This window comes from Schistocerca cancellata, chromosome 5, assembly GCF_023864275.1.
Source record: "Schistocerca cancellata isolate TAMUIC-IGC-003103 chromosome 5, iqSchCanc2.1, whole genome shotgun sequence".
Classification (NCBI taxonomy): domain Eukaryota; kingdom Metazoa; phylum Arthropoda; class Insecta; order Orthoptera; family Acrididae; genus Schistocerca; species Schistocerca cancellata.
This window is the reverse complement of record NC_064630.1, coordinates 476,889,469-477,033,647: the sequence shown is the minus strand read 5'-3', so window position 1 is coordinate 477,033,647 and position 144,179 is coordinate 476,889,469. Positions and strand designations below refer to the sequence as shown.

Here is a 144,179-nt window from a genome sequence, read left to right as displayed (position 1 = left end):
AAGACATAATTGCACATTCAATAGCATGCTGATGGTGCAGGGTTATCATGTCACCAAATCATCCACTACCAATGGTTTAATTAGCTGAAATGTATAAATTCCTCGTTTATATTATCAAAAAATCACAGTGAAAGAATGAAATAATGTACATTTGAAATTATTAAATTAATTATTTTATTACATAAATTACCTCTTTCTCAGTACATACAGTCCTGGAAATGGAAAAAAGAACACATTGACACCGGTGTGTCAGACCCACCATACTTGCTCCGGACACTGCGAGAGGGCTGTACAAGCAATGATCACACGCACGGCACAGCGGACACACCAGGAACCGCGGTGTTGGCCGTCGAATGGCGCTAGCTGCGCAGCATTTGTGCACCGCCGCCGTCAGTGTCAGCCAGTTTGCCGTGGCATACGGAGCTCCATCGCAGTCTTTAACACTGGTAGCATGCCGCGACAGCGTGGACGTGAACCGTATGTGTAGTTGACGGACTTTGAGCGAGGGCGTATAGTGGGCATGCGGGAGGCCGGGTGGACGTACCGCCGAATTGCTCAACACGTGGGGCGTGAGGTCTCCACAGTACATCGATGTTGTCGCCAGTGGTCGGCGGAAGGTGCACGTGCCCGTCGACCTGGGACCGGACCGCAGCGACGCACGGATGCACGCCAAGACCGTAGGATCCTACGCAGTGCCGTAGGGGACCGCACCGCCACTTCCCAGCAAATTAGGGACACTGTTGCTCCTGGGGTATCGGCGAGGACCATTCGCAACCGTCTCCATGAAGCTGGGCTACGGTCCCGCACACCGTTAGGCCGTCTTCCGCTCACGCCCCAACATCGTGCAGCCCGCCTCCAGTGGTGTCGCGACAGGCGTGAATGGAGGGACGAATGGAGACGTGTCGTCTTCAGCGATGAGAGTCGCTTCAGCCTTGGTGCCAATGATGGTCGTATGCGTGTTTGGCGCCGTGCAGGTGAGCGCCACAATCAGGACTGCATACGACCGAGGCACACAGGGCCAACACCCGGCATCATGGTGTGGGGAGCGATCTCCTACACTGGCCGTACACCACTGGTGATCGTCGAGGGGACACTGAATAGTGCACGGTACATCCAAACCGTCATCGAACCCATCGTTCTACCATTCCTAGACCGGCAAGGGAACTTGCTGTTCCAACAGGACAATGCACGTCCGCATGTATCCCGTGCCACCCAACGTGCTCTAGAAGGTGTAAGTCAACTACCCTGGCCAGCAAGATCTCCGGATCTGTCCCCCATTGAGCATGTTTGGGACTGGATGAAGCGTCGTCTCACGCGGTCTGCACGTCCAACACGAACGCTGGTCCAACTGAGGCGCCAGGTGGAAATGGCATGGCAAGCCGTTCCACAGGACTACATCCAGCATCTCTACGATCGTCTCCATGGGAGAATAGCAGCCTGCATTGCTGCGAAAGGTGGATATACACTGTACTAGTGCCGACATTGTGCATGCTCTGTTGCCTGTGTCTATGGGCCTGTGGTTCTGTCAGTGTGATCATGTGATGTATCTGACCCCAGGAATGCGTCAATAAAGTTTCCCCTTCCTGGGACAATGAATTCACGGTGTTCTTATTTCAATTTCCAGGAGTGTACATTCGACACAGCATACAAAGAGCAATAGACATGTAATGATTCCAGACTAAAACGTACATGAATGTTTTGAAAACAATTCATACATTTTTTTTACAAATATTAACCTGTAAGTTAGTGATTAACTCTCAGAAAAATGATTATATCTTCATCTTTAAATAATGATGTCTTACAGTAGATTTAGGTAACAACTGATATTTTCTATGAATTCATTACTACAGAATGTAAAAATTTACCGTCTAATGACACAAAAGTAAAACTTATGTGAATTTTTACATCTTTATAGCCAATGTATAACATAGTACATTCTCCATAAGAATTGCTGTATTTTTTGTACTTGCTTCCCACCTTCAAGATTATTTTTATCGTTGAAGTTAAAATTTGGGTCAGAAGGTTCATCTGGCCCTAGAAACAATTACCACAACTATTTTGTGTAACTCATCAAAAAACAGGTAACAGTAGCATAAAATAGAAAACTGTTCTACTACAACAGAAACATCAAAAGTCAAGAGAATCATTTGAATTCTATGTAGCATACTTTTTTGAAGTTGTGTTAACCATAATTATAATTTTTGCTATGATGTAAAGAACAAAGGTGGGTAATACTAATGGTTAACTTTTTATTATAAGGTTACAAATTTTGGAATCTGTTATTATCTATATTAATACTCTACCTTTATGACTATGAATAACAATAATCTGAAAGCACAATAATTCTTCACTAACTCATTTACTTCTGTCGAGCTGGTTTGTTTCAAAGATGTGTTGAATGTATGTCACTTTTATTTAAGTCCCTTTTTATTTAAGTAAACTTGAAGGTTGCCAGGTAACCTTCTCAATTTTTAGTTAAATTATTACTTCATTTTATGAACTACTTATTGCAGAAACTTTGAAAAGTTAACTCTGTACAAGAATTGACAACACAGTTATCATCTTTCAAGCGTTCTCTCTGTGGCATTTGGACAGAAGATTGGTACTCGATTATGGCTGGTAATAAATGTGGTTGCTATCGGTTTGCACTTTAGGTGAGTTAGCTCTATTTATTTCGGTTATCTGAGGAGACTGATTATGTGCAAGGATATTCTGTAAGTCATTCATGAGGTTCTCGTATTCCTTGGTTAAATTTTATACTAATTGGTGTTACTAAACCTGCTACGAATCGTGAAAATGAACATGCACTCTGTGTCATGTTGCAAACGATTTGTGTCTTTGTGAAATCAGTAGACACGAGACGGGCTACAGAATCGAAATTTATCTACTTCATCTGAATACTTAGAGTCAGATCTGTCACCCTTTTCTTCAGTTTAGTTTATTCATAATTTTCTTTGTGTTGTGTATGGAATTTAGTTCATATCATGTTGGTATATCCGATTTTTCGTTCATATGTCTTTATGATTCCAAGGGCTGAAATGTTGCTATGTTCACTTGATTTTGAAACAATTACATAAATTTTAATTCGTATACTAATCGTCATTTCGACTTTATTGACCATTTGCACGATATTTAAGTAGAAACTGGTATACCTATTTGGCTGTTGCCATTTCGTCATCACTTGTTACTAGACACCACTTTTTCATCAGCTAACTGTTCCATATGGTAAAATTCATCAAATATTTCACGTCACAGATAGCATCCACTATTCTAAGGATTACGTATTCCCATTATGATGCAATAATTTTCAGATAACATGGAAAGTCTTGACATGGCTGCTGGTTGGAGGGACACTGTGCGTGATCCTGAAAATGTGTATTTCCTCAGTGCCTTACAAGCTGTCTGGAATAGAGCAGTCTCGGGGTGTCTAGCATCTTGTGACAAACCATGCATATTCCAATCTTTCAAACTGAGACATCATTCAACGAATTTTAAGTTATATTGTTAGCTGATATTCAGCGTTTCATATTTGACAGTTCTATTTACAGAATTCAGTCTACTTCTCGCTGCATAGTGAGCAACTTAAGTTGCTCACTACAACACTTTAGATATCTTCAGTCTCTTACTAATGATTTTCTTGTTCATTGGTACTGATATTACGCCTGATATTTTTCCATTGCAAGATTAATGTATGTGCTGCTTAATTAAGCTTCTTTCCTCACACTGACTGTGTTGATTAATTGATTACTTGTGCCATAAATTTGTCGATAATATGGCATAGTTCTACGAAATCAAGGCGTGATGTTTCTACTTGTACTAGGAGTTCAATTTCAAACGCAGCAGCCACATTACAAAGGTACTGTCATTAAAACTCCTTAGGGAGTATTTGGTATTTTGTATTACAGCATTAGCGGAGATATTACCAGATAAAATGACCTTGTATAATTACTTTATGCCTGAATATGTGTGACATAAATATGTAAAACCAGACAGATACACAAGTGGGACAAAATATCAATTAACGTTTTTTTGAGCTATGCTACAGACATGAAAGTCAAACAGTACATAACAAATAATATTCTAAATGCAGAGAATTTAGTGAAATGGAATGTAGTGCAGACATGAAAGAAGAATTTAGAGGAGGTGGCACCACAGACTACATAAAGTAATACAAGGTAACACTGAAAAATGGAATATTGATAAACACAGATTTCCAAAAAGCATTCAAATCAGTACAACAGCTACACTTATTATCAGAAGTACTACTGTAGGGGGTACAAGCGAGATTTATGATTGGATGAGGATTTCTTCGTAGAGTGGACGCAAAATGTTATCTTGAATGAAGAAACTTCTATAGATGTGGATATAATTTCAAGTGTGCCCCTGGGAAGTGTGTTGAGACCTTTGGTGTTCATGTTGTAGATTAACAAACATGCAGACCATATTAATAGTAATCTCATACTTTTCACAAATGAAGCAGTTAATTGTAATGAAGTAGCCCTACTGTCTGAGAAGTATTGAGTCACATCTTGATAATATTTTACAGTGTTGCGAGTCTTGGCGAATTGAAACTTCCTGTCTTATTAAGACCGTGTGCAGGACCGGGAATCGAAAGTGGGAACTTTACTTTAGTGGCAAGTGTTCTATGACTAAGCTATCCAAGCGCGACTCTCGACTAGCCTTCACAGTACATTTCCTGCATACCTACTCCTGGAAGAAAGGATATATTGAAGTCATGTCCTACCCATAACCAACTCTGAGAACAGGGGAAAGGAGGAGATAATGTACTAGTGGAAATAAAGCTAAGAGGGCAGGCGGAATTTACTAGTCCTTGGATAGCTCAATTGGTAGAGAACTTGGCCACGAATGGCGAAAGTCCCACGTTTGAATCCCAATCCAGCACACAGTTTTAGACTACCAGAAAGTTTTAAATCAGTGCACACTTTACTGTGAGGTGCAAATGTTACAATTTGCAATTTGAAACGTTCCTTAAACTGCTTTAAATGTTCCCAAAATTAAAACGTTGTACTTGACTAAATGAAAAAAAACAATGTTGAGTGTTCAAAATGGCAGCGGCTGTTAGTTTTGTACACAGTAATTGCATAAATGAAGTTGCAAAATGTGAGGAAGAATTTGTCAGATGCGAACAATTCAGAGGTCACAGTGATAGACAATGTACCTGCTGCTGTTTCTATAGATATTACAAATATGTGTGTATGTGTGTATGTATGTTTCTATGTATGTATGTTCCACCTCTCCTCTTAAACCACTCCACCGATTTCCACCAAACTTTCTACACACGTCACTCACTGCCTGTAAATCATTGCTGTGGGAGTAAGAACCACCGACCTAACTAAGGGACGAGGATGGAAGTGAAAAAGCTCTGCAGACCGTTACGCGCAACTACCCATACATTAGTCATCTAGTATTTGAGAATGAGAGCATTTAGATATTTGCAATAAAGTTTGCGGAGGATTTCACACTTTTACGAAACTTTTTATCGCTGGTGACACGCAGAAAACTATCAAGGTAAAAAAGTTTATCCCTTACGGCACTTTCGCTGTCCATGTCTCAAAACTGCCGCATGAAACATGTCGTTTAATTAATTACTTCTTTCCTACAGACAGTATTCGCGACGTACTTTGCAGACAGTATTCACATATACCACTGAATGTACCAGAAAAACCGAGCGAGGTGGCGCAGTGGTTAGACACTGGACTCGCATTCGGGAGGACGACGGTTCAATCCCGCGTCCGGCCATCCTGATTTAGGTTTTCCGTGATTTTCCTAAATCACTCCAGGCAAATGCCGGGATGGTTCCTCTGAAAGGGCACGGCCGACTTCCTTCCCCATCCTTCCCTAATCCGATGAGACCGATGACCACGCTGTCTGGTCTCCTTCCCCAAACAACCAACCAACCAGTACCAGAAAAATTGTATCATTTTACAGCACATACTTCAGCTGCGTCATAAAGACTATAGGGCGAAATTCGTTAGAGATACAGGTGAATTATGTGCACATCTATATTTTAAATATGTGTGAAACAAAATTTGACATGTGTGTCCTCTGGCAAAGTCACGGGTAAAAATCTGACCCTAAGCTCCAGGAACAATCTCAAAAACCTAATTTGGCACACATATTATTTACAATCAGAAAAAAAATGCTTTGTGGTAGGAACCAGCAGCCTCCTCTTATAAAAAGCGTCATAATGTGGAAGAGAAGGAGGAGGTGGAGATGGACAGACTGTGAGGGGAAGAAGGATACCTGCACAGATAGGGCATAGGAGGATACGAGCAGGGAGAGAGGGAGGGATAAATGGGCAAACAGACAGGAGAGGAGGAGATGGACTAATAGAAGATCTGAGTAAACACATGCCTGGTCAACGTCAGGTACTCAGCTGTCGTCAATGTAGTAATCAAAGAAAGCACTGTCAAAACGCTAGAATACAGAACTGGGAACTCATGTAGAACATCCGAATTGCGTGCTAATAATGAAATAAAACCAATTGAAACTGTTGCTATTGTAAAACAGAATCCGGCGAGGGTGACACGTGTATTAAATACGAAAGTGGTGTCGTTCCTAGCCTGAATCAGAAAATCTGGATATGTTGCAAATGTGAAAAAGATTTGCACGTAAAGCTTAATAATGTCAACTCCATAAACGAAATCATTACGAAATTACTAGACGAAACTGACACCCTAAAATACAAATAAGATGTTCTGTCTAAGACGAACACTCATACTAAGCGAAAAAAGTGCATTGTTTCACAAGTAATTATTGAAAAATGGAAAAAAGTTCAGAAGATGGTCAGAAATGTCCCATGCTGGGTACGTAAAACATTGAGTCATTTCCGTAGAATGAAAATAGACTCCTCGATGAAAGAATATATCAGGATAGATACGACTTAGAAGTGTGAAGAATGTTGCCTCACAAATACGTCGAATACTTCAAATATTAAAAACTGTGAGCAGAAATGAACTGAAACAGTGCCTTCAGTGATGAGACCGACACGTGCATGTAATAATGAAGTGAGTAACAGTAACAAAATGGGGCGCTGTAAAAGTAATACTCAGGCCTTCGTCACAACCTGGTTTCCTCCCACTCTTTCTAGACATGAAACTGCTAGCCAACCCTGAGCTGTTCATATTCTAGAATCTTTTCGAACCGTTTAAAGTGACATTCACCTGAAGGGCTTACCCAATCATAAAGCCTCCTTGATATAGTGGCTGTAAGTGCTACGCGCTCTGCATCAGATCGTTCTTAACCGTTGACTTCCGGGCGTCTGTGTGGCTACCGGAGACGCAATCCAAACTGCAGGCGATTTTTGTTAGATCGCTATCTATATTGCCCCCTTTATTTCGCCTACGTCCCTGAAACAGGAGACAACGGTCACTAGCCACTCCACAGGACGGCTTTGTGGCGGGCTGTAAAATTCTGCCGTTCAGCCACTTACAAAAATCTCCCAGCTCAACCCCCCAACCTGTCCGAAGTTCATTGCTTCCCTAGCCTCTCTCTCTAGCCTCATCAGTACAAAAATTACTTTTGTACAGCATGCACTACTCCAGTTTTTAGTTTGACGCTTGCCAGCCTCAACCAGTTCGATTAATGAATTGATAACACCAACCAACCTTCGATCCCGAATGGTATAAATATATCAATCTACAAGAGAAAATTAAATACGTAATTTGAAGATGTAAGGAGGCAAAAATACTCCTTCCTTCATAACACACCCCTTAACGACCATTTTTCTGCTATGATCAGCTAACACTTCATGTGTTGCGTGATAACACAGAAAATTTACTGTATCGAACTTATTACATATTTCCATCAGTCCAAACCTAGCCTCCGTTGTGCCATCCAGTACACACACACACACACACACACACACACACACACACACACACACACACACATACACAGAGATTTGTTTGGAGCATCCATGAGTTACTGAATTTAACCTCTGGCCATTATTTACTCCCTCACTGGCATCTCTTGATACAGAACTCTGGGTTCTGTGACTCAGTGGCTACATTTTGAATGGCAAAATTACCAAGGAACAAAAAACAAGCTTATTGGAGATCAGTCTCGATGAAGACAATTCTTTAGACTGTCGGTCTGGCAAAGTCAGTCTCCAACTACCCTTGAGTGTGTTGATTCATCTCAAATTTTAAGTATGCCTCAACCATCGGTCCACAAACATATTCTAAATCATATGAAAAATAACGAAAAACTTAACGTCTATGGGCGTCCATCATCATAATTCTTTTGACTATCGAAGTGCAATTGATATGTAAGACAATTATAAGAAAAACCTTTTTTAATTTCAAAAACTGGCATAACCACGTCTTAAATCTGGTAATACAAGTAGAATATATAATGTAGGATTTAGAAAACAAGAATCAAGCAAGATCAACACATGGAAATTAACAGTGATCTGCCATTTTCCTTTTGAGTCATCAGTCATCTGACTGGTCTGATGCAACCCGCCACGCATTCCTCTCCTGTGCCAACCACTTCATCTCAGAGTAATACTTGCAACTTATGCCCTGAATTATTTGCTGGGTATATTGCAACCTGTGTCTTCCTCTACAGGTTTTGCCTTGTACAGCTCCCTCTAGTACCATGGAAGTCTTTCCATGATATCTTAACAAATGTCTTATCATCCTGTCCCTTCTCCTTTTCAGTGTTTTCCACATATTTCTTTCCTCTCCGATTCTGGGCAGAACCTCCTCAATCCTTAGCCTTTCAGTCGACCTAATTTTCAACATTCGTCTGTAGCGCCACATCTCAAATGCTTCGATTCTCTTCTACGTTGATGGACGACAGGTCGTACCCACCGAGGACTGGTCGCAGCGCAGTAGTGCACGTTATGGCGATTCACTGCACCATAATTTGTGAACGTGGACTCATCAGAGAACATAACACCTTGTAAACACTCCAGAGTGAAATTAAACATGGCTCATTCACAGAACGTAACTCTCGCACGGAAATCGTTCCCATGCAGCTCCTGGGTCAGTGACAGGTGGTACGGATCAAACCTGTGTCCGTGTACTATACGCCACACAGATGTGAGACTGACACCAGCGACTGCAGCAACAGCTCGTAAGTTGACATGAGAATCGTGGTGTACTGTAGTTAAAACAAACACCTCCTTCTCCTCACTTCTTGCAGTTCTTCGTCTGTTACTGCGGTGCATTACCAAGCTGCCTGTTTCCCGGAGTCGTTGTTCGGTATGTAAGAACGTAATGGCTGCTGGAGCTCTTTGCCTAGGATATCTCACGGCGTACGCCATGGCTGCTTCGGTGGCATCGTGTCGGCACTCAACGAGCATCAGCAACATGTCAACGTACTCGTCGTTCGTGTATGCCATCTTCATCCGATATCAGTAACTGTGGAATATTGATCCCCGTTTGTTTGTGTGGCTCGAACTGTCGGGTATAGGGCCGTGTGTGGCGACAGTCGGCAGTCTAACAGCGCATCGAGGAAGCCTGTCGCTCCGTGACACCGGCGACGTTACAACTCGGCCGCACCACATTTAGAAGGCGCATTGCGTTATGCGCAGCGTATGTGGTATCTACCCCTGAAACTTTGAACGGTTGTAGCTCCCAAACTAAAGGTGACAGGAATGTAATTTAAATTGATGTATACACAGCTGGTGTTACTGATTCCAGTGCATATTAGAAACAACTATTGTTCCATTTAAAAAATTGTATCTTTTTGCTGTAACTCTTTGGGTAATAACACAATAAACTATTTTCATAGATCCGCAGACAGTGTAACGTTTCTTATGGTGACGTACCGCAAAAAACATTTCCGTCGCCTATTACTTCGTAACTTACAGAGGCAAACACATTTAGTGAAACACCCTGTGTGTGTGTGTGTGTGTGTGTGTGTGTGTGTGTGTGTGTGTGTATAGGTATATAAATTAAGTAAACATGAATAAATTAGAAGACATAGAAACAAATTATGTCCAATGGGTTTGACAAAAAGGGGCAGGCTTTGATGATAATAACAAGAAGTATTACATGAATATAAAAACATAAACACAAAAAACTAAATTTCACAGGAAGAGTGCCGTATCTGAAGAGGGGAAGCACTGGACTTTTTCAAGAGAGGAGGCACTGTATTTTGAGAAGAGGCTTTGACTCACAACGCTGCACTTTTATCTCTGTGGTGTAAGTCCGTCCATTCGCTCGAATCTGTGAAGAGCTTATGCACTACAATAAGATTATGTGCTACTTTGTTGTGATGCAGGTGCTTCAGTTGCGCATCTTCATACAGAGTTGCTGCACTGTGTGGTGAAAGTACACCAGACAGTTGACGCTGCTGTTTGCAGTTGCGGCTGGTGCGAATGACAAGCGGGTTGCTGCCAAGGGTAGTGTGTTGGAAGAAGTAAGGGTGGCACGTCTGAGATACCTCGTTACTTGCAGATTAGCTCTTCTTGTGGTACCCAGAATGGGGCATCTCTTTCCTACAGCCGCAGGGTCGATCGTTTATGTGGCAAGGCCCTGCCAGTTTGATGACTATCAGCAGACGCACACCGCCTCAGCCCCCTCGAAGGCTGCCCCTAGGCAACTTCCTTTCGCCTTCACTTTCGTTTGAGCTTGGGCCCAGCTGCTAGTCCGGCTGTCCGGCTTCCTGGTAGCGATGTCATACCATCGGCTCCCGCCATTGCCTCTCCCAGAGTTCGCCGTGTGGCAAACACTTTGCTGATCTGCTGGCCATGTACGCACTTAGCGTCTGCACGACAGTTTTCTGTGCCAAATCGTACGTCGAATCTTAATCTTACAGCTTATGACTAATGTTAGAACATCATCTTTACATTTACACAAATGTCATTTACAACTGAAAACATGAATTCTAATTTTGAATTAAAATAAAACTTGTTGCAATAAAGAGAAATGATGTAAATTTTGGCATTAAGTATTATATTGGGTTTATCAATTTGTATTTAAATCCTTTGCAATAAAAGGAAAAACGTTAATGTTCTTGAAATGTTCCACTAAGAATCCTTAAAAATCTTCGCCCAAATATTTTTTTGCAGCATGACTTTCACACAGGTTAGTGTTACTGAGGTTTAGTGTTTCCAGTCCTCGTTTGGAAACATGCAAGTGTGTAGTTGTATGCATTTTACTAGTTTAGTACTACTACCCACACCACTATGGTTAATTAAAATTACTGAGATACTTTATTTGACCCCCTTTTATTGAAGCCTGCCATCCATTTTGAGGACGTTGCTGCACTCGACGTCCCCAATCAGCTGTCGCCATCATCCGTCTTCCATTAGTACTTCTTTTTTCTCTGTAGCTTTCTGTATTTTACTTTTGTACAAATCATCATTTTAGCCTGTTGAACAATCATATCATTAGTGGCAGAATACACTTTTTTTTTATCACAAAACAACTGCGACAAAAGCCTACTTGAATTTCTTCACACAGTACATCTTTTCAGTTTGCAACTTCGATAAACAAGACCCCGTAGAAATAACACAAATTATCGCTTTCGCAATTGCGATAAGCCCGCCTTCCTCTTTATAAATTCGTCGATCTTACAGGGAGGAGGAGCCATGCCCTGACATGGTCATTATTCCAGATAAAAATTTTCCTCTGTTGTAAACACAAAATTTTCAGGCACACCATGCGTCCTGACGCCTCTTTTTGGAGACTTTGTCATATCACAGATTTATTACGGATCTTTCTCTTTAATTAATGGTGCTGTTACACACCATCCTGCTGGACGTCTAATTGTTCATACATGGTTCCAGTAAATTCACCAAACATTTTGTAGACAGTGTAAGTTAGATGCTTGATTATCATGAATTGCTACTTTTCAGGTTCTGTTCGCATACATAACATTTCTAGTTCATTCTCAGATATATTCTGCAAAACGATCACTTCGCTCATTTCATCGCTACCTTGAAAAATATTGGTTCAACGATTATTTTCAAACTAACCTTTCTTTTTTGTTTCCTTGTGATGGACCTTAGTAACCAGAAAAGAATTTGTGGCATACTCTCTTCTGCGTTCATAAGGTGTATTTCCAGTTCCGAATACGAACAACCATTAGCTGTATAAAAAAATGGCGGCAATGAAAATTTTTACTGAACCGCGATTCGATCCTGGATCTCTCGCTTATCGGCTTACCAATGAGCAACCCGAGAACGACTCACAGCCTGGACCGAACTTCCATATGTCTTCAACCATGTGTCTATAACCTGTACTCTACATCCAATATGTATGTTCCCATACAACGTAGACATTTTATTTGAAAGTTGTTTGCCCAGTGTCGGTGGATAAATACAATATTGCAGGCCTCTGTTATTCGAAATTTCGATGCAAAATCAGGAGTTACTGGGGTACGCCAAATTGTTTCACCATCACTGTCTTATCTTGTGTTTCCGCTCATTTTTGCCCCACTATCATTATCTTGTGGAGCACCTCTTTTAATATTTCAGCATGATGCTATAGTGACCTCAGAGGGAAGTCCACTACTAAATCAGTTGAGACGTATGTTTAGCCGGTTGTTGTGGCCGAGAAGTTCTAGGCGCTTCAGTCCGGAACCGCGCTGCTGCTAAGGTCGCAGGTTCGAATCCTTCCTCGGTCATGGATGTGTGTGATGTCCTTAGGTTAGTTAGGTTTAAGTAGTTCTAAGTCTAGGGGACTGATGACCTCAGATGTTAAGTCCCATAGTGCTCAGAGCCATTTGAACCATTTTTGAGACGTATGTTTGTTCTTTAACACAGTTAGTGGTCGGAAACGTGTGGTGCTGTGAGGCAGCTCATTTTGGTTTCTTGAAAATTCAACAAGCACATGTCCCAAGTAGCGTGCTGTCTGGCGCACTATATCCTACAAAGGTTTTCTAAGTCGTTCATGATGCATTCGAAGGGTTTGAACTTGGTGGTACCTACTGATGTATACCGGCTTTATGTAATGCTCCCTCAATGTATTCTCCACATTTGTGAACGATACTGTGGATTATTGCCCTACAGAATTTCATCTACACATTCCATTTGCCTGAGGAAGTCCTCGCACAACGTCTTACTTACGGAAAAACCTGTCGTCTTTCTGATTGTGTGAGCATCACGTATTTTAACGTCAATTTGACTACCATCATAATTTATGTAAATCCATGTGACGTGCATAGTATTGGGTCCATGACATCGGATGCTGCTGTTTCCCTTAATTTAGAGCGTGCAATGAGATACATTGGTGCCTGTTTTTGGAGTGTCATGGTTTTGGCCTTCTGACAATGTTTACATATTGTCAACACCTTCTGTATTTGCCTCTCCACAACATTAAAATCATGCATACTTCTTAGCTTAACGAAGCACTTCTTCGCATCAAAGTGTGCACTACTGAGACGTATGTTACAAATAACTTTATTGATCAGCTCCTCTGGTATACACACTACACAGAAGGTGCTGTCCACTTGGCTGCCAAAGAACAGAATGCTTTTATATAACAAATAGTGCTGCCTGATCTGTGTCTGAGTCTTATCTTTGAACTTTGTCTTTATGTCGAGAAGATGGAAGTCTTTATCCTCTTCCATATATATGTTCTTCATCTATACTATGATGAACTTTTCGAATGCTACCTTTTTCATGTAATAGATCGAGAAAGAGTCACCTTCAATGGCTTCACCGTTTTTCTATCGATCCAATAGGTTACCAAAACGGAACATCTAAAATAACATTTTTCAGGCCTGGGACGTAAATTGCTGTGAAATCATACTCCTGGAGTATAGAAATCGAATGTCCCAGTCTCCCACTCATGACTTTCTCAGCCATTAAAAATTATAATGCTTTGTGGTCGGTATGGACTGTCTTCCTCCCATAGAAATTACTGAAACTTCTGAAATCCCCAGAAGACGGTCGGCCAGGGCCTCCAGTTCAGTATCCAAATAGTTGTGCTTCCACTTCATGAGCAAACAGCTTCCAAAAGCATTGTCTTGTACGTCATCTTCCCATATTCTTCGTATTTCTGGAAGATTAACACGCCAAGTCTTGTTCTAGAATGGTCTGTTTCCATGCAAAAGTTCTCTCAAATTTGGATGTAATAGGAATTGGGCCACAAACAGAGATGCCTTCAAATTGCAGAGCACTCTATCTGGGTCTCGTCCCACACAAATGGCATTTTTTTCTATGTCATGGCATAGGGTCTAGGAGTGGCTACTTATTCAATACACACAAACCCTTTACAATAATTTACCACCCCTACAAACCCTCAAAGCTGTGTCGTTTTTTAAGGTATGTCTAATTCATTCACTGCCTCCACTTACTTTGGATCTGGCGTTATCCTTCTCCTGAAATGAAAGGCCATAGGAAATGGACTTGTCTAGTCCCAACATAGTACCTATTAATAGTAACAGCCACTCCATGTGCATATATCTTGTTGAGTAATGCAGCAAACACCTCACAGTGCTGTAACCAGTTACTTTCTTCTATTAAGGCATCATCAAAATAGATGTAACTCTGCCCCTAAGGCTATAATCCAGAATGGTCCCTAATCCATGAATGAATGCATGCTGCAGAGGACTCATTGAGGCCAACATGTAACTATTTGAATTGGAAACACCTACTAAACGTGCTAAAGGGAATGTACTTCCGACACTCAGTTGCCAGTTCAATTTGCCAGAAACTCCACCGGAGATCTGTTGACATAAACACAGATAATCGGTGAAATTTCTGTAACAGTTTTTATGATTTCTCTTGGTGGTCAATATCTTCTAAAATCTAGAGTCGAGGACTAGGCAGATACTTCCATCCAATTAGTCTGCTACTCACAATGGACTGTTGTAAATGGAGGATGGTTGTTGTCCTGCCATCATCGATCATCTTTTGCACTGTGTTACATCAAAAATGGAGGAAACTGCAAAATATAATCTGTGAAATTTGCAACATTCATTAATTGCAGCTATCAGCCTAAGTTTAGTAATAAAAGGAAAGTCATCGAGTAAAGCAGAATCGGTAACTACCTCTACGAAGTGTTATAGGCTCTTTGCTGTTCCTAACTGTATAAACGGTTGATGAGACAACCCAAATACCCATCTTAGTTTGTCTGCAGCTGATACTGACAACTTACCGTCTAGTAAAGTCTTTAGAAGGTCAAACCAACTGAAAAACGACTTACACACGGTATCTGTACAGTGTGAAAAGTGGCAATTGTCCGTAAATAAGGAAAAGTGTGAGGTTATCCACATGCCTACAAGAAGGAAATCGTAAAATTGTGGTTAGATGAAAAATGACACCAATCTAAAGGTTGGCAGTTCATTTTAAGGGGGTAGGGCGTCAAACACCCCGACCTCAAGCATGAGAGGCACCACAGGACATTCTCATTTCCATTGTCTATACTTTTAGAAATAAATTACTAAAACTTTGTCAGCATGACCAGGGAGAATTCAGAATTCACACTCATGGCAGTGGAAGTTCAAAAAATTAACAAAAAATTTTTACATGTGAAATTTCATCATTATTTCACTTACTATTAGCTGTATTTGTTGCTGTAGATACACTTTTCTTCATAAGTAAGAGAAATTCTTCAATAAATTTTGCACAGCATACAAACCATACTCACAGGTGTATGAAACTCTACAATTTTCCAAATCTACTTAAACAGTGGTAATAAATTGAGATAAATAACTATAAAATTTGAGTTTTTTTCTAAACATGAAGTTTGAAATGTAACAGTCAGTCACTTTTTCATAAATTAAATGAATTCTAGAGTTTCACATAAATAAGTATGGTTGTATGCTATTCAGAATTCATAGAAGAATCTCTCTTACTTATGACGAAAAGTGTACCTGCAGCAACAAATGTAGCCAACAGTAAGTGAAAAAAATGATGAAATTTCAAATGTAAAAAAAATAATTTTGTAATGTTTTAACTTCCAGTGCTACGTGTGTGAATCATGAATTCGCCTTGGTCATGCTGACAAAGTTTTTTGAATTTATTTGTAAAGGTATAGATAGTGGTAACTAAAACAGCCTGTTCTGCCTCTCCTGCTCCAAGTCGGCCCATTTCGTGTCCTACCCCTCTTAACACGTAGGAATTAAAATTCCAAATAATCTAAATTGCAATGATTATATAGATAACGTCGTGTGGAAGGTGAGGCAAAGATTGCAATTTATTTATTTATTTATTTTTTTGGCACAACACTTAGAAGATGCATTAAGTCTACTAAAGTGGCCACTTACGCTATACAAGGTTGACGGAAGGCATCGAAAAGGTCCAAAATGCAGCTCGTATTGTATTATCGCGATATAGGTAAGAGAGTGTCATGGATAAGATAAGCGAGCTGAGATGGCAGTCATTAAAGCGAATGCTGTTTCCATTGCGCCGAGATCTTTTCAGGAAATTTCAATCACCAACTTTCTTCTCTGAATGCGAAAATATTTTACTGACGGCAACCTGCATGATTATCATAATAAAATAAGAGAAATCGGATCTCATGGGGGAGGTGTAAGTTTTCTATTTCTCAGGGGCTGTTCAAGAGTGCAACGGGAGAGTAATAGTCTGGAAGTAGCTCGCTGAACCCTCTGCCTGGCACTTAAGTATGAATTGCAGAGTAGCCATGTGCATGTAGATGAATATGTCATCTTCCCCTGTGTAGGCAAATTTTCTGAAAGTGTGAGAATTTCTGCATTGATCAAACTGGCAGCAAACTTCAAACAAAAAAAGAATTAAATAATAAGAATTTCATTCAGCATGTCACTGAAATATTGTAGTTTGGGTAGAGCAATATTTAAGGTAATGTAATTGTTCCATGTGTGCCAGATGTATATGTATGACGTGAGTTGATACGTATGTAACTATAGTTACTGTTCGGTTAACATAATATTATCAGTTATGAAAATAGTACGTTGAAGTACTTTTCATGTCAGCTACATATCATTTTATATTCATATTAACAACAGTAATATTTTTTAGATTGTATTTGAATATGGATTCTAAGATAATATGTCTCAGTATTGATGTATACGTTATGTTTCTCATCAATATAGTAACAACCTAAAGCCAAGGATAAATTTCTCCTGGTTGTAACATACGTCCTCTTCCAAACTTACACTGAGGTGACAAAAGTCATGGGACAGCGATAATGCACATACACAGATGACTGTAGTGTCGTGTACACAAGATATAAAAGGGCAGTGCACTGGATGTCATTTGTACTCAGATGATTCACGTGGAAAGGTTTCCGAAATTATTAGGGGCGCACCATGGGAAGTAACAGACTTTGAACGGGATGGAAGTTGGAGCTAGATGCACGGGACATTCCTTTTCGCAAATTGGTAGGGAGATCAGTATTCCGAGATCCATATTGTAGAGAGTGAGCTGACGATACCAAATTTCAGGCATTTCCTTCCACCACAAACAACGCAATGGCCGACTCCTTTCACTTAACGACCGAGAGCAGCGGTGTTTGTTTAGAGTTGTCAATGATAATAGCAAGCAACACTGGGTGAAATAACTGCATAAATCAATGTGTGATGTACGACGAAAGTCTCCGTTAGGACAATGCGGCGAAGTTTTGCATCACTGTGCTATGGCAGCAGACGTCTTGACACGTGTACCATTGCTAACAGCAGAAATCGTCTGCGGCGTCTTTCCCGGGCTTGTGACCATATCAGCTGGGCCCTAGACAAGTGGGAAACCGTGGCCTCGTCAGATTAGTCCCGATTTCAGTTGGTAAGAGCCGATGGTAGGGTTCGAGTGTGGCACAGACCCCACGAAGCCATGGATCCAAATTGTCAACAAGGCAGTTTGTCCAATGTGGTGATGGCTCCGTAATATAATAGTGTAAGTTGTGTTTATATGGAATGGATTGGATCCTCTGGTCCAACTGCACCGAACATTGACTGCAAATGGTTATGTCCAGCTACTTGGAGACCATCTGCAGTCATTTATGGACTTCATGCTCCCAAACAACGATGGAATTTTTATGGATGACGAAGTGCCACGTCACTGGGCCACAGTTGTTCGTGACTGGTTTGGAGAACATTATGGACAGTTCGAGCGAATCATCTGGGCACCCAGATTGTCCGAGATGAATCCCATCGAACATTTATGGGTCATAATCGAAAGAGCAGGTCGTGCACAAAATCCTGCACCAGCAACACTATCGCGATTGTGGATGGCTGCAGAGGCGGCATGGTTCTATACTTATGCAGAGAACTTCCAGCGACTTGTTGAGTAGAGCTGCTACACTACGCTGGCCAAAAGAAAGACCGACGCGATGTTTCAAGATGTCTCACGACTTTTGTCTCCTCAGTGTACGAACATTTAATAAAATGATGCAATTTGCTTTATTATTCATTGTATTTCCTGATCCTTAATTGTATTCAACTGTTATTTTCCTTGTGCCGTTACTACCATATTGGATTTTGAGCTCAGTTCCTGTACTTGCAGAAAATAATTATGAATGAAGGATGTAGCTGCCGTTTTGCAAGTAAAAACATTATTGTTTTGCTTCAACACCTAAACAGTTTTCACCGCAGTTGTGACACTTTTAGTGCTTTTTTCTTTAATTTTTTTGAAATACATACATCCAGTTTATATTTGTGTCAGGAAATACATTACGTCGGAGTTGGTTGATATTTAAATTACATATTCACCTTAACTTTTATTTAACATTGCGTGTGTACTGTGGCTGCCAACCAAAATCATAAGTGGCCTTCTGAATAACATATTCCTTAATCACCTTGAAAACAAAATCTTTGAAGAAATAATAAAACTAAAAGAGTAGAAAGCAATATATTGGAATCACTTTATTGATAACACAATTTGCTTGATAGATGGAACACAAGACTGGATATTACAGTTATAAAGGGACGTCTATACTACTCACCCAAAAATACACTTCATCCTTGAAACTGAAACAGACAAAAATATAAATTTCCTAGACGTCACAAAAGAAAAAAAGAAACATTAGTTCTCAAGATACAGAAAATGTACATCAACCAGTACAGTTACTCACAACAGGGCAAACTATATGACAGTCCACAAGCATGGTAGCCTCAGCTAGATCCTACACAAACTGAACAGAAGTCCAATGGACGAAATAGCTACACAATAGAACTAAACACAGTCAGACAGACTGCCACAGAAAATGCGTGCAATGTAAACACTGTTGACGAACTACCCATGAAATAAAAACAAAACTAACACCAAACACATACAACAATATTACAACACAACACACCAACAAGAACCACACAACAGAAAAAACTCTCAAGGCAAACAAGATGAAGAAACCACAAGAAAACAAGAAAACGTGGCTCACTCTGACAGTTGACAACAAAACAACTCACACAGTAGGAAACATCACGAGAAAACAGGGTATACATGTGGCATACAAACCAAGCAACACACTGCAGAAAATATTTAAAATACCCAGCATCACCACAGATCACTCCAACAAAGCATGCATACACACCAGCTAATATGGAAAGATTGTGATGCAGTATACATAGGACAGACACACAAAAATTGCACGATGAGATCCACATTTGCAGACTACCTTTTTAAAAACAACCATCACACTTATGGCATAGAAACAGACCTCCAAATCCCAAAATGCAGTTATCATCTGTACAATTCTTTAACAATAGAAGCAGGTTACTACATCTAAAAAGTTATCACACAGGCAAAAAAATTATCAGTGACCAATCAGTACCATGTAACAAAACATTATTCAACACTCTAAACGAACTATCAGACAAAACAGATAAGACACACTCATACACATGCATGCACGCATACACACACATGTACATATGCATTCATTCAGACACACACACACACACACACACACACACACACACACACACACACACACACACACACACACAGGAGCGCGCGCGCGCTCGAAATGTGTGTCCAAGCCACAGCAACATAGGAAGGGCAGTATTCACAAACTCACAGGAGAAAAGTGAGAAACACTGTCGCAATACGAAATAAAATTCATTAATAAAAAAACTATGTCAAATAGTTCTCCATACCTGAGCTTCACAAAAATTTTACCTATGTCCCAAGATGTGTTCAACTACACTAAAATAACAAAAACAGTTGGGATCCATAAACTAAGCTGTCACAGCTCAGGACTAGCAAAATAATATTATACAATGGTAAGACGAAAAATGGACATTTACCACGATTTTTCCTGAACATACATTTAAAGACTGGATTATAAACAAAAATTAAATGCAGACGTTATCGTGGCATCCCTTGTGTTTGCAGATGACATGGTTTACTAATTCAGACTGCTGGCTGATTTCGGGTGGCAGCTACAGGACACACTCATTGTAAAATAAAGTGTATAAATATTTCAAATAACAACAAAATCCTATGTGACATATTCCCTAACTTAAGCATAATCTGGATGTATGTATTTCGGAAACCCAAAATAAAAAGAAACCACTGACGATACCATAAGTGTGATGAAACATGTAAGGGTGTTAAAGCAAAACAATAATTTGTGTACTTGTTAAAAGGTGGACCTCATCGTTAATTCATTATTTATCCTTGCTATTTATTCGTGAGAATACTGCTCTAGTGCTACTAATACCTCATTAGTGAAGTATAACTATGCTGAATGACAAAGTTTACTTCATTTCTAATCTGGCAGCTAGGTTTGTATATGAATAACAGCTACTTACATTGTTATGCTGCATTCTCCAAATTTGACGTTTTTTTTCTTTTTATAGTATTACCTACATGTGTGTAAGGGACAATATAGATGTTTTGTATGATATACATAGAGGACTTTACCTTATTATAGGTATTCCAAGAAGATATTCATGTCTTTGTAAAAAAAAACTGAAGTTTCTCATCTAACCCATTGACTTACTAATATTTTCCCCATACTGGACACTATGTTTACCATGTAAATTTATGAAAATCAGCATAGTTCGTCATACACACCTTTCTCAAAAGTTTGTAATGTTTTGATAGGAATTTTTTTTATATAAATCTTACCTCACAATTTATTGAAGTAATAAGGAGTGAAGATAATATGGTTTTAGAAGCTTTTGTTTTTGTGGTATCCTCGAAAACACACAAGTATGTGCAATGTCACTAGAAATTACTCACACTCATATCATGTCTCACTCTTCTTCCTTGCTTTCCACACTACACAGTTTCTGGAAGATGTTATTTTTTGATAGGATTGGGGTATAAATCTAACAAAATTTACGAAGTTTGCTGCTTTCATTCTAATAGGGGGAAATTACTGGTTGGACCATCCATATCTAGCGTAGTCTGGTGTTTTATGTTCCTCAGCCAGATGCATTCTCAACTGACTGAAAAAAATTTTTTTTTTCCTATCACTTTGTTCTGTAGGACATATGAACTTAAAAGTCCAGTGTGTATCAGGTAATGGACAATTTTCTGATATGCATTGGCATATCTCCTCATGAGATGGGAAAGATGATATCTGCTGGTGCTGTATGTCAATTTCATTCATTGAATTGTTGTACTGTGTAACTGTTTGGTTTTTCTGGACTGGGGTTTTTGTTTTTCTATCAGTGTTCCCTGTTGCTGTCATACTGACATCTTTATGCATAGTGAGCATAATATTTACACCTTTTATATCTATCCACTTCACTTTTGCAGCTTTTTCGCTATGTGGATCTAACTGTCCCTACAGCATTTGTCGTCATGCCAACAGTAATAGGTGAGGTGTACTAGTTGCCAACATATACTGTAGGACCATTTTCGAAATAGGGTTGCATGAGGCCCATAACAACTTCAATAATCGGAATTTCTTAGTTGCTTTGTTCAGGTTTTTTCCTGTATAAATACCAAATCCTGAGCAATTATCCACTATTTGACACAGGAACTTTATTCCAAAATTTGCCGTTTTATGGGGGATTGCATTCGATGTAGCAGAGTCTACCTCTGAATTACATGAGGCTTTCATCAATTGCAATTGCAACTGCAATGTCTTCTTCAGGATAATATAAGACTTTTCAAATCTTGTTTGAGATGGTTAGTAACAGGTTGCAACTTGTTCAGACGGTTTTCAGAGTCAGGGTTTACATTAATTGCGAAAAGAAGGATCATAGAAATATGTAAGAATATTCTATATGGTATGATGTCAGAAAAGAAAGGAGTATCAACAAATTTTTTATGGACTGGTATGACAGAATTTTGGTTTCTTCATTGTGCCATAAGAACATGTAAAGCAAAATGTGATTCAGTTTCATCAGATGCAGTAGGAAACCAAGCACTGTTTGATTTAGAAGTAGAATATTTTTACAACAATGTGTTGCTAATTTATTTGTTTCCGCTGCTACATCCTCCCAGAAAGACACATGAACCATTTTTCTGTAGATATCTAAGGGGATTAGTTGTTGATGGATTTGTCTTTGAACCCTAGGACTGATTCCACTAGAACTACAAACTGAGGTTTTGGAAGATTTATCCTGATTTATTCCCCATTTCCATTTTTCTACCATTTGTCTTTTAGCAACCGTCGCACCTGTTCCTGCAATGTCACTGTCACTGTCTGTTTCATTTGGTTTACTGTCATCAGTACCATTTACCTCACTGTCTTCATTATCAGGACTATCAGAAGTATTACTTTCAGAAACAGCACTGTCAGTTTTATTCAACAGACTTTCGATTTTCTCATCTGAGAAAAACTTTACCCCATGGCATTTCTCGCTATTACATAGCAGGTGAAAAACCCTGAAAATGTCAAAAGAAATCGAGCGAATTATACTACACTGAACAGACTGATTTCTCAGCTTTCCAATTGTATATGACGTGTTATTCTACCTACTGACGAGAACAGACATGAAACCTGCAGCCAGCTGTATAAATTAAAGGGTTAATGACTGGTAAAAAATGTTTTATTGTAATGAATCCTGTGGCCTCTAAACTTAGGGCTCAGCCAAAGATTTACAAAAAAGGCATTCCTGTAAGACCAACTTTTAATACCACTGAGAGTCTTAAGTGTTACCTCAGTTAGAAATTAAACCAGATGATTAACGAAAACTATTTTTCAGCAATAACTTGAAGTTAAAGAATTCGTGTAAGGACACTGATACCATCAAAAATGTGTAGAGTACATTCCCGATGGAGCCAGATTTATCTCCTTAGATGATACAAATCTTTATGAAGATGTACCAACAAGAGAAACTACTGAATTAGAAAGAAATTAATTTCACATAAAAGTATTCCCATTACTGTGATTACTTACTTCAGAGAGAGTCTAAATATGGTACTCCAGCTAACGTTTTCACGGATTTTGTTTAATAATGAACAATCATGTATAATGTATAATGACTGTATAATAATGAACAGTGGTTCAGATGTAGTTCAGCAAATATATCACAAAAACATGTAAATGACAATAATGCTGACACACAAAATTTATACAGAATATTGATTAACATACATCCAAACCTAAAGTTTAAAATAGAAATTGAAGAAGGTTGGAATAGTAACTTCCTTCACTTGACAGTTTCCAAAAAGAATAATAAAGATGTCTTTAATATTTTTAGAAAACCTATGTACACTATTAATAGTCTCTAAAGTTTGTGTTATCTGTATCCCAGGCCATTAGTATACGCACAGTTATTGTTGCCCTTGCCTTATTTAAAGGTCTAAATTGGTTATTCCAGTCTATGATTGTTTCTTTCTTATTTCATGTAAATTATCAGAAATACTTAAGGTCTGCCTCATCTGTGATCTGAGGTATATGGCATCTGTAATAGAGACCTAAGTTTGTTGCATTTGTTTCTTATTATTTTTGGTATTGTAAGTCTATAGACAATATATGTTTTTGTTACTAAGATTAGTTAAAATATAAATAGTAGAGTCAGGCAGCAGTAGCCGGCCGCGACACAAGCAGCAACAGGGAAGTAACCGATTTTGTGACTTACGATTTCCTAACCAGGAGCTAAGTTTATAATATCACCTGTGTACTTCAATAGTTTAGTTTCTTGTGTTTCTGCGTGTTTATTTAGTATATACTCGTAATAGCCACAGTTTTCGCGTTTTCGTTTGCGTCGGAAAATGAACCGATTATGTGACATATTACAAATTCCTAATCAGGGGCGAATTATTTAGTTTCACTTGAGTGATTCGGTGGTTAGCTTTTTGAGTCTTTGCGTGTTAGACACAGTTCCTGCATTTTCGTCAGGGTTTACAGTAGAGTTGTGCAGCACGTGTTGATAGTCCGTTTATCTGCATAGTTTACTTTCCTACGGTCTTTAGTATGGACAGGTACTGCGATTGTTGTATGTGGATGCGAGTCGAGTTGGTGACACTTTGCGCTCAGCTTCAGGCTGTGATGGCTTTGGTTACACAGTTTAAGGCTGCAGTGGATGGGCACAACAATTGTGGGCCAGCCATGGGGATCCAAAGGACGTCCAGAACGGCCGAGTCCTCCGATCGGTCTGCATCGGTGGGCAGTCTAGTTACTGTTCGCACTGAGGCTGACCCAGAACCTGTGGTCGAGTGGGAGGTCGCCCCAGGGTGTAGCAGATGGCGAAAGATTTCCCAGGCGGCCCCACATAAGGCCTCCCCAGTTTGTCTGACAAAGAGGTTCCAGGCGCTGTCTGTGGCTGACGCTGTAGCTGAGCCAGATGCTGTCGCCTATCCTCTTTCAGAGGAAACCTCTCAGCCTGCAAGATCTGGACAATCACAGAGGGTAGGATAATTTATAGTTGGGAACTCTGACGTTAGGCGCGATATGGGGCCCCTTAGGGATATGGCTGCCAAGAAGGGAAAGAAAACCAATATGCACTCCGTGTGCATACCGGGGGGAGTCATCCAAGAGGGGGAAAGCGTCCTTCCGGATGCCATGAAGGGTACAGGGGCAGACAACTGCAGGTGGTTGCTCACGTCACAACCAATTATGTGTGTCACTTTGGATCAGAAGAGATTCTCTCTGGTTTTGAGCGGCCAACAGGAGTGATAGAGGCTACCAGTCCTGCTTGCATGATGAAAGCATAGCTGACCATTTGCAGCATAGTCGACAGGACCAATTGCGGACCTCTGGTACAGAGCCGAGTGGAGGGTCTGAATCAGAGGCTGAGACGGTTCTGTGATCGTGTAGGTTGCAGATTCCGCGACCTGCGCCAAAGGGTGGTTGGCTTTCGGGTTCCGCTGAATAGATCAGCTGTCCATTATACGCAGGAGGCAGCTACACGGATGGCAGGGAATTTGTGGTGTGGACTGAGAAGTTTTTTGGTTAGAGGGTACCGGGCAAACACAAAAAGGGCTTCAGCCATAAAGGGTGCAGGCTGAACACAGGAAGAACGTAGATACAGGAACCATAGGTATAACACATGTAAACTGTCATAGCTGTGTTGGGAAAGTACCAGATCTCCAAGCGCTAATAAAAAACATTGATGCTTAAATCGTTATAAGCACTGAAAGTTGGCTAAAGCCGGATATAAACTCAGCCGAAACTTTTGCGAAGAACCTAACGGTGTTCCGAAAGGATGGGCTAAACACAGTTGGCGGTGGCGTGTTTGTTGCAGTTGGAAGTAGTTAATCTTGTGGCGAAATTGAAGTAGATAGTTCTTGTGAGTTAGTATGGTTAGAGGTCATTGTTGGCAACCGGGATAAAATAATGATTGGATCCTTTTAGCGACCTCCCAATTCAGATGATACAGTTGACGAAAGATTCATAGAAAGCTTGAATTTGATTTCAAACACGTACCCGACTCACACGATTATGGGGGTGACTTTAATCTACCCTCGATATGTTGTCGAAAAAATTTGTTTAATACCAGAGGGACTCATAAAATATCATCAGAAATTGTGCTAAACGCATTCTATGAAAATTATTTCGAGCAGTTACTTCATTAGCCCAAGAGAATAGTAAACGGATGTGAAAACACACACTTGACCTCTTAACAACAAATAATTCTGAGTTAATATCGAGCATCAAAACGGATAAAGATATTAGTGAATACAGGGTTTTAGTAGTGAGACAGAATATTGTAACACACAAGTCTTACGAAAATAAACGAAAAGTATACCTATTCAAAAAAAGCAGATAAAAATTCAATTGACGCCTTCCTGAGAGACAATCTCCACTCCTTACAAATTAATGATATAAGTGTAGACCAGATGCGCCTTGAATTTAGAGAAATACCCTACTGGCTATTAAAATTGCTACACCAAGAAGAAATGCAGATGATAAACGGGTATTCATTGGACAAATATATTATTCTACAACTGAAATGTGATTAGTGATTACATTTTCACGCAATTTGGGTGCATAAATCCTGAGAAATCAGTACCCAGAACAAGAACCTCTGCCCGTAATAACGGCCTTGATACGTCTGAGTATTGAGTCAAAAAGAGCTTGGATGGCTTGTACAGGTACAGCTGCCCATGTAGCTTCAACACGATACCACAGTTCATCAAGAGTAGTGACTGGCGTATTGTGACGATCCAGTTGCTCGCCACCGATGACCAGACGTTTTCAATTGGTGAGAGATCTGGAGAATGTGCTGGCCAGGGTAGCAGTCTAACATTTTCTGTATCCATAAAGGCCCGTACAGGACCTGCAACACGCGGTCGTGCATTATCCTGCTGAAATGTAGGGTTTCGCAGGGATCGAATGAAGGGTAGAGCCACGGGTCGTAACACATCTAAAATGTAACGTCCATTGTTCAAAGTGCCGTCAATGCGAACAAGAGGTGACCGAGACGTGTGACCAATGGCACCCCATACCATCACGTCGGGTGATACGCCAGTATGGCGATGACGAATACACGCTTCCAATATGCGTTCACCGCGATGTCGCCAAACATGGATGCGACCAACATCATGGTGTAAACAGAACCTGGATTCATCCGAAAAAATGACGTTTTGCCATTCGTGCACCCCGTTTCGTCGTTGAGTACACCATCGCAGACGCTCCTGTCTGTGACGCAGCGTCAAGGGTAGCCGCAGCCATGGTCTCCGAGCTGATAGTCCATGCTGCTGCAAACGTCGTCGAACTGTTCGTGCAGATGGTTTTCGTCTTGTAAACGTCTTCATCTGTTGACTCAGGGATCGAGACGTGGCTGCACGATCTGTTACAGCCATGCGGATAAGATGCCTGTCATCTCGACTGCTAGTGACACGAGGCCGTTGGGATCCAGCACGGCGTTCCGTATTACCCTCCTGAACCCACCGTTTCCATATTCTGCTAATAGCCATTGGATCTGGACCAACGCGAGCAGCAATTTCGCAATACGATAAACCGCAATCGCGATAGGCTACAATCCGACCTTTCTCAAAGTCGGAAACGAGATGGTACGCATTTCTCCTCCTTACACGAGGCATCACAACAACGTTTCACCAGGCAACGCCGGTCAACTGCTGTTTGTGTATGAGAAATCGGTTGGAAACTTTCCTCATGTCAGCACGTTGTAGATGTCGCCACCGGCGCCAACCTTGTGTGAATCCTCTGAAAAGCTAATCATTTGCATATCACAGCATCTTCTTCCTGTCGGTCAAATTTCGCGCCTGTAGCACGTCGTCTTCGTGGTGTAGCAATTTTAATGGCCAGTAGTGTAGTATCAGCAGCAGTTGAGAGATTTATACCAAATAAATTAAGAAACGACGGAGCTGATCCTCCTTCGTACACAAAACGGATCAGAACACTGTTGCAAAAACAACGAAACAAAGATATCAAATTTAAACAGACGCAAAATCCCCAAAATTTGCGATCTTTTACAGAATCTCGAAATTTAGTGCGGACTTCAATGCGAGATGCTTATAACAGTTTCCACAAAGGAACTTTGTCTCGAAACCTGACAAAATCCAATGAGATTCTGGTCGTATGTGAATTATGTTAGTGGCAAGAAACTATCAGTGCCTTCTCTGCACGATAGCAGTGGAGGTACTACCGAAGACAGTGCTGCCAAAGCAGAATTACTAAACACAGCCTTCCAAGATGCCTTCACAAAAGTCGACAAAGCAAATAGTCCAGAATTCGAATCAAGAACACTGCCACTATGTAAAACGTAGAAGTAAATATCCTCAGAGTAGTGAATCAACTTAAATCACTTAATAAAAGCAAGTCTAATGGTCCAGAACGTATACCAATTAGGTTCCTTTCGGAGTATGCTGATGGATTAGCTCCGTGCTTGACAATCATATAAAGCCGTTTGCTCGACGAAAAATCCATACCCAAAGACTGGAAAGTTGCACAAGTCACACCAATATTCAAGAAATGTAGTAGGAATAATCCACTTAATTACAGGCACATATCAGTAACGTCGATACACAGCAGAATTATGGAACATATATTGTGTTCGAACATTATGAATTACCTGGAAGAAAACGGTCTATTGACACACAGTCTGCTACGGTCGCAGGTTCGAATCCTGCCTCGGGCATGGGTGTGTGTGATGTCCTTAGGTTAGTTAGGTTTAAGTAGTTCTAAGTTCTAGGGGACTTATGACCTAAGATGTTGAGTCCCATAGTGCTCAGAGCCACTTGAACCATTTGACACACAGTCAACATGGGTTTAGAAAACATCGTTCTTGTGAAACACAACTAGCTCTTTATTCGCGGGAAGTGTTGAGTGCTCTTGCCAAGGGATTTCAGATCGATTCGGTAATTCTGGATTTACAGAAGGTTTTTGACACTGTACCACACAAGCAGCTTGTAGTGAAATTGCTTGCTTATGGAATATCGTCCAAGTTACGTGACTCGATTTGTGACTTCCTGTCAGCGAGGTCACAGTTCGTAGTAATTCACTTAATGTCATCGGGTATAACAGTAGTGATTTCTAGCGTTCCCCAAGGTACTGTTGTAGGCCCATTGCTGTTCCTCATCTACTGTATATAATCGATTTGGGAGACAATCTGAGCAGCCGTCTTAGGTTGTTTGCAGATGATGCTGTCGTTTATCGGCTAATAAAGTCATCAGAAAATCAAAACAAATAGCAAAAATATTTATAAAAGATATCTGTGGGGTGCAAAAATTGGCAGTTGACCCTAAATGTCGAAAAATGTGAGGTCATCCCCACGAGTGCTAAAAGGAACTCATTCAACTTCAGTTACACGATAAATCAGTCTAATCTAAAAGCCGTGAATTCAAATAAATAACTAGGTATTACAACTACAAACGACTTAAATTGGAAGGAGCACACAGAAAATGTTATGGGGAATGGCTAACCGAAGACTGCGTTTTACTGGCAGGACACTTAGAAAATGTAACAGATCTACTAAGGAGGCTGCCTACACTACACTTGTCCGTCCTCTTTTAGAATGCTGCAGCACGATTTGGGATCCTTACCGGATAGTACCGACAAAGTGCGTCGAAAAAGTTCGATGAAAGGCAGCACGTTTTGTATTATCGCAAATAATGGGAGAGAGTATCAGTGAAATGATACAGGATTTGGGCTAGACATCATTAAAAGAAAGGCGTCTTCCGTTTCGGCGGAATTTTCTCACCAAGTTCCTATCACCAACTTTCTCCTCAGAATGCGAAAATATTTTGTTGACACCGACCTACATAGGGAGAAACGATCACCACGATAAAATAAGGGAAATCCGAGCTCGTACGAAAAGATGTAGGTGTTCGTTCATTCCGCACGCTATACGAGATTGGAATGACAGAATTGTGAACGTGGTTCGATGAACCCTCTGCCAGGTACTTAAATGTGATTTGCAGAGTATCCATGTAGATGTAGATTTAATTTTTCTAATCAGTTATACCCAACGTTTATGTCATCTGTGGCATAGCGTAAGTTGGGTTACATTAAAGTTTTATGTCATCTGCATCACAAGGTTTACATCTGTAACCTGAGCCCTAGGTCCGTTGCATTTATGTTTTATTGGACCAGTAATCCATGTCTGTATTGTATACTATTGCCTTTGCTTGTATGACTACTTGCAATACGTTGTTGTTGTTGTGGTCTCCAGTCCTGAGACTGGTTTGATGCAGCTCTCCATGCTAATCTATCCTGTGCAAGCTCCTTCATCTCCCAGTACCTACTGCAACCTACATCCTTCTGAATCTGCTTAGTGTATTCATCTCTTGGTCTCCCTCTATGATTTTTACCCTCCACGCTGCCCTCCAATGCTAAATTTGTGATCCCTTGATGCCTCAGGACATGTCCTACCAACCGATCCCTTCTTCTAGTCGAGTTGTGCCACAAACTTCTCTTCTCCCCAATTCTATTCAATACCTCCTCATTAGTTATGTGATCTACCCACCTAATCTTCAACATTCTTATGTGGCACCACATTTCGAAAGCTTCTATTCTCTTCTTGTCCAAACTATTTATTGTCCATGTTTCACTTCCATACATGGCTACACTCCATACAAATACTTTCAGAAACGACTTCCTGGCACTTAAATCTATACTCGATGTTAACAAATTTCTCTTCTTCAGAAACGCTTTCCTTGCCATTGCCAGTTTACATTTTATATCCTCTCTACTTCGACCATCATCAGTTATTTTGCTCCCCAAATAGCAAAACTCCTTTACTACTTTAAGTGTCTCATTTCCTAATCTAATTCCCTCAGCATCACCCGACTTAATTCGACTACATTCCATTATCCTCGTTTTGCTTTTGTTGATGTTCATCTTATATCCTCCTTTCAAGACACTGTCCATTCTGTTCAACTGTTCTTCCTAGTCCCATGCTGTCTCTGACAGAATTACAATGTCATCGGCGAACCTCAAAGTTTTTATTTCTTCTCCCTGGATTTTAATACCTACTCCACATTCTTCTTTTGTTTCCTTTACTGCTTGCTCAATATACAGACTGAATAACATCGGGGAGAGGCTACAAACCTGTCTCACTTCCTTCCCAACCACTGCTTCCCTTTCATGCCCCTCGACTCTTATAACTGCCATCTGGTTTCTGTACAGATTGTAAATAGCCTTTCGTTCCCTGTATTTTACCCCTGCCACCTTTAGAATTTGAAAGAGAGTATTCCAGTCAACATTGTCAAAAGCTTTCTCTAAGTCTACAAATGCTAGAAACGTAGGTTTGCCTTTCCTTAATCTTTCTTCTAAGATAAGTCGTAAGGTCAGTATTGCCTCACGTGTTCCAACATTTCTACGGAATCCAAACTGATCTTCCCCGAGGTCGGCTTCTACCAGTTTTTCCATTCGCCTGTAAATAATTCGTGTTGTTATTTTGCAGCTGTGACTTATTAAACTGATAGTTCGGTAATTTTCACATCTGTCAACACCTGCTTTCTTTGGGATTGGAATTATTATATTCTTCTTGAAGTCTGAGGGTATTTCGCCTGTCTCGTACATCTTGCTCACCAGATGGTAGAGTTTTGTCAGGACTGGCTCTCCCAAGGCCGTCAGTAGTTCTAATGGAATGTTGGCTACTCCCGGGGCCTTGTTTCGACTCAGGTCTTTCAGTGCTCTGTCAAACTCTTCACGCAGTATCGTATCTCCCATTTGATTTTCATCTACATCCTCGTCCATTTCCATAATATTGTCCTCAAGTACATCGCCCTTGTATAGGCCCTCTATATACTCCTTCCACCTTTCTGCTTTCCCTCCTTTGCTTAGAACTGGGTTTCCATCTGAGCTCTTGATATTCATACAAGTGGTTCTCTTATCTCCAAAGGTTTCTTTAATTTTCCTGTAGGCAGTATCTATCTTACCCCTAGTGAGATAAGCCTCTACATCCTTACATTTGTCCTCTAGCCACCCCTGCTTAGCCATTTTGCACTTCCTGTCGATCTCATTTTTGAGACGTTTGTATTTCTTTTCGCCTGCTTCATTTACTGCATTTTTATATTTTTTCCTTTCATCAATTAAATTGAAATTTTCTTCTGTTACCCAAGGATTTCTACTAGCCCTCATCTTTTTACCTGCTTGATCCTCTGCTGCCTTCACTACTTCATCTCTCAGAGCTACCCATTCGTCTTCTACTGTATTTCTTTCCCCCATTCCTGTCAATTGTTCCCTTATGCTCTCCCTGAAACTCTGTACAACCTTTGGTTCTTTCAGTTTATCCAGGTCCCATCTCCTTAAATTTCCATCTTTTTGCAGTTACTTCAGTCTTAATCTACAGTTCATAACTAATAGAGTGTGGTCAGAGTCCACATCTGCCCCTGGAAATTTCCTACAATTTAAAACCTGGTTCCTAAATCTCTGTCTTACCATTATATAATCTATCTGATACCTTTTAGTATCTCCAGGATTCTTCCATGTATACAACCTTCTTTTACGATTCTTGAACCAAGTGTTAGCTATGATTCAGTTATGCTCTGTGCAAAATTCTAACAGACGGCTTCCTCTTTCATTTCTTAGCCCCAATCCATATTGACCTATGTTTCCTTGTCTCCCTTTTCCTACTGTCGAGTTCCAGTCACCCATGACTATTAAATGTTCGTCTCCTTTCACTACCTGAATAATTTCTTTTATCTCATCATACATTTCTTCAATTTCTTCGTCATCTGCAGAGCTAGTTGGCATATAAACTTGTACTACTGTAGTAGGCGTGGGCTTCGTGTCTATCTTGGCCACAATAATGCGTTCACTATGCCGTCTGTAGTAGCTTACCCGCACTCCAATTTTTTATTTATTATTAAACCTACTCCTGCATTACCCATATTTGATTTTGTATTTATAACCCTGTATTCACCTGACCAGAAGTCTTGTTCCTCCTGCCACCGGACTTCACTAATTCCCACTATAACTTTGACCTATCCATTTCTCTTTTTAAATTTTCTAACCTACCTGCCCGATTAAGAGATCTGACATTCCACGCTCCGATCTGTAGAACGCCAGTTTTCTTTCTGCTGATAACGACGTCCTCCTGAGTAGTCCCCGACCGGAGATCTGAATGGGGGACTATTTTACCTCCGGAATATTTTACCCAAGAGGACGCCATCATCATTTAACCATACAGTAAAGCTGCATGCCCTCGGGAAAAATTACGGCTGTAGTTTCCCCTTGCTTTCAGCCGTTCGCAGTACCGCAACAGCAAGGCCGTTTTGGTTGCAATACGTAGCGTACAGATTTACGTTTTATAATGTCATACTTAATGTTTACATCTTTTACATCATCCGCAACCTGAGGCCTAAATTTTCGCTGCATGTTTTATTATTTATCTGTAATGATAACTTTGATTTCACGATGTATATCCACTGATTCTTAACCTAAATATAGGTCTACGTTATTTACTTAAGTTTATAATCGTCTTTTGTATTATATAAACATAGCGTTCAACCACACTTAAAAAGACAACCACTGGCTTGAACATGCATATTGAAAATTGGGTTTCAATACGCTTATTATTTGGACCTCATATGCAAGTCAATACTAATAGTAATTATTTATTTATTGATGTGTTTCGTATTGGTTCAATGATAAATTGCATGTAATAGCGACCTGATGATGTAACTTATTGTCACTATACAGTATGGTCGTTATGAATACTTCGTGATAAGTTCACTGACTGTAAATGATACTTACAAATCTCTTATATATCGTTTTTGTAGGGGACAGTAAAATGAAAAATAAGAGAAATGATAGGAAAGTAAGTAAACTTTATTATTTCAAAAAACGCCATAACTATCAATACATTTGTCGAACTGAGGGACAAGACGGTCAATGTTTTCATGGAAAATGTTTGCTGTCATCTACACACCTATAATTGTGCCCACGCATGCAGCCCATCATCTGAAGTAAATGGATAGTCACAAAAGTTTTTCTTCTGAACTCCAGAAATATGGGAAAGTCATGTCGTGACTGTATGAACACTGTGTATGCGCTTTCAAATGAAATTTTTGCAGCGTAGTTGAAAAACTTGGCAACATGCACGAACAAAGGTCTCATGGTGATTGATTTGCTTCAGATGAAGAGGTACACATTCGGGTACAATCATGGTTCTGCAAGCAACTGCAAACATTTTACCAGGAATCCATTTAACGCCTTGTGGCACAGCAGAAAAACTGTAATAACCTTCAGATATTATACTCTAGTGATTTTAGGCTGTGTGTCTATAATGGCATTTACCTGTTAGTTCTCAGCAGTTTAAGTATATTGCTATGTACTGGATTTTTCCCGCTTCTTATTTATGACACAAGCCAAATTACGTGTATTTTACATATCACTGTCTAACACTGTTGTACCTGGTATGGTGAGAAGTCATTATAGATCAGTAGGCACTTTTTATGCAAGTGATCATCAAAACTGACTGGGATTTGATGTTTGCAAGTATAATTCTTACTTTTTCATCTGAATAGTTGTAGAATCTGTTTCTACTACTGTAGGACCAATGTAAGACAACTTGTGGTGACAATTTATGTACACAATACGCTTAGGTAAAAAATCATAGATGTAACTGACTACTGTTCCAATGATTCGATACCATCTATGCGGGAGTGTTGGGGGGGGGGAGGGAGTGTGCCGAAGGAGGGGGGGGAGGGAGTGTGCCGAAGGAGGGGGGGAGGGAGGGAGTGTGCCGAAGGAGGGGGAGGGGGAGGGGGAGGGAGTGTGCCGAAGGAGGGGGAGGGGGAGGGGGAGGGAGTGTGCCGAAGGAGGGGGAGGGGGAGGGGGAGGGAGTGTGCCGAAGGAGGGGGAGGGGGAGGGGGAGGGAGTGTGCCGAAGGAGGGGGAGGGGGAGGGGGAGGGAGTGTGCCGAAGGAGGGGGAGGGGGAGGGGGAGGGAGTGTGCCGAAGGAGGGGGAGGGGGAGGGGGAGGGAGTGTGCCGAAGGAGGGGGAGGGGGAGGGGGAGGGAGTGTGCCGAAGGAGGGGGAGGGGGAGGGGGAGGGAGTGTGCCGAAGGAGGGGGAGGGGGAGGGGGAGGGAGTGTGCCGAAGGAGGGGGAGGGGGAGGGGGAGGGAGTGTGCCGAAGGAGGGGGAGGGGGAGGGGGAGGGAGTGTGCCGAAGGAGGGGGAGGGGGAGGGAGTGTGCCGAAGGAGGGGGAGGGGGAGGGAGTGTGCCGAAGGAGGGGGAGGGGGAGGGGGAGGGAGTGTGCCGAAGGAGGGGGAGGGGGAGGGGGAGGGAGTGTGCCGAAGGAGGGGGAGGGGGAGGGGGAGGGGGAGGGGGAGGGAGTGTGCCGAAGGAGGGGGAGGGGGAGGGGGAGGGAGTGTGCCGAAGGAGGGGGAGGGGGAGGGGGAGGGAGTGTGCCGAAGGAGGGGGAGGGGGAGGGGGAGGGAGTGTGCCGAAGGAGGGGGAGGGGGAGGGGGAGGGAGTGTGCCGAAGGAGGGGGAGGGGGAGGGGGAGGGAGTGTGCCGAAGGAGGGGGAGGGGGAGGGGGAGGGAGTGTGCCGAAGGAGGGGGAGGGGGAGGGGGAGGGAGTGTGCCGAAGGAGGGGGAGGGGGAGGGAGTGTGCCGAAGGAGGGGGAGGGGGAGGGAGTGTGCCGAAGGAGGGGGAGGGGGAGGGGGAGGGAGTGTGCCGAAGGAGGGGGAGGGGGAGGGGGAGGGAGTGTGCCGAAGGAGGGGGAGGGGGAGGGGGAGGGAGTGTGCCGAAGGAGGGGGAGGGGGAGGGGGAGGGAGTGTGCCGAAGGAGGGGGAGGGGGAGGGGGAGGGAGTGTGCCGAAGGAGGGGGAGGGGGAGTGAGTGTGCCGAAGGAGGGGGAGGGGGAGTGAGTGTGCCGAAGGAGGGGGAGGGGGAGTGAGTGTGCCGAAGGAGGGGGAGGGGGAGTGAGTGTGCCGAAGGAGGGGGAGGGGGAGTGAGTGTGCCGAAGGAGGGGGAGGGGGAGTGAGTGTGCCGAAGGAGGGGGAGGGGGAGTGAGTGTGCCGAAGGAGGGGGAGGGGGAGTGAGTGTGCCGAAGGAGGGGGAGGGGGAGTGAGTGTGCCGAAGGAGGGGGAGGGGGAGTGAGTGTGCCGAAGGAGGGGGAGGGGGAGTGAGTGTGCCGAAGGAGGGGGAGGGGGAGTGAGTGTGCCGAAGGAGGGGGAGGGGGAGTGAGTGTGCCGAAGGAGGGGGAGGGGGAGTGAGTGTGCCGAAGGAGGGGGAGGGGGAGTGAGTGTGCCGAAGGAGGGGGAGGGGGAGTGAGTGTGCCGAAGGAGGGGGAGGGGGAGTGAGTGTGCCGAAGGAGGGGGAGGGGGAGTGAGTGTGCCGAAGGAGGGGGAGGGGGAGTGAGTGTGCCGAAGGAGGGGGAGGGGGAGTGAGTGTGCCGAAGGAGGGGGAGGGGGAGTGAGTGTGCCGAAGGAGGGGGAGGGGGAGTGAGTGTGCCGAAGGAGGGGGAGGGGGAGTGAGTGTGCCGAAGGAGGGGGAGGGGGAGGGAGTGTGCCGAAGGAGGGGGAGGGGGAGGGAGTGTGCCGAAGGAGGGGGAGGGGGAGGGAGTGTGCCGAAGGAGGGGGGGAGGGAGTGTGCCGAAGGAGGGGGGAGGGAGTGTGCCGAAGGAGGGGGGAGGGAGTGTGCCGAAGGAGGGGGGAGGGAGTGTGCCGAAGGAGGGGGGAGGGAGTGTGCCGAAGGAGGGGGGAGGGAGTGTGCCGAAGGAGGGGGGAGGGAGTGTGCCGAAGGAGGGGGGCGGGAGTGTGCCGGAGGAGGGGGGCGGGAGTGTGCCGGAGGAGGGGGGAGGGAGTGTGCCGGAGGAGGGGGGAGGGAGTGTGCCGGAGGAGGGGGAGGGAGTGTGCCGAAGGGGGGGGGGAGTGCCGAAGGGGGGGGGAGTGTTTTTTTTTGTTTGTGGTTTTAGGGCGCAAAACTTCTATGGTCATTAGTGCCCAGCCCGTGACTTAAGACAGTAAAAAACCGAAATTGAAAACCAGCAGCAATGGGAACAAAGTCAGAAAATTGGAGAAACTAAAAATAGAAGAATGCTTAAAAATCTGCTACAGAAAGGGGGTGGTTGTCCCCAAAAAAAAGCTTCAAATGACTGACGTCATTCACTGTCACTAATAAACTGGAGAACGCGGTCGGCTGAGCGCGTGTCATCTGCTAAAATCGACGATAAATCAGGCGATAGCTGTAGACGGGAGCGTAACGGATTAAAATAGGGGCATTCAATTAAAAGGTGTCTTACCGTCCACATCTGAGAGCAGTGGGGACAGAGTGGGGGAGGATCGCCGCTTAAAAGATGTCGATGGCTTAAACGACAGTGCCCTATCCGGAGTCTAGCTAAAATTACCTCCTCCCGACGACGCGTTCGGGAGGAAGAGGTCCAAGCGCAAGGAAGGGCTTTCACTTCCCGCAATTTATTACGGGGAAGTGCCGACCAATGCGCATGCCATAAATGAGCAACTTGGCGACATAAACCGCTCCGTACATCGATGAAGGGAAGCGACTGAATAGCTGGCCGAGGAAGAGAGACTGCAGCCTTGGCCGCTATATCGGCCGCCTCATTCCCACAGATACCAGCGTGTCCCGGGAGCCAGAGGAACGCCACCGAGACGCCCCCCAGGTGGAGTAAGCGCAGACCTGAATCCGGTGGACCAGAGGGTGCACAGGGTAAAGAGCTTGGAGACTGAGGAGAGAGCTGAGAGAATCTGAGCAGATTACATACTGTATCCGCTGCTGGCGGCGGATGTAGTGGACAGCCTGGAGAACAGCGTAAAGCTCCGCAGTATAAACCGAACATTGGTCGGGAAGCCGAAAGCGATTTGGGGTGTCGCCAACAATATAGGCACTCCCTACACCTAACGATGTTTTCGATCCGTCGGTGTAAATAAATGTGGCATCCGTCATTTGTGCACATAGAGCAGCAAATGCCCGACGATAAACAAGTGTAGGGGTACCATCCTTGGGAAATTGACAAAGGTCACGGAGCAGGCAGATCCGGGGACGGAGCCAAGGCGGTGCTGTACCCCAAGTTGTCAAGAAGGTTTTAGGAAAGCGGAAGGAAAGAGAATGGAGCAGTTGACGGAAGCGGACTCCCGGGGGTAGTAGGGAGGAGGAGCGGCCTGCATACCCTACATCAAAGGAGGCGTCGAAAAAAAGGTCGTGGGCTGGATTAGCAGGCATGGAAGACAGATGGCTAGCATAACGACTCAGGAGGACTGCTCGCCGATTGGACAGCGGAGGTTCAGCAGTCTCAGCATAAAGGCTTTCCACAGGGCTAGTGTAAAAAGCTCCAGACACTAAACGTAATCCACGGTGGTGGATAGAATCGAGACGCCGAAGAATAGACGGCCGAGCAGAGGAGTAGACTATGCTTCCATAATCCAATTTCGAGCGCACTAAGGCGCGATAGAGGCGGAGAAGGACCACTCTGTCCGCTCCCCAGGAGGTACCATTCAGGACACGGAGGGTGTTAAGTGATCGCAGACAGCGAGCCGAAAGATAGGAAACGTGGGAGAACCAGTATAGTTTTCTGTCAAACATAAGACCCAAGAATTTAGCGACGTCTGAAAACGGAAGGTTGACAGGACCTAGATGTAAGGAGGGCGGAAGAAACTCCTTACGTCGCCAAAAATTGACACAAACAGTCTTACTGGGTGAGAAACGGAAGCCAGTTTCGATGCTCCACGAGTGGAGGCGATCGAGACATCCTTGAAGACGTCGTTCAAGAAGGCTGGTCCGTTGAGCGCTGTAGTAGATCGCAAAATCGTCCACAAAGAGGGAGCCCGAGACATCAGGAGGGAGACAATCCATAATTGGATTTATGGCGATGGCAAACAGTACAACACTCAGCACGGAACCCTGGGGTACCCCGTTTTCTTGGGAGAAAGTACGGGAGAGAGTAGTGTTCACCCGCACCCTAAATGTGCGCTCTGCCATAAATTCGCGAAGAAAAAGGGGCAGCCGGCCTCGAAAGCCCCAAGAGAACAGTGTGCGGAGGATGCCTGTCCTCCAACAGGTATCGTATGCTCTCTCCAGATCAAAAAATATTGCTACCGTTTGGCGTTTCCGGAGAAAATTGTTCATGATGTAAGTGGAGAGAGCAACAAGATGGTCAACTGCAGAACGATGCTTTCGGAATCCGCATTGGGCAGGTGTTAAAAGACTGCGGGATTCCAGCCACCAAGCTAAACGGTAATTCACCATACGCTCCAAAACCTTACAGACACTACTCGTGAGAGAAATGGGACGATAGCTAGAGGGGAGATGTTTGTCCTTTTCAGGTTTCGGAACGGGAACGACAATAGCTTCCCGCCACCGTCTGGGAAAGGTACTGTCGGTCCAAATTCGATTATAAAGGCGAAGGAGGTAACGCAGACTATGGGTTGATAAATGCAGCAACATCTGGACATGGATTCCATCCGGTCCTGGGGCGGAGGAGCGAGAAGAAGAGAGGGCATGTTGGAGTTCCCGCATGGAGAAAACAGTATTGTAGCTTTCGTGATTTGGAGAGGAGAAAGCAAGATGTCGCACTTCTGCTGCACGTTTCTTCGGGAGAAACGCTGGCGGGTAATTTGAAGAGCTCGAAATCTCAGCAAAGTGCTGACCCAACGAGTTAGAAATTGCGACGGGGTCCACTAAGGTATCATGCGCGACAGTGAGCCCAGAGACCGGGGAGAAACTAGGCGCGCCTGAGAACCGTCGAAGCCGACTCCAAACTTCCGAGGAGGGAGTGAAGGTGTTAAATGAGCTAATAAAGAATTTCCAGCTTGCCTTCTTGCTATCGCGGATGACGCGACGGCATCGCGCACGGAGCTGCTTATAGCGGATACAGTTGGCCAAAGTAGGATGGTGACGGAAATTGCGAAGAGCACGTCGCCGCTCACGTAGTGCGTCACGGCATGCCTCGTTCCACCAAGGAACTGGGGGGCGCCGGGGCAATTCGGAGGTGCGTGGTATTGAACGTTCCGCAGCTGTAAGAATAACGTCGGTAATATGTGTGACCTCATCGTCGACGTTGGGAAAGCGACGGTCATCGAATGTCGCGAGAGACGAAAAAAGTGTCCAATCGGCTTGGGCAAATTTCCAGCGTCGCGAGCGCATATATGGCAGTGGAGACTGCAGTCTAAGGACACATGCAAAGTGGTCACTCGAGTGTGTATCATCAAGGGCGAACCATTCGAAGCGCCGAGCTAGCGGAACAGTACCGACCGCAAGGTCCAAATGAGATAAATTTGTCGTGGAGGCAGACAAAAATGTGGGGACCCCAGTGTTGAGGCAAACTAGATCCGCTTGGTGGAAGACGTCTAGCAATAGAGAGCCACGTGGACAAGGATGTGGAGATCCCCAAAGCGGGTGGTGGACATTGAATTCCCCAACCAGCAAATAGGGGGGTGGAAGCTGACCAAGAAGATGAAGGAGATCAGCTCGTGCCATTGGTGTGGATGATGGAATGTATACAGTACAAAGAGAGAACGTGTATCCAGAAAGGGAAAGACGGACGGCGACAGCTTGGAAGGAACTGTTTAAGGGGATTGGGTGATAATGGAGAGTATTATGGAGAAGAATCATGAGTCCTCCATGGGCTGGAGTGCCTTCAACAGAGGGGAGGTCATATCGGACGGACTCAAAGTGAGGGAGAACAAAGCGGTCATGGGGACGCAGCTTTGTTTCCTGAAGACAGAAGATGACCGGCGAGTAGGAGCGTAAGAGGACCGACAATTCATCCCGATTGGCTCGAATGCCGCGGATATTCCAGTGGATAATGGACATGGGGTGAAAAGAAAATGGAGGAATGTGACCAAAGTTGCTGTCAACTCAAAGACTGCTCGGAGCTAGCAACCGACAGCATGGAATGGCATTCAGCCGAAGGCAGAAGATCCTGATCCATAGGTTGGTCAGGAGCAGTCCCTGCCACCAGCGATCGGCTGGTTGACTGGCCACCAGCAGTGCGCCTCGGCGACACAGAAGATGGCCGAGGGCGATTTCCGCCAGGTGGTGCTGTAGAGGGGACACGCCTTGGCGGAGAAGGAGAGAATGTTGTTTAGATGAAGGAGGAACCGATGGTTGTGAAGTTGCGGTACGTAAAAACTCTTCACGAGTATGCTCTTTTTTTGAAGACTTGGCGTCCGACTTCTGGGCTCGAGATTTAGCAGAACCCGACGAAGGGTGAGCCATAGAGTGGGCAGGCGAAAGTGGTGAGATTGAACGAGCGATCTTTGCGCTGGCCGATCTGACGACCGTGGTACTAAAGGTGAGGTCGCAAGTCTGCGTGGCCGCCTCCTTTGTTGGCCGAGGAGAAGCAAGGACAGTGCTGTATTTTCCTGTCTGAGGCACGGTGGGCTTGCGACTGGCGAATAATTTTCGAGCAGCAAAGGTCGACACCTTTTCCTTCACCCTTATTTCCTGGATGAGCTTCTCGTCCTTAAAAACGGAGCAATCTCGAGAGGAAGCAGCGTGGTCACCCATACAGTTGATGCAGCGAGGGGATGGAGGTGGTCAAGCACCCTCATGGGCATCCTTGCCACACGTAACACATTTGGCTGGATTGTAACAGGACTGGCTGGTGTGATTGAACCGCTGACATCGATAGCAACGCGTAGGGTTTGGGACGTAAGGGCGAACGATAATTATCTCATAGCCTGCTTTGATTTTCGATGGGAGTTGAACTGTGTCAAATGTCAAGAAGATAGTGCGGGTTGGAATGATGTTCGTGTCAACCCGTTTCATTACTCTATGAACTGCCGTTACGCCCTGGTCAGACAGATAGTGCTGAATTTCTTCGTCAGACAATCCATCGAGGGAGCGTGTATAAACGACTCCACGCGAGGAATTTAAGGTACGGTGCGGTTCCACCCGGACAGGGAAGGTGTGGGGCAGAGAAGTACGCAGCAATTTTTGTGCCTGGAGGGCACTGTGTGTTTCTAACAACAGGGTGCCATTCCGTAATCTGGAACAAGACTTTACAGGACCGGCAATTGCGTCGACACCTTTCTGAATAATGAAAGGGTTGACCGTGGAGAAGTCGTGACCTTCATCAGTCCGAGAAACAACAAGGAACTGTGGCAACGATGGAAGAATCGTCTGTGGCTGAGACTCAGTATACTTACGTTTGTGAGCAGACATAGTGGAAGGTGAGGAAACCATTGCGGAAGAATCCCCCATGATTACCGGCGTCTCCGATGGCGCGCTCCTCCCTTGTGGGGGCCCTCTCTGAGGGCACTCCCGCCGTAGGTGATTGTTCACACCTCAGATCACACCTCCCGGCAAACGGACGGAGGGACCAATCGGCATTTTCGGAAGGTATCAGCTCGGGTAATCACCCCTCCCTGGGCCTGGCCGTTACCAGGGGGTACGTACGTGTCCTACCTGTCTACCCGGGGCGGGGAATTACGCGTTACCCCGTCACCGGCTACGCACGAAAGGCGTGGGTCGGCCTTCAGACACGCACAGGGAGGAAGAAAGAGAATGGGAAAGGAAGGAAGAGAGGTCTCAAACGCCGCAGCGGAGAAAAGGGAAAGAGAAGAGGTAAGGAAAAAAGAAGGACAAAGGAAGAAAGAAGACAGAGAAGGACAAAGGAAGGAAGAAGACATAAAAGCAAGGAAGGCGAAGAATGCAGTACATTTACGAGCGTCCGTCTCCGGACGTAGGCACAAACCATACTCCCAGATGGGGAGAAAGGGAAGGAAAGAGCCAGAGGTGAGGGGAGGAGGGGCGAAGATAGGGATGGGGAAGGATGCGGAACGGGAAGGTATGCAGCCCGGAAAGGAAGGAAGGCCACATTAGCTCGGGGTCCCGTGCTCGCTACGCAAGTATGCACAAAAGAGTTGTGGACCCCCTGGGGTGGAGTGTGCCGCAGGGGGGGGGGGGGCCCCCCAAGAGTGCGCCGCAGGGGGGGGGCCCCCAAGAGTGCGCCGAAGGTGGGGAGTGCGCCGAAGGGGGGGAGTGCGCCGAAGGGGGGGGAGTGCGCCGAAGGGGGGGGAGTGCGCCGAAGGGGGGGGGGAGTGCGCCGAAGGGGGGGGAGTGCGCCGAAGGGGGGGGGAGTGCGCCGAAGGGGGGGGGGAGTGCGCCGAAGGGGGGGGAGTGCGCCGAAGGGGGGGGGAGTGCGCCGAAGGGGGGGGAGTGCGCCGAAGGGGGGGGAGTGCGCCGAAGGGGGGGGGAGTGCGCCGAAGGGGGGGGAGTGCGCCGAAGGGGGGGGAGTGCGCCGAAGGGGGGGGGAGTGCGCCGAAGGGGGGGGAGTGCGCCGAAGGGGGGGGAGTGCGCCGAAGGGGGGGGAGTGCGCCGAAGGGGGGGGGGGTGCGCCGAAGGGGGGGGAGTGCGCCGAAGGGGGGGGAGTGCGCCGAAGGGGGGGGAGTGCGCCGAAGGGGGGGGAGTGCGCCGAAGGGGGGGGAGTGCGCCAAAGGGGGGGTAGTGCGCCGAAGGGGGGGGAGTGCGCCGAAGGGGGGGGAGTGCGCCGAAGGGGGGGGAGTGCGCCGAAGGGGGGGGAGTGCGCCGAAGGGGGGGGAGTGCGCCGAAGGGGGGGGAGTGCGCCGAAGGGGGGGGAGTGCGCCGAAGGGGGGGGAGTGCGCCGAAGGGGGGGAGTGCGCCGAAGGGGGGGGTGGGGGGTGCCGAAGGGGGGGGTGGGGGGTGCCGAAGGGGGGGGTGGGGGGTGCCGAGGGGGGGGTGGGGGGTGCCGAAGGGGGGGTGTGTGCCGAAGGGGGGGTGTGTGCCGAAGGGGGGGTGTGTGCCGAAGGGGGGGTGTGTGCCGAAGGGGGGGTGTGTGCCGAAGGGGGGGTGTGTGCCGAAGGGGGGGTGTGTGCCGAAGGGGGGGTGTGTGCCGAAGGGGGGGTGTGTGCCGAAGGGGGGGTGTGTGCCGAAGGGGGGGTGTGTGCCGAAGGGGGGGTGTGTGCCGAAGGGGGGGTGTGTGCCGAAGGGGGGGTGTGTGCCGAAGGGGGGGTGTGTGCCGAAGGGGGGGTGTGTGCCGAAGGGGGGGTGTGTGCCGAAGGGGGGGTGTGTGCCGAAGGGGGGGTGTGTGCCGAAGGGGGGGTGTGTGCCGAAGGGGGGGTGTGTGCCGAAGGGGGGGTGTGTGCCGAAGGGGGGGTGTGTGCCGAAGGGGGGGTGTGTGCCGAAGGGGGGGTGTGTGCCGAAGGGGGGGTGTGTGCCGAAGGGGGGGTGTGTGCCGAAGGGGGGGTGTGTGCCGAAGGGGGGGTGTGTGCCGAAGGGGGGGTGTGTGCCGAAGGGGGGGTGTGTGCCGAAGGGGGGGTGTGTGCCGAAGGGGGGGTGTGTGCCGAAGGGGGGGTGTGTGCCGAAGGGGGGGTGTGTGCCGAAGGGGGGGTGTGTGCCGAAGGGGGGGTGTGTGCCGAAGGGGGGGGTGTGTGCCGAAGGGGGGGTGTGTGCCGAAGGGGGGGTGTGTGCCAAAGGGGGGGTGTGTGCCAAAGGGGGGGTGTGTGCCAAAGGGGGGGTGTGTGCCAAAGGGGGGGTGTGTGCCAAAGGGGGGGTGTGTGCCAAAGGGGGGGTGTGTGCCAAAGGGGGGGTGTGTGCCAAAGGGGGGGTGTGTGCCAAAGGGGGGGTGTGTGCCAAAGGGGGGGTGTGTGCCAAAGGGGGGGTGTGTGCCAAAGGGGGGGTGTGTGCCAAAGGGGGGGTGTGTGCCAAAGGGGGGGTGTGTGCCAAAGGGGGGGTGTGTGCCAAAGGGGGGGTGTGTGCCAAAGGGGGGGTGTGTGCCAAAGGGGGGGTGTGTGCCAAAGGGGGGGTGTGTGCCAAAGGGGGGGTGTGTGCCAAAGGGGGGGTGTGTGCCAAAGGGGGGGTGTGTGCCAAAGGGGGGGTGTGTGCCAAAGGGGGGGTGTGTGCCAAAGGGGGGGTGTGTGCCAAAGGGGGGGTGTGTGCCAAAGGGGGTGTGTGTGCCAAAGGGGGTGTGTGTGCCAAAGGGGGTGTGTGTGCCAAAGGGGGTGTGTGTGCCAAAGGGGGTGTGTGTGCCAAAGGGGGGGTGTGTGCCAAAGGGGGGGTGTGTGCCAAAGGGGGGGTGTGTGCCAAAGGGGGGGTGTGTGCCAAAGGGGGGGTGTGTGCCAAAGGGGGTGTGTGTGCCAAAGGGGGTGTGTGTGCCAAAGGGGGGGTGTGTGCCAAAGGGGGGGTGTGTGCCAAAGGGGGGGTGTGTGCCAAAGGGGGGGTGTGTGCCAAAGGGGGGGTGTGTGCCAAAGGGGGGGTGTGTGCCAAAGGGGGGGTGTGTGCCAAAGGGGGGGTGTGTGCCAAAGGGGGGGTGTGTGCCAAAGGGGGGGTGTGTGCCAAAGGGGGGGTGTGTGCCAAAGGGGGGGTGTGTGCCAAAGGGGGGGTGTGTGCCAAAGGGGGGGTGTGTGCCAAAGGGGGGGTGTGTGCCAAAGGGGGGGTGTGTGCCAAAGGGGGGGTGTGTGCCAAAGGGGGGGTGTGTGCCAAAGGGGGGGTGTGTGCCAAAGGGGGGGTGTGTGCCAAAGGGGGGGTGTGTGCCAAAGGGGGGGTGTGTGCCAAAGGGGGGGTGTGTGCCAAAGGGGGGGTGTGTGCCAAAGGGGGGGTGTGTGCCAAAGGGGGGGTGTGTGCCAAAGGGGGGGTGTGTGCCAAAGGGGGGGTGTGTGCCAAAGGGGGGGTGTGTGCCAAAGGGGGGGTGTGTGCCAAAGGGGGGGTGTGTGCCAAAGGGGGGGTGTGTGCCAAAGGGGGGGTGTGTGCCAAAGGGGGGGTGTGTGCCAAAGGGGGGGTGTGTGCCAAAGGGGGGGTGTGTGCCAAAGGGGGGGTGTGTGCCAAAGGGGGGGTGTGTGCCAAAGGGGGGGTGTGTGCCAAAGGGGGGGTGTGTGCCAAAGGGGGGGTGTGTGCCAAAGGGGGGGTGTGTGCGCCAAAGGGGGGGTGTGTGCGCCAAAGGGGGGGTGTGTGCCAAAGGGGGGGTGTGTGCGCCAAAGGGGGGGTGTGTGCGCCAAAGGGGGGGTGTGTGCCAAAGGGGGTGTGTGCCAAAGGGGGGGTGTGTGTGCGCCAAAGGGGGGGTGTGTGCGCCAAAGGGGGGGTGTGTGCCAAAGGGGGGGTGTGTGCCAAAGGGGGGGTGTGTGCCAAAGGGGGGGTGTGTGCCAAAGGGGGGGGGGTGCCGAAGGGGGGGGGAGTGTGCCGTAGGGGGCGAGAGTGCGAAACGGGGGGTGGATGAGGAAGGGTAGTTCGTTCTGCTTGTATTATTACTAACAAGACAGTTTTCTTAAATTTCCCAGAACAGACTGTACTCTTGTCATGAGCCTCACAGTATAGATTTAATGTTTCATATTTTATTATCTTTTGCATTGCTGATCACTTTTCAAGAATTATGAGATTAGTTATGGTCTTAAATACGATCTTAACTCTTTCCCTAATTATGAGTTCAGCTTGACATTACAACCCAGAAAAAATACCGGTAAATATATGTTATATTATCATAGAACACCTCCCTACAGTATGAAATGAGTAGTTTTCTGACGTTTTCTCTGTAGACAGATTATGTGCTCTGCCTTTCTCTAATATTTTAGTTAATTTTTGTGTATTGTTATAGCCACTGCGCATTTCATTTAGTAACCATTTGTGTATATTTTTCTCCGTATTTCATTTGTGATTTTGTTTTATTTTGTATTTCAAATTTTTGCCTTTGCTGCAATAATGGTCAAACCGTGTATGACCACTAACAGTAAATCGCTATGTTCTAGTGCTACAAGAATTGTTTCTGAGCAAAATTCAGATTCTGACAGTAATTTCATTTCCGAAATTTCTACTTGCAGTTTGGCCATGAACATTGATTCAATAATGCTGCATCCATTGCTAAGAAAAGGAAAAAAAAAGATAATTTCCAGTACAGTCATGCAACCGATTACTGATTACAACATTTTTGCCAATGCCGATATTAAGTTGTCTCAGGACAGCTCAAACAGATTTTAGACAAAAAAAAAAAACCAAGAAGAATGCTACAAACGACTCTAACATACTTTTACACGGGTTTGCACACTTAATTTGCAAATCGAAGAGACAGCGAATGAGCAGCCAGATTGAAAACAAGTTGTTGTAGTTGACGAAAAATCACAAAACATTACAGACGTTCACGAAGAGGACAAAACCTTATTGATTACCATGATGAATAAGAAAGTTCCAAACGTTTTAGTCACTAAGACGCAACTGCAGTCCCAGCAGCTCAAGGCCATTCAATCCGACGTGGATAATGTTAAAGAGCAATTTCCCACAGCAATTCTGAAATTGAGGACGTTGCCCAAATTGATGAACATACTGAAGTCAATTCCAGCTCAACAGAACCGGCAAATTTTGGAGAGTTTGGTGGATTTCAAAATGTCCTAGACCCTTCGAAAATCAGTCAATTGTGAACGAGAGACTTGAGCAGAAAATCTGCAACAAATTCTAAGATTGCAAATATTAACAGGAAGCTTACTTGCTTCAAATTTTATGTACAACCGATCTCCAAATTTGTTTGACGATATATATTTTTTTTTTGGGTTGGGTTTAAGGGCGCTCAACTGCTGAGGTCATTAGCGCCCAGTCACTGTTGTTTGAGCACATGGAATCTGGTAAAACTCAAGGGGATGGAGGGGACACCAGAAGGACCCGACAAGGATGCAGACAAAATAAGTAAAAAGATTAAATGTCCTTGGACAAGCCAGTTAAAGTTATAAAACGCCGAATACGAGCAGCTGCTCGAGCGTCATCAGCTAAAATATCCGGTAAAGTAGATGGCAGGGACAGGACAACACGAAATTGACTAAAACGGGGACACGACAATAAAACATGGCGCACTGTTAATGCCTGACCACAAGGGCACTGCGGGGCTGGGTCACCGGAGAGCAGGTAGCGGTGGCTAAACCGGCAATGCCCAATCCGCAACCTGGTCAGAAGGACCTCCTCGCGCCGAGATGGTCGGGAGGATGTTGTCCAAGCAGTTGGTAGCGGTTTTACTGCCCGGAGCTTGTTTCCTTGGAGGGATGACCAAGCATCCCACCACAACGACACAAGCCTCTTACAGACATCCCCACGAACGTCGGATGACGGGACACAATGGGAGGCTGGCCGAGGCAGGAGGACTGCAGCCTTGGCTGCAGCATCCGCAGCCTCATTCCCAGGCACTCCCACATGTCCGGGAACCCACAGAAAGCTGACGGAACCACCGTTATCAGCCAAAGAATGGAGGGACTGCTGTATCCGTTGTATCAAGGGATGGACCGGATAGGGAGCTCCAAGGCTCTGAAGAGCACTGAGTGAGTCAGAGCAGAGTACATATGATGAATGGTGGTGGCGGCGGGCATACTGAACGGCCTGATGGAGAGCAAAAAGCTCGGCCGTAAAGCTGGAACATTGGTCGAGGAGCCTGTATTTAAATGTGGCGGCCCCGACGACAAAGGCACAGCCGACACCATCGTCAGTTTTGGAGCCATCGGTGTAAATAAAGGTGTGACCGGCAAGTCGAGCACGAAGTTCGGCAAACCGTGAGCAATACATTGCAGCCGGAGTACCATCCTTCGGGAGGGAGCTGAGGTCGAGATAAATATGAACCGGAGCCTGGAGCCAAGGTGGTGTCGGGCTCTCACCCTCTCTGAAGGTGGTAGGGAGGGCAAAATCCAATTGTCGAAGCAGGCGACGGAAGCGGACTCCGGGGGGCAGCAGGGCAGACACATACAACCCGTACTGACGGTCGAGAGAATCGGCGAAGAAGGACTTGTAAGAGGGGTGGTCGGGCATAGATGACAGCCGGCAGGCATACCGACACAGCAGTACGTCGCGCCGGTAGGTCAACGGTAACTCGGCAGCTTCAGCATAAAAACTCTCGACAGGACTAGTGTAGAAGGCTCCGGTCGCAAGACGTAACCCCCGATGGTGGATGGAGTTGAGCCGGCGTAAGAGGGACGGCCGAGCGGACGAGTAGACGAAGCTCCCATAATCCAGCTTCGATCGGACTATGGACCGATACAAGCGAAGCAGGACAGTGCGATCCGCTCCCCAAGATGAACCGCTAAGAACTCTGAGGACATTAAGGGAACGTGTACAACGGGCCGCCAAATAAGAGACGTGTGGAGACCAACACAGTTTCCTGTCCAACGTGAGCCCTAGAAACTTAGTTGTGTCCACGAATGGGAGAACAACGGGACCGAGATGTAAGGATGGCGGAAGGAACGCTTTATATCGCCAAAAGTTGAGACAAACCGTCTTTTCTTCAGAGAACCGGAAGCCATTTGCCACGCTCCATGAGTAGAGGCTGTCTAGACAACGCTGAAGGCAGCGCTCCAGGAGGCATGTTCTCTGGGCACTGCAGTAGATCGCGAAGTCATCGACAAAGAGAGAGCCTGAGACGTTAGGTGGAATGCAATCCATAATGGGATTGATCGCGATGGCAAAAAGGGCTACGCTCAAGACGGAGCCCTGAGGCACTCCGTTCTCCTGGAGGAAGACGTCGGACAATACGGAGCCCACACGTACCCTAAACTTTCGATCCGTTAAAAAGGAATCAATAAAAAGGGGCAGGCGACCGCGTAGGCCCCACCTGTGCATAGTGCGGAGGATACCTCCTCTCCAACAGGTGTCATAAGCCTTCTCCAAGTCGAAGAACACGGCTACCGTTTGGCGCTTTCGCAAAAAGTTGTTCATGATGAATGTCGACAAGGTCACGAGGTGGTCAACAGCGGAGCGGCGGCGACGAAAGCCGCATTGGACATTAGTAAGTAGCCGTCGAGATTCAAGAATCCAGACTAACCGAGCATTAACCATGCGCTCCATCACCTTACAGACACAGCTTGTGAGAGAAATGGGGCGGTAACTAGAAGGAAGGTGTCTATCCTTCCCGGGTTTGGGTATAGGAACAACAACGGCGTCACGCCAGCGCATGGGGACTTGACCTTCGGTCCAGACGCGATTGTAGGTACGGAGAAGGAAGCTTTTGCCCGCCGGAGAAAGGTGTGCCAGCATCTGAACGTGAATGGCATCCGGCCCTGGAGCAGAGGACCGGGACAGTGCAAGCGCACGTTCGAGTTCCCGCATAGTAAAGGGGGCATTATAGGTTTCCAGATTCAGCGAGTGGAAGGAAGGTCGCCGAGCCTCTTCTGCCTCTTTCCTGGGAAGGAAGGCAGGATGGTAATGGGCGGAGCTTGAAACCTCCTCGAAAAAGCGGCCAAAGGCGTTGGCGACAGCCACCGGATCAACAAGGACCGCATTACCTGAGGTCAGGCCAGGTACCGAGGAGTGGGCCTTAATACCCGACAGCCGGCGCAGGCTACCCCAAACGACGGAAGATGGAGTAAAACTATTAAAGGAGCTGGTGAAAGAGGCCCAACAAGCTTTTTTGCTGTCTTTGATGACTCTACGGCACTGCGCTCGGAGTCGTTTGTATTCAATACAATTCGCCAACGTAGGATGGCGGCGAAAGGTGCGTAAAGCACGTCGTCGAGCACGGATAGCGTCCCTACAAGCCTCGTTCCACCAGGGGACGGAAACGCGACGTGAAGAAGTAGTACGAGGAATGGAACGTTCGGCAGCATGGATGATAACAGCCGTGAGGTATTCGACCTGACTGTCACAACTGGGAAAATCATGGTCTGGAAAGGTCGCCAGGGATGAGTAAAGTCCCCAGTCAGCTTTCAGTATGTTCCAGCTCGAAGGACGTGGGGATGGGGTGTGGTGCAGGAGACGAACGACACAGGGGAAGTGGTCGCTCGAATGGGTGTCTGAAAGGACATACCACTCGAACCGACGGGCAAGAGAGGTAGAACATATCGAGAGGTCCAAGTGGGAGAAGGTATGAGTGGAGTCCGAGAGGAAAGTCGGGGTGCCGGTATTGAGGCAGACAAGATTGAGATGGTTGAAGACATCTGCCAAGAGTGAGCCTCTTGGACAGGATGCAGGAGAGCCCCAAAGGGGATGATGGGCATTGAAGTCGCCAAACAATAAAAACGGCGGGGGAAGCTGAACGATCAGGTGCATCATGTCAGCCCGACTAACGGCAGACGACGGTGGAGTGTAGATGGTACAAACTGAAAAAGTAAAAGCAGAAAGAGTAATGCGGACAGCTATTGCTTGGAGTGGGGTGGTCAATGGGATGGGATGGTAATAGACGTCGTCCCGAATGAGCAACATGACCCCACCATGAGCTGGGACACCGTCCACAGGGGTAAGGTCATACCGCTCCGAGGTATAGTGGGTAAAGGCAATACGGTCAGTCGGGCGCAACTTGGTTTCCTGCAGTCCAAGGACGAGCGGACAGTGCAGGTGGAGGAGCAGTTGTAATTCCTCCCGGTGAGATCGAATACCTCTTATGTTCCAATGAAACAACGCCATCGCTAGTCAAAAAGTTGGGGGAACGAGACGGGGGAAGAGCTGGTCACCTCGACGGCCGCGGAGGGCCAGGTTGCGAGGGAACAACGCTACAACCGATGGGAGGCGGATCCGGTTCCATCGACTGGTCGCCAGCTGCGGCCGCTGTCCCTGGTTGTGTAGGAGGGGCAGCATCATTTGCCGACGAAAGGCCAGCTGAGCGCCTGGCAGCAGAGCGTCCCGGCGAAACTGAGGACGGCCGGGAGCGGCGACTCACGGATGGAGCGTCAGTCGAAACGCGCCGGGGTGGAGAGGGGGATAGAGACTTCTTCTTGGAGGCCTTCTTGGAAGGCCGAGGAGGCACAGGGATGGTGGGCTGGACCCGAAGAAGGTCCTCACGCGCGGGGTCCGTTTTGGAACGCCGGACCTCGGAAGCCGGGGTCCGGAACGTGTCCCCGATGGATGCCTGAGAAGAGGATCGCTTCTCAGGTGGCGTGTGGGGAGAAGGAGGAGGAAGGTTGGCCCCTGGGGCAGAGGGGGTGGGGGCCACGGGGGAGGAGGATTTGGAAGGGAGGGATTTGGGAGGCGGAGGCAGAGCCCCCTGATGGGCGGAGGAGGCGGAGGGGGGACAGGAGAGGGATGAGGATACCGCGGAAGGAGTGGACGCAACTGAGGCAAATGAAGTGGTCAATGGCACGGGATGGAGGCGGTCGTACTTCTTCCTGGCCTCAGAATAAGACAGCCGATCCAAAGTTTTGATTTCTTGTATCTTCTTCTCCTTCTGATATGCGGGGCAGTCTGAGGACCTAGGCGAGTGGACGCCAGGACAATTAACGCACCGAGGTGGTGGGGTGCATGTATGTTCCTCACGAAGAGGACGGCCACAATCGCCACAGAGGGGCTCAGCCTCACACCGTGACGACATGTGCCCAAAGCGCAAACACCTAAAACAGCGCATAGGAGGCGGAACGTAGGGTCGCACGTCACACCGGTAGCACATTACCTTTACCTTCTCCGGGAGAACGTCCCCCTCGAAGGCGAGGATAAAGGCCCCAGTGTCGATGCGACGGTCTTTGGGGCCGCGCTGGACTCGCCGGACGAAATGCACGCCTCGGCGCTCCAGGTTGGCCCTGAGCTCCTCATCAGATTGTAGCAGGAGGTCACGATGAAAAATAACCCCCTGCGTCCTATTGAGTGCCAGATGTGGGACAATGGAGACTGGAATGTCCCCTAGGCGGTCGCACGCCTGGAGCGCCGCCGACTGTGTGGCGGACGTGGTCTTGATAAGTACGGACCCTGAACGCATCTTGCTGAGAGCCTCGATTTCCCCGAAGATGTCCTCAATGTGCTGAACAAAGAACATGGGCTTGGAGGTGGCGAATGTCCCCCCATCGGTTCGAGAACAGACCAAATAGCGGGGGAAGTACTTCGCTCCAAGCCGGCGGGCCTGTCCCTCCTCCCATGGAGTGGCCAAGGGGGAAGGGGCAGGAGAACCAGAACCAGAAACAGTACTTTTTCTTTTAAAAGACTCGGCCGCAGAGCGACCCGATACGTGGTGACGTTTCATCTGCGAAACGTCCGCCCCGATACCACCCACTCCGACCAGGGGCTCTCCCCACGGGCGCCACCCAGCCGCAGCAAGGGCCACCTGGCAGGATGACCATTGCCGGGAGTCCTGATGCCCTAAGGAGACGGGCATCTACTCCTTGGCCGACGTGGGGAGGGTGCAGCTCAGGTATCGGCAGTACGATCCCTGTGTTGTCAGGGGGCTACAACCTAGAGGGTACATGACGACCCCACCACAACGGGCTGGCTACCGTGCTGGATTTCTGGTGCCATGGAAAGTCCATCATGATCGCTGGTGCAGATGGAGACGCACTATGGGCGTAACTGGGACAACCCAAAAGGCGTTTAGGCCCAATTTGAGTAATAGTGGGTATGGTTACAACGCCGTTACAATGCTCAGTGCCAAGGTCTGAGTGCACTTAGGACCAGTGGTACACCACGTAAGGTGTCCTTCCCCAAAAGGCTCGTACTTCTGTAGAAATTTAGAAAAATGGAGGTCAAACCCCAAGGGGGACCATCACATGGAAGGCCGAAACAGTTGAAACTCCTTTTAGTCGCCTCGTACGACAGGCAGGAATACCTCGGGCCTATTCTTACCCCGGACCCGCAGGGGGGGTTCGACGATATACACGCCTCACAGCAACATCAAAATTTAGGCCCATCAGACGTGAGAGTGGCTTTTAACAACGGCTTCTCTCAACCTGGTTTCAATAGACCAAAATGTGGTAATTCACGGTGGTGTGACGGCTTTGACTCCAAACACTTCCTCTCAATCTGCAAGTTCAAAGTTTTACGGAATAGTGCAAATGATTTACACCCATACGATTTACTTATTCCTTACTATCTCAACGGCCGGTAACTTAATAAGCGGAATTAATATGTAGCCATTTACACGACGAACTAGACATGAGAATGCCGCAAATTGCACGTCAGGCTGGAAGAATTTAAAAACGATTTTCTAGATACATATTGGTCACACAACACAACGTAAGGTGAAGCATAAGCTTCTTTGTTTACCACATTTCTATGGGTCACAATTTGCTACGATCACTCAAATTTTTGGATACATAGTACATTAAAACCAGCGCTTAACGGATTCGTACAGTCCATTCGAGCTTATACAACTTTGTATTTCAAAACTGTCGAAATCTTTACGCACTCCTTTACCCACTTACCAAAAAGGTAACAAATGCTTTTCACGATGTCTCACAACTTCTCGAACTTAATGATTTGCATAATTCACAGTGAATCAGTTTTTCTTCACACAACTATCAAAACGGACTTCATTGCCGTAACTTTAGGCAGCAAAATTCTGTTTCCATTTCTGATCGTCGCCATGTTAACAACGGCAGAATTACTATCATCACAATCACTGTGATAAGCAGTTTTCAGGTAACTGAGGCCAAAACTGGAATCATAAGAACTATCAGGAGCAACAGGCTCCCCAGAGATCTTTTTCACAGCAGAATAGTTTTTGGAACAATTTTAGGCATAGAAACGGCAACTGGCCAAGTAACATACAACAATCATAACATCACAAACAGTACAACAACAGACAGCAAAATGTTAATCACCACAACACAGGTAGTTTAACTGTAGGAAAAATTATGACGGACGATGACGTAATAATTATGGCTATCACCAAAATTTCACCCTAAATCAACGGGACACACTTCCATCCACAACAACGATCTTCCAACTGTTCTCAACCTCAAGCTTTTCACTGAATGAAATTTTTTTTCCCCCTTGGTGATTACCAACATGTTTTTCTCTTTCTTCTGATGTTTAGCACTTGTTTATGTTCGCAGTTTCCTTAGCAGAATGTCTAACCATTTTGCATTTTTTCCTCTCATATCTTTAAGTATTATCAATAAATTTATAACAATGCCATTTTTAAGTATGTTTTCAATAAAACGACCAACTATGCTTCCTTTGTACTGTTTCTTGCACTTATATGATAGCACTTTACTGTTGCAGGTTACCATACGTTATTAATAAGATACTGAATTTAATTTTTCCTATACACAGTATAATCCAAAATCAACAAATAAGATCTTTACAAGGATATATGAAAATGAATAATTATCGCTACCGTTGTGGACCATAAAGAAGTAAGGAACAACTGCAGGCAGTTTTTGACTGTGTGATGAGTTACAGTGGTTTTAACCCTCTTGTGTTGAACAGGAACGAAAACGATGTGAAGTTATATTTTCGGGTGATTAATTGTACTAGGACGATACTTGCAATACATATGAGTTGGCTATGTATGACGGGGTTTTCGTCCGATGATGGCTCTTATGTGCTCGATTGGAGACAGGTCTGGTGATCGAGCACGCCAAGGCAACTTATGGACACACTTCAGAACATTTTGGGTACAACATCGGTGTGTGGACGAGCGTTATCCTGTTCGCAAAATGCCCGCTGGAATGATGTTCCTGAATAGCAGCACAACAGATCGAATCACCCGACTGACGTATAAATTTGGAGTGAGGGTTCATGGGATAACCACGAGCGTGCTGAAGCTGTCACACGAAACCGCACCCCAGACCTGAACTTCACGTGTAGGTCTAATGTGTCCAGACGCAGACAGGTTTGTTTCAGGCCCTCCACTGGCCTCCTAACCAACCCATGGTCATTTGTGGCACCTAGGCAGAACTAGCTTTCACCAGAAAACACAGTCGACCTCCACCCTGCCCTCCAAAGAGCTCTCGCTTGACAACACAAGTCGTACATGGCGGTGGCTTGAGGTCAGTGGAGTCCAAGCTATAGTGTGTCTGGCTCTAAGCTGTCTTTGAAGTGCCGGCCGGAGTGGCCGAGCGGTTAAAGGCGCTACAGTCTCGATCCGCACGACCGCTACGGTCGCAGGTTCGAATCCTGCCTCAGGCATGGATGTGTGTGATGTCCTTAGGTTAGTTAAGTTTAAGTAGTTCTAAGTTCTAGGGGACTTATGACCACAGCAGTTGAGTCCCGTAGTGCTCAGAGCCATTTGAACCATTTGTCTTCGAAGTAAACGATTTTTTTTTTACATTTCATTGGGTCACTGGTGCCAACTGCTGCTGAGAATGCTGCTTCAGGTACAGTACTAAGCGCCAGAGCTATACGCCGAACACTAGTCTTCGCTGACTGTAGCTGCGTCCAGAGGCCGGTCTTCTTGCGACCGTACAGTCTCGTGTCCACAGCTGTCAGCAATCATGTGCAGTGGCTACATTCCTTCCAAGTCTTTCTGCAATACCGCAGACGGAACATAGAGCTTGTCGTAGCAATATTTCACGATCTAGTTCTAACTCCGTGAGGTGTTGATAATGGTGTAGTTGTCGCCTTAAAGACATTGACTAACATCAACTCACCAAGTCCAGTTCCTAAGGTAGCTAACGCTCACGACCGTTACAGCGTGTCCTGTAAGTAAACCTGATTTACGTCCTCATAGTGGAGCTACTAGCGCCACTCTTATGCGACTGGCGCTAAATGTGAAGAGACAGCTTTCAGGTCTAGAACCACGCCTAGCAACCTTCGTATACGTCTTACAAATCTTTTTTTTTCGTCAGTATAGGCATATATTTTCACTGGGGAGAATATTTTCCCAATAAATTCCTCGATGAATGCGGTCACCTGGCAACGAAATAACGCCAGTGGGCCGTCAGCGCCAAAGAGTCGTCTCCCACACAATAAACCACCTCAAGATGGAATAAAGTATGCCACCACGAGCCTGTTACCGGAAACACTTCACCTCAGGCTTTGCATGATTTTTGGCTAGCTAATTGGGAGAATGCATTTTAATGTTGTTGGTTATTCCAGTTAAACAGAGATTCAGTAGTATTCACCGTGTGCTTCAAATCACTTGCATTCTGAAGATCATACTTTTCATGGGAAAATCTACTATTTGCTAAAAACTTAATATTAGCTACTGGCGCTCTCAGGTTGAAATGGTTCCCTACTGGTTGTGCGGTATCACAATGTTTCTTTTCTGATGGCAGAAGCTGTACTCTATCGCTTTTTGAAGACGCTTGGTTGATTCTGACGTTTGTCAGATAGCTACCAGGCTCTTGGCCTAGCCATCTCTACTCGCAGCGACACAAAATGGCTGCAATTACACCCGCTGCGACAAATAAATCGTTAAATTAATATTGTTTCCCCGTCATTGTAACTTCTTGTGTAGTCAATCTTGCTTCGAGCGAGAAGTAAACGTCGCGAACATAGTTACTGGGTTCATCCAATAAAAAATCAAAGATCGTTGAAGGGGGAAACAAATTACGTTAATATTTATGGGCGTAATCTGAGAAAAACTTCTCAGAAAAAACTCTTCAGATTCTCCTATCTTAGAGGTATGCGAAATAGTTTTGACGCATTGGTGGGAAATAATAGGTCTATGAATAAAATATTCACTTCGGTAGTCGCCTTCCTTAGTAACGAGTGCTGTGATTGGCTAGAGCACTACCTCCATGTCTCCAAGGAAATATACATACTAAAACGTATCGAAACATTCGAAATACCGGATTTACATTTAAATAACTTTAAATTAAATAAATATTCCTACGGCTGGATCATAAACACGCTCTAATACACATAAATACATAAACACATATGCAAGGAATAGAAATAGAAGGTAGGCCAATAGCCTAATGTCCTCTGCTTTCTAAACCACATTAATTATTTAACCAATTCCTTCATGAATAGTATATCTTGGATATAAACAAAGACGAATAAATACATTTATAAGCATGCTGCTACTGTTTCGTTTCACTGGAGTACTTATGGCCTGATGCGATCGATAGTTATCAGCCACTTTTATCTCCAATAACTCATGTACTATTCAAGTTACATGCCTGTAATTTATACCAATTTACGTTTACACGTCGATCGACTAAATCTGAAGAACCGTTTAGATTTTGGAAATTCGTTGCTAGGTGTTACTTCTGTAATTTACCGTCAGATACTTAACTGTGTACTAATAAAGATATTGAAAATCTGATTACACCATCAGAATCGTCGTGCAAATAATAGTAATGTACATGTTTCTTTTTGAGGTATCACTAGTCATCTGGCTACTAATAATTTGTACATGAACTGTGAAATGTCTGCATTAATGTTTCACAAATCCGCCATCTTTGGCACTCCTGGCATAGAAATCTCCTTCCTTGACCCGCGCCGCGCCGCGCCGCGCCGCGCCGCGCCTGGACCCCAGCTAACGTAAGGCACCACGTGGTCCAGCTATTGCATCACGCGGTTCACAGCTTTGGCGAGCGTCCTGTGCGGCTGCCCCAACTCCGAACATGGAGTAGTATTTGCAAGGTGCCACAACTAGCCCGTTACCTCGTATCACTGACTTCGTCGCTCTGTTTCGCTTTTAATATGTTCAATAATGATGCTTCATATGACGTTACAGTATTGGGTTTTTTCTTTTTGTTGGGTAGTACAGATGTGGTCTGTTGGTCAACAGAACTGGTACTGGCATATTGACCATGATTGGTGTGTTTACCTTAAGTCCTTGTTCTTCATTTTCACTGCGGGAAACGCTGTTGCTACTTTCTATACAATTTAGGATTGGCACCAAAGTAACTGTAAATCTAAATACTTCCTTCGGTTTCTCTTTTTTGCCCTCATACCATTTTCCGTTGACTTTCCACCTCTTAAAAAGCAGTCCTTTAAATTTTTCCACTTTTTCCGAACCTGTCCTTCAACCAATAGTAAAATATTAATTGTAATGGTATGTCTGTATGAAAAACAGAATATTTAAACTATTCGATTTTGTAAGCTGATTTGCGGCTTTATTTTCAGGTACATTGCACACACAAAGAAAGGTTTGTGATGCAACAGATACTTGTGCACTACTTTGGAAACCTGTACAATCACTTCATACATCTGCCAAAATCCGAGAGGGCTTGGAAGGCTATTGCGAAATTAATTTATCGAAGGATCAATTTGCGTAACTGCGTTGGTGCAATTGACGGAAAACTCAGATTGCAGAAGCCGTTTAGTTCTGGATCTCCCTTTTTCAATCATTTTTATTTTCGATTGTATTGCTTGCTATAGCTGACACTGACTACTGCTTCACAGCAACTGTTGAAGGGTCTTAGGTGATACAAACATCCTGAAGACTTCAGCACTTGGTGAGAAGTAAAATGCAGGTTATGTAAATATCCCTCGAGCAAAATCTGTGCCTGATAATGAAACTGGGAAGCCAATACTTTGTCATCGTTAGTGATGAAGCATTTTCTTAGTCAAAACATAATGAGCCCCTGCTCTAGAAAGAACTTCTCCACGAAACAAAGTGTGTGCAATTACAGAATAAGCCGTGGTCGAAGGTTGTCTAAATACTCCTTTTGGCATTTGGTCAAAAAATGGCGCATCTGATACAGTCCCTTGAACGTACAAAGTTAGTAGACGAAATTGTAAAACCATGTTTATTGCATAACAGTCAGGAGAAAAGACTGAGTACGCGTTGAAAATTAATGCTTTGAATGTCTATAATTTAACAGGCATGAACACTTCGACGTCTCCCTAATTTTGATGTTCCCTGAAGTTGTATCTCTCAGTAGATTTCATATTTCTATACAAAAAAAATTAACGCAGAGTTGCCCGAGATATAAATACATCCCTGTGAGTGTGTAGTAATGACCAAGACTGCATAAAATCAAAACACAGGCCTAGCACACTATTGTCTTTCTAGCAATCTTCTCGTTTATTCGATTGCAGAATGCAACTTCTGCTACGACACTGATAAACCATTGATTGAGCAATAGCCGCGCGTTTTGCTGCTTCACTAAAAAATGAACTTTTTCACTTTCAACTCTTCAGATGTTAACTAAGTATCCACCTTAGAGGGGCTAAGGCAAGACAGGTTTTCTCTGAAGTACTTAGCATAGAATAGGTAAATCTTTATTCAGGACGTTTCTCCGGTAACATATCACGCATTACTTCTATTGCTGATCTGTAGCGAGTAACATGTACTGGTCTACTGAAAAGGAGTGTCGTCATTTATTAGTTTCCGCCGTTCTGGGGAAAGCGCCTTTTATTTTCTAAACGTCTCTTATCTTGAGATTTACCTTTAAGAACAAGGCTCTGTAACCTTCGTACTCTTTTCCCATTTATTTGCAGTAAGTGAGGAGAGCTTTTCTGCAGACTTCAAAACTTCTAGCATTAACTGTCAAAAAACTTAACCAGTACAGTTATGTTTTACGATGAGATTGTGTCCTGCTGATATTAGTCTAACATTTACATTTCGTAAGACTAAAAACAGATTTCTTTTCTTCGTCTGTATTGTAATTTCACAATTTTGTGAGCATACTAAGTTTTTGTTCCCCCTGAAATCCTGTTGAAGCATTGTCTTCGGCTCCCAAAACAAAACGAGGACAAACGTTAGTGTGATTATATGAATAATGAACTCGTTTTCTTATCTTCGATTGTAACATACCCGCGAGGCTCCCAGGTTGCTTGGTTCTTGTAGCTTGTTGCATTTCTAGAATAAATGCATGTCTGATAATATTACATTTTTTTCCGTTACTACTCCTCTGCCCTCTTTATTTTTCGTCATCTTAAGCTTGCAGTAGACAGCCCCTCCATTTTGATGAACTGTAGTTACAGGAACTACAAGGAGCGTTTATTACAGAAAAGGCTTTATTCCAGAAATCAAGACCTTTCTAAAGTGAATCATGGAACGATGTAGCCACAGAGTCCATTAAGATGGATGGAATGAACTCCATTCTATACAAAAATATGCTATTTCTTTCTACTTATAGCAAGTATTACAGATACTCAATGTGCTGAAGTCCAGATGTCACAGTGCTTTTTATGGGATGCCTAGACCAATTTAATAGGTTTAAGCTCCAGTTTGTTCAGTGCGTAACGTAACATTTCTGTTACACCATACAATTTCACCTGAGTAATGACATGTTTTAATTTTTATTGTAAGATTTTTAATCTAATAGGTATGACGATGGAACTTAGTACCCAAATTTGTGTGCAACTTTTGTAATTGCTTCCAAATAATTTTATTTGGTAAAAAACAATTTTGTAATACAGATTTGTAAATTTTGCCAAACACTTCACGAACTTGCGACACCCGAGTTTCTGAATGTTTTCGAAACATTAAAAGCAATTTATTTTATGTATCAAATGGTTGTTATGGATGATGTATCACTTGTTTACATGGCATGAATGAAAAGCCTTAAACTTAGAAATAAAGTCAATAACACTGAGTTAACTGTATGAGCTATGTAAAAATGCTTACATAAAAATTTAGGAGATTAAGCCTTTACGCTTTTCGCGTATCACAGAGCAAAAAATGATCTTATACCAATTTTTTTACAATTTTCAGCTGTAAACGTAAGATCAATTTGAAATACTGCTAGCTACAGTTTTACGCAATGAAACTTCCATAGCTGAAGTATTTCATCGTTATCAATTACTCAATAACTGCATTTAATGATACAGGTTCTTGACTTAACTCATTCAAGCTAACGTAGGTACCAGTAATTAAGCCTAGAAGACCAATAATAACTATAATAACGTGGAAAGCCATAAGCGACCATACCGCCGGTTCTCTTATGTTCTGAGATATTTCCTCACAGTATGTGATCGCATGAATAATCGTTGGGAGTATTAGCCCGAGCATCGACAGGCACACTGCGCCAACCAGTGAAATTGCTGGACCCAGTCTCGGTACGATAAGCGGCAAACAGACTGAAACAAAAATGCAAATTTTAGGTTTTCAGTTCAGTTCCACCCAGTAAATGGGCATTAATATTTTGTAAACTATTCTTCCTAAATGAGAACAGGAATATTAGAGACAGATCACTATGAAATATCGTTCGACTAGTCCATCTCGAATAGCTAACAATTTTGTCATAACGTTGAAGAAAAGTGAAGCACAATTGAAACGTTAGTTACCGTCTACAGAGTACAGGGTAAGAGTGATTTATTGGTTGTTGGAGTTAGACCCAACTGTGAGGTCATCAGTTCCTTCATGCTTTATGTATCGAAGAAGGATTAATCCTCGGAAGGAGGATACAAAAGGCAAATCCTGAGAAGCCTAACTGTAAGAAATATACAATAAGGCAGAGATAAAATCAAGAAGAAGTAGTTGGGGAGTGAGGAGTAAGGTGGGAGAGCCTCTATACCCAGAAGACATTTGGAAGTACCCAGAGCATGGTATGAAGGGAGAGACCCACCGTCTGCCACACAGCAGCGCCACCTCACAGTCTATTACCCAAAGGGAATGAGCAGCACAGAAAAGATGAAAGTTTAGGAACGATAGAACATTAAAAACTGCTAATACAATCCAAGGGAAATAAAAATGCAGGAAGGATGGAGGCCAGGCCTGACCTCCAAGCAGAGGCCGCCATGGGACTCCTGGGCCAGAGCAAGCAAGTGGTGCCCCTCCAACTCTTTAGGCGGTCAATGAAGCCAAAGTGCTCTACCTTACCACCTTCACAGACAGAACGTAAACCCAGGCCAGCCACTTCTGCATCTTCCAGTAGCACCAGATGTATCGTGTAAGGAAGGTTGAGAGATCGCCGAAAAGCAACCAAATTTGGGCAGCCTAGTAGGATGCAGGCTACTGTCAGGCAGGAAACACCTGCAGTAAGGTAGAAGCGCGAAGGGAAGACTACCACATGGTGGTTGTGTCCTTTTTGCCCTCTGTTTGGGGAGTCCAGAACGAACTGTTTTGAGTTCCAGACATCCAACAAATTGAGTAGAGTCGACGAAATGTCTATTTCTGGGTGCCTTCCATTTCTGGAATTGGCATCCTGGTAGCCCACTTTGCCAAACGGTCTTCTTGTTCATTCCTTGAGATACCAGGGGTCCAACTGAAGACTACTGACTGCCCAGCTTGATGTAGGTCACAGAGGATCCTAGATAGTCGTGGCTGACGGGTCATGAGGGTAGGTCTTTAGACTGAAGGCCGCTCAGGGAGTCGCTGCAGATTGGAAGCATCTTGCTGGTGCAGGAACGAGCACGACTAAGGATTCGTTTGACAGCCACCAATTTAGCAATGCACACACTGCATCCTTTTGCAAGGAGCGAATTTCATTGCACCTTTCATGTGTGCAAGCAAAATTGGTTCATGCATCGACTGTTGAGTTGTCAGTGTACACCACTTTCGAACCTGGAAATGCATCTGTAAGTAGGACAGCCAGGACTGGTGACGAAATACCATGGGGTCGACTCAAACTTTCGATAAATTGAGAAAGACCCGAAGTAGTGGCACACGCCATGGGGGTACACGCAGCTGCTCCCTGACAAGAGGCGACAGTGGGGGAAATTGGAGTTCAGAACAGAGACAATGCAGTCGAACTGCAATTGTGACTCCAGTTCTGGGTCTATTGTTGGAGGTGAGCCTCCCTGCTAGGAAAAAGACAATAGTTTGGATGCTTATGGGAGCTGCAGGCATGTATAGCATAACTGAGTAGCTGTTGTTGGCACATGTTTCATAGTGGAGGGATCCCAGCATCTGCGAGTAGGCTGTTCAGACGTAGTTCGAAGAGCTCCTGTTGCAAGTTGGACCCCACAGTGGTGGATATGGTCCGGTGACCACAATGTTGAGGGCGATTCCGAACCCATAATCAAGAAGGCACAGGTTCAGGGCTTCATAAAGCGGCCGACGGGTGTTATTGAGGCAACGAAGAGTATTAATGCAAAAAGCACCTTCGCTTAAGATGGTGAAGATGGGGAAGCCGCATCAGCCAGTCATCAAAGACCAGATCCAAAAATCGTTAAGTCTCTACCACATTGAGCAATTTGCAGTCGAGGTAAAGTTCTGGTTGTGGATGGACGATATGATGGTGACAGAAGGGCATGACCCGAATCTTTGTGGTGGAACACTGAAATCCATGGTTCTTTTTTGTGGTTTTAGAGCGCACAACTTCAATGGTCATTAGCGCCCTGACTACTCTAAGAATGCACCGCGAGGCACAAGTTGACAACAACAACTAAAAGGGAAAACACGATAAAAGACAGACTGACAGGCATAGGATTAAAAAACAGCATCATCAAATGTCCTTAGGGAGGTTTGTCAAATTGATAAAACGAAGAACACGAGCAGCTGCTCGTGGGTCATCCGCTAAAATGGCATCGAAAGTACTTGGCAGGTTAAGATCTAGACGCAGTGTGTTAAAATCTGGACAGGACATTAAAATGTGTCGAACCGTCAGCAAGTGCCCACATGGGCAGAACGGCGCCGGCGCAGCCGTCAGCAGATGGCGATGGCTGAACCGGCAGTGTCCAATTCTTAACCGGGCCAGAACTACCTCCTCCCGCCGAGAAGGGCGTGAGGAGGACGTCCAAGCCACGGGAAGATGTTTTAAGGCCCGAAGCTTGTTGTCTGTAAGTGCAGCCCAATCGGCATGCCACAGCGATAAAATGCGTCGACAAATGACCCTGCTAAAATCGTATGAAGGGACACAACAAGAAGCTGTCCGAGGCTGGAGGACAGCAGCCTTGGCCGCGGCATATGCAGCTTCGTTCCCAGGGATACCGACATGGCCAGGAACCCACATAAAGCTAACCGGAGAACCGACGTCCACCAGCTGCTGAAGAGAGCGTTGGATCCGGTGTACGAAAGGGTGAACCGGGTACGGATCACTGAGGCTCTGGATGGCGCTCAGGGAGTCGGAGCAGATGACATAAGCAGAATGTCGGTGGCGGCAGATGTAAAGAACAGCCTGGTAGAGGGCAAAGAGCTCAGCTGTGAAGACCGAACAATGGCCATGGAGCCGGTATTTGAAACTTTGTTCCCTGACAAAGGAACACCCGACCCCGTCATTGGTCTTAGAGCCATCTGTATAAATGAAAGTCATGTTGATGAACTTCGAACGAAGTTCCAAAAAACGGGAGTGGTAGACCGAACCGGGGGTAACCTCTTTTGGGAGCGAGCTGAGGTTAAGGTGAACGCGGACCTGAGCCTGGAGCCAAGGTGGCGTGTGGCTCTCGCCCACTCGAAAGGTTGCAGGGAGTGAAAAATTAAGGTGTTGAAGGAGGCGACGAAAGCGAACTCCAGGGGGTAGCAGGGCAGAGACATACAACCCGTATTGACGGTCGAGAGAGTCGTCAAAAAAGGAACGATAAGACGGATGGTCGGGCATTGACAGTAGCCGACAGGCATACCGACAAAGCAGTATATCGCGCCGGTAGGTGAGTGGCAATTCGCCAGCGTCAGCATGAAGACTCTCTACGGGACTAGTATAAAATGCTCCGATCGCAAGTCGTAAACCCCGATGTTGTATGGAGTTGAGGCGGCGTAAGATGGATGGCCGTGCAGAGGAGTATACGAAGCTCCCATAATCCAGCTTGGAGCGGACGATCGACCGATATAGACGAAGTAGGACGGTTCGATCCGCTCCCCACGACATACCACTGAGAACACGGAGGACATTTAAAGAACGGGTACAACGGGCGGCCAAATATGACATGTGGAGACCAGCTAAGTTTCCTGTCAAATGTAAGGCCTAAAAGTTTGGTTGTCTCCACGATTGGGAGAGCAACGGGACCGAGTCGTAAGGACGGTGGGAGAAACTCTTTGTAGCGCCAGAAGTTAATACAGACCGTCTTCTCGGCAGAAAAACCGAAGCCATTGGCGACAGTCCAGGAGGAAAGACGGTCAAGAGAACGCTGAAGACAGCGCTCCAGGACACGTGTACACTGCGCGCTGCAATAGATGGTAAAATCGTCCACGAAAAGGGAGCCTGATACATCAGCTGGGAGGCAATCCATTATTGGATTGATCGCGATGGCGGAGAGCGACGCTCAAAACTGAGCCCTGTGGCACCCCATTCTCCTGGCGAAAGGTGTCGGACAGGACAGAACCCACACGTACCCTGAACTGTCGATCCATTAAAAAGGAACGAATAAAAAGAGGGAGGCGACCGCGAAGGCCCCATGTATGCATGGTGCGGAGAATGCCCGCCCTCCAACAGGTGTCGTAAGCCTTCTCCAAATCAAAGAACACAGCCGCGGTCGGGCGCTTCCGCAAGAAGTTATTCATAATGAAGGTCGACAAGGTAACCAGATGGTCAACAGCAGAGCGGCGCCTACGAAATCCACATTGTACATTGGTAAGTAGGCGTCGAGACTCGAGCAGCCAAACCAATCGAGAGTTAACCATTCGCTCCATCACTTTACAGACACAGCTGGTAAGCGAGATAGGTCGATAACTGGAAGGCAAGTGCTTGTCCTTCCCTGGCTTAGGAATCGGGACAACAATAGACTCGCGCCAGCATGCGGGAACATGTCCCTCAATCCAGATGCGATTGTATGTACGAAGAAGAAAACCTTTACCCGCAGGAGAAAGGTTCTTCAGCATCTGAATATGCATAGGATCAGGCCCTGGAGCGAAGGACCGTGATCGGCCAAGTGCGTTTTCGAGTTCCCGCATGGTGAATGGGGCATTATAACTTTCACAATTCGAGGAGCGGAAGTTAGGTGGCCTAGCCTCCTCTGCCTGTTTGCGGGGGAGGAAGGCAGGGTGGTAATGAGCGGAGCTCGAAACCTCTGCGAAAAAGCGGCCGAAGGCATTGGAGACAGCCTCAGGGGCCACAAGGACGTCATTCGCGAACTTCAAGCCAGAAACTGGTGAGTGGACCTTAGTGCCAGATAGCCGGCGCAGGCTACCCCAGACAACAGAAGGAGTAAAACTGTTGAAGGTGCTTGTGAAAGCAGCCCAGCTGGCTTTCTTGCTTCCTTTGATAATACGACGACACTGAGCACGTAATCGTTTATAATTGATACAATTCGCCGCTGTAGGGTGGCGTTTAAATGTGCGTAAAGCACGTCGAGCACGTAAAGCGTCTCTACATGCTGCGGTCCACCAGGGGACCGGTACGCGACGTGGAGAAGAAGTAGGGTGAGGGATGGAATATTCAGCAGCAGTGAGAATGACTTCCGTGAGGTGTGCGACCTGACGATCGCAGCTTGGGAAGGTTTGATCCTGAAAGGTCGCCCTGGAAGAGAAGAGCCCCAGTCTGCCTTGGAAATGGTCCAACTAGAGGAGCACGGAGAGGGGGTATGCTGCAGGAGATGGATAACACACGGGAAGTGGTCGCTCGAATATGTATCAGAAAGTGCATACCACTCAAACCGGCGTGCAAGTTGGGGAGTACATATAGAGAGGTCTAAATGGGAATAGGTGTGAGATGTGTCCGAAAGAAAAGTAGGGGCGCCAGTATTGAGGCAGACAAGATTGAGCTGGTTGAAAAGGTCTGCTAACAAGGAGCCCCTCGGGCAGGATGCTGGAGAGCCCCAAAGGGGATGGTGGGCATTGAAGTCTCCAGTGAACAAAAATGGTGCAGGTAGCTGAGCAATAAGTTGCATCATGTCTGCCCTGGTAACGGCAGATGACGATGGAGTGTAAACGGTACAAAAGGAAAACGTAAAAGTGGGGAGAGTAATGCGGATGGCAACTGCCTGCAGGCCGGTGTGCAACGTGATGGGATCGTAGTAAATATCATCCCGGACCAGCAACATAACCCCTCCATGAGCTGGGATACCTACCACAGGGGGTAGGTCAAAACGCACAGAGGTGTAGTGTGCCAAGGCAATTTGATCGCATGGGCGTAGCTTCGTTTCCTGGAGGGCTACGACGAGCGGACGATGCAAGCGGAGCAGCAACTTCAAGTCCTCTCGGTTGGAGCAAATGCTGCGAATATTCCAGTGAATAAGTGCCATCGTAAGAAAAGTAAGATGAAAGAAGGGGTCACCTCGAAGGCCGCTGAGGGCCTGGCTTCGAGCGAGCACTGCCGCCGCTATCAGTAGGCGGACAGTCATCGTCCATTGGGTCTATAGGTTCATCGGCCATCTCGGGAGGATGGCCGGGAGGGGGAGCCACGGCTACCAGCGGTGCGGCCAGGCGAAACGGATGACGGCCGGGGGCGGCAACCGCTGGGTGGCGCAGGAGAAGAAATGCGCCGTGGCGGAGAAGGAGAACTGTGCTTCCTATGAGCCTTTTTGGAAGGACGTTTGGTGGAAGTACCGGTCGAAGGCTGGGAGGTCGAGGTACGTAGGAATTCTGCACGGGATGGTTCCTTCTTGAAGGCCCGTGCATCTGACTTCGGGGTCTTTGTCTTAGCAGAAGCTGATGTCTGTGGGGTAATGGGAGGAAGAGGAGACGTCGACCGCGCGATCTTAGCACTAGCCGAACGGACGACCGTGGTGCTGAAGGTCAGATCGCATGTCTGGGTTGCTACCTCCCTGGTAGTCCGAGGAGAGGCGAGGACAGTACTGTATTTCCCCGCTGGGAGCAGCGCGGGCTTCCTACTAGCAAATAGCTTGCGAGCAGCCGAGGTGGACACTTTCTCTTTGACCCGAATTTCTTGGATACAGCGTTCTTCCTTATAGACAGGACAGTCGCGGGAGGATGCGGCATGGTCACCCTGACAGTTCACACAACGAGGAGACGGAGGTGGACAGTCACCCTCATGGGCATCCCTGCCACAAGTGACACATTTAGACGCATTGGAACAAGACTGTCGAGTGTGATTGAAACGCTGACACTGGTAGCAGCGCGTAGGTGTCGGGACATAGGGGCGAACAGAAATAACCTCGTAGCCCGCCTTGATGCGCGATGGCAGCTTAACACTATCGAAGGTCAAGAAAAGTGTCCGGGTCGGTACAAGGTCATTGTTGACCTTTTTCATGACCCTATGGACAGCCGTCACGCCCTGCTCAGCGAGGAAAGATTGAATCTCCTCGTCAGTCAATCCGTCGAGGGAGCTAGTATAGACTACACCACGAGACGGATTCAAAGTTCGGTGGGCCTCCACCCGGACAGGGAACGTGTACAGGAGTGTGGCCCGAAGCAGTTTTTGTGCCTGAAAGGCACTCTCAGTTTCTAGTATTAAGGTACCGTTACGCAACCTGGTACAAGATTTGACAGATCCGGCTATGGCATCTACGCCCTTCTGGATAACGAAAGGGTTGACAGAGGAAAAATCCTTTCCGTCCTCAGATCGAGAAACGACGAGGAACTGTGGGGCAGGCGGTAGTACTTTTGTCACTGGTGGCTGGTCACGTTTCCGTTTTTGGGCAGAAGTCGAAAGAGATGGAGTAGAATCCATTGCGGAGGAATCCCCCATGATTGCCAGCGTCTCCGATGGCGCGCTCCTTCCTTGTGGGGACCCTCTCAGAGGGCTCTCCCGCCTTAGGTGAATGTTTACACCTCAGGTCACACCTCCCGAGAAACAGACAGAGGGACCAATCGGCATGGTCAGAAGGTATCAGCTCAGGCAATCACCCCTCCCCGGGCCTGGCCTTTACCAGGGGGTACGCGCGTGCCTTACATGTCTACCCAGGGTGGGGAATTACGCGTTACCCCGTCACCAGCTACGCGTGCGAACGCGTGGGTCGGCCTTCAGGCACGCACAGGGAGGAAGGAAGAAGAGGAAAAAAGAAGAGAGAGGGAGAAAGAGGACAGACTGTCTCAAACGCCGAGGCGGAGACCAGAGGAGGCAAGGAGGAGGAGGCAAGGAGGAGGAGGCAAGGAGAAGGAGGCAAGGAGAAGGAGGCAAGGAGAAGGAGGCAAGGAGAAGGAGGCAAGGAGAAGGAGGCAAGGAGAAGGAGGCAAGGAGAAGGAGGCAAGGAGAAGGAGGCAAGGAGAAGGAGGCAAGGAGAAGGAGGCAAGGAGAAGGAGGCAAGGAGAAGGAGGCAAGGAGAAGGAGGCAAGGAGAAGGAGGCAAGGAGAAGGAGGCAAGGAGAAGGAGGCAAGGAGAAGGAGGCAAGGAGAAGGAGGCAAGGAGAAGGAGGCAAGGAGAAGTCAAGGGAAAGAGTAAGGAAGACAGTGAGGTGGAGAAGAGCAAAGAAAGGAACCAACAAAAGGAAGGAAGAAACGAGAAGTGAAAAACCAAAAAGACCTCAATTATAGGTCGTGGAACCGTCCATCTCCGGACGCAGGCGCTAACTACCCCCGTGAGGGGGATGGACTCCCTTTAGTCGCCTCTTACGACAGGCAGGAATACCTCGGGCCTATTCTAATCCCCGGACCCGCAGGGGGGGGGGGGGGGGAATCCATGGGTGAGCATCCCTGAGTGGCTTTGAAATGGCACTCTGCAGCCTGCTTCTAGTAACATCTAAAGCAGTGATAATAAAAGCAAAACTCGTCAACGTACAAGGAGAGTGTGATACTGAGGACCTCACAGCAGCTGCAAGACCGTTTATGGCCACTAAAAAGATGGAGACCTAATACACAGCCCTACTGCACCCAATTCTCATGGCTATGAGGGGGTTACTGTAGGAAGCACCACTAACCACCGAAGTACTGTGCGACAGGACGTTTTACACAAAGATTGGAAGCAGGTCCTCGAAAGCCCAGTCATGTAAGGTAGCTAAGCTTTTTGTAGGTTGAAGAGCACAGCTACATGGTATTTAAGTCTATCAAAAGCTGTCTCGACTTCAGACAAATCAAATTATAAGTGGAACAGCATTGGGGGAAACCGCCCTGGGACAAAGCTAAGTCTTGAGGCTCAAGAAGCCAAAACTGGCGTCGGCTCACCATATGTTCAAGTAACTTACAGATAACATTCGTAAAACTAATTGGGCGATAGCTGCCCATCTCTAGGGGATGCTTACCCAGTTTCAATACCAGGACGATGGAGTTTTCTCGCCACTGAGATGGGAACTCATTCTCTCCAGATACAATTGAAGATGGTAAGGAGATAACTGACAGTCTGTTAGTAGGTGTTTGAGCAATTGGTTATGGACATGGTGTGGCCCTGGGGCTGCATCAGAACAAAAGACTAGGGCACTGAAGATTTCTTATTCGCTGAATGGTACATAATAGAACTCCAGGTAGCATGTGGTGGAAGGTAAGTGCAATCGCTACATCCTCTGTTCAAGGACATAAGAGGAAGGTCGATAGTTCTCAGACGCAGATACCTGAGCATAATATAGAGCAGAATGTTTGGGTACCGCATGTAGGTCAGCGAAAATAGACCATTCAACGAAATACCAAATAGCTGCAGAAGATTGGTATCCATAAAGGTGTGTGATCATCCAGACCTGCAATGGATGACGCATGACCCAAAGGCTGAAATGTCCCATTCCCAGCATTCTTGCTTCCATTGTTTTATTCATTGGCGGCTCTGGGCCTGGGGCTACTTAAAGGCAATTAGGCGTTGAATCAATGGATGACGCTTAGGGCGTTTGAGAGCCTGCCTACAATCCCTAATGGCCTCTGCAAATTCTGAGTTCTACCAAGGTACTACCGTCCCTTCCTATGAGGGGATCTTAAGGAATAGGGGATAGCTAAGCCGACTGCTGATAGAATGGCTGCTGTTGCATTCTGGACAGCCTCAGTAATGCTTCCATTCAGCGGATAACTCTGAACGACATTGGAGTTTAAAGCATCCCAGTCGGCATTTTGAAGTGCCTATGTAGATGGGCATCCAGGGAGTGATGCTGAGGAAGAGACAGGAAAATTGGGAACTGGTCGTAACGAACAGGTCTTATGGACACTCCAGTGGATGGATGGGAGAGGACCAGAGTTGCAAATAGAAGGATCAATGGCCGAGTAAGTTACATGTGCCACACTGCAGTGTGTGGAGCACCAGTGTTCAAGAGACAGAGGTCGAGCTCTGCGAGCAAGTTTTCAATGTCTACCGCAGCCAGTCGTTGTGTTTACACCCCATAAGGGGTTATGGGCTTTGAAGTAGCCCAGGATTAGCAAAATTCAGGAAGGGCGATTTGGGGATCTGAGGAAGCAATGAAGAGTACGTTCTGAGATACTCCACCATTCAACATTACAGATAAAGTCCTGAAATACCCTTACCCAAACAGCCAGCCTCTGAAGTTGTATTAAGGGACGAGTTCGCTATATGCAGAAGTTAGTATGTATGTGAAAACACCTCGTACTATAAAATAAACACCTGACATTCTACCATCATCAGAATTCTTAAAATATCCTCAGTAGCCATAAAGAGCATTGGTCTATGTTGCTGGAAACAAAGTTTCCTGAAGGGAAATGCAAAAAGCAGGCGGAACAGCTTAAGAAATGTCATAGCTCAGCCAGGTGATGGAAAAAACCTCTTCAGTTCCATAGAGAAACGTGCTGTCTGTATACCTTGAGGGCGTGAAGGAACCAAGGAGGCTAGTTATGTCCCAGGGTCACCTGCTGTCACTGGTTGAGACGGTATGGTATCAGCAGAGACAGGTTCAGGCATGTGAGCTGCGGTATGGAGTCTCAGGGGCCACCTGGGTCGCTGCCATGGCCACAGAAGCAGAAAGTCTGGAGTCTTGTGGTGGAATTAATCTTGGAACATTGAGTCTTTCTTATCTTTAGGGTGTTTTTTTGACTGGGAGGGCTTCCCTGAATTAGTTTCAGAGATTGACGATAGTGAAGCCCTATGACCAGCAGCCTGTAGCTCCTTCAGCTACTGGCTGGTATCCAGTTGCAGACCAGGAGAAAGCTTTTAGGGGAATGATCCTAGGGACCCTTTTTCTAGGATGGGAAGCCGTATGTGGGTGATGTGTTTCCAGCTAGCAGATGGAGATCAGCGTCCCAGGTCGGTGGGAAGCTATTGGTCATTGCCTCCAAAGTGGGTTTGGGGGATGAAGGAGGAAAGCCAAATATCACTGGGACATGCATAGTCGAGCAGCCCTAAGGGCTCGCTGTAGGAGCTGTAACAGGCGAGAATACTGTCTGCAAAGAGGTCGACACCATCATAGTTTTAGAGTATGTCATTGTCATGTGTGCAGGTTGTAGACAATTTTTCTTGGTCTTTGGTACGTCAGTAACACCTGAGTTTCATATTTATCTTATATTTTTATCTATTAAAGACATTGCAGTCTGGTGAGTAGGGAGAATGGTGCTCTAGCCAACTGATGCAGAGAGGGGAAGATCACAAGAAACGTTTTCATGTAACAGTCGTCCACAATCTCTAACCATTGGGCTGGCGTTTAACACAAAGACATGTGCTCAAATTTCACAAATTTGAAGCACTTCGGGGGTGGGGGGACAGTTTTGCATCAGATCGATATTCTATCACGTTTCCCTTTTAGGCAACGAATCAGTGTCAAAGGCGAAGATGAACGCCCTAGTAATAACCCTAGAGTCCTTTGGTCTCTACAGACAAGAGTAAAGTGTACATCCCTCCCTCCAAGCTGGTGCATAGCTCATCGTCAGATTGTAAGGAGGAGGTCACAATGGAAAATGGTGCCTTGAACCATGTTCAGACTATTATGGCGAGTCAGTCACTTTGATGTTAACCAGCACATAAGAACGCAACGCGTATCAATGGGCAGGGATGCTGTTTCAATCAAAATTGACCCACTCTTCATTTTGGAGATGGCTGCAACTTCCCCAAGTCCTGTATAGACTCTGGAAAGGATGAATGTTTTGCAGCCAAAAAGGAATCTCCACCCATTCTTGTACAGACCAGGTATTGGGCAGAGTATCCTCTGTTTAGCCTGACCTTCCTCTCACAGCATAGCCAGGTGAAGACGTTTTAATATTGTATTTGTCTGCACTGAACAAGTTCTTTCCTTCTAAAGGGACTGCAGGGGCTGTATGACCACCAGGTGAGAAAGCTGCTTCCGACTCACACCAGTCATCTGCCGTGATGTTTCCCCATTCAGAACGAGGGCTCCCCATATGGGTGCCACCCAGCTGCAGCAATGGCTGGGTGACCAGTAATCAATTGCTCACAGTCCCAGTGCCCAAGTCTGGATGTGCACATATTCCTTGGAATATACAGGGAGGTTTCACAGCTTAGGTACCAACATTGTCATCTCTGCAATGTCTGGGGCAATAACCGTGCAGGTACTTTACAATCCCCCTGCCTAGGGCGGATTTTGGGCGTACTACCTTACTGGAAAGTAAGTGTCCTAAGATGAAAAGGCACAAAGGTGGAACAGACAGCAACCATCCCTGCATGATCTACACTTCTGAAAAATTTGGTAAAGTCATGCCATATCAAATCCAACAACGAGGTCCATACATTTATTAATTCAAAGCTGTAGAAAGTGCTAGAATTGAAATAAAAATGAGGTCCTAAATCTAATACCATGTCCCAGCGAGATCTATGCCAGGAGGACCGTCTGATGGGAAGACAGGAGAAAAGGGATGGTGGATGTACAGGCTTGCTGTATAAAAAAAGTAGTGCTTCAATGGCTGTGACCCTACACATACAAGGGAACCTCCCCATCGGACCCCCCTCAGATTTAGTTATAAGTTGGCACAGTGGATAGGCCTTGAAAAACTGAACACAGATCAATTGAGAAAACAGGAAGAAGTTGTGTGGAACTATGAAAAAAGCAAAATATACAAACAGTAGTCCATGCGCAAAATAGGCATCACATCAAGGAAAATGTGAGCTCAGGAGCGCCGTGGTCCCGTGGTTAGCGTGAGCAGCTGTGGAACGAGAGGGCCTTTGTTCAAGTCTTCCTTCCAGTGAATAGTTTATTCTCTTTACTTTCGCAAAGTTATGATCTGTCCGTTCGTTCATTGACGTCTCTTCACTGTAGTAAGTTTAGTGTGTGTTTTGCGACTGCACCGCAAAACCGTGTGATTAGTAGACGAAACTCGCGAGCTATATTTGCTGGATTCATATTGCCCACGGAATACATCTCACGTATTTAATGCACTCTCGTCCAAAGTAGCGAACAGTCAACTGCCAGCCAGGTAGCCTCGTTAGCAGGAATACCCTCTCTTCGGTGCGCTGCAGTCTACTGACTTGTGTTTCGATGTTTGCTTAGGTGTAGCGTCCCCATACTACGGCGCAGTTACCTCGCATCGGACGGACGGACAGATAATTGTCTGAAAATAAAAAATTAAACTATTCACTTTAAGGAAGACTTGAACCGAGGCCCTCTCGTTCCACAGCTGCTCACGCTAACCACGGGACCACGGCACTCCCGAGCTCACACTCTCCTTGATGTTGCATATCTTGCGCATTGACTACTCAGTTTGCATATTTTGCTTATTTTTTCATAGTTCCACACGACTTCCTGTTTTCTCGATTGATCTGTGTTCAGTTTAAGGCCTATCCACTGTGCCAACTTATAACAAACTGAGGGGGATGCGATGGGGAGGTTCCCTTGTCAGCAGAGTTCTGAGCCCCTTGCAAGGAGGGAGAAAAGAGGTGGGAGTGGTACTCTTGTACTACTTACCTCACACATCCTACATATTTGCAAAACATTACATGTCTCAGCTACACCCTGCAAGCTACCTTAAGGTGTGTGGATGAGGGTACTTTGGATGTTCTATCTAGTCCATCTGTCTTATCCTGTTCCTTTTACGAAGGCTGCACTGAAGAACCATTACAGTACACCGTTAATGAACTTTCGTGTACACGATGCGTAAGAGGATTATTGTGAACTGTCAAGTTTAACACCCCAAGAAACCCAAAAACCCAAATAATGTCATGATAAAGTAGGGGACAGTGTTACCCGGACAGGTACGACAAATTTGACAATATAACACTTTAAAGTTTTTATGAACATCAATTTCAATAATTACTGAGTATTTCATGATATAAAGGTAGGAAGAAGGGTTATTTGTAATTTGCTACCAAATATCTCAGTACTAACTGTAAATCAGTACGATGCAAGTTAAGTCCTAAGTGATGTCTGTCAGAGATAACATTGTGAAACGCGGCGAATGCGTCTACAATGCCCGATCATGGATATGCTAGTCGCTTGCTATCAAGTAAGAGAGAGAGAGAGAGAGAGAGAGAGAGAGAGAGAGAGAGAGAGAGAGAGAGAGAGAGAGAGAGAGAGGGGTAGGTTTGCCGTTTCTTACACACAACTGGCCATTAAAATTGCTACACCACGAAGATTACGTGCTACAGACGAGAAATTTAATCGACAGGAAGAGAATGCTGTGATATGCAAATGATAAGCTTTTGAGAGCATTCACACGAGGCTGGCGCCGGTGGCGACACCGACGTGCTGACACGAGGAAAGTTTCAAACCGATTTCTCATTTCCTGGTGAAACGTCGTTGTGATGCCTCGTGTAAGGAGGAGAAATGCCTACCATCACGTTTCCGACTTTGATAAAGGTCGGATTGTAGACTATCGCCATTGCGGTTTGTCTTATCGCGACATTGCTGCTCGCGTTGGTCCAGATCCAGTGACTTAGCAGAATATGGAATCTGTGAGGTCAGGAGGGTATTACGGAACGAGTGCTGGGTTCCAACGGCCTCTTATCACTAGCAGTCGAGATGACAGGCATCTTATCCGCATGGCTGTAACGGATCGTGCAGCCACGTTTCGATCCCCGAGTCAACAGGTGGGGACGTTTGCAAGACAGCAACCATCTACACGAACAGTTCGACGTCGTTTTCAGCAGCATGCACTATCAACTCAGACCATGGCTGCGGTTACCCTTTACCTGCATCACGGTCAGGAGCGCCTGCAATGGTATTCTCCACGACGAACCTGGGCGCACGAATGGCAAAACGTCATTTTTTCGGATGAATCCAGGTTCTGCTTACAGCATCACGATGGTCGCAGCCGTGTTTGGCGACATCGCGGTGAACGCACACTGGAAGCGTGTATTCGTCATCGCCATACTGGCGTATCACCCGGCGTGACGGTATGGGGGTACCATTTGTTACACATCTCTCACTATCTGTTCGCATTGACGGTACTTTGAACGGTGGACGTTACATATCAGATGTGTTACGGCCCGTTGTTCTACCCTTCGAGCCCTGACAAACCCTACATTTCAGCAGGATAATACACGACTGCACGTTGCAGGTCCTGTACGGACCTTCCTGGATACAGAGAATGTTCGACTGCTGCCCTGGCCAGCACATTCTCCAGATCTCTCACCAATTTAAAACGTCTGGTCAATGGTGGCCGAGCAACTGGCTCGTCACGACACGCCAGTCACTAATCTTAATGAACTGTGGTATCGTGTTGAAGCTGTGTGGGCAGCTGTAGCTGTACACGCCATTCATGCTCCGACAATTCCCAGGCGTTTCAAGGCCGTTATTACGGCCAGAGGTGGTTGTTCTGGATACTGATGCCTCAGGATCTATGCTCCCAAACTGCGTGAAAATGTTATCATATGTCAGTTCTAGTAAAATATATTTGTCCGATGAATACCCGTTTTTCATCTGCATTTCTTCTTGGTGTAGGAATTTTAATGGCCAGTAGTGTAGTACTACAATCTCCAAATGAGATTGAAATTTCCGTTCACATTTAGAGTAAAATTGCCAAAACGATGCTCCAGCAAATCAGGTTTATTCAAATCGGTACCAACAGGGCTGATGGCACGGGGTTTTGTGTTTATAACTTTCCAATTCACCGTTTGCTTTAGCTTCAAACGCTCACAGAATAGCTGCTTTTTGGAGTTGGCGCGTAATATTCTGAGAAATAATTATTCTATGTATATACGTCTGAATTCCGTAATTTTTTCGACTGTCATCCTGTGGTTTCCCTATAACACATTGGGGAATAACTTCAATTGTACCAGAGGGAGCTGTGGAGAGTGGACACTGTAGAGGAGGACAGATTGAAATATATCCAACAAATAACTGAGGAAGTAGATTGTAAGTAGTACTCTGATATGTGAAGTTTGGCAGACTAGAGGAATTTGTAGCGCGCCTCATCAAACCAGTCAGATGACTAATGACTCAGCATTTTTGGGCAGTGTGTAGGTTGGTTGATATCTCCAAGTGCGCAGGGCACAAGCAAGGCATAAATGTTTGCTTTCTCCTGGTCACCAGATCAGGCATCAAAGTGTGGACACGTAACACAGTTCATGATGACAGGCATTGTCAACTTCACAGGGAAATTATGACCGTGTAGGAAACATCAGGTTTTAAATCGTTTATTGTTTGCGCGTGAGTGCAAAGACGCATATAAAAGAGGGAAGAACACTGAAGTTCGTAAATACTGCAGTACTAATTACCACAATAGCTGTATATATACGCTTTACATACCCGTATACATGAAAGAATTATTTATTTCTAATTCATCAAAATTAAATTTTGAGAGTTTCTCAAATATCGTACTTCTAATTAAATTAAGCAGCATCACATCCACTTCATATTAATCTTTTCGTTTTTACAGCACAAATTTACCTGTGTGGTTCAAGCAGATTTTTACCTGTGTGGTTCAAGCAGATTTGTCATATAAAACACCGGAAAGATTAGTTGAACTTTTAGACGATTTCAGTTCAGTCAAGTTGCAGTAGAGGATATGGAGTATATGAAATTATTACATTTAGAGATCAATTGCAGAAGTGGTTGTGAGGTACCAGGTATCGATCCATTCTGACACGCCCGTATCAGCATGTGGTGCAGCCTCCTCATGTGGCAATGCAGGCGCTGGCTGACATCCAGTCGATTGTACATATGCACGATACTGTCCTGATATACGTTATTCCACGCCTACCCGACCTATTCACGTTGTCTTCTAAGAGCTGTTGGTTGACGAGTCTTAAGATTGACTGCTCGTCCAGCCATAACCCACACACGCTTCCTTGGAGACAAGTCCGGAGATGTCGCCGGCCAATGAAGTTGCTGCACGTCCTGAAGAGCGCATCGAGCTCCACAGGCAGTGCGTGGGCCAATATCCTGTTCGAACAGCACATCACCTTCCTGTTGAAGGAACGACAAAAGAACATGTCTATTATCATTCCATATGGACCGAGCGCTGGTTAGCGTCCCCTTCAGAACCACCAAAGGTGAGCAAGAGTTAACTTTTTTCTTTGACAAATGCACACTAACACACAGCGCTCACCAGGTTTACGTCGTTAACTCAAACGACCATCACTTGCGTTCAGGCAAAATTTGCTTTCATCACTGAAGGCCACAGCGCGCCATTTACCAAGATACCCTCTGATGGTACTAGCCGGGTCGTGCACTGGATGCTGTGGTGTGAGTGGAAGACGCACTGGAGATATGTATGCCCGTAGCCCCACTGCTAATAATCAGTTCGCAATAGTTCGCATTGCCACGTCTGGGGAACACAGGCCCTCTTACCTGTGGTAGCTGTACGATCTGCCACCGCTGCCCTTACAGTACAACAATCCTGGCAGGTGTTTGTGCTGCATGGGCATCTAGAATCTCGTCTTCGGATGTGAATGTTCCGAAGACCACTGATACCAGTATCTGTGCAGAACTGACGCGACACGTCCAGCTCGTGTGGCAATTCTCCGGAAGGACCATCTCGCTACTCGGAAGGCCACACTTTGACCTCTTTCAAACTTGCCCAGTTGGCTATACGAAGCGCGAGTGCATTTCTGTAGAATGGTTGCCTGCTTGCACCACAGAGTTCCTTCTGGCTGTGAGCATTGCCTATTGAAGGGCAGAGACAAATCGTGGTCTGGTAGCTACGTCATTACACTATTGGTGGACGACGTTGAAACCGGTATCAGGACCTCTACTCACCCCCCCCCCCCCCCTCCGAATTGGCACACGCCGTCATATGACCAAAATCGACATCGTGTGCAAGTGTAGTAACTTTTTTCCGACTGCGTAGTATTTTAACTGTTAGTTTTCAACCTCTTAGAAATATACTGCTAGGTTGATTTTCATTCCTAAGCTCCATAGTTATTTCACGTGAAGTCTGTAGAAGTAAGCAGTGTTATATTTCTAGCAACGTCTTGCCCCTTAGAACGTCTTCGTCATCTGACGAGGTTTAACTGGTACTTATCACTCGTACTCAATAAGCGAACCTGTGACCAAGGGTTTGGGAAGTACCTCGCGAGGCAGAACACTTCCCGAGGCCTCTTGCAGTGAATTTCAGTATGGTATCTCCTGCGATTAGTTTTAAGTGATCGTCCTAATTGAAACACCTCTCTACGCACACATTTGAATTTTGACTGTTCGGCAATCTCAGTCTTATGGTAACAGTTTTTCCTTTTTTCTACATCTACACCCATACTCCGCAATCCACCATACGGTGCGTGGCGGAGGGTACCTCGTACCTCAACTAGCATCTTCTCTCCCTGTTCCACTCCCAAACAGAACGAGGGAAAAATGACTGCGTATATGCCTCTGTACGAGCCCTAATCTCTCTTATCTTTGTTGTCTTTCCGCGAAATGTAAGTTGGCGGCAGTAAAATTGTACTGCCGTCAGCCTCAAATGCTGATTCTCTAAATTTCCTCAGCGATTCACGAAAAGAACGCCTCCTTCAGAGACTCCCACCCGAGTTCCTGAAGCATTTCCGTAATACTCGCGTATTGAAGGTAAAAATTCCTGTACCTCGTTACGACTTTCTAAAATTATCATTTATCTACACGTAACAGCATCGCTTAATCTCTCAAAGCTTTCGTCGTTAACTCACCGTATTGTATGGTCGTAAAACTATACTGTCTTCAGCAATACTCCCTCTGAGTACACTCTAATACAGTTTTACGAAGCCGATGTCCCACGGACCGTGCTTTCGAACGTCAACGATGGGCATGGCCAGTTCAACGTTGTTCGTACGGTACGTGTGTGTCTACGTGTTGCACACTATCTCAGCGCGCTCCAGATGCAGTTTTCGTCCTTATGAGGATCGCAAATCACGTTTTATGAAATGGCAGGGGGTAAAATTTCTACGTTAGCCCTATTACAAAGCCTATTTCCTGCCTTATCCATATGCTAGTCATGTATTTGTCTGTAGCAGACATAAATGAAACCAATGTACATTTTCCAGTCAGTAAGAGCATCGGCTTATGAAAGTTCCATTAGAAACATTGCGATACAATTTTACAATAGTTATTCACATAAGGTAAAAATTATTTTATCTTTCTCACTTTTTAGTAAAGCCCTAAGGTCGTTCTTACTTTATCATTGTTCCTTTTCAGTAGAAGACTCTTCAGAACGCGTGAAACAAATCCCGAAACAAGAAAATACAAAATATCTGTGCAAATAATGCAAGCTAAACTCTAGGTAGAGCACCCTAGTATTTACATAAAATCTGATATACAATATATTTTTGTTAAGCTAATAATAAAGTGTCAAAATCCAGTCGAAAACGCGAAAGTTACTAAAAACATTTGAATCCAATAAGACGCGAACCAGCAACACATCACCTCTTACTTTACCATTCTGCATCTCCATTACGCTGCATTGAGCATGAAAGACGACTGTACTTTTCGTCTTACCGTTTTCTGAAAGCTTTATGGTAAATATGTTTGACATTTAATCATAACCATTTGTTTGAACAAACCTTTATGGTGCCTCAATGTGCCGTTGCCTTCTAACTGCGTACTTTAGTAAAACGCAAATTACAGCAATTCTTTAACGGCCAATATGACGTTTCCAGTCTTATTGCAACCAGTCTTAATTAACAACGGGTTTTCGAGAGATCCTCAGTTTGCTGGTGTTTATAAACGGGAAATATACATATTGGCTGTAACTGGAAGCCCATACAGCCTAACGTCGTGTACTGTAGAGATTGCGTCATGTGACGTACGTGGCATTCCTCCGTCTACGTTCAAACACGCCTTCAGAATATCGAACATACTGAATACCCAAACGGGAATTTTTCACGGTATGACGTCAGAAACTCGGCACGCTCAATGTTCGAACGCACGGTCCGTTTGCAGACGGTTTAAGATATCTCCGTTAAGAATAATATGTTTCGATCTCTTTGCTAGAATTTTGATATTTAGGTAAATGTACGCACCCGCACTTGGTAACCAAATACCATTCTACTGCGTGCTTGAGTTGCCTTACCTGTGGCCAGCATGAGGAGTACTTTGAAGAGGAACCTGGGCGCTTGACCGACCTCTTCGCGCCTTCCGGCCCAGTGCGTGAGGCGCTGTGGCAACACCACACGGAAACAAGACTGCATTATCACGTTCATCCATTTCCACAGGATCTCTTCCGGCACGTAGAACTGCAGCGGGTACGTCAGAAATATTGCCAGCGTCACAGTTTTTCTCACCCACAACGCCAGGCTGCAAAGGAAAGGCGTATACGCAGAAGAATCGACTATTGTTGGTAAGCTCAAACGAAGTTCGGTTTTATCACCAAAATTTTTTCCTGATTTCTGAATTTTGTGACTACCGTGCTGTATCCGTAGTAGCCACAGTCTACTGAAACTATCTGAAAATACAGTGGAAATGTCCAAGTCTAATCTGCACTGTACATAGTATTTCAAATTTTCGTCCCCAAAGTCGCTCTCAGTTGCGTGAGTAATATTCATGGAGCCACTACAACCTGTAAGATTATTAAATACTTAAATACACTCCTGGAAATGGAAAAAAACACATTGACACCGGTGTGTCAGACCCACCATACTTGCTCCGGACACTGCGAGAGGGCTGTACAAGCAATGATCACACGCACGGCACAGCGGACACACCAGGAACCGCGGTGTTGGCCGTCGAATGGCGCTAGCTGCGCAGCATTTGTGCACCGCCGCCGTCAGTGTCAGCCAGTTTGCCGTGGCATACGGAGCTCCATCGCAGTCTTTAACACTGGTAGCATGCCGCGACAGCGTGGACGTGAACCGTATGTGCAGTTGACGGACTTTGAGCGAGGGCGTATAGTGGGCATGCCGGAGGCCGGGTGGACGTACCGCCGAATTGCTCAACACGTGGGGCGTGAGGTCTCCACAGTACATCGATGTTGTCGCCAGTGGTCGGCGGAAGGTGCACGTGCCCGTCGACCTGGGACCGGACCGCAGCGACGCACGGATGCACGCCAAGACCGTAGGATCCTACGCAGTGCCGTAGGGGACCGCACCGCCACTTCCCAGCAAATTAGGGACACTGTTGCTCCTGGGGTATCGGCGAGGACCATTCGCAACCGTCTCCATGAAGCTGGGCTACGGTCCCGCACACCGTTAGGCCGTCTTCCGCTCACGCCTCAACATCGTGCAGCCCGTCTCCAGTGGTGTCGCGACAGGCGAGAATGGAGGGACGAATGGAGACGTGTCGTCTTCAGCGATGAGAGTCGCTTCTGCCTTGGTGCCAATGATGGTGGTATGCGTGTTTGGCGCCGTGCAGGTGAGCGCCACAATCAGGACTGCATACGACCGAGGCACACAGGGCCAACACCCGGCATCATGGTGTGGGGAGCGATCTCCTACACTGGCCGTACACCACTGGTGATCGTCGAGGGGACACTGAATAGTGCACGGTACATCCAAACCGTCATCGAACCCATCGTTCTACCATTCCTAGACCGACAAGGGAACTTGCTGTTCCAACAGGACAATGCACGTCCGCATGTATCCCGTGCCACCCAACGTGCTCTAGAAGGTGTAAGTCAACTACCCTGGCCAGCAAGATCTCCGGATCTGTCCCCCATTGAGCATGTTTGGGACTGGATGAAGCATCGTCTCACGCGGTCTGCACGTCCAGCACGAACGCTGGTCCAACTGAGGCGCCAGGTGGAAATGGCATGGCAAGCCGTTCCACAGGACTACATCCAGCATCTCTACGATCGTCTCCATGGGAGAATAGCAGCCTGCATTGCTGCGAAAGGTGGATATACACTGTACTAGTGCCGACATTGTGCATGCTCTGTTGCCTGTGTCTATGTGCCTGTGGTTCTGTCAGTGTGATCATGTGATGTATCTGACCCCAGGAATGTTTCCCCTTCTTGGGACAATGAATTCACGGTGTTATTTCAATTTCCAGGAGTGTATAAGGATGAAGGTCTGCAGCTTTATTTCATAACGGTCTTAATGTTTCAGAAGTGTTCACAATTGACATGCCTGGTGCTTTTACTTGTGCCCTGCTGTTTAAGCTACCTTCAACGGGATCATGTCAGATGAAGTGTGTTGGACCTTAGGGTGTTTCAACACTGACGGAAAAAATCGCAACACCAACAAATATCGTACTGTAATGAAATTTCGGGAATATAGTTGTCTAGGTGGCATATTTAAGTGATTATCATTGCAAGGTCACAGGTTACTGTAAGCGCGAGATAAACCATTGCGAATGTGAAATACTGCTACATTAAAAACGGGCGTAAACTTCAAAAAAGTTGAATACAAACAGGCAAACGGCATGCATTGTTTGTACAGAAGCAGGATTTCGGTTTCGGGATTGGAGTTCCACGCTTATTGCACCTGGTCTATCAACACAGGGAGCGTAATGGTGGTTGCGGAGACGGATCGTGTGATGGAGAAGACCAATACTACATGTCGACACTGCAGAGCATGTTCGGTTATGACAGGTTCGTGGGCAAGCGTTGTCCTGTAACACCCCAAGGAATACTATTGTTGAATGGCAGCACGACAGGTCGAATCTCCAGATTCACATACAGTTTTGCCCTCAGGACGTATAGGGTAACCACGAAAATTCTCTTCTAGTCTGGATTTCGAACGACAGGAACTCCAGGTGTATGTCCAGTGTATCTAGCACGCGAACAGGTTGGTTAGAGGCCCCCGAATTTGTCTCCTCATAAACACACAGCCATCGCTGGCACCGAGGCACCACCAGCTTTCATCTGAAAACACAACAGACCACCACACGCACTCCAAATAGCTCTAGCTTTACAGCACTGACGTCGCAAGTGGTGCTGGTTTGGGGTCACTGGGATGCCCGCTACAGGGCATCTGGCTCTGAGCTGTCCTTGACGTGACCAATTTGCAACAGTTCCTTTTGCCAGCGTGGTGCCACTGCTGTTCGAATTCCTGATTCAGATGCTGTACGATGTGCCGCAGCCATACGCTGAACATGGTCTTCCCTCTCAGTAGTGCCAAGTGGCCGTCTGGAGCCCAGTCTTCTTGGGACCCTACATTCCTGTGGCCACAGCTGCCAGCTGTCGTGTACAGTGGCCACATTCCTGCCACGTCGTCCTGCATTATCGCAGAAGGAACATCCAGCTTGCAGTAGCCTTATTGTTGCATATTTGAGAAATGCCATGTCTGGAAGGCAACAGAACAGCAGCCAGGACAACTAAGTTTCTAGAAAGTACTTCGAGTACAAACGAGACGCCACAGGAATGGTGTTGGTTTTTGAGCTGGCTGGGATATCACATGAGCTCATGTGTCTAGCAGCGAGGCGCGGCAGTGCGTTGCCAGTGACCATATATAGTTTTACACCACGCCCCGCAGGGCAGTGTCTTGAAGCACAAACGGAGGAGAGGGGCCGTAGCATGCCGCAGAGTAAGAAGGTGGAGGCAGCGTAGCCCATGAGAGTTCAGTCCAGACAGTGGTCCAGGAAGAATGTTCGCGTAGGTCAGGCGCGGTTCCTGGACGAAGTATTCGCTCTGGCTCTGCTCGCACGCATACTTAGATGCGTACCGCCATGAGATTCTGCAATCAGAAGTACTGTACTTTCATTCAAGTCAGTATCCAATTTTTGTTGAGACGAGCAATTAGAGATCGTAGTTATTCAGGTCTTGCCTTTGTTCCCTTATTTCCCCAGAGAGTTCTGTAACTCTTTGAAACTTCCAGTTAGCCGTCTTCACGTTGGCTGACTGGGCTTTTTTCAGTGCCATTGAGCGTCTGGACCGTTCGCTGGATGCGACAATACTGCACGACCTCGTTCGGACTCAATGGGGTGTTCTTATTGACGTCTTTGTTGCCTTTAAGACATTAAGTAGCATCAGCTCACCACGTCCAATCGCAAAGGTAACTAATGCTCACGACCGTTACAGCGTGTATTTAAAGCAAAGTATTTGTTTCCTCAGAGGAGCTACTAGCGCAAAATCCGAAACACGTCTACCAACTTTATGTAGCTCAACCCGTCGGTGTTTCATTTTTTCGCCATCAGTGGTTTCAAGGTCATTTTCACCAGAATGGAAACCGAAGCGGAATAAATATTCATGTTATTACGTCATCTGACAAACCTCTTAACTCTACCTAAACTCCATTTTTGCGCTACAATAGTTATCAGAATGCATTCAGATAGTGAGGATTATCACCTATTTAGTCGACAGCGACGAAAATAGGTGCCAATTAGTTTTGCACTTCATGCAAAAACTATAAATCCTCTTAAAGAGCTTTTCGTGGTCTGTGTCTGTTTCAGGTAATGTCAGCCTATGCAATTTCAATTTTATTTTCATTTTGCACGATACTTTGCCGCCGGAGAACAATTTAGGAGTTGTGTTTCATATTAAACACTATCCAGCCCAGTTTTAGCGTGAGTACACCTGGAAAATGCAGACAAATTGGTAGACTAGTTCAAATCCCGAAGTTAGTCCAAGGTTTCTCTCGTAACTGTATCAAGACTCCTGGAACTGCCGCTAGTTTTAAGCTTGATCAACTTAATACTTTCCAATTAATAGCTTACAATGGTGTGTCTTCTATATATCTTGGATTCAGTGCCGAAGAAAATACAGAAAATCGTAATGCAACGAAAAATTATGAACTTATTGCGGAATCACAGGCAAGATGTTAGGCTAAGTAGTTTGCAAAATGTTGCCTCTTTATCTAGCTTTCAAATTAGACCTGCGCTAGACATGTTGCGTCAGTAGTGGAATACCACATTTTTATTGCATTTTGTCTTTGGACCACTAAAACTTTAGCTTTTCTCCAACTGTGTTATGTTTCAGTATGTATACACCATGCAGTTCCCGACCCTCTTCAAACTGAAATCTACGAAGCTTAAGATGATTTACTTACGTGTTATCTGGTGGAAGGTTCAGTGTGATGCTTCCTTTCGTTTTCTCGCCGTATGCCAAGTAACCCAAGGAGCCCATCAGAATGTACAGGATAGCAATTATGGCCATAGCAAAATTCAGAACGCCACAGCCTTTCAGGAAATTAGTAGGATCCTTCATCTGATTTTCGAGCGTCAATACCTGTCAACAACGAGCAGTTAGTCACCTCTAAACAGAACACTTATCAAGTAAGTTTTGGCTCCCATCACTTTTTATACTAACTTTTCTGATGTTGGAGATTTCTCTAGCTGTGGAACTAGACTACAGTTTTGAATGTAATTACAGAAAATAGTGGTGTTACGATGTTCCAAGTAGTCCACCAGTGGATAGCTCACTGTTGTACGCATTGGTATTTTTCTTAGCGAATACTTAAACAGGAACCAGAAAATAGTGCTATGTATTTGCCATGACTAGCTTTCCAGCCTGCTCTATGGCCTGAAATGGACGCGTGGATACCTTTAAGTTCCCGAATAACCGACATTAATTTTCATGAGAAAAAGCAACGTATATGTTCTGTTCGTTAAATTAAGGAACATCTGTCTTTCGCGTGTCTGCTCCAGAGTATAGGATTGGAGACATACAGGCATCGCACACGATTCTGGTCATTTAATGATACAGTGAATTTAGCTTAATTACTTTTTTATAGATCAGATTGTTGCAAGTGGGAGAACTATGTTTACGCAATGAAAACTACATGCATGCAGAGCACTCAGTCTGCTAGAAGTAAAGTTTCCACATAAGTTACATGGAAATGGGAACTTTGAAGTAATCTTCGTTGGTTGGTTGGAGTTTAAAGGACCAAATAGCAAGGCCATCAGTCCCTTTTACAAAGGTGATCCATTCGGATGGATTTACGTATCAGAAGGGTCATAACGATAAATGGTAAAAGGCTAAAAAACGTAAAAGTGGACTCGTGTTGTCAATGGTGAAAAAAGGAGGGAAGTCAGCCAGTGGGCAACCCCAAGGTTATGTTAGAGGCAGGAAATATCCCACCTTTGATGCAGTACACTCAAGACCACCTGTTATTCAAAAGCGTTCTACCGCTAGAACATAAAAGCGCGTAATTTAAAAGGAGACTAACCAAATCTACAAAACAATAAAAACAGTAAAAGGGAGAGGAGAAAAGATCTTGGCCAGGGAGGGGAGTCAGGAACCTCCAAACAGCTTTTGACGCAATCTCGGTATTGCCTAAATCAATATTCATATTTAACGGCTGCTGTAGTGTTACTAACCATTATTGATTCTTCAGCTGTATTGGCATTGACTTACGTCTCTTTATACGGTGACCGCGTGACCTATAGTTGGTACTTTTAAGTGTTTCCTTTCTTTATGTCCACGGGGCTTCCATACAGCCTGATTAAGTTTCCCACTCGCGGCTGCGGGCAGAGTATAAAGTACTGAGATAACGATTGTGGCAGTATGAACAGTTACATCATTCTGGTATGGTTTCACAAGTACACACCTCAGTTTTTCAAGTTCGTCTGACAGAGGAAACCTTGCCTGCACTCTCTGATTATACATCGTATTGAAGCCACTTGTAGCATTGTGTGTGTGGCGACAGATTTATGTATGGAGACTTGGTTCTCTAATAGCGGTAATACATGAGAGATTTTTTAGACAGAGGTGGTCAAGTAGTTTTTACTATTCATATTATGCGATGTTGAGATTAATTTTTCGCAAAGTAATACAAAAATGTATGTGATTTGTGATAATAGTGACACGAAGTACAAATATTTATGTACGGGGAATTGGAAATGTAGGACTCGGCATGTGCTTTAGGTTGCAGTGTTTAGCCATTACAGACTAAATTTACGAGGCAGTTTCTTTCCTCTTACACATGTGAACAAGCATGCATGAACGAAGACTAACAGTTGAACTGATCTATATTATATGAAGCCCGGGACTGCCCTATCACGGGCTACTTCCAATGCGTATGTCTGCTGCGTAGCCTTCAAGGAAGCGTTTGATGACTTCACAAGACTGGGGTCTCACATAGCTTAAGTTTCTGGGTTTTTTATTTTTCACCCTATTACAACAGAATTTTAAGAGAAGCAACTTACGTTTTATCGAGAAATCTGTCACCAAACGACACCGAGTTGCTACTGGTGGTCGCATTTAATATGAAAATTGAGATTTTTAATAGTTTGCACTACTTTAAACAAAGGCTTTCGCGAGGCAATTTGGAAAACCAAGGATTATCACTCTAATCAGTCCCGCTGTTACGGTTGCAACAGTAGACTAATTTATGCAGTCGTTAGATTTGAATAAAAGCTGCTAAATTATTGACTGATTATATACCATAACTGAAAATAGTCGTGAAAATCGAGACTACTTACCACTCCTATTCCTTCGAGTGCAAAGACGGCGGTCCCAAAGAAAAGCGGTATTCTATCCCAACCAGCCCAAGCTTCGACTGTAACGTTGTATATTGTTACATTCGACCATGTATCCATTTTCCTGTTGTATTCAACTGGTGCAGCTTGTTGGTCAACGTATATTTGGTAACAGATGATGGCTAGACACATCACCACGCCAACAACCATTGTTATGTTTGCAATAGAAGAGACGATGCTGAGGCTACTCAAGTTTGGTATAGCAACCAGAACCATTAGAACCAGCCCCAGATGCAGAAAATAATCAATTGAACTCCACTCATTTTCTCTGCAGGACACGTCGATGAGCTGTAAAGTAAGTTTTAGTTAGTGTTTACGCTACATGAAATGCTTAAAACATTTAGTTTTGTTTCAGACAGTGTGGTTTTATTAGGAACTTACTGTATGCTAGCATGACGCGTCGAACTTTTTTTAGGAATCCTATTTCCTTTTATATCAGCCTTATTTTTCTGGGATCTTCGGGGAATGTCACAGTTCTCAGCGGATTGGGTAAACTTATTTGAAGGGTATTAAATTTTTCCATTGTCATGATTTCGTAATTTATAACGTTATAGACTTCATAACTGAAAAGTATTATCGTACAGACAGTCATGTCTCACAGAACAGTGAGCAAATGCAAATGACTAGGGCAGTTTTAAGGTAGCTTCATTTATCAGTAGTGCTCTAACACTCAACTTTTAGTGAGATGAGACATTTCCTCAAAACAAATTAGGAAATTCCTATAACCATTAGCCCAGTTAATGAAAATTAACAATTAGTTTCAGTCGTCCAGTGAGTTCACGTGAGTTGAATATTACATAAAATCAGTTATGTTTGCTTGGCCTTTAAGAACCATTAAATGTATTGTAGAAACTGATTGCCTAGCAGTCATTGCTACTCCAGTTTTCTTCAAATGCTTAGCCCCACAGTAATATTCCCATCCTGTCTTGAGTAAATATCATCCGCTAGAGACCATATTTGTTGACCATCTCCAACACGTGGTCTATCATTGATTCAACTGATATTTAAGAATTTCCACGCTAACACTCATTACTAGGATTTTGTCTTCTCTGCTTCTTAAGAAGTTGTGCTGAATCAGATATTCTAGTTAGTTTCATTTTTTATATGTTACATTTTGATTTAACATTGCCTCTGTTTCTAGACAGTTTTGTTACTATCTTCCTCTCCCATACGGAAACCTACTGCTATTGTGCCACTTATTTTCAAGTGAAATGATCTGTTCCTTAATAGTTTACCTTTAAGTCTTAGGGCTTGTTTGGTCATTACGATTTATGTGATATTAGGCTGTTAGTTACTTCATGGTGCAGACAGTTCCTTTACCAGTTTAGTCTCTATTTTCTTCGTTCTCAGACGCCATTCAGTTTTAGACATTTACGGGATCATCGTTTTATCTGTATTTACATCTCAATGTTACAATGACCAAAAGAGATTCCCATTTAATATACTTTCACGCAAAACTCTTACGTTTAGCAGCGTTCAACCCGCTTGAAGGGAGGAAACCCAAACTTTACCACCCCCATCCTTCAGATTACTTTACAGTACCCAAGACCAGCACGTCGATATTCTATCACAGACACTAGTTTACTCAGATAGGTTTCAAAGTTTTCGTTGAGTAATAATAGGCACTTTGTCAAGTACTTCAAAATTGTTACTTTTTGCTTATTAAAATCCTTTGAACTTCTCATTAAATTGTTACGAAGCTTTTAATAGCTCTGTTTTAAGATATTTCATGATAGGGAAACATCAAGGCAATTTGCAGGGTTACTTCACAACGAATATTTCTCAGGAGCGAAGCCTATCATTATGCGATGTCACCATTCAACCAGTGAGACTGGGACGATACCACGACCAGAACGAAATGTTAGCTTTAGTCCTCTGTTTCCTAGTTAAATAGATTAACGTAGCTAATAACGATGGCTACAAGTGCTGAGTGACTGTCTTGGGTGGAATGATGGGGCTGTTTATCATAAACTGCTGCTGTTCATTTCAGTCAAATTCTTTAGAAGTACTTCTCTCGTTAACCATCCCTCCTTCACCGCTCCCAATCCCCTTTTCGTTTTTATGCTAACAATAAAAACTGATACAAGTCATGTACTGCAGACAATTTCTAATGGTCTATGAATGTTCTTGCTAAAAAAACATCTACACAGGTATCTTTCTCTAGGCTATCTACTTGTCTACCCACCTGTTTTAAGTTTTCTTTAACGAACAGCACGTAGACACTGCAAACTCCTATCATGTAAACCAGTAAGACGACTTCCGTGAAACCTCTGGAAAATTACGACAAATTTTTAATGAAATTTCTGCTCTGCTTTACTATTTTTAAGTTTCAATTTATGTTTTGAGACTACGAGTAATACTAACAAATTACGAACAAGCTCATTTTAAATTTCTGTTCAAATGAACAGGTTTCTCGTGGATATTACGCAGCGGAACTGAATTATCTAGAACTCAAGTGGAACGGTTGAGTTATCCAGTATTTCAGTTTTTTTTGTTTTAGGGCACAAAAAACAAGAGGTCAAACGCCCAGTTCGTTACCATATAATATCAATAAATTAATTGACTGTTAAGGCCAATAAACGTAAGGAAAGAGCTAATAACAAGGACGTCCCCTTGGAGAAAGATCCACAAAACACGCTGTAGACACAGCGGAGGCCCCAAACCAGAGATTTGATTTCTTTCACCATATTCCTACGACGGATAAAAAGTAGAACGCGATCGGCAACCCGTCCGTCGTTCACTAAAACGGCCGATAACATACTGGAATGTAAGCGGTTAGGAAAGGGTATTAGATCAGGAAATTGCGAACCGTGAAGGTTGCTAACAATGAGTACGAAGTGATGGATCACCACGTAACAAATGGCGAAGGCTAAAATGACAGTGCCCAATACGCAACCTAACTAAAATGATCTCGCTACGAGACGGCCGAGACAGGTTGGCTAAGCCGCCGGGACAGGTTTCATTTCCAGAAGCTTGTTCCTGTGAAGAGAAGACAAGCGGTGACGCCAAAGTGACACCGTCTGCCTACAGACGGCCACACAGCGATCATCCGAAGCAATGGAAGATCTAGCAGGCCGACGTGACCAGCAACTCACCTTAACATCACGGTGACTTCCTTAACAGTGAGCAAGTGGAAGCTTTCTTGGACACACTGCACTAAGGGTTCGACTGTGCGCAGCACACACAGGATCTGAAGAGCACAGAGTATCTGAGCGTGTGACAATTTTAAAGCCTGTATCTCGGGATGTACTGGGTGGCCTGGTAGATGGCGAAAAGCACTGCTGCGCTAATCGAGGAGTGTTCTGGAACCCGACACCGAAAATGGTCGATGCAAGAGACGAAGGCACACCCGGCACTACGGTCGGTCCGAGTCATCAGTGTACACGAAGGTGCTGTCTAATTTTCCTGCGAAGGTCGAGAAACTTACAGCCAATAGATCGAATCCGTAGCAATGTCTTTGGGAAGCAAATGAAGTCCAAGATGAACACGGGCTGCTTCCGAAGCCAAGGCGATGAATGGTTCACATCCATGGAGCTACTTCACGGTGACACGCAGACATCTGCCATAGGTGTTTCCTAGATAATTCTAACCACTGTCAACGTACATTTCTTTTCATTACAGAACGTTAGGTCGCCAATAAACGCGTCAGCTTTTTCAGCCTCGGGAGCCAAATCTTTCAAAGGTACTTCGCTTTGAATGTAGGTATATTTCAATTTAGTATTTTGACAGCTGAGTTCACTTACCTGGCAAATGGAGCAATGCTCCGCACGACCGGTGACCTCGAGGTCTTGCAAGCTGCAGCAGCAGTGTCCGCGTATTCCAAGGCTGGAACCATTAGTCTTCTTCTGAGTGTACGGGAAGACCGCACCTATTTAACAAATGGTTCTGTTGCCAAGTTAGTGTTCGCAATTCCACTAACAGCCGTAATTTTACTGTGAAGTAAATGTGCTAGTGCACTAATATTTTGAAACACTACCGAAAAAGAACGCTTTCAATTCAATCCGGTTAGTTTCGATTACCCCCTACGACACTTTAATCATTTTAATCTTCAGCTGTTCACTCTTCTCGTATGAAGTGGTTGCGCCTAAAATAACCAAACTTTTGACGTTTTATTCGATTGACATTGAAGTTTACCCGTTGCGGTATAAACATTTTAGTTTGTTTTATTTCTTTTTCAACTAAGGATGAAAGTTACCGCTGAAATAACCAGTTTACGACTATGTTTTATTCCACGTTAGTTTAACTTGAATGTTAAAACCGCTCAAAATAACCGGTTTCTCAAATACACGATTTTCGGTTTTTATTCCATTATTTCCTGTGGCTGACCTGGGAATTAACTCAGTTTCAAGATAGATTCAAATTTAAATAGGTAGGTAAAAGTACGCAGTCCCTCGACTGATCACTGTTTTTCACTAGAAGTGAGAAGTGGTTCAGTACAGCATAAAAGAATCACCATTCTATACCTACCGTTTGTAATTTTATGAAACACTGCTCAAAAATTATGTATTCTGTGATCATAGCACTATTTGGGCATTATCAATAGTCAACGCTAAAGGGTGAAAGCTGAGGTGGTAATTTCTCTGTATTCGAGAGCTACAAGCAGATAATGGTATTTTATGTTTACACAGGTAGCAGATCAGCTACAGTTTATTTTTATTGTAACCTATGGATGAATTAAGTTTGTAATTTATTCCTGTTACCGCAACTTCCTTTCTCTTATTTTGCAGAAATGAGGCAAATCGAATATCTTAAACCAAATAACGCATCATACTTCATTGCTATGCCACTTCATAAAAGTATTTCCAGACTAGCGTTTGTGCCATTCAGAAACAGTGGAGATCCAGCGAAGACAGCGAGAAACTACCATTTAAACCAGGCGGGCGATACCTCTTGAGCACTGCGCTGTCACGTGTCATTAAGCCACGTTACTTCGCAAGAGGGACGTTGTCTCTCAAGGGAACCTCCCCATCGCACCCCCCTCAGATTTAGTTGTAAGTTGGCACAGTGGCCAGACCTTGAAAAACTGAACACAGATCAAGCGAGAAAACAGGAAGTTGTGTTGAACTATGAAAAATAAGCAAAATATACAAACTGAGTAGTCCATGTGCAAGATAGGCAACATCAAGGAGAGTGTCAGCTCAGTAGCGCCGTGGTCCCGTGGTTAGTGTGAGCAACTGCGGAACGAGAGGTCCTTGTAAAAAGTTTAACTTTTTATTTTCAGACAATTGACGTGCGTCAATTATCAAATTTGAGGCACTCACACATAATCAACTTCGCTCTCGAAAATTCCAAGACATGTTCAGATTTGCTTGGACATATGCAGGATTTGACGGTCTACACACGGAAAAAATTGGAAAACGTTAAAAACATATGTTTTGACAGAGCACAGGGAAAACTGCGCGACTGTGAAACCGTTGCATTTATTTGTTGCAGTTTATGTGACAAACTCATGTTTTCATCACTTTTTTGGGAGTGATTATCACATCCACAAGAAAACCTAAATCGGGCAAGGTAGAAGAATCTTTTTACCCATTCGCCAAGTGTACAAGTTAGGTGGGTCGACAACATTTCTGTCATGTGACTCACATGCCGTCACCAGTGTCGTATAGAACATATCAGACGTGTTTTCCTGTGGAGGAATCTGTTGACCTATGACCTTGCGATCAAATGTTTTCGGTTCCCATTGGAGAGGCACGTCCTTTCGTCTACTAATAGCACGGTTTTGCGGTGCGGTCGCAAAACAGACACTAAACGTATTACAGTGAACAGAAACGTCAATGAACGAACGGACAGATCATAACTTTGCGAAAGTAAATAAACTTTTCACACGAGGGACAACTTGAACCAAGGACCTCTCGTTCCGCAGTTGCTCACGCTAACCACGGGACCACGGCGCTCCTGAACTAACATCCTTGATGTTTCCTATCTTGCGCATGAACTACTCAGTTTGCATACTTTGCTTATTTTTTCATAGTTCCACACAACTTCTTCCTGTTTTCTCGATTGATCTGTGTTCAGTTTTTCAAGGCCTGTCCACTGTGCCAACTTATAACTAAATCTGAGGGGGGTGCGATGGGGAGGTTCCCTTGTCAGCAATGCGGTACCAATTCTTATGCCATTGTTAATAAAACAAAAACACTGATCGTTTTTCCCATTTTCATATTCCAAACCAATGCAAATTTTAAGAATTACATCTTTATTTTAAGAAAGGTGTATTTAAAAACGAAATATTTTAGCGCTGCTGTTATGGTTACATGACATTTTGGTTTTTGCTCTTATTAGTAAAACAAAACCCATTAAAGCCGAGACCGAACAAACACCGAAGAAATACCGGCTATTCGGAACTAAAATACCAGTGTCAGTTTCAAAAAGTTAGTTATGCCCATCCCTATTTCCAACAGGAGGCCTTACAACCCGAAGTCGCCTACTGTACAATCAGATTCTAATGAGATCTAATTTTATAGTGATACTGAAAGGCGGCTCTATTTGCTATTATAATTCTGCTTATGTCATGGGCCACAAACCGAAGTTAGTTCTTAAGTTTTATAAATTTTTCTCAAGCCTTCTAGTATCACTTTAACATTGCCTTTGTAGTTATATATTTTGGAACCATGTTAGAGACGTGTGTTAGAGAGGTTAGCTTTACTTCGTCATTGTAGAATCTGAGTAAGCAAATAGCAACTGTGTGGTGACGCTTGGTTTAGAATTAACGGGACGCTTGTCTGCCCTGGAGTGGAGGCAGCATTATTTGGAGCAATTTTTGTAATATGCTATTTAAAGAGATGGTAAGCAGAAGGATTGTAATACTAGATCAGTGAGAAGATGTAATGTTTGGAGATAACATGGTTTGTTATATTTATAATTACTCGGTACACTAATTATGACAGTGGGTATGGTTTAGATTTTCTTTAAGTTCTTTTTGTAATTAGTTTCTATGGTTCTTTCACTGCAGTGACATATCCTAAAGACATTTTGCTAATTAGTTGATGTGTGAGAAGTGTGGTAAGTTATTATTGCTATGGCTTAACGAAGCTCAGCTAAAACTAGAAGTGTCGATTCAGTTATTTATTTGTCGGTGAGATTAGTTTGCGTTCATGGTTTTATTTGACTCCACACACTCATTGTACAACACAAGTTGTGTGCTGAATATCATTTGAGTACTGATGAAATTCCGTCTCCTGTTGCACATCGAGGGAACGGAGATTAAAACGTTATTGACAGCCGGCTCATTTTATAAAGAACAAGGTTGCAGGGCAGGCGAGAGGTCCATTACTCACAGGTAAGCCATGAATTTTATTATGACGATAAGTACATATTCAGAGTCAAGCACAGTGTTGGTCAAAATGGATTTATGGCAATAGTATCAGCGTAACTTCAGGGGTTTAATGCGAGTAAAATTTTTTATGAGTGTGCTACATTGTGATTTCAAACAGATTTAACGAAGTCCGATATGTTTTATTCAGTGATCATCTGTTGTGTGGTTATGATAATAGTTCCGGTACAGCAATTTCTAAACTAACAAATCTGCTACATTCGGGGTCAACGTTTAACAGACATTTTGTGTCAGACTCAAATAGCGTACATAAATTTTATTGAGAACAGATGCCTTTCTCACAGTTCTATTGTTTGATCGACCGATTAATCTGGACTCTCAAAATGTTCAGTCAATCCCAGTTCCGCAGCATTATACATTTTACAATTTGACTTAATTTTCAGTATAAAAAACACGGTAAGTGATACTTTTACCCTATTTTGGCTGTCACTTCTTGCGCTTTGTATGAACACTTCCAAGTACTTCTTTGTCTAGTAATCTACTTTAGGCAATTTTATGATCAGAATCGGATTTCAGGACTCTATACTTCTTCCATAAAGTGCTGACAGAATGCTATCTTAAATTCAGAAGCATACGTACCAGTAGATGGATGCAGTAGACACAGACAACTGCTATAGCTGCAAACAAGGGAAGTCCTATCAAACCAGCGTTGCGTATAGCCATCGGCATAGCAAGTATGCCCGTTCCCATGGAGGCTTTCGTAAGATTCGTGAAAACCATCCAGTTCCTAAAAGAAACAATCATTTTAATCCACACCAAATGTGCTACCAGGAGTGTTTAAAGCTTTGTGTGTTTCTAAAAATCTGTTATAATTGTTGTCTCGTCGACGAACATAGATGGTTTAATATTTTAAATATTAAAAACCCTTTTGGAAGATCTTCCTTGTTGGGAGGTGAATTTCGCGTTACTTTACTGCAGCTAAAATAAGGAGCTGAATTCTTTGATTCTAGAACCGAAGTTTTGATTCCGGGCAGGTATAATATTGGGTATTCTCTGCGCTTAACTTCATAGCTGTTACAGTGGTGTAGGTACATTGGCATCAGTGCTTTAATGGCAGTCATTACGAAAGCTGTTACGACATGAGTCTTTCTACACGATACATACAGAACCTAATCTCTGTATTAACTTTGAAAGATCTAAAATTCATCCTGAATGCGAATCAGTATTAAATTACTTCACAGTAAGGCATACTCACGACAAGTCCTGATTATTCGAAGCATTACTGGGCAGGAGCATCGCTTCCTCATTCTCCGTCTCTGAAGTGCTGCAAATGTTTTCGGATCTGCAGAGAAAATAAAAGGACTTTTAATCCCTTGACAAGAGTAACTTATCAAATAGAAATAGTAATTGCTCGTTTTCTCACCAAATTTCATTCGCTAACTCAGTTTTGTGTTATGAAACAAGTAGAGTTTGATCACCTGTCAGTACGACTAAGTTTTACTAAATTTTGCATTGCAAGTGCGTAATCTCTGAAGTTGGTGCGATACTGTACAGAGTCGAGATTTATACACACACCAAAAACGTTTTGCATCACCTCGGTTCCGAGAGTTCCGGAACATGTACAGAAAATTGGAATAGAAATCAACAAACATTTCCGCACTTTTTTTTGCTCATGAAGACCATACATTGCATGTTTTACCACCATACAGCATGACGTTCAGAGGTGGTGGTCCAGATCGCTGTACATACCGGTATCTTTAATACCGAGTAGCACGTACTCTTGCACTGATACATGCCTGTATTCCATACTATCCACAACTTTATCAAGGCACTGTTGGTCCAGATTGTCCCACTCCTCAACGGCGATTCGGCGTGGATCCTCAGAGTGGTTGGTGAGTCACGTCTTCAATAGCCAGCCCTTTTCAATCTATCCCAGGCATGTTCGATAGGGTTCACGTCCGGAGAACATGCTGGCCATTCTAGTCGAGCGAAGTCGTTATCTGAAGGAAGTCATTCACAAGATGTGCACGGTGGGGGCACGAACTGTCGTCCATGAAGACGAATGCCTCGCCATTATGCTGCCGATATGGTTACACTGTAAGTCAGAGGATCGCATTCACGTATCGTACAGCCATTACGGCGCTTTCCATGACCACTAGCGGCGTACATGGGCCCCACGTAATACCACCCCAAAAACATCAGGGAACCACCTTGCTGCACTCGCTGGACAATGTGTCTAAGGAGTTCACCCTGACCGGGTTGCCTCCAAACACGTCTCCGACGATTGGTTGAAGGCATGTGACACATCGGTGAAGAGCACGTGATGCCAATCCTGAGCGGTTCATTCGGCATAATGTTCGGTCCATCTGTACCGCGCTGCGTGGTATCGTGGTTGCAAAGATGGACCTCGCCATGGACGTCGGGAGTTTTTTTTTGTTTGGGGTTTAAGGGCGCTCAACTACTGAGGTCATTAGCGCCCAGTCACAATTATTAGTGCACATAGAATCTAGTAAAACGCAAGGGGGGACACCAGAAAGTTCTTACAAAGATGCAGATAAAATAAGTGAAAGAGTTAGCGTCTTTGGACAAGCCAGTCAAAGTAATGAAACGAAGAACACGAGCAGCTGCTCGAGCGTCATCAGCTAAAATATCCTGTAAAGTAGATGGCAGAGACAGGACAACACGAGATTGACTAACACGGGGACACGACAATAAAACATTGCGCACTGTTAATGCATGACCACAAGGGCACTGCGAGGCTGGGTCACCGGAGAGCAGGTAGCGGTGGCTAAACCGGCAATGCCCAATCCGCAACCTGGTCAGAAGGACCTCTTCTCGCCGAGATGGTCGGGAGGAGGTTGTCCAAGCAGTTGGAAACTGTTTTACTGCCCGGAGCTTGTTTCCTTGAAGTGATGACCAAGTGTCCCACCACAGCGACACAAGCCTCTTACAAACAACCCCACTAATGTCAGATGATGGGACACAATGGGAGGCTGGCCGAGGCAGGAGGACTGCAGCCTTGGCTGCAGCATCAGCAGCCTCATTCCCAGACTCCTACATGGCCAGGAACCCACAGAAAGCTTACAGGAGAGCCACGATCAGCAAAAGAATGGAGGGACTGCTGGATCCGTTGCACCAAGGGATGGACCGGATATGGAGCTCCAAGGCTCTGAAGAGCACTGAGTGAATCAGAGCAGAGTACATACGATGAATGGCGGTGGCGGCGGGCGTACTGAACGACCTGATGGAGAGCAAAAAGCTCGGCCGTAAAGCTGAAACACTGGTCGAGGAGCCCCAACGACAAAGGCACAGCCGACACCATCGTCAGTTTTGGAGCCATCAGTGTTAATAAAGGTGTGACTGGCAAGTCGCGCACAAAGTTCGACAAACCGTGAGCAATACATTGTAGCCGGAGTACCCTCCTTCCGGAGCGAGCTGAGGTCGAGATGAAGATGAACCGGTGCCTGGAGCCAAGGTGGTGTCGGGCTCTCGCCCTCTCTGAAGGTGGTAGGGAGGGCAAAATCCAATTGTCGAAGCAGGCGACGAAAGCGGACTCCAGGGGGCAGCAGGGCAGACACATACAACCCATACTGACGGTCGAGAGAATCGGCGAAGGACTGATAAGTGGGGTGGTCAGGCGTTGACAACAGCCGGCAGGCATACCGACAAAGCAGTACATCAAGCCAGTAGGTCAATGGTAATTCGGCAGCTTCAGCATAAAAACTCTCGACAGGACTAGTGTAGAATGCTCCGGTTGCAAGATGTAACCCCTATGGTGGATGGAGTTGAGACGGCGTAAGAGGGATGGCCGAGCAGACGAGTAGACGAGTAGACGAGGCTCCCATAATCCAGCTTTGATCGGACTATGGACCGATACAAGCGAAGCAGGACAGTGCGATCCGCTCCCCAAGATGAACCACTAAGAAATCCGAGGACATTAAGAGAACGTGTACAACGGGCAGCCAAACAAGAGACGTGCGGAGACCAACAAAGTTTCCTGTCCAGTGTGAGCCCTAGAAACTTAGTTGTTTCCACGAATGGGAGAACAACTGGACCGAGATGTAAGGATGGCGGAAAGAATGCTTTATATCCCCAAATGTTGATGCAAACCGTCTTCTCTTCAGAGAACCGGAAGCCATTTGCCAAACTCCATGAGTATAGGCTGTCTAGACAACACTGAAGGCAGCGCTACAGGAGGCATGTTCTCTGGGCACTGCAGTAGATCACGAAGTCATCGACAAAAAGAGAGCCTGAGACATTAGGTGGAATGCAATCCATAATTGGATTGATCGCTTTGACAAAAAGGGCTACGCTCAAGACTGAGCCCTGAGGCACTCTGTTCTCCTGGAGGAAGACGTCGAACAATACGGAACCCACACGTACCCTAAACTTTCGATCTGTTAAAAAGGAATCAATAAAAAGGGGCAGGCGACCGAGTAGACCCCACCTGTGCATAGTGTGGAGGATACCTCCTCTCCAACAGGTATCATAAGCGTTCTCCAAATCGAAGAACACGGCTACCATTTGGCGCTTTCGCAAAAAGTTGTCCATGATGAATGTCGACAAGGACACAAGGTGGTCAACAGCGGAGCGGCGGCGACGAAAGCCGCATTTAACATTGGTAAGTAGCCGTCGAGATTCAAGAATCCAAACTAACCGAGCGTTAACCATGCACTCCATCACACTACAGACACAGCTTGTAAGAGAAATGGGGCGGTAACTAGAAGGAAGGTGTCTATCCTTCCCGGGTTTGGGTATAGGAACAACGACGGCGTCACGCCAATGCATGGGGACCTGACCTTCGGTCCAGATGCGATTGTAGGTACGAATAAGGAAGCTTTTGCCTGCCAGAGAAAGGTGTGCCAGCATCTGAACGTGAATGGCATCTGGCCCTGGAGCAGAGGACCGGGACAGTGCAAGTGCACGTTCGAGTTCCCGCGTAGTAAAGGGGGCATTATAATTTTCCAGATTCAGCGAGTGGAAGGAAGGTCGCCGAGCCTCTTCTGCCTCTTTCCTGGGAAGGAAGGCAGGGTGGTAATGGGCGGAGCTTGAAACCTCCGCGAAAAAGTGGCCGAAGGCGTTGGAGACATCCACAGTATCAAGAAGGACCTCATTACCTGAAGTCCAGCCAGGTACTGAGGAGTGGGCCTTAATGCCCGACAGCCGGCGCAGGCCACCCCAGACGACAGAAGAGAGAGTAAAACCGTTAAAGGCGCTGGTGAAAGAGGCCCAACAAGCTTTTTTGCTGTCTGATGACTCTACGGCACTGCGCTCGGAGTCGTTTGTATCCAATACAATTCGCCAATGTAGGATGGCGGCGAAAGGTGCGTAAAGCACGTCGTCGAGCACGGATAGTGTCTCTACAAGCCTCATCCCACCAGGGGACGGAAACGCGACGTGAAGAAGAGGTAGTATGAGGAATGGAACGTTCGGCAGCATTGATAACAGCCATGAGGTATTCGACCTGACTGTCAAAACTGAGAAAATCGTGGTCCGGAAAGGTCGCCAGGGAGGAGTAAAGTCCCGTATGTTCCAGCTCGAAGGACGTGGGGATGGGGTGTGGTGCAGGAGGCGAACAACACAGAAGTGGTCGCTCGAATAGGTGTCAGAAAGGACATACCACTCGAACCGACAGACAAGAGTGGTAGAACAGATCAAGAGGTCCAAGTGGGAGTAGGTATGAGTAGAGTCCAAGAGGAAAGTCGGGGCGCCAGTATTGAGGCAGACAAGATTGAGATGGTTGAAGACATCCGCCAAGAGGGAGCCTCTCTGACAAGATGCAGGAGAGCCCCAGAGGGGATGATGAGCATTGAAGTCGCCAAACAATAAAAATGGCGGAGGAAGCTGAACAATCAGGTGCATCATGTCAGCCCGACTAACTGCGGATGACGGAGTGTAGATGGTACAAACAGAAAAAGCAAAGGCAGAAAGAGTAATATGGACAGCTATTGCTTGGAGTTGGGTGGTCAATGGGATGGGATGGTAATAGACATCGTCCTGAACGATGAGCTGGAACCATGAGCTGGAATACCGTCCACAGGGGTGAGGTCAGACCGCTCCGAGGTATCGTGGGTAAAAGCAATACGGTCAGCTGGGCGCAACTTGGTTTCCTGGAGACCAAGGACGAGCGGACAGTGCAGGCGGAGGAGCAGTTTTAATTCCTCCCGATTAGATCGAATACCCCTTATGTTCCAATGTAACGAAGCCATCGCTAGTCAGAAAAAAGGGGGAACAAAACAGGTGAAGAGCTGGTCACCTCGACGGCCGCGAAGGGCCAGGTTTCGAGGGAACAACGCTACTACCGGCGGGTGGCGGATCCTGTTCCATCGAGTCGTCACCAGCTGCGGCCGCTTTCCCAGGTTGCGTAGGAGGGGCATCATTCGCCGACGAGAGGCCAGCTGAGCGCCTGGCAGCAGAGCGTCCCGGCGAAACTGAAGACGGCCAGGAGCAGCGACTCACGGATGGAGCGTCAGACGAAACGCGCTGGGGTGGAGAGGGGATGAAGACTTCTTGGAGGCCTTCTTGTAAGTCCGATGAGGCACGGGGATGGTGGGCTGGACCCGATGAAGGTCCTCACGCGCTGGGTCCGTTTTGGAACGCCGGACCTCGGAAGCCGGGGTCCGGAAAGTTTCCCCGATGGACGCCTGAAAAGAGGATCGCTAATCAGGCGGCGGAGGGGGGGAGGAGGAAGGGTGGCCCCTGGGGCAGAGGGGGCAGGGGCTGCGAGGGAGGAGGATTTGGAAGGGAGGGATTTGGGAGGCAGAGGCTTAGACCCCAGATGGGGTGAGGAGGTGGAGGGGGGACAGGATAGGGTGAGGATACTGTGGAAGGAGTGGACACGACTGAGGCAAACGAAGTTGTCAACGTCACGGGATGGAGGCAGTCATACTTCTTCCTGGCCTCAGAATAAGAGAGACGATCCAAAGTTTTTAATTCTTGAATCTTCTCCGTCTGATAAGCGGGGCAGTCTAAAGATCTAGGCGAGTGGATGCCAGGACAATTGACGCACCGAGGTGGTGGGGTGCATGTATGTTGCTCACGAAGAGGATGTCCACAATCGCCACAAAGGGGCTCAGCCTCACACCGTTACAACATGTGCCCAAAGTGCAAACACCGAAAGCAGCGCATAGGAGGTGGGACGTAAGGTCACACGTCGCACCGGTAGCACATCACCTTTACCTTCTCCGGGAGAACGTCCCCCTCGAAGGGGCCGCGCTGGACTCGCCGGACGAAATGCACGCCTCGGCGCTCCAGGTTGGCCGTGAGCTCATCAGATTGCAGCAGGAGGTGCTGATGAAAAATAAACCTCTGCGTCCTATTCAGAGCCAGATGCGGGACAATGGACACTGGGATGTCCGCTAGTCGGTCGCACGCCTGGAGCGCCGCCAACTGTGTGGCGGAGGTGGTCTTTATAAGAACAGACCCCGAACGTATTTTACTGAGAGCCTCGATTTCCCTGAAGATGTCTTATGTGCTGGACAAAGAACATGGGCTTGGAGGTGGCGAACGTCCCCCCATCGGTCCGAGAACAGACTAAATAGCAGGGGAAGTACTTCGCCCCAAGCCGGCGGGCCTGTCCTTCCTCCCAGGGAGTGGCCAAGGGGGAAAGGGCAGGAGAACCAGCACCAGAGACAGTACCTTTCTTTTTAACACACTCGGCCGCAGATCGACCTGATACATGTTGACGTTTCATCTGCGAAACGTCCGCCCTGATACCACCCACTCTGACCAGGGGCTCTCCCCACGGGCGCCACCCAGCCTCAGCAAGGACCACCTGGCAGGATGACCGTTGCCGGGAGTCCTGAGGCCCCAAGGAGACTGACTACTCCTTGGCATACGTGGGGAGGGTGCAGCTCAGGTATCGGCAGTACGATCCCTGTGTTGTCAGGGGGGTTACAACCTAGAGGGTACATGACGACCCCATCACAACGGGCTGGCTACCGTTCTGGATTTCGGGTGCCATGGAAAGTCCGTCATGATCGTAGGTGCAGATGGGGACGTACTATGGGCGTAACTTGTGCAACCTGTCAGGCGTTTAGGCGCAATTTGAGGAATAATGGGTGTGGTTACAACGCTGTTACAATGCTGAGTGCCAAGGTTGTAGTGCACTGAGGACCAGAGAAACATCACGTAAGGCGTCCTTCCCCAAAAGGCTCGTACTTCTGTAGAATTTTGAAAAAAAAAAAAAAGGAGGTCAAACCCGAAGAGGAACCATCACATGGAAGGCCGAAACGGTTGAAACTCCTTTTAGTCGCCTCTTACGACAGGCAGGAATACCTCGGGCCTATTCTTACCCTGGACCCGCAGGGGGGGGCGTCGGGAGAAGTTGCGCATCATGCAGCATATTGCGCATAGTTTGAGTCATAGCACGACGTCCTGTGCCTGCACAAAAGCCATCATTCAACATGGTTGCGTTGCTGTCAGGGTTCCTCGAGCCATAATGCGTAGGTACTGGCCATCCACTGCAAAGTAAGCTCTTGGGCGGCCGGAGCGAGGCATGTCATGAGACGGTTCCTGTCTATCTCCTCCATGTCCGAACATCACTTTGGTTCACTCCGAGACGCCTGGTCACTTTCCTTTTTGAGAGCCCTTCCTGGCACAAAGCAACAATGCCGACGCTCTCTAACAGTGGTACTGACCGTCTAGGTATGGTTGAACTACAGAAAACACGAGCTGTGTACCTCCTCCTTGGTGGAATGACTAACTAATCAGCTGTCAGACCCTCTCCGTCTAATAGGCGCTGCTCATGCATGGTTGTTTATATCTTTGGACGGGTTTAGTGACATCTCTGAACAGTCAAACTGTTTGTGTGATACAATATCCACATTCGACGTGTATATTCTGGAGTTCTGGCAACCGGGGTGATTCAGAACTCTTTTTGATGTGTGTGTGTTTGTACTTACGCATTTGACACCTACATTCAAGAGCCAAAGAAACTGGTACACTTGCCTAATATCATGTAGGGCCTCCGTGGGCACGTACAAGTGCCGCAACATGACGTGTCATCGACGCGACTAATGTCTGAAGTTGGGCTGAAGGGAACTGACACCATGAATCCTGCAGGGCTGTCCATAAATCCCTGAGAGTACAAGGGGGAGGAGATCTCTTCTGAACAGAATGTTGCAAGGCATCACACACATGCTGAATGATGTTCAGTCTGTGGAGTTTAGTACCAGCGGAAATCTTTAAATTTAGAAGAGTGTTCCTGGAGCTGCTCTGTATCAATTTTGGACTTTGGGGGTGTCCCATTGTCCTGCTGTAATTGCCCAAGTCCCTCGGAATTCACAATGGACATAAATGGATTCAGGTGATCAGACAGGATGCTTACGTACATGTCATCTGTCACAGTCGTATCTAGACATGTCAGGGGTCCCACATCACTCCAAACGCACACGCCCACACCATTAGAGGGCCTACACCAGCTGTTGTAATGCAAGGTCCATGGATTCATTCATCGCTAAAATTTCGAACGAGACTCGTCCGACTAGCCAACATGTTTCCAGTCATCAACAATCCAGTGTCGTTGCTGGCGGTCCCAGGCGAGGCGTAAAGCTTTGTGTCGTGCAGTCGTCAAGGCTACATGAGTGGGCTTTCTGCTCAGAAAGCCCATCTCTATGTTTCGTCGAATGGTTCGCACGCTGTTTATGGCCCAGCACTGAAATCTCTAGCAATTTTAGGAAGCGTTGCACTTCTGTGATGCTGAACGATTCTCTTCAGTCGTTGTTGGCCCCATTCTCGCAGATTTTTTACGGCTGCAGCGACGTAGGAGATTTGATGTTTTACCAGATTCCTGATAGTCACGGTACACAAATGGTCGTACGGGAAGCTCCCCACTTCATCGCTACCTCGGAGATGCTGACTAACACCACTTCCAAACTCAAATCTTGATAACCTGCCATTGTAGCACCAGTAACAGATCTAGCAATTGCGCCAGACACTTTCCTTATATAGGCGTTGCCGACCGCAGCGCCTTATTCTGTCTGTTTACGTATCTATTTGAATATGCATGCCTGTGCCAGTTTCTTTGGAGCTTCAGTGTAAAATAGGTGTCACTAGATATGCCAACGGCCTTAGCACTTAAGATCTGCGCAGTAAATTCCCGAAGTAGAGTTCAGGTGGTTCGCGCTCTGGGAACACCAAGAGTTACTCGTGTATGGTTTTATGATGACTATTTTACAACCTCTTAATTAATCAACTGTGTCTGCAAAGACCGCTACATGGTTGCGTTACACTTGTTTATGCGGATCAACAAAATTTATCTTACTGTAGTTTTAAAATTTGTATTGGATCACGAAAAGCGAGGGCGTTACGTAAATTGAAAATATTAACAGCATTTTCGGCTGTATACGATGCATTACACCCGCGGTACATTTCTTCTAGCTACTAATTTCAGATTACCGTATGTTTTTGGACACTAAATCAAATTACTGCAGAAAGAACATTTAGTCTAGCAAAACTTACGTATAATACAAAGAAAAGTGAATAAACAAGCAAGAATAAACCTTCTGGAAACTATCATATTTTAATTTATACGAAATTTAGTGTAGCTTGAGTAATACTTAGCATTTAGAGCAGCTAAATGTGAAAGATTTGTATGTATTTTGAAGGGTATTTTCTCTGGCGAGAAATTTCATTTTGCTAGTGCCTCAGTGATGCTTTACGGAGCTAGATTACGAAGCGTGATTGCCACACTTAACGTTATTCTTTCCGAAGTAGACAGTGAAGAAGGAGAGGCCATCCCATGATAATTGAGTATTTTTAACTACTGTAAAAGCCAAGCTGATGGTTGATTTCAACTTTGGAAGCTTTTGGTTCCTGCTTGGAGATCTGCAAACTGAAGAGAGAGAAATCTTAAGTTTGAATGAACTGCCCTATGATACTTCTGAGGATGTAGAATGATTTTAACTGTTCAGGAACTTAATTGATGTTAACAACCATACCAAGCCGCTCCCTCCTCTCCTCCTCTCCTCTCTCCCCCCCCCCCCCCCCCGACCCTTCACCTAGTAATGTAACTTTTAAATATTGCTGCTTTTCAGGCTTCAGCACAAAAAATTTACAGCAGTAAATTTACAGTAGTAAAATTACATAAGGGTTCCCCACACTGCCACTGCCGAAGGAAGTATCCTTGAGTTTATACAAGAGATTAAGAGTTTCTCCAGTTAGAACGGTGTATTTTCTAAGATTGTACGTTGACTACCTCAGCTATGCATTAGTATCTGGGGACTACATTTAAAGCTTGGAGGGAATCAGCGAAGAACTGACTTTCCTGGAAACACTCACCGTCCGGGCACAGATTCCCCGAAGGTTCCGTATCCCTGGAGCGTTGGTCTGGCAGAGCCCGACTCCGCTGCTGCATCGCTGCCTCTGTCAAAGCACAAAGGGAAACTCAGGCTTAACATTTTGATAGGTTAATTTTAACATAATGTGATTGTACATCAATTGGTGAAACCATATTTGAATTTCATGGACTTGAAATTAAGAAAACTGCTTCCAAACCACTTCCAGTCATTAAACGTCTACAATGCGTTTTAACATTTCATAAATGTCTTCCACAGTAACGCTAATTTCAAAGCTACCTATCAAGCTATTACGTGTGGCAAACATTGGAAGTCCATAGATTTATCTGAACAATTGCTATTTATTGGAGTGTGAGTTATTTCCGAAAATTTAGACAATTCTCTCATAATTATGTACGAGAAAAAGTTACATCTATGGAGGAATGTATTGTTTTAAATTAAGTTTCAGTTTACACACACGTGATGAAAGTGATGGGATAACGATATGTACACGTACAGATGGCGATAGTATCGCGCACGCAAGGTGTAAAATGGCAGCTCATTGCTGAAGTTGTCATTTGTACTCAGGTGATGCACGTGAAACGGTTTCCGACGTGATAATGGCTGCACGATGGGAATTATAGAATCAGAACGCGGAATGGTAGTTGGAGCTAAATGCACGGGACATTCCTTTTGAATACCAAATTTCAGGCATTACCTCTCACCACGGACAACGCAGTGGCCGACGGCTTTCACTGAACGACCTAGAGCAGCTGCGTTTGCATAAATTTGTCAGTGCTAACAGACAAAGGACACTGAAACAACCGCAGAAATTAATGTGGGGCGTCCGATTAACGTATCCTTTAGGACAGTGCTGCGAAACTTGGCGATAGTAGGCTATGGTAGCAGACGACACACGTGAGTGCGTTTACTAACAGCATATGGCCTGCAGCGCCTCTCCCAGTCAAGTGACCATATCATTTGGACCCTAGACGACTGGAAACCATGGTCTGGTTAGATGAGTCCCGATAGAGTTGGTGAGAGGTGATGGTAGGATTCGAGTGAGGCGCAAATCCTACGAAGCCGTAGAACCAAATTGTCAACGAAGCACTGTGTAACCTGATGGTGGCTTCATAGTAGTATGGGCTGTGTTTACATCTAATGTATTGGGTTCTCCGTTACAGCTGAACCAGTCATTGAATGGAAATGACTATGTTCGGCTACTTTGAGGACAGTTACAGCCATCCGTGGACTATCTCCTAACAACGACGCAATTTTTATGGATGAAAATGCGCCTTGTTACCGGGCTACAGTTATCCGCGACTGGTTTTATTAACATTCTGGACAATTCGAGCGAATTATGGCCATCCAGATCGCCCGACGTGAATCCTATCTAACATTTATAGGACATAATTGAGGGGTCAGTTAATGCACGAAATTCTGCAACGTTAACACTTTCTTAATGATTGGCGGATAGAGACATCATAGCTCAGTAGTATTAGGTTGGTTGGTTTGTTTGGAGAGTAAAGGGACTAAACTGCGTCTCAGTATTTCTGAAGGGAACTTTTAATGACTTGTTTAGCCCACGTCACGTAGAACTGCTGCACTACATTGAGCAGGATGAGATCCGATACGATATTGGGAGGTCTCCCATTCCTCTTGTATGCCTACTGTACCGTGAAGTTTCACATTTCAATTTCGAACGTATGAAGGAAAATTACTGTTAGTGTGAGTTTCTAACTCAACCGTCAACAATTATTTGGCCGCGAAGTACTTATCTACATTAACGTATTTTAGCAGTTCAAATTTGTTAGCTGGAAGTTGGCCTTCATATGCCAGATTCTGTTGAAAGAAATTTATGTTTCCAAGTTGAAGATTTCATGTCTTACTGCATGGTTTGCCTGTTACCATGTCAGTAATTACGTGTTACCTTGTGAAAACTACACAGACTCACTGTTTTTGTTGTGCCTCCGGTGCTGTGCTGACGTTACCACTGGTCTCTCTTCCATTGATGATGTCTAACTCATGTGTCACTTCAGCCACATCGACGGGCGGGCTGTCACATTTCACCGCTAGCGTTTCTTTTGCCGAAGCAGTGTCCCTGTAACCAAGTTTAGAATAAGGGATCTGAAACTGTAGCATTGAATTACAGAGCATTAGAGTGTCCACGACCAATGACAGGGGGCTTGCACTGTACAGTTTGGATCCTGTCAAAAAGCTAAGGCCTTAAGCTCTCTATTGATAAGCGCAGATCTTTAGTTTTATCTTCTAAACCCCATTCAAAGCTACCGCACTAACTTTTTCTGCCTGAGAGGCAAATTTTGGACCGTGATAGGATTACATGAGGCGTAACTATGGCGAAATCATCTCCATTTTTTTCCATTTCATGAAAAATCTTTGCTGCTTATTGGTATCTTCAAAACCAGCCGACAGCAGTAATTCTACGGACAGAGACATACTGGGATACATGCATTTACCTTTCTGAGCAAATTACCAACATTTTAAAAAAAAACTAAGTTAAATACTGAGTTCTATTTTCCTTCTCCTTGGAAGTAATACATTAACTCGTTCTAATTTTCATATGACGAAGTAGCGTTTTTCGCTATTTTACTTGTATCCGTTTATGAACGTTTAGGCTATAAAATTATGTCTTAGAAGTCAGGGTTGTTTTCTATTTCACTAATTTAAGGATTGCGGGACGTATGAAGTGCACTACGCAAAACCACGCATTAACCTGGCGTGCAGGTCGTATGCCTCCAAAGGCCTCTGCGGCTCACCAACGACAGAGGAAGCTGTCTATCTGTTTCTCTCACTGTCAGTGCGTAAAATACACTCCTGGAAATGGAGAAAAGAACACATTGACACCGGTGTGTCAGACGCACCATACTTGCTCCGGACACTGCGAGAGGGCTGTACAAGCAATGATCACACGCACGGCACAGCGGACACACCAGGAACCGCAGTGTTGGCAGTCGAATGGCGCTAGCTGCGCAGCATTTTTTTTTGTGGTTTTAGGGCGCACAACTTCAATGGTCATTAGCGCCCTGACTACTCTAAGAATGCACCGCGAGGCACAAGTTGACAACAACTAAAAGGGAAAACACGATAAAAGACAGACTGACAGGCATAGGATTAAAAAACAGCATCATCAAATGTCCTTAGAGAGGTTTGTCAAATTGATAAAACGAAGAACGCGAGCAGCTGCTCGTGGGTCATCCACTAAAATGGCATCGAAAGTACTTGGCAAGTTAAGATCTAGACGCAGTGTGTTAAAATCGGGACAGGACATTAAAATGTGTCGAACCGTCAGCAAGTGCCCACATGGGCAGAACGGAGCCGGCGCAGCCGTCAGCAGATGGCGATGGCTGAACCGGCAGTGTCCAATTCTTAACCGGGCCAAAACTACCTCCTCCCGCCGAGAAGGGCGTGAGGAGGACGTCCAAGCCACGGGAAGAGGTTTTAAGGCCCGAAGCTTGTTGTCTGTAAGTGCAGCCCAATCGGCATGCCACAGCGATAAAATGCGCCGACAAATGACCCTGCTAAAATCGGACGAAGGGACACAACAAGAAGCTGTCCGAGGCTGGAGGACCGCAGCCTTGGCCGCGGCATCTGCAGCTTCGTTCCCAGGGATACCGACATGGCCAGGAACCCACATAAAGCTAACCGGAGAACCGACGTCCACCAGCTGCTGAAGAGAGCGTTGGATCCGGTGTACGAAAGGGTGAACCGGGTACGGATCACTGAGGCTCTGGATGGCGCTCAGGGAATCGGAGCAGATGACATAAGCAGAATGTCGGTGGCAGCAGATGTAAAGAACAGCCTGGTAGAGGGCAAAGACCTCAGCTGTGAAGACCGAACAATGGCCATGGAGCCGGTATTTGAAACTTTGTGCCCCGACAATAAAGGAACACCCGACCCCGTCATTGGTCTTAGAGCCATCTGTATAAATGAAAGTCATGTTGATGAACTTCGAACGAAGTTCCAAAAAACGGGAGTGGTAGACCGAACCGGGGGTAACCTCTTTTGGGAGCGAGCTGAGGTCAAGGTGAACGCGGACCTGAGCCTGGAGCCAAGGTGGCGTGTGGCTCTCGCCCACTCGAAAGGTTGCAGGGAGTGAAAAATTAAGGTGTTGAAGGAGGCGACGAAAGCGAACTCCAGGGGGTAGCAGGGCAGAGACATACAACCCGTATTGACGGTCGAGAGTCGTCAAAAAAGGAACGATAAGACGGATGTTCGGGCATTGACAGTAGCCGACAGGCATACCGACAAAGCAGTATATCGCGCCGGTAGGTGAGTGGCAATTCGCCAGCGTCAGCATGAAGACTCTCTACGGGACTAGAATAATGCTCCGATCGCAAGTCGTAAACCCCGATGTTGTATGGAGTTGAGGCGGCGTAAGATGGATGGCCGTGCAGAGGAGTATACGAAGCTCCCATAATCCAGCTTGGAGCGGACGATCGACCGATATAGACGAAGTAGGACGGTTCGATCCGCTCCCCACGACATACCACTGAGAACACGGAGAACATTTAAAGAACGGGTACAACGGGCGGCCAAATATGATATGTGGAGACCAGCTAAGTTTCCTGTCAAATGTAAGGCCTAAAAATTTGGTTGTCTCCACGATTGGGAGAGCAACGGGACCGAGTCGTAAGGACGGTGGGAGAAACTCTTTGTAGCGCCAGAAGTTAATACAGACCGTCTTCTCGGCAGAAGAACGGAAGCCATTGGCGACACTCCAGGAGTAAAGACGGTCAAGAGAACGCTGAAGACAGCGCTCCAAGACACGTGTACACTACGCGCTGCAATAGATGGTAAAATCGTCCACAAAAAGGGAGCCTGATACATCAGCTGGGAGGCAATCCATTATTGGATTGATCGCGAAGGCGAAGAGAGCGTCGCTCAAACCTGAGCCCTGTGGCACCCCATTCTCCTGGCGAAAGGTGTCGGACAGGACAGAACCCACACGTACCCTGAACTGTCGATCCATTAAAAAGGAACGAATAAAAAGAGGGAGGCGACCGCGAAGGCCCCATGTATACATGGTGCGGAGAATGCCCGCCCTCCAACAGGTGTCGTAAGCCTTCTCCAAATCAAAGAACACAGCCGCGGTCGGGCGCTTCCGCAAGAAGTTATTCATAATGAAGGTCGACAAGGTAACCAGATGGTCAACAGCAGAGCGGCGCCTACGAAATCCACATTGTACATTGGTAAGTAGGCGTCGAGACTCGAGCAGCCAAACCAATCGAGAGTTAACCATTCGCTCCATCACTTTACAGACACAGCTGGTAAGCGAGATAGGTCGATAACTGGAAGGCAAGTGCTTGTCCTTCCCCGGCTTAGGAATCGGGACAATAGACTCGCGCCACCATGCGGGAACATGTCCCTCAATCCAGATGCGATTGTATGTACGAAGAAGAAAACCTTTACCCGCAGGAGAAAGGTTCTTCAGCATCTGAATATGATTAGAATCAGGCCCTGGAGCGGAGGACCGTGATCGGCCAAGTGCGTTTTCGAGTTCCCGCATGGTGAATGGGGCATTATAACTTTCACAATTCGAGGAGCGGAAGTTAGGTGGCCTAGCCTCCTCTGCCTGTTTGCGGGGGATTTTTTTTTGGTTGGATTTAAGGGCGCTCAACTGCTGAGGTCATTAGCGCCCAGTCACTGTTAGAGCACATGGAATCTGGTGAAACTTAAGGGGATGGAGGGGACACCAAAAGCACCCGACAACGATGCAGACAAAATAAGTAAAAAGATTAAATGTCTTTGGACAAGCCAGTTAAAGTTATAAAACGCAGAATACGAGCAGCTGCTCGAGCGTCATCAGCTAAAACATCCGGTAAAGTAGATGGCAGGGACAGGACAACACGAAATTGACTAAAACGGGGACACGACAATAAAACATGGCGCACTGTTAATGCCTGACCACAAGGGCACTGCGGGGCTGGGTCACCGGAGAGCAGGTAGCGGTGGCTAAACCGGCAATGCCCAATCCGCAACCTGGTCAGAAGGACCTCCTCGCGCCGAGATGGTCGGGAGGATGTTGTCCAAGCAGTTGGTAGCGGTTTTACTGCCCGGAGCTTGTTTCCTTGGAGGGATGACCAAGCATCCCACCACAACGACACAAGCCTCTTACAGACATCCCCACGAATGTCGGATGACGGGACACAATGGGAGGCTGGCCGAGGCAGGAGGACTGCAGCCTTGGCTGCAGCATCCGCAGCCTCATTACCAGGCACTCCCACATGTCCGGGAACCCACAGAAAGCTGACAACCACCGTTATCAGCGAAAGAATGGAGGGACTGCTGTATCCGTTGAATCAAGGAATGGACCGGATAGGGAGCTCCAAGGCTCTGAAGAGCACTGAGTGAGTCAGAGCAGAGTACATATGATGAATGGTGGTGGCGGCGGGCATACTGAACGGCCTGATGGAGAGCAAAAAGCTCGGCTGTAAAGCTGGAACATTGGTCGAGGAGCCGGTATTTAAATGTGGCGGCCCCGACGACAAAGGCACAGCCGACACCATCGTCAGTTTTGGAGCCATTGGTGTAAATAAAGGTGTGACCGGCAAGTCGAGCACGAAGTTCGGCAAACCGTGAGCAATACATTGCAGCCGGAGTACCATCCTTCGGGAGTGAGCTGAGGTCGAGATAAATATGAACCGGAGCCTGGAGCCAAGGTGGTGTCGGGCTCTCACCCTCTCTGAAGGTGGTAGGGAGGGCAAAATCCAATTGTCGAAGCAGGCGACGGAAGCGGACTCCAGAGGGCAGCAGGGCAGACACATACAACCCATACTGACGGTCGAGAGAATCGGCGAAGAAGGACTTGTAAGAGGGGTGGTCGGGCATAGACGACAGCCGGCAGGCATACCGACACAGCAGTACGTCGCGCCAGTAGGTCAACGGTAACTCGGCAGCTTCAGCATAAAGACTCTCGACAGGACTAGTGTAGAAGGCTCCGGTCGCAAGACGTATCCCCCGATGGTGGATGGAGTTGAGCCGGCGTAAGAGGGACGGCCGAGCAGACGAGTAGACGAAGCTCCCATAATCCAGCTTCGATCAGACTATGGACCGATACAAGCGAAATAGGACAGTGCGATCCGCTCCCCAAGATGAACAGCTAAGAACTCTGAGGACATTAAGGGAACATGTACAACGGGCTGCCAAATAAGAGACATGTGGAGACCAACACATTTTCCTGTCCAACGTGAGCCCTAGAAACTTAGTTGTGTCCCCGAATGGGAGAACAACGGGACCGAGATGTAAGGATGGCGGAAGGAACGCTTTATATCGCCAAAAGTTGATACAAACCGTCTTTTCTTCAGAGAACCAGAAGCCATTTGCCACGCTCCATGAGTAGAGGCTGTCTAGACAACGCTGAAGGCAGCGCTCCAGGAGGCATGTTCTCTGGGCACTGCAGTAGATCGCGAAGTTATCGACAAAGAGAGAGCCTGAGACATTAGGTGGAATGCAATCCATAATTGTATTGATCGTGATGGCAAAAAGGGCTACGCTCAGGACGGAGCCCTGAGGCACTCCGTTCTCCTGGAGGAAGACGTCGGACAATACGGAGCCCACACGTACCCTAAACTTTCGATCAGTTAAAAAGGAATCAATAAAAAGGGGCAGGCGACCGCGTAGGCCCCACCTGTGCATAGTGCGGAGGATACCTCCTCTCCAACAGGTGTCATAAGCCTTCTCCAAGTCGAAGAACACGGCTACCGTTTGGCGCCTTCGCAAAAAGTTGTTCATGATGAATGTCGACAAGGTCACGAGGTGGTCAACAGCGGAGCGGCGGCGACGAAACCCGCATTGGACATTAATAAGTAGCCGTCGAGATTCAAGAATCCAGACTAACCGAGCATTAACCATGTGCTCCATCACCTTACAGACACAGCTTGTAAGAGAAATGGGGCGGTAACTAGAAGGAAGGTATCTATCCTTCCCGGGTTTGGGTATAGGAACAACAACGGCGTCACGCCAACGCATGGGGACTTGACCTTCGGTCCAGACGCGATTGTAGGTACGGAGAAGGAAGCTTTTGCCCGCTGGAGAAAGGTGTGCCAGCATCTGAACGTGAATGGCATCCGGCCCCGGAGCAGAGGACCGGGACAGTGCAAGTGCACGTTCGAGTTCCCGCATAGTAAAGGGGGCATTATAGGTTTCCAGATTCAGCGAGTGGAAGGAAGGTCGCCGAGCCTCTTCTGCCTCTTTCCTAGGAAGGAAGGCAGGATGGTAATGGGCGGAGCTTGAAACCTCCTCGAAAAAGCGGCCAAAGGCGTTGGAGACAGCCACCGGATCAACAAGGACCACATTACCTGAGGTCAGGCCAGGTACCGAGGAGTGGGCCTTAATGCCCGACAGCCGGCGCAGGCTACCCCAAACGACGGAAGAGGGAGTAAAACTGTTAAAGGAGCCTGTGAAAGAGGCCCAACAATCTTTTTTGCTGTCTTTGATGACTCTACGGCATTGCGCTCGGAGTCGTTTGTATTCAATACAATTCGCTAACGTAGGATGGCGGCGAAAGGTGCGTCAAGCACGTCGTCGAGCACGGATAGCGTCCCTACAAGCCTCGTTCCACCAGGGGACGCAAACGCGACGTGAAGAAGTAGTACGAGGAATGGAACGTTCGGCTGCATGGATGATAACAGCCATGAGGTATTCGACCTGACTGTCACAACTGGGAAAATCGTGGTCCGGAAAGGTCGCCAGGGATGAGTAAAGTCCCCAGTCAGCTTTCAGTATGTTCCAGCTCGAAGGACGTGGGGATGGGGTGTGGTGCAGGAGACTAACGACACAGGGGAAGTGGTCGCTCGAATAGGTGTCAGAAAGGACATACCACTCGAACCGACGGGCAAGAGTGGTAGAACATATCGAGAGGTCCAAGTGGGAGTAGGTATGAGGAGTCCGAGAGGAAAGTCGGGGCGCCGGTATTGAGGCAGACAAGATTGAGATGGTTGAAGACAGCTGCCAAGAGTGAGCCTCTTGGACAGGATGCAGGAGAGCCCCAAAGGGGATGATGGGCATTGAAGTCGCCAAACAATAAAAACGGCGGGGGAAGCTGAACGATCAGACGCATCATGTCAGCCCAACTAACAGCAGACGACGGTGGAGTGTAGATGGTACAAACTGAAAAAGTAAAAGCAGAAAGAGTAATGCGGACAGCTATTGCTTGGAGTGGGGTGATCAATGGGATGGGATGGTAATAGACGTCGTCCCGAATGAGCAACATGACCCCACCATGAGCTGGGACACCGTCCACAGGGGTGAGGTCATACCGCTCCGAGGTATAGTGGGTAAAGGCAATACGGTCAGTCAGGCGCAACTTTGTTTCCTGGAGTCCAAGGACGAGCGGACAGTGCAGGCGGAGGAGCAGTTGTAATTCCTCCCGATGAGATCGAATACCTCTTATGTTCCAATGAAACAACGCCATCGCTAGTCAAAAAGTTGGGGGAACGAGACGGGGGAAGAGCTGGTCACCTCGACGGCCGCGGAGGGACAGGTTGCGAGGGAACAACGCTACAACCGACGGGAGGCGTATCCGGTTCCATCGACTGGTCGCCAGCTGCGGCCGCTGTCCCTGGTTGTGTAGGAGGGGCAGCATCATTTGCCGACGAAAGGCCAGCTGAGCGCCTGGCAGCAGAGCGTCCCGGCGAAATGGAGGACGGCCGGGAGCGGCGACTCACGGATGGAGCGTCAGTCGAAACGCGCCGGGGTGGAGAGGGGGATAGAGACTTCTTCTTGGAGGCCTTCTTGGAAGGCCGAGGAGGCACAGGGATGGTGGGCTGGACCCGAAGAAGGTCCTCACGCGCGGGGTCCGTTTTGGAACGCCAGACCTCTGAAGCCGGGGTCCGGAACGTTTCCCCGATGGACGCCTGAGAAGAGGATCGCTTCTCAGGTGGCGTGTGGGGAGAAGGAGGAAGGGTGGCCCCTGGGGCAGAGGGGGTGGGGGCCATGGGGGAGGAGGATTTGGAAGGGAGGGATTTGGGAGGCGGAGGCACAGCCCCCTGATGGGCGGAGGAGGCGGAGGGGGGACAGGAGAGGGGTGAGGATACTGCGGAAGGAGTGGACACAACTGAGGCAAACGAAGTGGTCAATGGCACGGGATGGAGGTGGTCGTACTTCTTCCTGGCCTCAGAATAAGACAGCCGATCCAAAGTTTTGATTTCTTCTATCTTCTTCTCCTTCTGATATGCGGGGCAGTCTGAGGATCTAGGCGAGTGGACGCCAGGACAATTAACGCACCGAGGTGGTGGGGTGCATGTATGTTCCTCACAGAGAGGACGTCCACAATCGCCACAGAGGGGCTCAGCCTCACACCGTGACGACATGTGCCCAAAGCGCAAACACCTAAAACAGCGCATAGGAGGCGGAACGTAGGGTCGCACGTCACACCGGTAGCACATTACCTTTACCTTCTCCGGGAGAACGTCCCCCTCGAAGGCGAGGATAAAGGCCCCAGTGTCGATGCGACGGTCTTTGGGGCCGCGATGGACTCGCCGGACGAAATGCACGCCTCGGCGCTCCAGGTTGGCCCTGAGCTCCTCATCAGATTGTAGCAGGAGGTCACGATGAAAAATAACCCCCTGCGTCCTATTGAGTGCCAGATGTGGGACAATGGAGACTGGGATGTCCCCTAGGCGGTCGCACGCCTGGAGCGCCGCCGACTGTGTGGCGGATGTGGTCTTGATAAGAACGGACCCTGAACGCATCTTGCTGAGAGCCTCGATTTCCCCAAAGATGTCCTCAATGTGCTGAACAAAGAACATGGGCTTGGAGGTGGCGAATGTCCCCCCATCGGTTCGAGAACAGACCAAATAGCGGGGGAAGTACTTCGCTCCAAGCCGGCGGGCCTGTCCGTCCTCCCATGGAGTGGCCAAGGGGGAAGGGGCAGGAGAACCAGAACTAGAAACAGTACCTTTTCTTTTGAAAGACTCGGCCGCAGAGCGACCCGATACGTGGTGACGTTTCATCTGCGAAACGTCCGCCCCGATACCACCCACTCCGACCAGGGGCTCTCCCCACGGGCGCCACCCAGCCGCAGCAAGGGCCACCTGGCAGGATGACCATTGCCGGGAGTCCTGATGCCCCAAGGAGACGGGCATCTACTCCTTGGCCGACGTGGGGAGGGTGCAGCTCAGGTATCGGCAGTACGATCCCTGTGTTGTCAGGGGGCTACAACCTAGAGGGTGTACATGACGACCCCACCACAACGGGCTGGCTACCGTGCTGGATTTCTGGTCCCATGGTAAGTCCATCATGATCGCTGGTGCAGATGGAGACGCACTATGGGCGTAACTGGGACAACCCAAAAGGCGTTTAGGCTCAATTTGAGTAATAGTGGGTATGGTTACAACGCCGGTTCAATGCTGAGTGCCAAGGTCTCAGTGCACTTAGGACCAGTGGTACACCACGTAAGGTGTCCTTCCCCAAAAGGCTCGTACTTCTGTAGAAATTTAGAAAAATGGAGGTCAAACCCCAAGGGGGACCATCACATGGAAGGCCGAAACGGTTGAAACTCCTTTTAGTCGCCTCGTACGACAGGCAGGAATACCTCGGGCCTATTCTTACCCCGGACCCGCAGGGGGGGTTGTTTGCGGGGGAGGAAGGCAGGGTGGTAATGAGCGGAGCTCGAAACCTCTGCGAAAAAGCGGCCGAAGGCATTGGAGACAGCCTCAGGGGCCACAAGGACGTCATTCGCGACCTTCAAGCCAGAAACTGGTGAGTGGACCTTAGTGCCAGATAGCCGGCGCAGGCTACCCCAGACAACAGAAGGAGTAAAACTGTTGAAGGTGCTTGTGAAAGCAGCCCGGCTGGCTTTCTTGCTTTCTTTAATAACACGACGACACTGAGCACGTAATCGTTTATAATTGATACAATTCGCCACTGTAGGGTGGCGTTTGAAGGTGCGTAAAGCACGTCGACGAGCACGTAAAGCGTCTCTACATGCTGCGGACCACCAGGGGACCGGTACGCAACGTGGAGAAGAAGTAGGGTGAGGGATGGAATATTCAGCAGCAGCGAGAATGACTTCCGTGAGGTGTGCGACCTGACGATCGCAGCTTGTGAAGGTTTGATCCTGAAAGGTCGCCCTGGAAGAGAAGAGCCCCCAGTCTGCCTTGGAGATGGTCCAACTAGAGGAGCACGGAGAGGGGGTATGCTGCAGGAGATAACACGGGAAGTGGTCGCTCGAATATGTATCAGAAAGTGCATACCACTCAAACCGGCGTGCAAGTTGGGGAGTACATATAGAGGTCTAAATGGGAATAGTTGTGAGATGTGTCCGAAAGAAAAGTAGGGGCGCTAGTATTGAGGCAGACAAGATTGAGCTGGTTGAAAAGGTCTGCTAACAAGGAGCCCCTCGGGCAGGATGCTGGAGAGCCCCAAAGGGGATGGTGGGCATTTAAGTCTCCAGTTAACAAAAATGGTGCAGGTAGCTGAGCAATAAGTTGCATCATGTCTGCCCTGGTAACGGCAGATGACGATGGAGTGTAAACGGTACAAAAGGAAAACGTAAAAGTGGGGAGAGGAATGCGGATGGCAACTGCCTGCAGGCCGGTGTGCAACGTGATGGGATCGTGGTAAATATCATCCCAGACCAGCAACATAACCCCTCCATGAGCTGGGATACCTACCACACGGGGTAGGTCAAAACACACAGAGGTGTAGTGTGCCAAGGCAATTTGATCGCATGGGCGTAGCTTCGTTTCCTGGAGGGCTACGACGAGCGGACGGTGCAAGCGGAGCAGCAGCTTCAAGTCCTCTCGGTTGGAGCGAATGCTGCTAATATTCTAGTGAGTAAGTGCCATCATAAGAAAATGAAGATGAAAGAAGGGGTCACCTCGAAGGCCGCTGAGGGCCTGGCTTCGAGCGAGCACTGCCGCCGCTATCAGTAGGCGGACAGTCATCGTCCATTGGGTCTATAGGTTCATCGGCCATCTCGGGAGGATGGCCGGGAGGGGGAGCTTCCTCCGCCGGTGAACGGCCAGACGCACGGCTACCAGCGGTGCGGCCAGGCGAAACGGATGACGGCCTGGGGCGGCAACCGCCGTGGTGGAGAAGGAGAACTGTGCTTCCTATGAGCCTTCTTGGAAGGACGTTTGGTGGAAGTACCGGTCGAAGGCTGGGAGGTCGAGGTACGTAGGAAGTCTGCACGGGATGGTTCCTTCTTGAAGGCCCGTGCATCTGACTTCGGGGTCTTCGTCTTAGCAGAAGCTGATGAAGGGGCTGGTGTCTGTGGGGTGACGGGAGGAAGAGGAGACGTCGACCGCGCGATCTTAGCACTGGCCGAACGGACGACCGTGGTGCTGAAGGTCAGATCGCATGTCTGGGTTGCTACCTCCCTGGTAGTCCGAGGAGAGGTGAGGACAGTACTGTATTTCCCCGCTGGGAGCAGCGCGGGCTTCCTACTAGCCAATAGCTTGCGAGCAGCCGAGGTGGACACTTTCTCTTTGACCCGAATTTCTTGGATACAGCGTTCTTCCTTATAGACAGGACAGTCGCGGGAGGATGCGGCATGGTCACCCTGACAGTTCACACAACGAGGAGACGGAGGTGGACAGTCACCCTCATGGGCATCCCTGCCACAAGTGACACATTTAGCCGCATTGGAACAAGACTGTCGAGTGTGATTGAAACGCTGACACTGGTAGCAGCGCGTAGGTGTCGGGACATAGGGGCGAACAGAAATAACCTCGTAGCCCGCCTTGATGCGCGATGGCAGCTTAACACTATCGAAGGTCAAGAAAAGTGTCCGGGTCGGTACAAGGTCATTGTTGACCTTTTTCATGACCCTATGGACAGCCGTCACGCCCTGCTCAGCGAGGAAAGATTGAATCTCCTCGTCAGTCAATCCGTCAAGGGAGCTAGTATAGACTACACCACGAGACGAATTCCAAGTTCGGTGGGCCTCCACCCGGACAGGGAACGTGTACAGGAGTGTGGCCCGAAGCAGTTTTTGTGCCTGAAAGGCACTCTCAGTTTCTAGTAATAAGGTACCGTTACGCAACCTGGTACAAGATTTGACAGATCCGGCTATGGCATCTACGCCCTTCTGGATAACGAAAGGGTAGACAGAGGAAAATCCTTTCCGTCCTCAGATCGAGAAACGATGAGGAACTGTGGGGCAGGCGGTAGTACTGTTGTAACTGGTGGCTGGTCACGTTTCCGTTTTTGGGCAGAAGTCTAGAGAGATGGAGTAGAATCCATTGCGGAGGAACCCCCATGATTGCCAGCGTCTCCAATGGCGCGCTCCTTCCTTGTGGGGACCCTTTCAGAGGGCACTCCCGCCTTAGGTGAATGTTTACACCTCAGGTCACACCTCCTGAGAAACAGACGGAGGGACCAATCGGCATGGTCAGAAGGTATCAGCTCGGGCAATCACCCCTCCCCGGGCCTGGCCTTTACCAGGGGGTACGCGCGTGCCTTACGTGTCTACCCAGGGCGGGGAATTACGCGTTACCCCGTCACCGGCTACGCGTGCGAACGCGTGGGTCGGCCTTCAGGCACGCACAGGGAGGAAGGAGGAAGAGGAAAAAGAAGAGGGAGAAAGAGGACAGACTGTCTCAAACGCCGAGGCGGAGTCCGGAGAAGGCAAGGAGAAGAAGGCAAGGAGAAGAAGGCAAGGAGAAGAAGGCAAGGAGAAGAAGGCAAGGAGAAGAAGGCAAGGAGAAGAAGGCAAGGAGAAGAAGGCAAGGAGAAGAAGGCAAGGAGAAGAAGGCAAGGAGAAGAAGGCAAGGAGAAGAAGGCAAGGAGAAGAAGGCAAGGAGAAGAAGGCAAGGAGAAGAAGGCAAGGAGAAGAAGGCAAGGAGAAGAAGGCAAGGAGAAGAAGGCAAGGAGAAGAAGGCAAGGAGAAGAAGGCAAGGAGAAGAAGGCAAGGAGAAGAAGGCAAGGAGAAGAAGGCAAGGAGAAGAAGGCAAGGAGAAGAAGGCAAGGAGAAGAAGGCAAGGAGAAGAAGGCAAGGAGAAGAAGGCAAGGAGAAGAAGGCAAGGAGAAGAAGGCAAGGAGAAGAAGGCAAGGAGAAGAAGGCAAGGAGAAGAAGGCAAGGAGAAGAAGGCAAGGAGAAGAAGGCAAGGAGAAGAAGGCAAGGAGAAGAAGGCAAGGAGAAGAAGGCAAGGAGAAGAAGGCAAGGAGAAGAAGGCAAGGAGAAGAAGGCAAGGAGAAGAAGGCAAGGAGAAGAAGGCAAGGAGAAGAAGGCAAGGAGAAGAAGGCAAGGAGAAGAAGGCAAGGAGAAGAAGGCAAGGAGAAGAAGGCAAGGAGAAGAAGGCAAGGAGAAGAAGGCAAGGAGAAGAAGGCAAGGAGAAGAAGGCAAGGAGAAGAAGGCAAGGAGAAGAAGGCAAGGAGAAGAAGGCAAGGAGAAGAAGGCAAGGAGAAGAAGGCAAGGAGAAGAAGGCAAGGAGAAGAAGGCAAGGAGAAGAAGGCAAGGAGAAGAAGGCAAGGAGAAGAAGGCAAGGAGAAGAAGGCAAGGAGAAGAAGGCAAGGAGAAGAAGGCAAGGAGAAGAAGGCAAGGAGAAGAAGGCAAGGAGAAGAAGGCAAGGAGAAGAAGGCAAGGAGAAGAAGGCAAGGAGAAGAAGGCAAGGAGAAGAAGGCAAGGAGAAGAAGGCAAGGAGAAGAAGGCAAGGAGAAGAAGGCAAGGAGAAGAAGGCAAGGAGAAGAAGGCAAGGAGAAGAAGGCAAGGAGAAGAAGGCAAGGAGAAGAAGGCAAGGAGAAGAAGGCAAGGAGAAGAAGGCAAGGAGAAGAAGGCAAGGAGAAGAAGGCAAGGAGAAGAAGGCAAGGAGAAGAAGGCAAGGAGAAGAAGGCAAGGAGAAGAAGGCAAGGAGAAGAAGGCAAGGAGAAGAAGGCAAGGAGAAGAAGGCAAGGAGAAGAAGGCAAGGAGAAGAAGGCAAGGAGAAGAAGGCAAGGAGAAGAAGGCAAGGAGAAGAAGGCAAGGAGTAAGGAAGACAGTGAGGTGGAGAAGAACAAAGAAAGGAACCAACCAAAGGAAGGAAGAAACGAGAAGTGAAAAACCAAAAAGACCACAATTATAGGTCGTGGAACCGTCCGTCTCCGGACGCAGGCGTTAACTACCCCCGTGAGGGGGATGGACTCCTTTTAGTCGCCTCTTACGACAGGCAGGAATACCCCGGGCCTATTCTAATCCCCGGACCCGCAGGGGGGGGGGGGGGGGCGCAGCATTTGTGCACCGCCGCCGTCAGTGTCAGCCAGTTTGCCGTGGCATACGGAGCTCCATCGCAGTCTAACACTGGTAGCATGCCGCGACAGCATGGACGTGAACCGTATGTGCAGTTGACGGACTTTGAGCGAGGGCGTATAGTGGGCATGCGGGAGGCCGGGTGGACGTACCACCGAATTGCTCAACACGTGGGGCGTGAGGTCTCCACAGTACATCGATGTTGTCGCCAGTGGTCGGCGGAAGGTGCACGTGCCCGTCGACCTGGGACCGGACCGCAGCGACGCACGTATGCACGCCAAGACCGTAGGATCCTACGCAGTGCCGTAGGGGACCGCACCGCCACTTCCCAGCAAATTAGGGACACTGTTGTTCCTGGGGTATCGGCGAGGACCATTCGCAACCGTCTCCATGAAGCTGGGCTACGGTCCCGCACACCGTTAGGCCGTCTTCCGCTCACGCCCCAACATCGTGCAGCCCGCCTCCAGTGGTGTCGCGACAGGCGTGAATGGAGGGGCGAATGGAGACGTGTCGCCTTCAGCGTTGAGAGTCGCTTCTGCCTTGGTGCCAATGATGGTCGTATGCGTGTTTGGCACCGTGCAGGTGAGCGCCACAATCAGGACTGCATACGACCGAGGCACACAGGGCCAACACCCGGCATCATGGTGTGGGGAGCGATCTCCTGCACTGGCCGTACACCACTGGTGATCGTCGAGGGGACACTGAATAGTGCACGGTACATCCAAACCGTCATCGAACCCATCGTTCTACCATTCCTAGACCGGCAAGGGAACTTGCTGTTCCAACAGGACAATGCATGTCCGCATGTATCCCGTGCCACCCAACGTGCTCTAGAAGGTGTAAGTCAACTACCCTGGCCAGCAAGATCTCCGGATCTGTCCCCATTGAGCATGTTTGGGACTGGATGAAGCGTCGTCTCACGCGGTCTGCACGTCCAGCACGAACGCTGGTCCAACTGAGACGCCAGGTGGAAATGGCATGGCAAGCCGTTCCACAGGACTACATCCAGCATCTCTACGATCGTCTCCATGGGAGAATAGCAGCCTGCATTGCTGCGAAAGGTGGATATACACTGTACTAGTGCCGACATTGTGCATGCTCTGTTGCCTGTGTCTATGTGCCTGTGATTCTGTCAGTGTGATCATGTGATGTATCTGACCCCAGGAATGTGTCAATAAAGTTTCTCCTTCCTGGGACAATGAATTCACGGCGTTCTTATTTCAATTTCCAGGAGTGTAATTCAGACGGGATTCGCATATTTGCTTTTCAGAGGTAACTATCAGCAATAGTAACAGTTGCATTTTCACTACAGATTGAGGGATAAGCATATTACGTTAGTGACATATTGGAAACTAATTTCCAGGAAGACTATTTTGGAATTGCCAGAGATAACTTAATGTAATTGAAGGAAGGTTTGTTAATGGTACCAATAAGTGAAGGGACTTCCCCAGGTCTAGCTCCGCTGCAGAGGATTCCAGAAAGAGAACCGTGTTGATTGTCATAATATAAAGGTTTGCCGATGACTTAACAGAGACATCAAAGGACTTTGAGGAGCAGTTTAATGCTAAGCACATGTTCTTGAAAAGGAGATATGAGATGAACATCAGCAAAAGCAAAACAAGGACAATGGAATGTTGTCATTAAACCAGATGATGCCGAGGGAATCAGATTAGGAAACGAGACAAATAAGTTGACGGGTTTTGCTATTTTGGCAGAAAAATACCTGATGGTTGAAGCAGACTGGCAATGCCAAGTAAAGTCTCAAGAAGAGAAATTTAACATCGAATATACATTCAAATGTTAGTCTTTTCTAAAGGCATTTGTCGTGAGTAGCCACGTATAGAAGTGCAACATGGACGACGAACAGTTTAGACAAGAGAACAGATGTTTTTGAAGTGTGGTTCTACAGGCAAGCTCTGATTGGATAGGTAGGTAGCGGAACTATTGAGGTACTGAATAGAATTGGGGGAAAAAACTTGTGGCACAACTTAACTAAGAGAAGTGATCAGTCCAATTTAGTATTGGAGGGAAGTGTGAATGGGTTAAAAATCTTAGAGGGACACCAAGAGATGAATACAGTAAGCAGATTAACTTGGCCCCCATACCCCGATAGTCTCATGTGTTTCCCATCCATAGTCGCTTTGCACCTTTGAGGCGGTTTGTCAGCGTTTACTAGTAAAACAATCCAGGGGTCTGGGTGCTTTGTAAACCAGTGGATAACAGGAAACAAATTTTATGTAAATAATCTTTATTGCAATTCAACGTGAACAAATAAGTGAGTTTGATTGCAGGAGTACTGCTTCGTCGTGGCTAGAGCGCCTGCGTGGTACTCTTGACTAACAGAAGGTTTCGAAGGTTGCCGTATTTATCTGGAGATGAGGCTTGCAGGGGACAGTAGCAATGGGAGTTTTACCAGACTAGGCTTCGGACTGCAGACGGGAATGCCACGAATTTCAGCGTCTGGAAATTTACAGAAGATGAGACTTGGGTAGAATAATCTGCTGTCAGTGCTTCGTTGTAACTGCGATTGATGTCATGTGACTCATATCAGTTTATGAATATGTGAAGCAGCTTTACATTTTCAACGACAAGGTAAGTGAAAAAATGCAATATTCCACAGCATTTGAAACAAATGTTACTGTACTTAAACCCTACGGCAAACATGCAGACCCATTTTGCCCTTCGTTTTAATTGACTACAGAAGTTAAGGTACTGAAATGGTGCAGCTTATCTACCAAAAATTTTAATTTCATTTTTTCCACTTTTCATAAACACGTAGACCAAATTTTGTTCGTCTTTGGGGATTAACTTACGTTGTTGCACATTTAGGGATTGTTAAATTGAGCACTTTGAACTTTAATGATATTTCTCTTTTCCGCAATCATTCTGTGCTGCGCTACTAGCCACCATTTAGTTCCACTAAAAGAAAGCGTCTTGTATGATCTAAGAGAATTAACAAATTTCCGGCATGCTATAAATTCGTCAAGGGCGCCTATACGACTGTTTGTGAAGAAAGGGGGAGGGGGAGGGCGACGTCTGGTGGTATGGAGTATTTTTATTATTTACGAAGAGGAATGGCGACTATTAGGTAGCCATAAAGTTCCACTTCCGAATCATTTCTCATTTTCTTGAAAGGAAAGCACTTGAGGGCACTTATTTCCTTTCCCTGTGATCGGGGGAAGGGGGGGGGGCAGAAGGGGGCTGGTGAATCACGTCCTGTAATTTCCACGAATTAAGATAACAGTCCAGACTGCATGATTCTCTATCGTCTTTGGAGTGGAGCTGAACTTTCCTTTTGTACGGACTACACACAAACACCAGTACTCACTCGCTGGTATGTTTGCTCGGTAGGTATCAATCATACAGTTTGTAAGATGTGTTGCATAAACTCCATAACCTTAACATAGCACAGGAGAGGATATTTGTTTTACTGTTTATTTGTATTATTGATTTTTTTGCATTGAAGTAACAGGTTGTGTCGACAGTGCATGTGTAAGCATGACCACTAGCACTGTGCGTTATTTCTTTTGCTGCTTGTGGCCGCTGCTCGTGCTCTTCCGCTTGACACGTACTCTATCTAATGCTCTAATTTCTCTCTGTATCTAGTGTGATATTCGTAAGAGTTGCTTTTGTCTAAATTATTTATTAGTGTATTACTATAAATTGACGGGAAGTGTTACTAAGTCACAGGTATTGTATCACATTAACTTCTGTCCTTAATCTTTTGCCACATGATTTTTTATCGCAGTGGACAGCTTTTAATGGTCAATTTTCTGGCGTCTTCAGTCAGTTCTCATGCTGCAAATGCACACATTCCACTGGGTACTCCCTACTGGTGTGCCCTGAATGCATTTGCAGCCTCATGACAGAACACCAGGAGTGAACATTAAAAGCTGTCTACTATAGCGAAAAGATTATGCGCCACAGGGTTAACATTTGGTTTAATAAATACTTCCTCACTGTTTTGCAGTAGATCACTGTCGTTTCAAACCTTTCCGTGATTTCTTAGCTTTAGTAATGTCCTCTTGAGTGGCTGTTTTTCGTGCCTTCTGGCGCATCCTGTACACTTCCACTCCTCTCCTCACTGCCGAAGACTTTCGAAGCTGGCACTGGTACCGCTTCACTGGCGTGGCTGAAATTCATTTCCCATTGAAAAACTAAGTCTTTTAGTGGTGGATTCTCAGTTGAGATTTACTCCATTTTTGTATCAGCATCAGAACACCAAAGTCCTAGAACCGGTAAACAAGACACTGAAGTCAATCATGGACAACAAGAAACCATCCGGAAGCTACGGAAGAAGGAACAGTAGCAGACTTGAATAATTAGGACTTAAGCCAAGCTCCTTGGTGAAGAAACTACTGAATTACATGTTCCGGATAAGCAGTTTTGGAAGACTGAAGATACCGCTACGAACAAACATTCCTAAGGAAATGTATTTTCGATTATCAGAAGTGCAAGGTGGAAGAATGAAGGCTTACTGGCGACACCTTGTGTGATTTTCAAGTAACTAAGTTTACCTTTAGTTTACTTCAGGTAGAGAATGCAAGAGAATGGAATAATATAAACAGGCGAACTCATCATCTTGAGGTTGAAGCTCTTTCGACCGTGTTTGCCTTAATACATACTGTATGTTCTTTGATGGGGTCCGCCTTTAGCCCTTTACCATACCATGTGGTAGAAAGGTATGAATACATAATTTTGTGTTCATCAAAAATCTGTAATTACAATTTAAAAAACTAATATTTACATGGATACTAACACTAAAGAACATTTTGTTTAACAACCATAAAATAAAAGCCCATTGATGCTGCAACTGCAGTGAAACATGTTTGGGACAAAAGAAAAAAACTGTCTTTTGCTAATGGCGCACCCCATCCAAAAACATATGTAATGTTAACTTAATTCCAAAAGCCTGAAGAGCCAGATCATCTGCTCTTGTCAGCAGCCTTACGCAAAGTTAGGTTGTCACAGCGTCTTTAGCAGTTTTACAGGAAGAGTCTAGCTGCTTCATCCCAGCATTGAAGTAGACAAAATGAAAAACCGAAACGAGCTAGAAGTCCAAAACGTTCATTACAAGTATTTTGGAAATTAAGCTGCAAACTGCCGTAACCGACATAAAAGCTCTGTTTCTAAGAGTTATAAACTGTGTTCTAGGCATATGTGAGTGAAACGTGAACTTTTACGTTTTAATATATCTAAACACCGTCAGTTTTCTTTCCAGCAGTCATAGTATTGTTTTTTCACATGAGCGTAATCTTTTGCCTTCTTGGTCAAGTGGTATTTTACTCTTTTCATACTAAGCTCAAGCCATGTAACAAGCTCTTAGGTTACGTCAGATTGTTCTAATCTAATTGGGATGTCATTGCAGAATCAAAGGTAAATTAGAGGTACACAAGTTCGTGCTATTCAGCTTCTCAAACAGCCCATCAATTCTGCGAAAAGAAATTGTAGGGATGTAGCCGAAAGCCTATTGGTGCGAAGTGAAGCCTACAACAATTATAACCGTTATGTGTAGTACACTTAGACGATTCTTGTCACCTTAGCTAGTCGGCCGCGCCAAGGGAATTATCGCTTTCGAGCAAAAGCTCAGAAACTCACAGGTCCATGTTTAGAAATTCAAATTCTTAATATTCTATTCGGAGGGGGAAGAGGAAAAATTATGCGGATGTGTAACAGCTTTAATAAAACTACGAAGCTGTCAGCTGCAGGCCAACATCGCAGACCTGAAGTCGCAAACTCTTGATTCCCTCATTTCATGAACTAATTGTGAGCGAATCCATGTAACTTTACACAAGGCGATTTGTAATGTAAGGTTTCAGTTCGCTGCCTAGGACCCCACTTAATTTCGGCCACGAGTCATCGGCAAACAAAGTCACGTAGAGAACCATCTGATAGCTGTCGGCCCAAGAAAACCCTCTACAAAACAAGTTTTCAGTTGCGTACAACAAAAAACACTACAATATTTGGCATACATCGGCGCATCCTATTATTCAGCTACTTACAAGGAAGCAGGATGTCCCTGTGCACCACAGTTATGGAGATTCATTTTCTATGAAACTGCCCGATGTCTTGAGGCCAAGAACGGAATTAACCACCCACGTTTTACGTAATTCCTTAAATTGGTATTGGAATACGCATCAACTAAGCTACATATTTTAGAGTACTTATCTACTTCAGTAGTCTCCGTCCTCCGGCCACTGGATGAATGTATTTCTACTGCCAATACGAAGTGGCCATCTTCTGGTAAGAAGCTATTCAACGTTCACAGTTCCACGCCAACACGTCCTCATTCATCCCGGAGTTGATACGGAATGAACTTCACATAATTTCGCAGGGGAAAAGGAGGAGCAGCTGGAGCTAATTTATTAAATTTGTCAATCGCTTTTTGTCTTCTAGAGTTTTATACATTACATAAAATAGTCATTGTGGCAATTTGAAAATAGACATTCCATTCGGCTGGGTTTTGAAATATTTTATTTACACTACTTGTTGCGGATACTATCTATTCTCAAATGCATCTACAGTAACATGTGGAGACGTAGTCCAAACAGCATACCATCTATATTCGGACACAGCACTGCCGTCAGCCGTCATCTCGCAATATTTACTACGAATCATACTATATATATATATATATTTGTGCATGAATGCATGGAAAAAAATTTTAATAAAATGATAACCACGTATCGTCATCTGTTACTATAGATACACTTGAGAATAGACGATGACCTAAACCAAAAGTGCAATTAAAATTTCAAAAACAGACTGCGGAATGTCATTTTTCAAGCTTATTGAAGCTGTAGGGCCCACTCAGAAAAAAATGTGTGGCAGTAACAAACAAGAAAAGACAGTATTTCCAGCGGTTTTCTTTTATTTAAGCGTAATGCAAACTATGGAAAGCTCAGTTTACGGGAAATCAAATTTCGTTACATTTTATTAACATGCGAACTTACTGCACGTCCTATTGTTCCTTCGCCCTTAAATTTTAATCTATACAGGACCTACTACTAAAAAGCGCGACTGGTAGTCTTTACGAGTGTCTTCACGAGTGCATAAAATAGACTTCAGATTTGAAAATCGCTTAATTTCCTTACCGGTTTCTATCTACGTTATTTAAGTTCGTCAGAAACATTGTTATTTGTCTCAAATAAGTCAAATTACAACCAAGTAAATACTTTGAACTCCTAAAATGCTCACCTAGAAGTGTAAGTATTCTCAGTGGCTAACCGACAATACTTGAAAAATCTTTAGTTTGCAAATTTTATGGTTTCTTTCCTCCTTTCATATTAAATAGTTGCGAAGTATTTAGGCCTATTAAAATCTCATACGCTCAAATACAGTACTTACGTGTTTGGCGAAGATACAGCAGAAGCTTCTTCACTAAGTGAACCGGAAGCCGGTTCAGGTTCCCTCGCATCAGACATGGAGATCGGCTCGGATTGTGCAGGCTGCTGAGACAGAAATGACCGGTTCAGCTGGAGCGTCTCTGATGTCTGTTTCTGAAACGACCGTTTTTAGTTTATGCACATACAATCACAGTACGTTTCAAAAGTGACTACTTAAGCTAAGTATTACAGATGTAAGCAAATATTTGCTTTCATCCCCTACATCCACTCTACTAATGAACAAACTGCGGACTATCGTTACAGCTACGATTTTCATTCTTCGATGAGAATGTCATTTAAACACGCCATCAGAGGCGATCGTACTACTGAAGTTAGAGGCAGCCGCGTTTTGGAGGACGCCATGCAGAATAACCACTCATGATAGCACACTATAATATTTCCTAGAAAATGTATATTCAAAGCTGACAGAGCAGAGCACGAGAGACTAAGCCAGGTCACCCCGTATGTTCATTATCCGTTGCACATTTTTACGCAATTTGAGCGAACAAAATGGACGTGTGAACGTCAATTAATTGAATAAAGTATGGCTAAACCTGAATGAGTACTCTTACATCTAAGGCAGTTTCGAAGAGAAAAATCACTGCTTTGACCGGTATTGAGATTACACACAAAGTAATTAAAAAGTATACTACACGAGGTGCGCACAACCACCAATACACCTCCCAAAGTACATCGTGACACTGCCTCCTTACCTGTCTAACGCACGGAAGCTGCTACACCACACACTGTGCGGTTGTTTACAACTCATCGGGAATCCGAAGTCTTACTTTCCAAAGAGACGAGCAGATGTCACTACCTGATTATATGTGACGACGCCACTAGTGGTAATATGCATGATATTTGTTGCTGCTGTTAAATAACACATGTACGCGTTACCCTGTTGACCTATGAGGCATCCGTATTATTTCGTATACTAATCACTATCACTTTTTAAACCATATTATATGGAATAGTTGTCGTTCTAACGGCAAGTAAAGCCCCCTACACACACACATATCAATTTATCGATCGACCGACCAATTTTGTGGCAGTCTACATACGTCCCGACCGACTGCATTCAGGGGTTACAGCACCGCCCTGTTGTTGTTATTTGTTTATCGTAAGTTCATTGTGTTTATGTTTTACGAGATCCTGCTTGGTTTTGCACAGAAACAAACAACGGCGATTTGCCTTGGCTGTTTTAGGGGTTACAAGGTTTAAAATAAAAATCCGAGAGAAACCTGTAGGCAAAGAAGTAGCTAATTCAAGGAAAGAAATTTACCCACGTTCTGTTATTTAAGCAGCTGGGAGCCGATGATGTAATTATCTAATGTAATTATCTAATTATCTACGTAAATATCTAACGACGGATGAATCGTTCGTTTCGGAGGTGCTGAACATCATCAAATCATTCTTAACGAGAAAGAATACAGTAATTCAGAGGATCTAAGCTGCGAGGAGAGGCTGTTAGCTACGTTACGTTTCTAGCTAGTGGCAGAAGTTAAGGGAACCTCAAACTCAGTGCTATTGTATCCCCACAATTATTAACTAAAATTATTCCTAAAACCTGCAACGTGATTTATAATTGACTGAGGAAATACGTCAGGATAAAGCAAAATAAACAAAGACGTTCATGTAAACGTTATTAATTTATTTATGTACGTAGCGTGAAAGCTGAACTGTAAGTTTAAGAAACTCGTTTCAGATTCGAAGAAAAAAGACTGCACATGGTGATGGCGCACATTATCTAACAAAAACAACAACGGATACATAAGAAATGTAGCATTAAGCAACTTTTAGACTGAAAAAAAGTTTGCATACGTGGCTCTTGATAAGAAGGCTTAGATGTTGGCTGGGATTGAGGTGTGGAACTACTTACACCATGGAAGGACAGACTTCAGGAAAAATTCTGTGATCACTTAACAGTGAGAGTGTCATTGGAGTTTAAAAATTTTACGTCAGTTAAGTTATATCTGAAATAGTCGTGATTGAGTCCGTAATGTAACACACTTGCCAAGTCTGTAAATATTAGAAACTAAATGTTTCTGAACAAATAAATGTAGTAATAAAAGAAAAGCTAATGTGTAAGTGAAGGGATGACCTCAACGACTGTAAAACGTGGTTTGTTAGAACTAATACTTTTAAAAATGCTTTGTACATGGCCTCCGGAATTCTTTTCTTGTCAAATACTTTGTCCTGGAATAACTTACAGCACTAACCTCTTAGGAGTCTCCATGTGAACGTACACTCTACCACAGCATTTACATTTCATTGCGGATACAGCCATTAGGCCGAGTCAGTCATTCAGTGCTATACTTTTCTTTCTTCCCTTTGGACAATGCTGGTGTGGTAAGATAAGCAACGGCTAGAGTAGCTATAATGGTCATTTTGATACCAGGGTGAATGATACACGCCCGGGTTACTTATGTGGAAAAATTAAGAACTGTGTTTTGACGAATTTATAATTCACCACATTTGTGAAATATTTATTTAGAGTACAAACTGCTCTATGATAATAAGCTGTGTTATTAACTTCCAATGCGAAGGAGCGGAACGACATGTGGATAAAACTGAGAATGGTGTTATAACGCCCTTATCCGGCCAGTTCATACTACCTTCCTTTTCTGAGGACAGGTGTTTCGTGTAGAAAAGAAGCAAAACGAGTGTTGAAAGAAGAGACTTTCAGATATGATTTGAAATTTATTTGCGGACTGTGAATTCTTTATCAGCTGTATCAGGTATATACTACCTACTAGTGACATATGATAAATTGTTCTCGACCGGCACTCGAACCCAGATTTCCTGCTTATCGCGGTCGTCTTAACCACTTGGCTATCCGTAAGCGGGAAATACGGGTTCGATTCTCAAGAAAAAAAAAAAAGGCTCTGAGCACTATGGGACTCAACTTCTGAGGTCATCAGTCCCCTAGAACTTAGAACTACTTAAACCTAACTAACATAAGGACATTAGACACATCCATGCCCGAGGCGGGGTTCGAACCTGCGACCGTAGTGGTCTCGCGGTTCCAGACTGCAGCGCCTAGAACAGCACGGCCACTCCGGCCGGCAGGTTCGATTCCCAGTCCGGCACAAATTTTCATATGTCACTGGTAGATAGTATACAGGGTGAAAAGTATTTAAACAGACAAACTCTGGGAGGTTGTAGGGGACATCAAAACAAATATTTTTCCCTAATGTTATTTTTTCCTATGAGGATTATTTAAACTGGTGGAGGCCGTATTACGCTCTTCAGTTGTCAGAGGTCGTATTACGATCTTCCGTTGCTAGAGGGCGTATTACGCTCTTCGGTTGTAGGCAACTGCTGTCCATCAGTGTAGTAGTGTATTGTCTCTGTTTACTAATGAAGCGATACACCTGGAGTGAGTACTACGTAGCACACCACAACGGACGAGCTGTACAGCGGGTTTATCAACAACAATATCCTAATCGCCATATCCCGGGGATCCTTCAGTCAGCCCTCTTGCAATTGCATGTAACATGGGGACGATTCAGATGAATGTAAGAACAGTCCTTCGAGAGTAATTGTTACGTCCATTTCACTTACTGCGTGTCCACAACCTGGAACCAGTTGATTATCCACCCAGAGCACAGTTTTCGCAGTGGTACCTGCAACAGTGTGAAATGCATCCTACATTTCCATCCTCTGTGTTGTTTACCGATGAAGCAACGTTCGGGCGTCATGGAGTCTTCAACATGCCCAATTCGCATGTTTGGAGTGAGGATAACCCACATGTCACAGTTACGAGCGCTCCTCAAGTGCGGTTCTTCGTTAATGTGTGGGTCGGTGTCGTTGGGGACTGTTTAATTGGGCCGTATCTGCCACCTAGGCCATTAAATGGCAGGCACTATTACAATATTCTCCCCAGAGCGTTGCCAGAATTACTGGAAGACGTCCCGCTCCCTACAGGACAACGCATGTGGTTCCAACATGACGGGGCACCGACACATTTCAGTCGTCGTCTGCGTCGATTCCTGGACCGACGGTTCCCAGAAACGTGGACTGGCAGAGGTGGTCCTGTACCATGGCCTGCTCGATCCTCAGATATGTCCCCTCTGGATTTTTTTGTGTGGAGAGAGATGCGCAACCTTGTTTACGCAACTCCTGTAGCATCAGAAGAGGTTCTGGTTGCCCGGATAGTAGCAGCAGCAGGAACAATTCAGGATATTCCGGGGTTTTTGCCCGTGTCAGATAGAACATGATCCGACAGGTAACCTTTGTTTACATATCAGTGGAGGCATTTTTCAAAATCTACTGTAATTGAAATTGGATTGTGTTAATGTGTTGTCTCTTGGTCATAAAAAAATGGAAAAGTGTTTATTGGTTTAATTAATTCGACGCCAGAGAAATCTTCCTCTACTGGTTTAAATACTCCTCATAGGAAAAAATGGCATTAGGGAAAGATATTTGTTTTTGATGTCCCCTACAACCTCCCAGAGTTTGTCGGTTTAAATACTTTTCACCCTGTATACCTGATGCAACTGGTCTCAAAGTATTCGCAGTCAGCGAATAAATTTCGATTTATTTCATACAGCTGTGTATCTCATATTTAAAATATGAAACACCTGAAACAGCACCTAGAACGAATAAGTTTTCTAGAAAGTACTCAGAGACCAAATGTGGTGTCACAGGAAGGACGTTGGTTTAGGTGTTGGCTGGAAATATTACGTAGACTCATGACGTATCATTAGAGCTCACACGGAGAGCTGTGAATCATGGCAGTGCGTTGCTGGTGACCACAAGTGGGCACATGAGACCCCGCAGCGTGGAGGCCAGAAACCCCAGTGTGGAAGAGGTGGCGTGACGTACAGCACGGTATGAAGGCAGAGGTGGCGGGCAGTTCAGTGTAGACAGCGATCCGCGGGGGACGTCTATGTACGTCAGACCTGGGGCCAGGACTTGTAGTATTAACTCTCGCTCTGCTCAAGTTCATACTTAGCCACGTACCTCCCCCCATGGGATTTTGCAATAAGGGGCAGTGTACTTTTTATTCAAGTCATTAACCAATGCTTGATCAGATGAGCAATTAAAGATTGTAGCTATTCAAGTCTTTTCCAGTTGGCTATGTCCACATTAGCTGACTGGGATGACCTTCTACAGTCTCCAATGTCATTGAGCGTCTAGATCGATCGCTGGACGCGACATGGGAATTTTTTTTATGGTATCAAGTGCGTAGGGTTAGGTCGTGGGATCAGCGTGCAGTTATCACGCCCCAAGTTTCAGGGATATTTGGACGGTCGAATCTGCTCAACTCGATTTCACGACGGAGCAGCATTGGTAACCCCTTTTGCGTTACTTTAATAACCCGTACGCAGGCCAGTGGCACAGCCAGGAGCCAGAACAGAAAAGGTAGAGAGTTCCTCTCTCACTTTTGAGGAGAAGAAGAAGGCGCTTGAAGAAAGAAGGAAAGGCCAGGACTAGTCCAACAGCAAATGGCGCCTGGGGGGCAAGGAGGACATCCCGGAAGACATCTAGGGGCAGTGCAGCCTCAGTAGCAGCGGAAGGATGGCGCAAGGAGCCAAAAAGGACATCCCGGAAAGCGGCGAGGGGTGGCCAACGGTAGCGCGGGGAAACGGACGATGGCGCTAGCTTAGCCAGCAGCCACGGCACGGGTCGCAGTGCAGAGGCAGTGGCAGTTGGCGTATGGCAGCGCAGGCCGCAGACTGCGCGGGGGTAGCCACACAGTCTAACATAACAGTCACGACACTTACAAGGGAACCTCCCCATCGCACCCCTTCAGATTTAGTTATAAGTTGGCACAGTGGATAGACCTTGAAAAACTGAACACAGATCAAGCGAGAAAACAGGAAGAAGTTGTGTGGAACTATGAAAAAAATAAACAAAACATACAAAATGAGTAGTCCACGTGCAAGAAAGGCAACATCAAAGACAGTGTGAGCTCAGGAGCGCCGTGGTCCCGTGGTTAGTGTAAGCAGCTGCGGAACGAGAGGTCGTTGGTTCAAGTCTTCCCTCGAGTGAAAAGTTTAATTTTTTATTTTCAGTTTATGTGACAAACTCTTATGTTTTCATCACTTTTTTGGGAGTGATTATCACATCAATAAGAAAACCTAAATCGGGCAAGGTAGAAGAATCGTTTTACCCATTCGCCAAGTGTACAAGTTAGGTGGGTCGACAACATATTCCTGTCATGTGACGCACATACCGTCACCAGTGTCGTATATAATATATCAGACGTGTTTTCCTGTGGAGGAATCGATTGACCTATGACTTCGCGATCAAATGTTTTCGGTTTCCATTGGAGAGGCACTTCCTTTCGTCTACTAATCGCACGGTTTTGCGGTGCGGTCGCAAAACACAGACACTAAACTTATTACAGTGAACAGAGACGTCAATGAACGAACGGACAGATCATAACTTTGCAAAAATGAGGAAAGTAAACTTTTCACTCGAGGGAAGACTTGAACCACGGACCTCGCGTCCCGCAGCTGCTCACACCAACCACGGGACCAGAGCGCTCCTGAGCTCACACTGTCCTTGATGTTGCCTATCTTGCGCATAGACTACTCAGTTTGTATATCTTGCTTATTTTTTTCATAGTTCCACACAACTTCTTCCTGTTTTCTCGATTGATCTGTGTTCAGTTTTTCAAGGCCTATCCACTGTGCCAACTTATAACTAAATCTGAAGGGGGTGCGATGGGGAGGTTCCCTTGTTAGCCTCGATTTTGTTGCCTGCCGCACCAGCAGCGTCCCAAGCGGCCAGTAACTTAAACTGTGAGTTCGGCGCGATCGTGAAAGCGAATAGTGGTTGTTTATTCTGATTTCTAGAATGGTTTTTACAAGCTGGAGCGTTTGTAGCGCAATAAATTGCAGCAACAACAGGAAGAAGACACCACAACTGTCTTTTTTACGTTTCCTAAGGATCCTGAGAGGTATATACCATCATGTTACTAAACTGTATCATCAGGATTCACTTGCAAACTACATGTGTATTAATGATTGTTTCGTTTTAGGAACAGAAAATAGTTAGTTAGTAGCAGACGAGAAGACCTTTTGAAAAAAGACCCTTTTTACCTGTATAATAATATTAGGTTTTGTTCGATACATTTCGAACAAAACCAGTTCATGAACGCAGACAATAATAAACTCGTGTAGAATGCAGTACCCACAAATAAGCCACCTCAACTGACGATGAAGAGGAAACTTCCACAAAGATTCGAAGATTCGACAATCCATCTAAAGCTGTAAAACAGTCCTATGACACAGAAGCAGCCAGTTCAACTATCCGTGTATCAGTGCCAAATTAGAGTGAATCGTCAACACAGACATGCTTCGACGATGAAGTGAAGTGGATAGATTAAGTGGAGTTATTCGTTTCTTACAAAAGCGTTTGGTATGTATTTCATTCACTTCTGTTGTTAGTCACTTAATTTTCCTTGCTTCCTTCGTGTGATGACATTATTTTGTTAGCACCTTGTTCACTGACAGATTGTTTGAAAATTATTCAGATATTTGGTTTTGCGTGAAATGTAATGTAATCAGCACATTATAATGTTTTCAACATAATTCTCCAACTATTTGGCAGTTGCTTGTCCCACTTAGAATAATATAAAGATGAAGGCCGTACTTGTGGCAACAGGCGACAACAAATTACAAACACAGTAGGCCTACAGAACGATAAATGAGCTGACGATCGCTTTTGCATGTAGAGGTACATGTCTGTGCTTCTTACGTGTTAATCTGTGTGTTTATATTCTTTTGATATCAATGTGGTAAACTGCAGTTCTATCCAATGTCACAAGGGTTTCTTCACGAATGTGTTGTATCTTGCCACTCGATACACGGTTTTTGTCCATACTTGCGCTTATTTGAGAACCATTTTTAGAAACATATATGCCTTCTGATACTACAAAAACTCTTAGAGGAAAGAAAATAGCTCAAATATTTCGTAAATTACGCAGGAAGTGGATGCAAAACAAACATTCTGCTTACGACACGTCTGACGTTCATCTTACTCGCCGCTTGGAGCGCTAGTGTCGGTCCATCTGTCAAACAGTAACAACTTTTACAGCAGTTATTTTTATTTATTTATTTATTTATTTATTTGCAGTTTTCATTCCCACCCCTGAGGGGGTGGGCGAGCTGCTTGAGTGCTTGCATTGCCCTTTTCAGCCGTTTGCTGTACATGTACATTCGTTTATTTATTAATTCAATATCTCTTGCAAAAGTGCATTTGGTCATTTTGACAGCATTGAGTATACAAAAATATAAAATATACCAAGGTACAAAATTATAAAATAATACAATAATACAAAATTTAAAATAAGTACAAAAATTATTATATAAAGTAAGGTATATTAAAAATAAGTTAGAAAGTGAGGTTTAAATATTACAGATTTTAAGTCATATTGAAATATAGTGTATATTTTATATATTATACAATATTTTCCTTTATGAATATTCGGTAAATTCTCTTTGAATACTTTAGTGTATATAGAGGTTGTAGCATACGATAATAGTACAGTAATTTTGATGTGTATGCTACTTTTAATGTTTAATTTGTTATTTCTATACTACTTTTTAAGTGTAACTTGGGGCCGGCCGAAGTGGCCGAGCGGTTCTAGGCACTACAGTCTGTAACCGCGCGACCGCTACGGTCGCAGGTTCGAATCCTGCCTCGGGCATGGATGTGTGTGATGTCCTTAGGTTAGTTAGGTTTAAGTAGTTCTAAGTTCTAGGGGACTGATGACCTCAGAAGTAAAGTCCCATAGTGCTCAGAGCCATTTGAACCATTTTTTTGTAACTTGGGTCTACGGTTCGTGTGTGTGTTTTTGTGTGTTTGCGTGTTTGCGTGTGCGTGTGCGTGCGTGTGTGTGTGTGTGTGTGTGTGTGTGTGTGTGTGTGTGTGTGTGTGTGTGTATTCTGGGGATAGTTTCTGTGTCTTTGGGTCCGGTGTGGAGGAAGTGGGATGCCTTGTGTTAGTGTTTCCATGATGGGGGCGAGGTCTGGGTATTCTTGGCTGGTGTTGTGTGCTACTGTACGCACTGGTTGGGCATATTTAAATTTTGGTCGTCTGTTCACTCGTGGTCTTGTTGTCAAAATGTCTCCCATGTCTGGGCGTTTCGTTAATATGTGTCTCCCGTAGTTTGCTCTGAGTTTGGTCAGTCTGTTTTGTAGCGGCTCCACGCCTGTGATGTCATATACGTCGTCACTGGGCGTGATCCTTAGCAGTCTATAGATGCTGCGTAAAAATCGTCTTTCGGTCGAGTAAAGTCGTTCTGCTACCGGTTTGTGCAAGCCTCCTAGGGGGGCTGCTGCATATTCTATTACTGGTCTAATGTACGTCTTGTAGGTGTGGATCGCCGTGTGGTCGTCACATCCATGGAATCGTCCTTGTACTTGTCTGACTAGGCATTGTCTTTTTCTCGTCTTGTTTAGCAGGGAAGTAAGGTGTGTTTTCCAGTTTAAGTACACTCCTAGGTACCTGGCAGTGTCGTTAAGTCTTAGTGGTGTGTCCCACAGCGTCAGTTGTATGTCATTTGTATTTTGTTGTCGTTTTATGGTCAGGTGTCTGTGTCTGAATAAAACCATTTGGGTTTTGGTTGGATTTGGTCGGATTCTCCGTTTTGTCATCCAGTTTTCTAGTCTTTGTTGGTAGGTCTGTGTCGCGGCGCGTGGTTAACACACTGTGTGAGGGCAGCCAGCAGTGCAGCCAGATGCACCAGGACACAGGGGGCGGCGTGAGACAGCGAAAGGCAGACATCAGCAGCGGCGACGGTGGCGATGAAGAACGGCGGCACATGGGCAACTCTTTGCAGCAGATGGCACACAAAAGTGACGGCAGCAGTGAGAATTCCAATGGTAAGTTAAAAGACAGCAGGAATGTCACGAGACGAAGATAATGTTTCCAGCGCAGGCTCTGATGCGCCTGATTCACACACTAGGCAATTTGTTAGTTTGCTAGATGTGCTAAAATTAATACCGCAATAGTTTGATGACACTAGGAACACTCTAAATGAGTTTCTTGACCATTGTGATCTTGCCTTTGAACTTATAGACCCAGAGCAGCATGATACCCATTTCAAATTTCTTAAAACAAAACTTTTCGGCTGAGCAGGTAGCAAGTTATCAGTCAGAGATAGAAGCGCCAGTTGGCGACATGTGCGTGTCATATTAGTAGAAAACTATGCTAGTAAAAGGACACTTGACTTCTACATATGTCAGACGTTTGCAGGTCGGCAGGAATGTGGGGAAAGTGTGGCTCAGTGGAGCTCGAGGATTGATACGATCCAGTACAATTTTAGGGAATCAGAGGTACCATGCCAGACTCAGAACTAGAAGGCAGATTGCTCCATTAAGACAAGCAGTGTTTATCCAACGGATTTATGATGACAGGATAAAGACAGCCGGCCGCTGTGGCCGAACGGTTGTGGGCACTTCAGTCCGGAACCACGCTGCTACTACGGTCACAGGTTCGAATTCTGCCTCGGGCATGGATGTGTGTCATGTCCTTAGGTTAGTTAGGTTTAAGTAGTTATAAGTCTAGGGGACTGACGACCTCAGATGTTAAGTCCCATAGTGCTTAGAGCCATTTGAACCATTTCGATAAAGACAATGGTGCGTGCGTGAGGTGAGCAGTTAACGTTAGCAGAGCTGTAGAGATAGCGCTGACAGGACAGTGCAATTGCCGCGGTCCGAGAATAAATGATCGTCTGAGGCCGTGTTGTAGTGCCGTGGACCGAGAAGAAAGCCACCAAGTGTTTGATGTGGGGGAAACCAGGGCATTTAGCGCGAGAGTGTCGTGCAGATAAAAGAAAAGGCAGGGAAACAGACAAATCACAAGTTGAGAGTTGCTCAAAATGTAATTCGCAAGGTCATAGAGTCCCATGTGTGCATCCGAAATCCGTGACTTAAGTGAAATGCAAACGAAATAGTCCTCACATGATAGAATGCCTACAAAGGGTTTGCCGCGCACAGAATGCAGAAAACTGAGTAACGGCGTAAGAAAGCAGTCACCTTACGTCATACCTGGAAGGATATTAACATATGAATGCGAAAGTAAAAATGTGTTTTACAGGTGAGAGTGTCAGAACGGGATTACTAATTGCCTGAAATTTCTCGTGGATAACATTTTGCAGATAAACTTAGTTGGGAGAAGTATTTTGAGAAATGACAGGAAGTATAGTACAGCCAAACGTATTAGGACTTGGGGAATCGCTAATACGGTTGCCAGGACAGAGGGAACTGTAACTCTCGAAATGCCAACGAGAAACAGAATGCAAGTGAGACATCGTTTCCACAGCATGGGGAAGGATGTGGATCTTCCATTTGATGGGGTAGTGGGCAGAGACTTTTTCAAAGAACATTGAGTCGTAGTCAGTTCTGCCGCAGGAAGCCTGTGGATCTGCGAGGAACGAATCATATGAAGACAGAGGAAGTGTATGAGCTCTGCTCAATGTAAGTTGGTATTAGAACTTGGAAACCTGCTAATACGGTTGTGCAGGTACAGAAAATACAAGGCTCTTCCACAGAAATCTCAGACACGAAGCGAAATGCGTGTAAGGAAATGAAGACGAAGTCACAGGGTGAGCTCCGCATAGTACATTCAAAGAAAATAGAAGGGTCTTGTGAGTGATGCAAGGGAGAAACATGAGAAGAGGCGAGAGCGAATACTGACAGAAAGTCATTAACTATCGGAACACAGCAGAGACAGGTAACAGGTAATGCCAGAGATGAGCGAAGAAGCACAAGCAAATTGTTTCATCATTCATAAGACCCTTGGAGGAACGGATGTGTCAAATAAAAATAGTAGCGAATGGAATGAGAGACGCTATCATTCCGAAACAGGATATCACCAAGGGCGTGTACTTACCTGAGGTATTAATAAAAGCAGAATCAAGAGAATGCCTAATGAGTGTTCTGAGCACTACAGATGTGAATGTCTCTGTAGCAGACTGCCCATGAGTGGCAGCAGAAGCAGTTCCGCAGCAGACATTGTTGCGGCAATCATTCTGTGTGAATTGTCTCAGTAAAAATAAACCACAGCTGAAATCAAGAATAAGTGTAGTAAAGAAGAACATTCGCGCAAGTCATCTGAATGTGAAGATACGGCAGCAATCATAGCTATGCACCATGTACAGCAATTTTTTCTGTTTGTCTGATGACTTATTATCTTACACGGGTAGTATCCAGCACTAAATTAAACTGCTATCAGAAACAAAAGATATGGTGATATGTTTGTGACGGTGCGGCTGGTCCCGGTGGAGGTTCGAGTCCTCCGTCGGGCATGGGTGTGTGTGTTTGTCCTCAGGATAATTTAGGTTAAGTAGTGTGTAAGCTTAGGGACTGATGACCTTAGCAGTTAAGTCCCATAAGATTTCACACACATTAGAAATTTTTTTTTGTTTGTGACGCTACAGAATAACGAAAGCACAAAAGGGGATGGCTCTGAGCACTATGGGACTTAACCTCTGAGGTCATCAGTCCCCTAGAACTTAGAACTACTTAAACCTAACTAACCTAAGGACATCACACACATCCATGCCCGAGGCAGGATTCGAACCTGCGACCGTAGCGGTCGCGCGGTTCACACAAATGGAGATGCTCCAGCTGGAAATTGAAAAGATGTCAGAGGATAACATTATAGTATCAAGTAAAAGTGGTTCGAATTTTCCCTTCATTTTAATTCCGAAAAAGATGAATACCGGTGGAAAACAAAAGTGGCGAATAGCGGAGGACTATAGGCGACTTAATGAGCTCTCCCTAAATCCAGTGTAACCATTGCGAAGAATAGACAAATTTGTTGACGGTCTAGAAAAGGCAAAGAACATCTCGACCCTCGACTTAGCGTTATCACGTCTTCTGAGATGGACAGTATCGAGAAAAGACGGATTTCAGTACGCCATACTGCCATTACAAGTACACACGAATGTCCATGGGTCTTAAAACACAGCTCCTAGTACATTTCAGAAGTTAATGAACACCATTTTGACAAGGGTACAAGGTGACAAATTGTTCATCTGTTTGGAGGACGTTGTAATATTTGGCTCTTCTTTAGGTGCAAACTGAGAGGCGTGTAACAGGTGTGACGTGACACGACACTGCATGTTGCGACGCGTACACCATACTTCGCATGCGCCGATTGGCGACGCTCTGCGCTGACAGAACCGTAGCTCGCGCAACCTGTTATCTTCCTCAAACGATTTTACAGAAACTATTCTCTGAAAATATTTGATTTTTGCCTTACTTGTAACGTTATATGTCAGCTTCGTGGTGAAGTGCCAATGATCTCGCTAATGACAATTCTTATTGTGATGTACACATTTTTGTAAGGCACTACGCAAAGCTCAAAAAGTTTGCAACGAAAATTAGGGGTCGCTATGATTTTGCGTTTGGTGCTTATTACACCATATGTTGCTGCGTATGAAATTTAGCTAACATGTTGAATTTTTGTTTAGACTTAGGAAGAGGTCTCTATCTGCCTTTGATCTCGAGAAAATGGATCCCATGTAGCCCGCTCACTTCCGATCTCACGCCCGCGGGAATGAAACACTGGCAACATCTTTCATATCTCCTAAACTGCTCGAGACATAGAAACGAAAGTTTGGAGAATGATAGCACACAAGGAGGAGAGTGTTTTGCCAGTTCTTAAACACACGGAACTTTCTTATCTATATATCAATACTTATACTTCCCTTTTTATTTATTTCACTCCAGTGAC

At 46.2% G+C, this 144,179-nt stretch overlaps 1 protein-coding gene across 1 annotated transcript; it reads right to left on the bottom strand.

Moving 5' to 3' along the window:
• Nucleotides 1–60,543: 60,543 nt before the first annotated feature.
• Nucleotides 60,544–131,119, bottom strand: LOC126188117 (proton-coupled amino acid transporter 2-like). The gene is made up of 12 exons (XM_049929589.1): nt 131,054–131,119; nt 130,444–130,595; nt 108,862–109,008; nt 106,912–106,995; nt 96,887–96,973; nt 96,271–96,418; nt 92,102–92,226; nt 90,544–90,628; nt 88,302–88,646; nt 85,928–86,106; nt 81,079–81,302; nt 60,544–61,157 (listed from the first exon to the last, which is right to left on the bottom strand). Exons 2-12 carry the CDS (start codon nt 130,518–130,520, stop codon nt 60,880–60,882), a joined length of 1,779 nt encoding a protein of 592 aa, XP_049785546.1. The 5' UTR covers nt 130,521–130,595; nt 131,054–131,119; the 3' UTR covers nt 60,544–60,879.
• Nucleotides 131,120–144,179: the final 13,060 nt, after the last annotated feature.

Bases quoted from the DNA above. Each gene is read 5' to 3' on its own strand.
- LOC126188117 (XM_049929589.1), bottom strand. From the start codon at position 130,520: ATGTCTGATGCGAGGGAACCTGAACCGGCTTCCGGTTCACTTAGTGAA. The intron at 106,996-108,861 runs GTGAGTCTGTGT...GTGCTTTGACAG, and splicing joins CCGGAGGCACAACAAAAACA to AGGCAGCGATGCAGCAGCGG. The intron at 61,158-81,078 runs GTAAGGCAACTC...TTTTTGTTTCAG, and splicing joins ACTCCTCATGCTGGCCACAG to TCTGTTTGCCGCTTATCGTA.